We start from the raw sequence: 140,638 nt of genomic DNA, 5'->3' as shown, positions 1-140,638 counted from the left end.
GTAAATGTTTTGTAAACATGTCTGATGCTTACTCTGTGCAAAAGTACCGAGTGAGGGGCTGGAAGTAGGGACAGATATATGTCACTAATCAGTGTGTCACACCACAGTGGGTGGAATCCAGCACGGCTCTGGAGCCCGTTGGACCTGGGTTTAAATCCTGGATTTACCATAGTTTAATAATGAATTTACTATTTACTTGCTATCTTCACGTGTCTAAATGTCCAAGCTGCTCAGAATGTGAAAGAATCAGAAAGAATGAGAGGTACTTTTGTTTCCCCATTCAGGAGAGCAAGCAGGACTCGAAATCCTGGAGGCTGGGGGTTCCCTCACTCTACCAGAGTTAAGGAACACTAAGTTCCAAGTCCTAGTCCAGGGGAACTCAACATTTTTTATCATAAAACCCTAGAAGTAAACAACAGTTTTTTTAAATAAATATATTTTATTTTAAGTAAGTTGTTTTTAAAGATTTATTTATTTATTTTAGAGAGAGAGAGAGAGTGAGAGAGCATGGGGGGAAGAGCAGAGGGAGAGGGAGGGAGAGAATGTCAAGCAGACTCCTTGCTGAGCTGGGAGCCCGATGCGGGGCTCGAGCTCATGACCCTGAGATCATGACCTGAACCGAAATCAAGAGTCGGTTGCTTAACTGACAGAGCTACCCAGGTGCCCCCTAAGTAAGTTGTTTTAAAAATAAATGTCTATAAATTCTGTAAAGTACTATTTTACTAATATATCATATTCTCTTAAAAAATAAAAAATAGAAATTAGAGAAGAGAGAAGTAAAAAACAGAAGACCCTAATACTTGCCCTGAGCTTTGAATGACCCCCCACTTTGGAAACCATGAACCTAGCTTTAAGAAATCACAGAACTGGGTTGTCCAAGGGACTTAGAGGGGTGTGTGTATGTATGCATGAGCACGTGTGCTAACTCAGGAACTGAGGCATTGGGACATTTGGGACAAGGTGAGGGTTTGGGGGGTTTCTTTGAGTGGCTGGGGCCTGGGCTGAGCAATGGAGGCCTGAGTGAGGACGGAAATATGGCTATATGGTAGATGGGCTGGACCTTTCGTGTCTTGGCCTGGGAGCAGCTTGGCAAGATCCCTGTACCCTGACTTGGGCTACATTGGTGGGGTGGACTTTCCCTTGCCCCACCCCTAGAGTCCCCTTAGATAACCCCCTTGCCTCCTTAGATGGTGAGCTTAACCACAGAGACTTAGTTACATATTATATTATTAGTTATATATAACATGAGAGACTTCTCTTTTACTTCTATCTTTTCTAATTTCTATCTGTGTTAAGAAAATAAATATATTCATGTAATAGTATTTTACAGAATTTATCAAGATTTTAAAAAAGAACTTACTTAAAGTTATTTATTTCTATAAGCAAGGAGCTCCAGCCAGCCCCTAGCCCATGTCCCCGGAAGGGGGAGGGGGTATGCTAAGAGCACTGAACAGTAATGTGATCCTTGTTTCACCTGCTTGCCCTAGAGCTCATTCATATTCCTTGCCTTGTATGAAAGGGTTATGGTAATGGTTATTGGAGATAATTTCCAACTGGGAGCAACCTGGCTGGGGGGATTAGGGAAAATTCATGCCCCCTAGGCCTTGGCTTAAATTGACCTTGCTTGTCATCTCTCCCTTTGCTGCTGAGGCCTCTCCTTCCTTCCCTGACTCCACCCTGCCTATGTCTCCCTGGCTGACACTCCTCAGGATGGAGGCTGATCCATGCCTTCGTAAACCATTCAGGACTGTTAAACAAATCCTATAATTAGAAGCCAGGTTTCCTAAACGAAGTGAAAAATGTAACGTTACCCTTTGTTTGTTCACTGGATGCTCAACGCATGTCCCATGACCCAGAGGAGCTGTGACTTTGGGTTTTCAAGAAGCCTTAATAAGGTAATGTTTATAAAGTTCTTAACTTAACAACTCCGCTGGAGCACAACTCCATGAAATGAGGACAAGCCGCAATTCCAAGGAGATTCCACACCACCAATCCTCCATCCCAACGGTAAAGAATGCTGTCCCCTCTTCCTCTTCCGTGGTGTGTGGAAAGCCCCAAGATGGGGACTAAGGGGAGTGGGTTTAGGCCTCAACTCCTATGCTGAAGTGCTGTGTGACATTGCATCAGTCGCTTTCCATCTCTGGACTTGTGTTTCCCCATCTATAAAAGAGAAGAGCTGATGAGACTTGCTTATTCTAAAAGTCTCTTCTAACTTGGATAGTTTACAGTTTGATTCCTGTGTCTCTCCACCACTGGGTTTTATCTCAAGCAAGGATTCTTCTCCAAATTCAACCTCCCGTCTCTGGACTTTCCAAAAGGTCTTGGTAATGAACCTTGAACAGAATAAATCTAGTTTGGGGTTGGCAAGACGCATAGTTATACCTTTTCTGTCTCAGCTTTGAATGCTCAAGCTCCTCCCTCATGAAATAAAATACATGACAAAAAATGTGAAAATGACCTGTGGCAGGAAAAAGAACTCCTTAACTCTTTCAAGGAACTCAAACCGGCCAAGAGGGGGAACAGTGGAAGGAGCGGGGGTTGTGCTGTCAGGAGACGGCAGCCACTAGTAAGTTAACAATATTATGTTAACATCATAACAGCGGACATGCATGGAGTTCTTGCCCGTGAACCAGAGCCCATGCCAAGGGCTTATATTCATCCTCCCAGTTAACCTCACAGCAAATCTGTGAGGTAGATACTTTCTCATTGTCTTCATTTTATAGATAAGAAACTGACACTAAGGAGCGTCTGGGGGGCTCAGTCAGTTAAGCATCTGCCTCCGGCTCAGGTCATGATCCCAGGGTCCTGGAATCGAGTCCCGCATCGGGCTCCCTGCTCAGCAAGAAGCCCGCTTCTCCCTCTGCCTCTACCACTCCCCCTGCTTGTGCTCTCTCTCTCTCTGTCAAATAAATAAATAAAATCTTAAAAAAAAAAAAAAAAAAAGAAATTGACACTTAAGGAGAGGAAAGAATTTGCTGCAAGAAAATAAGCAGTTGGAGCAAAGATTCCAAAACCCATTCTTGACCTCTATAAATGTACAGCCTCCAAACCTCTGATCCTGTTGTGGTGCTTGTGGAAGTATCCATCACTCTGGGTCGCTGAGCGATTCTGACAAGCAGAAACACACTAGTAGCCTGCACGGGACTTGTAACAGAGGTGGAGTGAGTCTCTGAGATCTGGGGGTTGTTTATTACGGCAGCACAACGTGGCCCATCCTGACCGACACTGCTCGTCATAGGGCAGAAGGAGCAGCTTTGTTCTGTATATTCTCAAAGAGCAAATTTGTCATCAGGAGATGGAGGGAGCAAGGAGGTAGACATTTAAATCAAGCGGAGCCTAATAAGAGACTTGGGAGCATTTCCTAGGAGTATCCTTGAGAAGACAGCAAAATGACTGTAAGGTCCTGCTGATCCTGAGATTTGAAGAAACAGTCTAAAACATGCAATATTTGTAGGGAATTCTGGAAAGATAATGTCAGAGCTAGGCCTGGGGTTGAGATAATGAGATAGAATGCAAGGGAATCCCAATATGGAAGACAAATACTGTGGACACAGCTATGTAATCACCAGCTGAAGAGCCAAACAATCCCAGTTTTTCCAAGAGAGCATTACTGGGGGAGAGAGAGACTGGGGTCAGCCCGACCCTAGAATTCTCTCCAGAGCTGACTCAGAAAACATGTCCGCCTGGCACCAAGCCCTCTTGCCAGACACATTTCCCTTCAGTGTAGGCTTCTTCACAGAGCACAGCCTAGCCATGGCAAAGAGAATTTGGATGGACTTTGGTGCTCTGTGTACACAGCCTACTGACCCGGGGGTCCACCTCTACCCAATGCCTCGATCCAAAGCTCATTCCTCATTCCCTAAACTGGGCAAAGGTTAGGGTGTGGTCAAAAATGACCTCAGGGACCCAGGCTTTCATCCTATGCTCTGCCCCTTTTCTCCTCACTATGTTTCCCTTCCCTGGGCCTCGTTTTCCTCTTTTGTAAAAATCTTTATATTTTGGGCTTTGTAAACTGTAGGGTGCTATCCACACACAAAAGCCATCACTCTTACCGCCGGGCAGTTATTGGCAGTGTCTGCCTGGGTCCTCAGGCTGCACCACCACTGTCTCCCGGGGCCAGAAACTTTGAATTTGTCTTAAAAAAATTTTTTTTAAGTTTATTTATTTTTCTAGTAAGCTTTATACCCAACATGGGGCTCGAACTCATGACCCTGAGATCAAGAGTCACATGCTCTCTGACTGAGCTAGGCAGGTGCCCTTTGAAACTATCTCTTTTTTTTAAATTTTTTTTTTAAGATTTTATTTTATTTATTTGACAGAGAGAGACACAGCGCGAGAGGGGACACAAGCAGGGGGAGCTGGAGAGGGAGAAGCAGGCTTCCCGCTGAGCAGGGAGCCCGATGCGGGGCTCGATCCCAGGACCCTGGGATCATGACCTGAGCCGAAGGCAGACGCTTAACGACTGAGCCACCCAGGCGCCCCGAAACTATCTTCTAACATTAGAACAATTATGGAGGCTTCTTTCCTGGGAACCAGACTTTGGACGTGGTCGGATTTCCCACCAACCATTTCTTCTTCTCTCACAAATACAAAATTTATGAGAACCGAACTTTCAATAGAAATTTGGCAAGATGTTACATTATGGAGACATTGTACCTTCTTCCACATGCCCTGCGAGCTGAGGTCCTGGGTTCCAGCCATACTCACAGATGCAGGAGGTATAAGAGACTGAGAGGAGGGGCGCCCGGCCATAGTCCCTAAGCCTGGTCCTAAAATCTCAATATTGTTGTCTCCATCATCCTCTTTAAGAACATGAGCTCAGGAACTGTTTTAGCTATTCCCTGCTGTATGCTCAGTGCTGAGCACAGTGCCTGGCACATTATGTATCTGTCAAGAAGTGAGTGGACCCTCCTCAAGAACTCTCAAGGCTCTTCACGGCCCATACCTTAAGGTCACAGCTCATGGAAACTTACAGAGCATCCTGGGCACAATATTTAAGATCCCACCTGGGGTAGCTTCTCATTATCCTCAGCTAACAGGTTTATACCACAGAGACAGGAGGTTCAGACCTCCTTCTGCAGGGAGCCCTAGGAGTCTGTATGTTTCTGAGGCTGGTTTCCGGGTAGGGAGACAGGTTGGGCACAGAGGCATGGTTATGGCCATCCAGGCTCCTTGCTGAAGGGCAGTGGGACATGTCTCACTGCCTGTCCCCCAAGAGGCTCCCACCTGATGACTCCAAAACACGCACACGCAAGACCCCATCCACAAATTCACACTCACACAGACACCAAAATAAACACAATGAAAACATGGCTATTTGAGCCAGTGACAGAAGCCAATATGTGAGGCAGACTCTGATAAGTACCATGCCTTTCAGCTGTGTTTGGGGAGCAGGCCTTTGAACGCAAGCTATGAAGGAATTCCCCTCTCCACCTGCCTCCCCTGGAGGACTCCTCTCCTATAAACAGCTGGGAGACACCAACCTCTTTCCCTCCCACCTCTCCCTAGGGCCAGGCTTCTTCCTCCACCAGGTCTGAGCTCTGGGGGTCTGAAGAGAACATTTCTCCTGCTGTACCCTTTTCCTGCTTCTGCTGGAGGATGGGGCCTCCCACACAAAATAGACGCAGACCCACCCAGCAGGAGGAGGGGCTGACAGCTTTCACAGAAAAGTCAGGACTCTGGATCTTGTAAGTCCAGACGTCCTATAAACTCTGAGCAAAGGATAAACATCCCCTGGGACTGAGGGGAGGATATGCTGGTGGGCAGGGGGCCCGGCGCCTCTGTCTGCCCCGGGGACAGGCTGTTTAGTCCATATCCCTCATGGGCCTCTTTGGGCTCCTTCCTGTTCCAGGTCTGGACAAGTGGAGACAGGCAGGACAGCCCCACTTGGGAACCTGAGGCCTCGGACATAGGACTCAGACCTCTCAGGGTTGGAAGGGAACTTTTAAAACTCAACAAGCCCAGCGTTTCCCTCTTTTTTATTTTTATTTTTATTTTTTATTTATTTATTTTTTAAAGATTTTATTTATTTATTTATTTGAGAGAGAGAGAGAAACAGCATGAGAGGGGAGAGGGTCAGAGGGAGAAGCAGGCTCCCCGCTGAGCCGGGAGCCCGATGTGGGACTCGATCCCAGGACTCCGGGACCATGACCTGAGCCAAAGGCAGTCGCTTAACCAACTGAGCCACCCAGGCACCCTTTATTTTTATTTTTAAGTAGGCTCCATGGCCCAGTGTGGGGCTTGAGCTCATGACAGTGAGATCAAGAGTCGCATGCTCTACTGACTGAGCCAACCAGGCCCCCCTTTCCTCTTCTTGAATCTCCCTCATACCACTCCCAACTGGCCTTTGGCCCCTACTAAAACAACTCGGCCGATGGGGAGCTCACTTTTTCCCAGGGCAGTCCATTCTATGCCTGGGACTCTGGCAGTTAAAAAGTTCTAGAAGAGCTGACCAGAATTATTCTCTGCAAACTGGCTGAGCAAGAGCAAAGAATAATCTGTACAACAGAATAATAGCAGGGCCATTCACTGAGCACTGCACTGTGCCAGGCACGTTACATGCATCATCTTGTTAAATCCCCCTGCTTTCCGGGAGGACACACACAGGCTCAGAGAAGTTAGGTCACTTGCCCAAGGTAACCCAGCTGTTGTATGCAGGGGCTGGGGTTCAGGTCACTCTGGTTCAAAGTCCATGCTTTAAATATTAGTCTATACTGTTTTTTCACCATCGAAAAGCAAAGAGAGCATACACAAAACCAACCAAATGACAATAAAAACAGCCAAAATTTGCCAAATATTAAGTACCAGCTGTGTGCCAGGCAAATCATAACTTTTTAATCATTTTTTTATATAGATTTTATTTTATTTATTTGAGAGAGAATGAGAGAGAGCACATGAGAGGGGGGAGGGTCAGAGGGAGAAGCAGACTCCCCGCCGAGCAGGGAGCCCGATGTGGGACTCGATCCAGGGACTCCAGGATCATGACCTGAGCTGAAGGCAGTCGCTTAACCAACTGAGCCACCCAGGCACCCAATCGTTTTTTTTTTTAATTTATTTTATTTATTTGAGACAGAGCACAAACAGGCAGAGCAAAAGGCAGAGGGAGAGGGAGAAGCAGGCTCCCCGCTGAGCAAGGAGCCCAATGCGGGGCTCGATCCCAGGACCCTGGGATCATGACCTGAGCCGAAGGCAGCTGCTTAACCGACTGAGCCACCCAGGCGCCCTGGCAAATCATAATTTTTATGATAAATTTAAGCAAACCTAGGAAGATACGGGGGCTCACTGAAGTTAGGAGAAGTGGACGTGTCCGCATATGAGGGGCTGGGCAAGTGTCCGACCACCATTTCTGAAGGCGGCCATCTCCCACTACACCATATTGCATTGTAAGAGGGTACTTCAGCATAATGAAAGATAAAACTTTTATAATCATCATTATTATTTTCAACCACGAGAGCTTTAAAGAGTAGGATGTATGTCCTCAGAAAAGATCTGCCTGCTATGAGGGTGTCCAGTGGAGATGCTTTAAATGGGGATCCTTCGCTGTTGGTGGCTACACAAGACACACCCTGGCTCTGAGGGGCCACGGGTAAGCGCTAACAAGGGACGAGGTCCGGGGGGGAGTCGATCTGTAATTCGGAAACGCGAGCTTGGTGTTTTCAGGGCTGGCTGCTGGGCAGCAGGGACACCTTAGCCACCCAGTCCCAGAGCACAAGTCCACCTCTTAGAGTCCTACCCCGACTCCCATTTTCTTGACTGCCCCCCACGGGGGAGGAGGCATGGGCTCCTGGCCTGGGCAGAGGACCCTGTGGGTGTGGCGGCCCCCCGGCCCACCTCAGGGGCCGCCCGCTCACCCAGACCTTTCCCTTTTTTGAGAACTGGGAGCTTGCTGGCTGGGTCTGCTCCCACCAACAGCGTTCCCGTCCAGGGAGCTTAAAATAGTGCCTCTTGGCTGGGTCTCTGGAGTGAGCAGTGAGGCAGGCATTTGTGCAAATATGGGCCTGGGAGAAAGACTCCTACCCAGGAGGGTGGCGCCGGGGTGGGCCCCATGGCAGGAGAGCCAAGACCTCCTGTGCAGGATGAGCCCTCCTGGCCACAGCCCCGCTCCATCTCGCAACGGAGGCTCCTCTTAGTCTCCCGCCTCCCCAGCCCTTACTGGGTCCACTTGGGCAAGTCTTTACACTGACTCCCACAGGTCCTCCTGGCTCCAGGGTGAGCCCACTGGCAATGGGGCCGCTGCGTTCTTCTGCAGGTTCTATCCTTGTTCCCACCTCACAATGTCCTTCCCACCTAAGAACGCTCCCAGAAGCATACTTGAAGGCCCAAATCAAAATGTGTTTTCACAAGAGCAGTGACAACAGCAGCACCTTTAATTGAGCATTTACTTTTGTCAGGCGCTCTGCTAACTGCTTTCACATGCAGTATCTCATCTGATCCTCACAACATGCTAGCCAGGCCAAGTCATTATTCTCTCTGCTGTGCAGAAGAAACTAGGGCTCAGAGAAGTCAAGCGACCATCCCAAGGTCACACAGCTGTGGACTGGTAGAGGCAGGATTCAAACTCAGGTCTGTCAATCTCTAGAGTCTGAACTCTTAGTCCCGGGCAATCCCCCGTCCTACAGGTCCCCGCTGCCCTGGCCTCCCATTCTCCATTCCAGCATTACCCCTCCATATTACAGACATCTGGTTTGAGTCAATGCATCCAATATCTTGTGAATGCCAGGAACATTGCTGGGTGCCGTGCTCACACCCTCGGAGCTCTCAGATCCCCTTGAGGACTCTGGTTTGGGCTTGGGTGCAGTGACCTCCCCAGCATTCATGGTCCGGGTCGTTTGAGGATGTCAGGGTGAGGCTGAGGCAAGCATAGCCCCTCCTTGGTGAGCGGCTGGACATCGCCGCTCCTTTCCATCCTCCCCTGCAAGGAACAGCATGTACGGGAATCAGACAGACTTCCTTTGAATGCTCTGTGACTTTGGGGTCCCTGAGCCTCAGTTTCCCCACCTGTATACGAGGGATAAAATTAGGACCTCACTCCAGCATGGCCGGGAGGATTTAATGACCCAATGCACACGAAGGACTTGGCACAGTGCCTGGCAGTCAGTGAGTAGATATTAAGCAGTAGCTGTTATTATTACTCATTGTTCTTTTCTGTAAATGACGATGTCTAGCTGACGAGTGCCTAGGGCCTAGCACCTGGTAGATGCTCCACGTGAAGGGGATCACTCACACAGCAGACAGAAGCCCCCCCTCATCCTGCCCCCTCACTCTTGCTGGCTGTGCCGTTCCTGCTCTGACATGGGAGCTGTCCCTGGAGCTGGACCCTAACAGTAGGGTCGCTCGGAAGGCCAGGGGCAGGCACGGGACTCATGCCCCCTCCCCTGGTCCCCACATTTTCAGCGCCAGGGCCCATTCCAGGGAAGGGCGGGGGTGGGGGGTGGGGGGTGGGGGGGAAGGGCGGCATGAAGTTCCCTCAGGGCTTGCTGTCCTCTTTGGGGCTGTCTGGCTTTCTGGTGGTGCCACCTGGTGGTAAGCACAGCACCACTCACGGCGGGCCCTGCCTCCGAGGGCCCCTGTGGCGCTGAGCTAGACACCCCGCTGCCTCTCCCTCTCCAGCCCATCCGCCCCTTCCCTCATTCAGGAGTGCTGATGACCCCAACTTCGCTGTGACGCAGAAGCCCCTGAAGCCCAAGTTCTTCCGCCCCCCCCTCAGGCCCGGGTTGCGTCCCTCAGTGGTCCGCCAGGGTGGTGGGCCAGGGTTCACACTTAGGACATCCCTGAGGGCAGATGACCCTTCAGTGGTTTCTAGAAACCTAGGCTGGAAGAAGGGACTATCTTCCAGGCCTGAGATGGCCCGGGAATGGGAAACCCATTGATGGTCACTGGGCCCATCCGTGACTCCCCAAGCACCTGTCTGGGTACCCCACAGATCCCCCTCCCCACTGGGAGGAGTCCCCCCACTCCCCCCGGAGTCCCAGCCTGGCCCGGAGCTGTAGGTGTAAACTTCGGGGGAAGAGTAGTAAGAATTAGGAGACTGAGATGCGCTCTAACCAGCCTCCCCCACGGCTCTGCACCAACAGGCCTGTGACCTTGGATGAGGCCCACCCCTCCTAGGCCTCCATCTCCTGTGCTAAAGTAGGGGTGGGGTCGGGGAACGAGAAGGGGATGGGTAAGGACTCCTGTAGTTCCCAGACTGGCTCCTTGTTAGGTGCAGATTCCCGGGCCTGCGTTGTCAGAGCTCCGAGGCTGGGAGCCGGGAATCTATATGGACAAGCACCGAAGCTGGAAGCCGAGAAGCTAAGTCCTGACTTGGGGATACAGAAGCGAGGGTGTGTGTGGCCAGCAGGTAGGAGAGTGTGGTGGTTTCAGGGGTCCTGGGAAGCAGAGGAAACCCCTGGCAGCCAGGTCCCTGCCTTTTAATTTCCCTTTTTGTGGGTGCCACAGTGGGAGTGGGGTCCCGCCAACCGTGTGCTGGTCGGACGCTCCGCCAGCAGCAGAGGGGCAGCGAGGAGGCTGCCCGCATCCCTCACCCCTTCACGCTCGCTCTGAGGACAGTGGCAGTGGGGCTCGGGCAGCCCGGGATGGGAGTGGGGGCCCTTGCTGCCCGAGGAGGTATTTTCAGAGTCCCCCTCCCTCTGGAGTTTCCAGTGATAGAATAGAGTCCTGTCTAGTATTTGACCAAATATGGTGGTATCTCTCGATGCGCTCCAGCCTCAGCCAGTTTCTCAGTTATGCTGTGGAAACCTGCCCCGGGCAGATTAATCTTGTGACATTCAGGAGCGCGTCGCACTCTGTGTTCTCCCCCTCACCCAATTCCTGTAAATGGCCAGGACTGGCCCTCAACAAGACGGTGCAGTCCTAGATGTTTGCTCACGGTGTCCCTCCCTGTCCTCTGCACGCTCCCTCCCACCCCTCCTCCGCCTCCCTGGGTGGACTGGCTCGCTCCTGGGCTGTTCACTTGAGGTGAGAGACTTCGACCCGCGGGGCTGGTCAGTTCAGCGTGGGATTCCAGGCCCCGTAGACCCTGGGCTCACCCGAGCTCACCACACTGTGGCGGGAGCCTGTGAAGCCCAGAGCTCTCTCGGGAGGGTGGGCGCGAGGGGTAAGGAAGGAGAGTTGACTGAGCAATGAGAACCCTGCTGGCTCTAATGCTAATTAGAACCGCTCATGTTTGCAGTTACAATTATATGATTATTTCATCATAATCAGCTAAGTATTTATTGAGCACTTTCTACATGTCAGGTACTGTACCAGCCGTTAAACATGGCTTATTTCCTTTTACTCCTTTTAACAGCCCCAAGTAGTGGCCACTACAATTACCCCCATTCTAGAGAAGTAGGAAGGGAGACTCGGAGAGATTTCAGGAAAAAAGGGGTCAGGCCACTGCTGATTCCTAGGTATGACTCCCATTTTACAGAGAAGGAAACCAAGGCTGAGACAGAGTCAAAGTCACGGACAGCCACACAGGGGCAGGCCCCTGGAGCGAAGACCCTCTGCACAGGGTGGGGAGCACGACGTCGGGAAGGCCAGAACAAGCAGCCACGAAGTCCTCACGAATTGTGACTTAGCCCGGTGAGAGCACAGATTCAGAAACACGCTCACGGCAGGCTGGAACCCTGCAGAAAATATCCCAAGACAAACAGCCCGGGGTGGGGGATAGGGCCCTGCGCCGGGACCAGGTATGAATCCCAGCTCTGTCATCTCTAACCCACTGTGTCATCCCAGACACGTCCCTTCCTCGCCCTGGCCTCAGTTTCCCTGCCAGTGAACTACGTGGGTGGGACTCCGACCCCCCCGGGGCCACGGAACTCACCTGAGGCTGGCTGAGGCCGGGGTGCCTGAGGCTGTTTCCCTGGGAGATGGGGCCTATGTCCTGCTCCTGGCTGGCACACTGGAGAACATTTGCTCTCCTGACCAACAGACAGCCTATCCCTCCTCCACCCTCACCCCCTCACCATCCCCAAAGCAAACGAAGCTGATTGTCTTAGCCGGCCCTGCGGGTGCTGGCGGGGTGGCTAGCCACAGGCCACAGGCGGAGGTGCCACCCGCCAGAGCCCCGCCAGACACACAGGGCATTGTCCCTCAGTCAACAGCCCCTGGGCACCTTGGCCCGGCTCCTGGCCTGCCCCCACACCCCTCGCCGCCTGCCACTGCGCCAGGCCCAGCCAGCTGGGGGCCCGAGGCTCCCAGCTGATGACGAGCCCACCCAGCCACCCCCCAGCAGCCCCCTGACGAGCTATAATTGCTTCGCTCCATCCTGTTGCTGCCATTCTCTTGGCGAAGGCATCTGGGGTTCCAGGCAGGCGGCAGCTGCAGGCCAGCCGCTTGGCTCGCGGGATGGACTGGCCGCACAACCTGGTACGTGGCGCTCCCCCCCCAACCCCCCCACCCCATTTTCGGGCCTGAGGGTTTCGTTACTTCTTTCCTATTGATTAATGGCTGCCTCTGTTTGGCTTGGAATCTGCAGAGGCGAGTTCTCCCTCGGCCGTCTCCCCCAGGGTGAGAGAGAAACAGAGACTGGTCTCAGAGCCTGCAGCCATGGCCAGCAGCTCGGGCTCCTGAACCGGGCTCAGCCCGTCCGCAGTGAGGCCCTTTCAGGCCGAAGCCATCGGGGCAGATCCTGGCAAACTCCGTTACCAGGGGTTTTTCCAAAGAGTCCCCGGGGTCCTGAGATCCAGGCCGTGTGACCTTGGGCGAGTCCTTTTTGATTCTTTTTCCCAGGGAAGGGGACTTTGATTCTGTTCTGGGTTTCTCTGAATGGAGAGCCAGAGTTTCAGAACCCCACGGGAGACGCTCAGATGGGAAAGCCAACAGTTAAGGAGACATTTTTCTGCACCGGAATCCAGGACCAAAAAGGAAGAATTTAGCGACTTGAGTCTCTGTGGTGGATTTGGGGCCAGGCAGTGGTGCTGCCAGGAGGGGCTATGCTGAAACTTGTTTCCAAGGGTCAAGACTTGCTGGGTAGCCTGGATAGTTCAGGCGTGGGCCGTGCAGGTGGTGAGGTGAGTGACTCAGGGCAGGTAGGAGCCTGGTTAGATTCAGGGACCAGATGAAACCCTCCTGAAGGTTCCTCCCTTCTGGCGAGCCCTGGGCCCCACCCAAGTTCTGGTCTGTCTCCTGGGCTTGCTGAGGAGTCTGGGTACTGCCAGGCCCCGGGGGCTTCTCCTGAGCAAGCCAGAGCCTTTCCCGACGCTCCCAGTTCTGTGGGAACAGGAGGACGACGGTTGGATACAAGTGGGTGAGGCGTGGATGGTGGGCGGCAGGCAGAGGGCTGGGCGCGAAGGAGGGGAGCACAGGTGTCATGGCGTCCAACGGGGATCCTCAGCCGGGACCTGCCTGATTCCCCACCTTAGTCTCACAGCCCCCTCCCCCCGCCTCACCCCCCCCCCCGCCCCGCCCCGCCGGCTTCCTCCGCATACTCTTATTTCAGCCTCATGGTTTCCCCAGCACAGCTCTTCACCAACTCAAACCTCCTTTCACACTGCCCCCCCGTCCCTGTGAGATATTTAGACTCCCTCTGCCCACATCTGCCTCCCTCTTATGCTTCAGACCTCACCTACATGCCTGGTCCCCAGAAAGGCCTTGGGGGACCAATCCACTGCACCGGCTAAGCAGGTGTCCCTGATCCCCAGCCACATGCAGCCCACCTCATCATCTTCAACAACAAGCCCCAAGAGATTTAGGGGCTTGTTTCTTGTCTACTGTGTGCTCCCCATCCCAGACGGTGAGCTACAGAAGGGCAGGGCTGGTGACAGCCGTTCACTGACCCAGTCACGGGGGTTGAGACACTATGTGGAAACTGTTGCAATGTCTGTCCACACGAAGTCTGTGCTTGGTGGGGGACGGCCGTATAAAAGAGCCACGCACACACAATAAGTCTACAGTCACGCAAGGGGCGTGTGGTGTTGGGAGCCCAAGAAAGTCCACTGAGGCATCCCTAAGGACATGACACTGGGCTGAGACATGAGGGCTAAGAGGCATTTAGAAGGTGAGGGGAGGCACGACTCTGCAGGTAGCAGCCTGTGCAAAGTCCCTGTGGCAGGAAGGATCATGGTGGGAAGAAGGGCTTCAGAGAAGGCCAGAGGCTGGCGCACAGGTGTGAGAGGAATCAGGGGTGGTCTGTGGAGGTAAAGGTCAGACCGTGTGGCAGAGTCGGGGTGTTGTTATCCTGAAGGTGAACTGCTAAGCTGGAGGGTGACATGATCAGATTTACATTTCAAACACCTGTCCTTGGCCCTGGTATGGAGAACAGATTGAAGGAGCCAGGGAGGATGTGGGGAGCCCAGGTAGGAAGCTTTTGAGGGAAGTGAGGATGGTTGCCCAGAGAAGTGGAAGTGTGGTGAGATGTTTGAGAGGTGCCTCAGGTAGGACTTAGCGATGACTATGGTACATACACACACTTGTGGTACACGTGTGGTGGCCTCGCGGGACCAGGCCACGCATGGCAGGTGAGGGTGGTCCCCACAGAGGCTCTCTTCCCTCTCTCCTTCTTGGGCCTTGAGCCTTGGCCCAGAGCGGGAGACCAGGCTCTCCTACCTTTGACATGTGGCCTTCTTCCCCAGCTGTTCCTTCTCACCCTCTCCATCTTCCTGGGGCTGGGCCAGCCCAGGAACCCCAAAGGCAAGAGGAAGGGGCCAGGGCGGCCTGGCACCCTGGCTCCAGGGCCTCACCAGGTGCCGCTGGACCTGGTGTCCCAGGCGAAGCCGTACGCCCGCATGGAGGAGTACGAGAGGAACCTCGGGGAGATGGTGGCCCAGCTGAGGAACAGCTCCGAGCTGGCCAAGAGGAAGTGCGAGGTCAACCTGCAGCTGTGGCTGTCCAACAAGAGGAGCCTGTCGCCCTGGGGCTACAGGTAAGCTGGGCTGGGCAGCCAGGGGCGAGCCACACACGGTGCCTACCGTCCCCATCACTGTCACAGGCCTTGGATTCAGAGGCCTGAGCACCTGCTGTGAATCCCGGCTGCTCTGCTTCTTACCGGCTGTGTGGAACAGGGCAGGCTTAGCCTCTCTGAGCCCCAGGTTCCTCAGCATAAGTGGCGGTGATACGGGTTCATACTCATAGGTGGGTTTTTTTTTTTTTTTTTTCATTTTTAAAAATCTAAATACAATTAGTCAACATATAGTACATCATTAGTTTCAGAGGTAGAGTTCAGTAATTCATCGGCTGCCTATAACACAGTGCTCATCACATCACGTGCCCTCCTTAATGCCTGTCACCCAGTTACCCCAATCCCCAACCAATTCCTCTCCAGTAACCTTCAGTTTCTTTCCCATAGTTAAGAGTCTCACTTCGGGCGCCTGGGTGGCTCAGTTGGTTAAGCAACTGCCTTCGGCTCAGGTCATGATCCTGGAATCCCTGGATCGAGTCCCGCATCGGGCTCCCTGCTCGGCGGGGAGTCTGCTTCTCCCTCTGACCCTCCCCCCTCTCATGTGCTCTCTCTCTCTCATTCTCTCTCTGTCAGGTAATAAATGAAATCTTAAAAAAAAAAAAAGAGTCTCACTTCATAGGTTTTATAGGCTTGTTATTAAATGAGCTATGGAGGCAAAGCCCAGGGATTGTGGTTCACATGCCCGCTAAGGGCTTGCAAGGCTCTCACTTGCTCCCAGTCCCAGTTCTTGCAGGAGGCATCAAGTTGCTGTGTCAGCATCTGTCTCACGTTCGACTGGCACCTTCCCAGGGCCTGCATCAGAGTCATGTAAGGATTCGAGTGGCCCACTCGATCACAGTCTCCGGGGAGAGGCGCAGAAAGTGGTATTTTTTTTCTTCAGATTTTCTTTCTATTTATTTATTTTGATGTAGTGTATTTTATACATCTCCCTGTGATGAGGGTGCCCAGCCAGGTTTGCAAGTTAGGACCTGCCGCCCCTACATGATAGGGCTGATGTCTCACCTCGACTGTAGCTTTCCTTCTAAGCACAGACCCTGGCATACAGGAGGGGCCGAATGTGTGTGTGCTAAATGAGTAACGAAGAAATAGACTAACCTGGAGGGGTCCTCACTCACAAATCAGGCCAAAGATTTTTTTTTAAAGATTTATTTGAGAGAGAGAGAGTGAGAGAGGGAGCAGGGGGAGGGACGGAGGAAGAGGGAGAGAGAGAATCTCAAGCAGACTCTTTGCTGAGTGTGAAGCCTAAAGTGGGACTTGATCTCACAACCCTGAGATCATGACCTGAGCCAAAACCAAGAGTCGGATGTTTAACCAGTTGAGCCACCAGGTGCACCCAGGCCAAATACTTTTTAGCTGCACATCTTAGGTCCCAAGACTCTAGAAGAGCATGTTCAACAGAACTTTCTGTGATGGTGACTAGCTTCATGTGGCTATTGAGCACTTGACATGTAGCTAGTGCAACTGAGAAACTCATTTTGATTATTTCATTTATTTTAGATTTATTTATTTAAGTATAGTTGACAAATTTTGATTGAGTTAAATTTAAATAGCCACATGTGGAATGTGTTATCTGGAATGTGGCCATTAGAAGAGTCCATTAAAATCCCACAAACCTGGGCTTCAAACTTTATTGTGCCCTTGATTTTTGGGGGGGATCTTATAAAAATGCAGGTTGTGACTCAGGAGATCTGGGGTAGGGATGAGATTTTGCCTTTCTTTTTTTTTTTAAGATTTTAATTTATTTATTTGACAGAGAGAGACACAGTGAGACAGGGAACACAAGCAGGGGCAGTGGGAGAGGGAGAAGCAGGCTTCCCGCTGAGCAGGGAGCCCGATGCAGGGTCCCAGGACCCTGAGATCATGACCTGAGCTGAAGGCAGACGCTCAACAGACTGAGCCACACAGGCGCCCCAAGATTTTGCATTTCTAATAAGCTCCTGAGTGATGCAGATTCTGCAGGTCCACAAACTCCCTCCCTCCCATTTAGCAGACGAGAAAGCTGAGGCACAAGGAAGGCGAGGTCACAAAGCAAGTCCCTATACTCTCAGCTCTAGGAGGGAACCTGTGTGTGCTGTCCATCAGTGAACACGTCATGCCTAGGACAGATTCACTCACGTAGTGGGTGTGTGAAAAGCATGTCTTGAATGAAGAGAAACGCCGTCAGAATAGAACCCAGGCCTCCTGACTCCTCTTCTGGTGAGGATTAGGCATCAACATGCTCCTACGTCATTTCCCGTGGATGAAGTTATATGTAAACATAAACACGTGGCGGGGGAGGGGGCGCGAGACAGAGAAAGCGTTGGCTTCTTTGCGATCCCACAGTACAATCTAGTACTGGGGATGAAGGAAGGGAACTGGGTGACTGACTGGTGACCTTGAGCCTGGATAACCTTGGGGCGGGCTTGCCTTCTAAGATCTTCGGTTTTCTCACCTGGAACCCGGAGTTCATCACTGCCCAGGCCCCAGCAGAGCACAGCCTGGCTGCGGGGCTGAAAACCCCAGTTAGGAAAGGTAGGGGCGTGGGGCATGGGCACGGGTTTGCCCTGTCCTGGGCACCTGCCACTCAGGGCTCTCTCCTGCCTTCTTGCAGCATCAACCACGACCCGAGCCGCATCCCTGCGGACCTGCCGGAGGCGCGGTGCCTGTGCCTGGGCTGCGTGAACCCCTTCACCATGCAGGAGGACCGCAGCATGGTGAGCGTGCCCGTGTTCAGCCAGGTGCCAGTGCGCCGTCGCCTCTGCCCGCTGCCACCACGCCCCGGGCCCTGCCGCCAGCGCGCCGTCATGGAGACCATTGCGGTGGGCTGCACCTGCATCTTCTGAACCGGCGGCTGAGGGTAGCCAGAGACCACCCTCCCTGAGCTGCGGCGCCAAGCGAGGCCCATGAAGAGTAAACGCTGTCTTTTGTTAAGCAAGACCTTGGGTTTGCTCCTTGTGGCTCCGAAGCCGAAACCAGGGTGCGGATGGGAGGTTGCAGGGAGGTAGATTTCGGATCAATGTAAAGGAGGATATTCCATCACCACCACTGAGATAGGTTATTTTAAAAATACCGCATTCATTTCTACCACTTAGGGCAGTCACATACTTCCTTTAGTTGGGGTTTATAAGCCTATTTCAACCAAGTTATTGGAGCTTGGTTGATCTAGACCTATGTAGGAGTGAACAAGCACTAACTCTCCCCAAATAAATCGAGGACAATTGCAAACAAGCTCTTAGGAAGCGGTGAGCTCCCAGTCTCTGGAAGGGCCCAGCTAATGCTGAGGCTCTGTGGATATTGTGGAGCAGATTCCTACTTTGGTTGGACTAAGTAACCTGTAAGGTCTCTTTCAGCTCTAAGATTCTCTGCAGGTCAGCCTTAGACCCAGAGAAGAGCAGAGCCTCTGGATTGCCAAAGAGTGGTGGTTTTTCACCCAGGCCACCCAGCCCTGAAACTTCCATGTGGGTATGCATTTTTCTGGGCTGGGATCCCTTGCTTTGAACAAACACTCAAGAGTGGAGAAGCACCAGTGTAGATCATTCTTTCCTCCAGCCTTATGTGCAAGGGGATCCGTCTAGATGGTTTGCTGGTATCATTGGTTCTCAAACTTTAGCTAGCACCAGAATCATCTGGAGGGCTCATTAAAACACACATTGCTGGGGGGCGCCTGGGTGGCTCAGTCGTTAAGCGTCTGCCTTCGGCTCAGGTCATGATCCCGGGGTCCTGGGATCGAGTCCCACATCGGGCTCCCTGCTCGGCAGGAAGCCTGCTTCTCCCTCTCCCACTCCCCCTGCTTGTGTTCCTGCTCTCTCTATCTCTCTCTGTCAAATAAATAAATAAAAAATCTTTAAAAAAAAAAAACAGATTGCTGGGCCCCACACACGGTGGTTCTAATTCAGTATTTTTTAGGTGGGAGCTGAAACTTGGCTCTTCTTTCTTTCTTTTTTTTTTTTTTTTTAAGATTTTATTTATTTGAGAGAGAGAGAGAGAGCACAAGTGGGCTGGAGGGGCAGAGGGAGAGGGAGAAGCAGACTCCCTGCTGAGCAGGGGGCTCCATCCCAGGACTTCAAGATCATGACCTGAGCAGAAGGCAGACGCTTAACCAACTGAGCCACCCAGGCGCCCCAGAAACTTGGCATTTCTAATGCAGTGTTCCCAGGTGACACTGATGCTGCTTTATCTAGGGGTCACATTTTGAGAACCATTGGCTTTTTTTTTTCTTTTTGATTTTTTATTTAAATTCTAGTTAGTTAACATACAATGCAATATTGGTTTCAGGAGTAGAATTTAGTGATTCATCACTTACATACACACCCAGTGCTCATCATAACAAGTGCCCTCCTTAATACCCATCACCCATCTCGCCCATCCCCTCCCCTCCACCAACCCTCAGTTGAGAACCCCTGGCTTAGATCAAGACACTCTGCTGATCAAAAAGGCACTGCTGACTGACTTGTCCTAAAGCCCCTGCTGGTTCCTGCCCCCTGGATAACTCCCTGCTCCCCCCATTAGCTCCTTGCAATTCAATCCTCCCCCTGATCTCCTAGCCCCTGCAGCTAGTCCTAAATCAGCTGTTCTAGGGTCTAAAAATACCTTCCCTACCCCAAGACAGCTGAGGGGTTGAGGTTATTTTCTGAGGGTAAGAATAACTGGCACTTCAGAGGTAATTTCAATAAGAGGGCCAAGAGCCAATATAGGGATACTTTGCTTGGCTCCTCTACCTTCAGTTTTAGCTCTGAATGTTTTAAGAGTCTAATTCATGAAAGGGCAGTGATTAGGTATGCGCCTGTCTGGGGTGGTAAGCAACTTACCTTTTTTGGTATTGTTCTAGAGTGGATACTGGTTAAAATTACCCCAGGAAGCTTTGGCCTGGTTCCAGACACATAGAAAATAGACTTCATGAGCCAGCCTGAGCTGACGCCTTTAGCAGCCGTCCCTTCTCCCTGGGGTTGTTCATCTCTGAGGCCCCCACGGCCCGCTCTTGGGGCTTTAGGACATGGACTTCAAGCCTGGTTGTGGGTTGAGGGCGTGGGAAGAACTGAGCTGCAGGAGGGCTGCTCTAGTCCTGGGAGAGCCTGAGTTCCCTGGGGCATAGGGATTGGGCGGGGAAGGTCCTCATCCGGGTGGGACAGAGAGCCTCAGTAAATGCCAATTAGTTTTATATGGATGCTGCCTTTTCTTCTGTCTGGGTTTCAGTATTCTCGTCTGTGAAATGAGCAGGTGGGATTTAGGATCTTTGGGGTTTTTTCCAGTGTTACCATTCTGCAGCTTAGGAGCATGGCCTCGTAAGCTTGGGCTGGCAGCTGGTCCTTCCCAGTCCCCTGGTTTAAAGGCAGGGAAATTGCTCAGGACCTTTGGAGGTCCAGGGAGAGTGCAGGGTCTGCACCGTGCCCAGGAACCTCGTTTGGTTTGAGTTGATGTGTGTTTCCCGTTTTGCACTGTCTGGTGTGAAACCCCCACTCCATGAAAATAGGGGCCTTATCTGCCTCCTTCAGTGCTGCATCTCCGGCACCTAGCCCGATGTCCAGTGCAAAATGGGATGAAGGGCTTGGTGAATGAATGCATGCATGCACACACGTATGGAGGCCTCTAGGGGGGGCTCAAGATCTGCCCCAGCTCCTGTTGCTCCTTCAGAGGTGGATCAGGAGCAAGGCATTCCTCTCGCCCCTGCCATTCCTTAGTCATCCCCAACTCTACCCTCCACAACCTCCCCTACTTCCAAGTGTTGAAGTTTCACTTAAGTCACCTGCTCTGGGAGTGGAATCCCTGGGAAGAGTTCTAAATGTCCACCACACTGCTCCAGGACTACTGCGGATGAATACGGCCTCCTTCCTTCTTTGTTTGGCAGATTATAGGGCTCTCTCTGTTGCTGCAAATGCTCTCTCTTCTCCCAGAAGGCTGTGGGCCCTTGGGGGCTCCTGTCCTGGGCTGAGAAGGCTCGGCTGGGCCCTGGGGCCAAGGTTTCCTGCTGGTCCCCATGCTCCTTTCTGCTATCTTCAGGAATCTCTGGATTTTCCTTGCAGGCAGAGAGGTGGTGAGATCCCGCTCCCGGGTCGGGGCTTGAGGAAGCAGGCCAGCAGGAAGTGTGGGCATTGTGTCCGGCGTTGGTTCTGAGCTGTTCAGGCCTGTCTACCCAGATAAAGGAAGTTCCCAAAGAACGAGCCCGCTTCACTGCAGTCAGGCTGGGGCATGGAGCCAAAGCCCCAACTGAGGACTGGGGATCAGGTGTAACTGTCCTGGTTTGCCTCTTCTGTGCACAATGCAAGGGAGGGATGGTTATCAGGGACAAGTTTGAGATTGGCCTTGGCCCTCTGGCCCAATTCCAATGCTCATCAAAGACACCATGACAGCCCATGGCATCTTCATTTCAAACATAGACCATGAAAGGATGTCATTACATATTGATTCCACTGGCCTTGAGAAGAGGGCGGGGACACAGCCCCATCCTGTGTGTGGTTGACATCGTGCGTCTAACACCCTTTCCACTTTTCCAAATTTGTAATTTGGGTGAGACTGCCTCTGCTTCAGGGGGAGGGACTTGGCTCTCCTAAGCCAATCAGCTTCATTTCATCCCCTGTGTCCTGATGACTGGTCTGGCAGCGGAGACATAAGCCAGTCAGCACGCACGGCATTCGCTTGGTCACTGCGCATTGGTTCAGCGGGGGCCCAACTAGCCCAGAACCAGCTTTGGTTCACAGGCGGGAGAGATCTCTTGGCAGCCATCCTTGACCAGGAGAGAAGAAATGGGTCTGGCACGACACAGGGCTGATGTTTGCTCTGTGCCTGGACTCTCATAACCGGTAAGACCTTTTAATTGCTTAGGCCAGTTTAAGGTTGGTTTTCTACTACTTCAGCCAGAAGCGTTCTTACCGATGTGCCGGCCTCGTAGTTCCTATAATAACCGACAAGACGCACTATCTTCTTCACTACCACCTCTATCACCCCAGCACAGCAAAAACGCCTCCGCCTACTTGCAGGGTATTTTGTCCCATGCTGAATTCAACTTTTTTTTTTTTTTTTTTTAAGATTTTACTTATTTATTTTAAAGAGAGAGTGAGCGTGCATGCGCCAGCATGAGCAAGGGTAGGGGCAGCGGGGGAAGGAGAGGGAGGAGGAAAGAATCTCAAGCTGACTGCACTGAGCAGAGTCGGAGGCAGGGCTCAATCTCAGGACCCTGAGATCATGACCTGAGCTGAAACCAAGAGTCAGAGGCTTAACCGACTGAGCCACCCAGGCCCTCCTGAATTTAGTTATTTTTAGGGGAGACGCTCCAGATTTAAGCCCTCTGAACTCACCAAGAGACCTTGGGCGAGTTATTTCCTCAAGCTGGGCCGTTGTCGCCATCTCTACAGAAAGAGGGAAGTTCGCTGGATGACCTTGGGAGCCATTCCTGTTAGGAAAGCACAGTATCAGTACTGTTTGGCAATGCTATGTCCTCGTGGTTTCTGGGCCCTCCCCCAGACCTAGATTCAGCAGCTCTGGGTGGGAATTGGGCATCAGTCTCAGCTTAACCTCAGAACTCCATCCCGACACCTTTTCATCCTTTCTTCTACTGGGGTAAATGTTTTTGGGTAAGGTAGGGCTGCTCTCCACCATCTGGGCACTTGTATTCTTGCAAGAAAGATCCACCCTATTACTCTTCAACCCTTGCATAATGGATAGAATGGTCGACTCTTCCAGGTGCCAAGGAAAAGCTTTCCTCTTCTTATGGCCTGGTGTATTTCCCTTTTTCCACTGGTTGCTAGGAAGCTCAGAAGTATCCTAGAAGCTTCACTGAGGTAACCATTTCAGTAACCATCTCTTGCTTGGGTCCCACCAGTCATCTCTCCCAATATGCAGTGTTGTTGAGAGGCTTGGGTGGTGTCTAGGTACCTAGTTCTTAACTAGTTAAGGTATCTAGCAAGTGCACAGGAAATAGGAGCTATTATCATGTCTTATGTTTTCTGATCTTCTCTTCTACTATTTGTAACCATCTGGTACATGTCTTTATTTTTATTAAAGATTTATTTATTTATTTGAGGGAGGGCGAGAGAGAGAAAGAGAGAGAGAGAGAATAAGCAGGGGGAAGGGCAGAAGGAGAGAATCTTAAGCAGACTCTCCACTGAACGCAGAGCCCAGAGCCTGATCCCAGGACCCTGAGATCATGACCTGAGCCGAAATCAAGAGCTGGCCACTGAACTGACTGAGCCACCCAAGCGCCCCCATACGCGTGTTTCATTGTAGGCACTGCCTCGCATACATTTTGGGAGTAGGCAATGAAAAGCAATAAAGAAATGTGACAGCATTCTCTGCCCCATTATTTCCTCCCAGTTATCCATCCCCGTCTTCTAGTTAGGAAACCAAGTCAGAAGCAGCTGGAGAGAATGGATTTTTATTTCTTAAAAAAAAAATAAATAAAATGAATACACAGGCTTGAATTTCCTTCCCTTGTCTTCTCCCCTTAAAAAGAAGCAAACACTGTGAAAGTCCTTAAGATAGAGAGGCGGAGTGGGCCGCCTGGACCCACGCTGGAAGAAGCAGGAGCTTGACACAGGAGGCTTGGCGGCGAGCGCAGCCTGCCCAGCCACGGCCGCTGGCGGGGCGGCGGGGGGGGGGGGGGGGGGGGGGCGGGCCCGGCGGGGGCGGGGGGGGGGGGGGGGGGGGGGGAAGCCCTCTTCAGTGGGGGATGGACGCTCCCGGGCTGTCCCCGGTGCCCTCACAGCTCAGTCTTCACCTTGTGCATCAAATCCTTTTGGTCGATCTTGTCTAGGTCCTGGTACCAGCGGTTGTAAGCCAGCAGGGCCACGTTCTTGGCAGCCACAGCCATCACCTCCACGGAGCTGGCCGCCCACTCCAGCGCATTGAGGTGGAAGAGTTGGTCGTGGAGGGCAAAGCGCGGGAGGGTGGTGTGGGAGCCGTACACAGGGTGGGCCTGCCACTCGGCTGTCTGCACCGAGTAATAGGAGCGGAAGAGGGTCTTCAGCTGGGAGCGGAGGAGGGGCCTGGGGGACTGGACTCGCCAAACCGCGGCCTCCTGGGGCTGCTTGCGCCGGAAGTTGGCCGAGATGTTGACGGGACAGATGTTGTCCAGAGTGCAGAAGAAGTTGGGGAAATCTGTGGTGAGGATGCTGGCAAAGGGGAAAAGCTTAGGGTCGGGGAAACCGAAGTAGGAAGAGTTGAGGTAGCCATGGACCAAGGAGACCACGGTGGGCTGGAAAGAGCCCTGCGCGGCATTGATGGGCGGGTCGAAGCCTTCAAAGGTGATGGAGCTGCTGCCGTTGTCCAGGTGCAGGGGAGTGGCGATGACCACTATGTCATAGAAGTCGGACCCATTGCCCACCCCGTTCTCATACTCTACATAGTACAGGGGTTTCCCTTCTGGAAGGAGAGAGAATAGAGCACAAAAGTCAATTTGTTCCTTGCCCACTACCCACTGATCTCCACCTGGGGCCCAGCGCTGAGGGTAGGAGGCTCTGGGTACTGCGGGGCCGGTGGGATGGTGGGTCCTGGGCTTTCCATGCTGGTGTGGCTGCAGAGGGAGCACTGGACTGGGAGTCAGGAATCCGGAGCTTTTGCTCTAGCTCTGCAGCTGACTAGCTGGAGGGCCTTGGGCAAGGCTGAGGCTCACAGTCCTCAGTGGTCAAATGAACGGGGCTGGCTGAATGCGAGTCTCAGCTTTCTGGCTCTGACATTTGAATCAGGACGACAGTGCCCTCTGGTGTCACTGGGCAGTGCCGGAACCACTTGGCAGCCTTTCCCAGACCAGGGTTTAGGGACAGACTGGTGGAAGTGTTCCTGGTCTAGGAAATCGAGCGGCCACATGCCCTGCTCTGCTCACTCACCTGTATTTTGCAGGGTCACAGAGGTCACTGTGGCATGGATCACATTGGCCTTGGTGAGCTTCAGCAGACTGGAACAAACCAGCTTGTTACCTCCCTCCACAGACCACAGGCTGCCCTGGGCCCCGGCTAGCGACATGGCTCCTGGGCAAAGGGGGAGAGTGGCCAGTGGGTTCTCAGAATCACTGGGCTGTGGGGCCGGAGAGTCCGGAACCATCCTACCTGCTGGGCCTACCTCTCAGGCCAAGCCTCCCCCAACATGGGCATGGAGAGACAACACATACACAAATACAATAAAACTTACAAGTGAAGTGAAAACAGGCTCAATGCAAGAGCCATCTATAAAAGATCACAGATGGTAAGATTCTGTTTATACGGACTACCCAGAAGGGGCAAATCCCTAGAAACACAAAGTGGATTTATGGTTGCCCAGGTCTAGAAGGTGGGGGGTTGTCAGGGAGGTGATGGCTATAGGTATGGGGTATTCTGGAGGCAATGAGAATATTCCAAAATTGACTGTGATAATGGATGCACAACTCAAATTCACTTTACATCGGTGAATTGGGGGCACCTGGCTGGCTCAGTCAGTGGAACATGTGACTTTTGATCTCAGGGTTGTGAGTTCTAGCCCCACGTTGGGTTGTTGGGTGTAGAGATTACTTAAAAATATAAATGGGTGAATTGTGCGGTATATGAATTATATCTTGAAGGGTACACACAAGCTACTGGAGAGTGAGCAGGAGAGCCTCGCTGAGGGAACATGTGGTGGGGCCTGCAGGCTGGGAAGCAGCTCGCCACGCCAGCAGCCGGAGGGACTGCATCCTGGGCACGAGGGAGGTGCTTGTCAGATATAAACCTTTTCGTTCATTTATTCAACAAAAATGGGCTGAGTGCCTCCACCGGTCCAGGCCCTGTTCTAAGGGTTTGGGATACATCAGTAAGCAAAGGAGACAGAGCTTCCTGCCCTTGGGAAGCCGACATTCTAGTGGGAAGAGACGAAAGAAGTAAATGAGTTAGGCAGCTAGAAGCTGACACTGCAGGGTAGGAGGACTGGCACTGCTGGGGGCAGGAGGAGGCGTCCATGTGATTGAAAACTGGGTGGCAGCGTGGTGTCAATGACAAGGAACATCTGGACAAAGACATGGTGGGGAGTAAGAGTTTACCACGACTGTGTCTCAGGGAAGAAATGTTCAAGCAGAGGGATGGCCGCCCAAAAGCCCCAGTGCATCTGGAACGCTGGAGACATGCAAAGGAGTCCAGAGTGGCTGGGCTGGGGTGAGTGGGGAAGGTGGTGGGGCCTGGACCATGGAGGGCCTTGCAGGCCACTGCAAGGACTCTGGCTTTTACTTGAAGGCAAGTGGGAGCCCTTACAGAGTTTTACACATAGGTCTGACGTGTCTTGTTTTAAAAGGATTATCCCGCTGATGTATTGAGAATAGCCTGCAGGGGGCAGGGGGTGGGGGAGGGGGTCTGGCAGGAGACTGGCAGTAATCCGGGTGAGGGATGCTGAGCTTAGACCAGGGAGGAAGCAGTGGTGGGAAGTAGTCAGATTCTGGATATATGTGGAAGGCAAAGCAGATGAGATTTCTTTCCTTTCCTTTCCTTTCTCTCTTTCTTCCTCTCTCTCTCTCTCTCTCCCTTCCTCCCTCCCTCCCTCCCTCCTTTCCTTTGCAGATGAGATTTCTTGACATACCATGTGATGGATATGAGAGAAAGCATGAGCCCAGGTTTTGGCTGGAGCAACAGGAAGGAGCTATTACCAACCAAGCTGGGAAGACTCTCAGAGAGGCAGGCTTGAGGGGAAAGGTCAGGAGCTCAGGTCTGGCCACCCTGAGTGCCCACCAGGCCCACCAGTGGAGACATAAGGGTAGCACCGGACACGTGAGTCTGCAGTCCTGGAGGGAGGTCTGGCCTGGAGGTCATGCTTGGGAGTCAGTGGGCGGAAGTGTGAGTGGTTGAGAAGCGGACCAAGGACTGAGCCTGCACTTCCATGTTAGGAGGGTAGAAGAGAAGGACCTGGCCTGCGCTGGAGGATGGCAGGCTGTGTATATGGACCCCAGTGGGGCCGGTCCTGAAACTAGCCCAATCGGGAGTGGTGGAAACACACCGGACCTAAGACCTGAGCTTTGCTTCCACCATCTGAGAAGTGGGGTGAACATTATCTCCTGCCAGCCTGGAGGGCCCATACCAGAATCAAATAGGGTTAAGGCAATAAGGTGCTTAGGCAACTGTACTGAGCCTGGTGAGTGTGAGTTACGGGGAGCCCAGCCCATTCTGGGCACTGTGGGCCGGGGCAGGGCAGCAGACAGGCCGAGGGCCTGAGGCTCACCGGCGAAGGCAGGCATCGCTGCGGACTGGCCATAGCTGGCCCGCAGGACGGCAGAGACGACATCGTCGATAAAGCGCTGGGTGACGCCCACCTGGAGCAGGGACTCGGCCACGGAGCGCTGGGTCATGTTGACGAAGGCAGACTCCCCCAGTGAGTAGAGCAGCTCCTCCACGCCCGAGAAGGCATAACCATGGGCCTGGTACTTATAGATCCTGGAAGACGTGCAGAGTTGGAGCCCGTGTGCAGAACGGCCTTTCGGCTGAGCACCCACTCCTGGCTCATCGCACCCGGGAGGCCCAGCAGGGCCCCGGGGCCTCTCCTCTCCATGTAGTGGGTGAGAAAGGAGGCTGGTTACTTGGCCTCTTTGCTGACCCCGGTGGGCCTCTCCCAACCACAGGGACAGCGCAGGGGGTAAGGCAAATATTCTTGAACCCCACTAGACCCGGCTTCGCATCATGGCTCTGCTAAAGGACAACTACGGCACCTCTCGGAGCCGCTCCCTGCCTGAGGACACAGAGGGGACCACCCAGGGGTACTACCAGGCAGCAGGCCAGAGCCCCCCCGCCCCCCAACACATCCCTCTCTCCAGCAGCATGGGCTCTGAGCTGGCTTCTAGGGCCATGCTGGACCCGATGGTACCTGCCTCACGCCAATGTCGTCACTCTCTGTGCTAGCCCAGCCTGGCCTCCCTTCTGGCTTGCTCCGACAGGGCTCCCACGCACCCCCCGAGTTCTCGTCTTGTCCCTCCACAGCTCTCCCCGTCTCAGGGACTCATCGGCTGATGGATTTCCAAAGACCAGAGGCACTGGTCTTTGAAAGGCTGCCTCTGCCTGGGCTGCTTTGTCAACGTGTTGAGTCTGGTCATAATGGGACATCCAGATAGAGTTCCTCTCCCACGAAAGAAAAAAGTCAGCGTTGTAGGTTTGGGTAAAATGGACAAGGGAGAAAGACATAAGAAAGAGGGGGTAAGGACATTACGTTTGGGGGACACCTGAAAGTAGAAGGTAGAGATGCAATGAAGGGCATAGGTGTGGAGGTGGGGAGAGTGGCGAAGTGCCAGGACCCAGCAAGGAGGCTGGGGGGCCATCCTGAATGTCTGCGTCTGGGCCAGGGAGCAGGGAGGACCTTCAGGGGAGAGCGGGAGTGCCAGATGGCGAGTGGGTGAACGGTGAGAAGTGGACAGAGTGACATCGGACCACTTGTCCTCATCATCTGAAGGAGTGGGGGAGGAGGCTGGGGCCCAAGGAGGAGGGAAGTGGTGAAAACAGGAGTTTGTTCTAGATGGGAAAACTGGGGGACAGTAGGGCTTATAAGGGCATGACCCACAGGCTGTATGAGGCCTATAGATGTGTTTCATTTGGCTTATTTCTAAGATGAACTGGTTGCATATACTGAAAAACCAGGAGATTTCACGCATCACTCTGGATTTCCAGCTTCTTCTAAAAAACTGGAAGACCGAGCCACAGGAGGTGGGCCTGTGTGCTGGCCGCCCCCTTCAGGTGGGGCCCTGCTCTTCGGGGCACCCCACTCCCACTCTTCTCTTCCACCAGCTGCCTCCGCTTACGCACGCCCCAGGTATGCCCTTGTAGGTGGATGCATTTGCAAGCCCTGCTCCGAGTCATTCGGCTAGCGTGACAACACCAGAAACCCACCCCCGCACCATGTCAGTCCAGTCCTCGCGCTGGGGGCTCGCCCAGGAGCAGGACTGAACTGTGCGGGGCTCTCATGTGCAAGCAAGTCCCCCTTCTCCTTCTCGACAGTTTCCAGGCCAGCCGGTTCCTTCCCCACCTCTCTTCCTCGCTCCCTCTGGAACGCCCTCCCTGCAGCCTGCTCCGCCGTACCTCATGAACTTCTCCATGACCTCCTCCACCCACATCTGCAGCCTCAGGAAGCTGATGCCATAATGCCACCAGAGACGGAACAGGTTCAGCAGGTACCAGTCGGTCTCCTCCAGCACGAAGTGCTCCCCGCTGAAGATGGCGCTCCTGCCCACCACCTCTCGCCGGTGCCTCAGCCCTGAGGAGACAGGGAGGAGCCTCAGGTCCCTCTCAAAGGGCCCCCCCTGGAGATCCAGTGGTGCCTGAGCGAAACTTAGGGTCCTCCTGAAGGATGCAAATGGACCCACTCCATTAAAGGGAATAGGGACACACTACAGTTTGTTCATCCATGCTGCTTGTTTTTTTTTTTTTTTTAATGTTTTATTTATTTATTCATGAAAGTCAGAGAGAGAGAGAGGGAGAGAGGCAGAGGCAGAGGGAGAAGCAGGCTCCCCGCCTAGCAGGGAGCCCGATGCGGGACTCGATCCCAGAACCCTGGAATCATGACCTGAGCCGAAGGCAGACGCTTAACCATCTGAGCCACCCAGGCGCCCCCATGCTGCTTGTTTAAAACAGTCAATGGATGCACTGGGCAGGCTAGTCGATAAAGACGTGAGAGTTAAAATAATGTACCAGCTTACAGGTTTTTTTCCCAACAGGGATGCACTCAGCCATGAGTGTGGGAAATTCACATGTCATCCCAGAATGGCCAGGGACTGACAGCTGGCTCTCGGGTGGCAGCCCTGGCCACCGAGACCACCTGGACGGAGTCCCAGCCCTTTGCACACGCGACAGCTTACAGAGCACAGGGACTTCAGCATCTCGCTTCATCCTCTTTCAGCCTGGGAAGAGGCAGAAGAGGTGAGAGCACCCCCAGTTAAAGATGAAGAAACCGAGGCTTGGGTTCTAGGACCTGCCCCAAGTCACAGGCTTTGTTACTTTCCTATCTCCTGTCCCTGAGCCACTAAGTTCCCCATCGCGGAGGCCACTTGCCTTCAGCATCCTTCCAGAGATATTTTCTGCCAACACTCCTAAGTATGTATATCTAGGAGTTACTCCTCCTCTGCCCCCACATACTATACGCGGCTCTGCACCTTACTCACATACTGTGTCTCCAAGATTGTTCTAAACTTGGGCCTAAAGGACTTCCTCAATCTGGCTGCTGAATAGTCTGCTGTACACTTAAACAATATTTACTCTCAGATCCCAGTGGGTGGGCAGGTGGGATATTTTCAACCTTCTGCTACCTCAAACAACACTGTGAGGAATAACTTCGTTTGTATGCCACTTAGCTCTTCTGCAAGTACACCTGCAGGGTCACTTCCAAGAAGTAGAGTTTGGGTGTCAAACAGTCTATGTATTTGTGGTTTCGCTAGATGTTGCCGGGGTTGAATCCAGCTCTTACTCATTAGCGGCGGGGCCGCAGCAGAGGTGTAGACATTTCCTCAGGAGATCTAACACCTGTCTTGCAGGAGGGTGGCTGGGTAGGGAGGATTGGGGGTGATGTAATGCCTACATCCCACCTAGAAGGATGCCAAGTAGCTGGCAAGCACACAGCATGTGGAAGCCATTATGATTGTGGCTACTGAGAGGCAGCAAATTGAAAGGGAAAGAAACTGGCTTGGGAGTCAAACCTGGGTTCTAATCCCAGCTCTGCAACTAACTCACTGTGTAACTTCAGACAAGTTCCTTCCCCTCTCTGATCTCAGCTGCTCCATCTGTAAAATGAGGAGATGGGGCTACATGACCTTCTGGCCTTGACCTTCGGGGCCCTCTGGGAGGAGCCCAATGGCTGCCACTAGCCCTGGATGCGACACGTGGGGACCCCGGGCGCAGTGCACTCACCCAGCTGCTTGACGAAGTCCTGCATGTGCAGGCTCAGGGAGTGGAAGGAGGCAGCCCCGCTCTCATAGTGCTGCTTGTTGACAGAGATGGTGGCCAGGCGGCCGCCCACAGTCCCCTTCTCAAACACGTCGATCTGTACCCGGGGGCCGAAGTGTTGCTGGAGGAAATGGGCCACGGCGGAGCCCCCGATTCCGGCCCCAACCACAGCTGTCAGCAGGCCCGGGAGGCAGAGGAGGGGAGAGACAGAGCATGGGCGTGAGGCCGCAGGTCCCACCCTCACCGCCCCCTGGGAGGTGGTTCCCAGGCCCTTGCATTTCGCAGGCTTATCACCTCTCAAAAAGGAAATCCTTGGGCTAGTTTTTTAGTAAAGCTATTTACAAAGAGCAAAGGACAACCTGAAAATTGTCACCTACTGTAACGCTCATTTTATAATGAAAATGACACGTTAGCAGGAAAGAATCTCAACATTTTGGATGATCACTTAAAGAAAATACATTTAGTTTTATACAAACTCATTACATTGTCCCTATTTTCATTTCACTCTGAATTGGTGAAAACCTGGTTGCTGCAAGTACTGTTAGGTGAGATCAGTGTTTGGGAACCACTCCTTAATCTGGGGGTCGGCAAACTACAGCCTGTGGGCCAATTCTAGGCCCACGACTGTTTTTGCAAACAGAGTCCTACTGGAACTCTTTCTGGAGCTTGTTTATGGGGCTGCTTTCATGCTAGGGCGGAAGAGATGAGTAGTTGCCACGGAGACTGTATGGCCTGCAAAGCCTAAAGTATTTACTCTCTGTCCCTTTACTGAAGTCAGCCAACCCTTGCTCTAGGGAACCTACCACCTGACCCTTTAATCACTTCTACATTCGGTGTTTGCCAAGACTGGAATGCACCCTGGGACGGGCCACTCACTACCGTGCAGGGCGCCCTTTGCCGGTTTGGACTCTCTCTTGTTCTGAAGTTTCAGCTTTGATGTCTTTGGGGATCTTATCATCCACTGTCTTTTCTATGCCTCCTGCTTTCCTGCTATTTGCAAACTTGGTTCATAAGCCATGCGTGTTCCCATCCAAGTCACTGATACAATGCTTCGCTGGCGATGTGGGCTCTGAGGGGTTCCGAGGCACCACTGTCCAGACAGAGCCTAATCTAGCTACTCAGACTCCGTAACACTCTGCAAAGACGGCAAGGCGGCTACGAAGCTACTGAACTGGACGGCCACACCTCCCACAACCTGAGACCCAGCTTTCTTCTCATCTGGCAGTCGGTCCAAATAGAAAAGGAGATAAATCTGGTGTTGGTTTGTCCTCACTGGACCCCTGCTGGACCCATGCCAGAGGAGGGGAGAGAAACAAGCTCCTGTCAAGAAGGCAAAAATACAAGGTTATGATCTGGCCCCCCTTCACTTACGCACTCCCTGCCCCACTCCCAACACTCCACTTGCTCGTGTGCCTTGACTTCTTTGGCTGTGGAACCCACGACTTTGCTCTCACCCTTGTGCTGCGGCCTGCGCTGCTCCCTGTCAGGGGTGCTGTCGCCTTTTGCCTCGCTGCTTCTGTGGCCCCCACGCGCAGTTAGAGCTTGGCTTGCCTCGCTCGCCGAAGACAAGTCGGGTGTCACTCCCACATATTCCCACAGCACACGCTCCTTCCCCGGGGCCTCGTGCTTGCACGCTCTCCTCCCCTGGTCCGTTTAAGGGCCAAGAGCAGCTCACCAGGCCCCCGGATCCTGGCAGGTGGTAAAGCTAAGTCTTTGTTGCATCTTGAAAAAAACAAACCACTTCCTCCTTTTCAGTGTTTACACAACCATTTCCAAGAGTGCCCTTAGCCTTTTCCAACCAGTGTGCTTCCCCCAAATTATCCATTCTTCAAAGGAACGAACATCACGAGGCCTGGAAGCTGCCCAGAGGGCTACAGGGAAGCAGAAGAGCTCACCTCATCGAGAAGCAGCGCATTCAACGCCCACAAACTGACACCCACTCCCTGGTCCGTGATAAGATGTGCTAGGGCACAAGAGAATCAAGCAGGGCTTTTGTCCTCCTGAGCTCAGGCAGGGAGTGGGCAGACAGACTCTTGCACAATGAGCTACGACAACGTGTGACCAAGTGCAACAACAGGGTGCCAGGGAATCCTGAGGAGGAAGCAACAAATTCTGCCTGAGCACGTGGAGACACAGGCTTCCCAGGGGAAGTCACATCTGACCAGGGCCCTGGAGGACAACCGGCTTTGCCCGGTAGCAGAAACCCATTCTCCCCAGCGAGAACAGCAGGAGCAGGGCGGCGTGTGGAACTCCGTGTGTGTGTGTGTGTGTGTGTGTGTGTCGGGTTAAAGGGTCCAACATCACACCGAGGTATTCAGATTTGACCCTGCAGCAGACTGGGGGTGAAGCCATCCTCACAGGAAGCTCCTCAGTCTCGTGTGTCGAGTCCAAACCACCAAGGGTGAACGGAGGCTTCTGTCCAATAGCTGAGGACAATCAAAAAGGCTACTGAGCATCTTGGCATTGCCAAGTGCCCTGCCCTGGGTGACCTCTGGGGCCAGGTAGGCAGGGATGAGGCAGGCAACCAGCTGTGCCCTGTTGGAAACAGGAGTGCTGGGAGGAGGCCCTGCCCCTTCCCAGGGGCCAGTGTGAAGTGTCTTGTTCTGTTGCCCATTTTTGAGAGATGAAGGGAGTGTCCTGCCCTCCAGACATGGCCTGCCTAACTTCCCCAACCTTCGGAGCCTGGCTCAAAATCCACCTTCTCCCTGAGGTCTTCTCTGACCACACTAGCTCTCAGGATTCGCTCTCCCTTGAAAACCCTAAACTCTTAGTCCCAAATTGATTTCTGGCTGTCTGTCTTAACCATTTATGGCTTGAGCTGAGGTTTTGTAATCCAAAGAAGCCTTGGCACTATACTGGCCCAGTAAGTCTGTGGTGCTCCCACGGGACATGCTTCCCTGCCAACAGGGGTGCAGAGAGGGCAGCTTAGTGGAGTGGAGACTCTGTCCCCTCACACCAGAAGCCTAGCATCTCTGCCTGTGGGAATTTTATATTCGAGGGACTGGAAAATCTTTAGGAGTCCTGTCGAGTTGAAATGACAATTGTTAAGAGAAATAAACTGCAAACAAATATGGAACTTTCGTCAATGAGATGCATGAGAAGGTATTCAGCAAAGTGTCCTGATGTGTCTGCAGTTTATTTTGAAATGCATTAAGATGTAAGATGAATTAATGGGGGGGGGTGATAGCCATGTAAACACGCAAGTATAGGAGCAGTTTGCTAAGGGCAGAACCTAGGTGGTGAGTACACAGTTGATCACTGTACATCCAGTTCTTTCAGTTCTGCTGTACATCTGAAATTTTTCAAAATAAAATAATAAAATCCAAGATGACTGCTGTTAAAAGTTCTCCACTGTCACTCAGCAAACTGCTCTCCAGCAGACCTACCATGGGTTCTGTCTCCTATTCTCCCTGAGGTTTTGGCTTAGATGCTCCTTCTACGGAGCCCTCGAAAGCCCTCCAAGAGCCTGGAAGATGGACGAAGCGCTCTTCCCATCGGGGCACCTTCTCGGCCTTACCGCTGACTTCTCTGTATTGTACAGTCCCTCCTCCAGACAGGAACTACGGAGCACTGTGCCTGCTACACAGACGGTCCTCAATAAACCTTTACGAATGACATCACCCAGACCAGGTCCTCTCTGCCATCCATCGGGGCGTCCACCGCAGATGCTCGATGCCCCTGGACCTTGTGGTCAGATCAGTGGCCAGTCCGGTCCCAAGCCTCTCTTCCGCCCCCGGTAGCCGTCGCCACATGCCCTGGGATCAGCACCTTGCCTACCGCCGGTCCCCTTCCTCGCCCAGTGTCAGTCCCTCGCCTCTTCTCCAGCCAGTTCCTTTCCCGAGGACCCCTCCCCTCCCTCAGCTTCCTTCCCCTTCCCCCACCCGGTTGCTCCCGGCGGGGATCCCTTTTCCCTCGCAGCCCTCCCCCCGCGCAGGCCCCCACCCCGTCCTTCCCGCACCGATTTTGCTGGGCCGGGCGTCTCCGCCCGTGGCGGCGGCGGCCAGGAGCGCGGCTAGCGCGGCGAGGAGCCGGGCAGCGCGGGCCATGGCGGGCGGCGATCCGGACAGCACGCCGGGGCTCGGCGCTCGCGGGTTGGCGCTGGGCTCGCCGCCCCGCCCCGGCGCCCCACTGGCTGTTCCGCCTTCAGCCCGGCTGGCCACTGCCTCTCATTGGTCGGGCAGCCGTCTCTCTCCAGCACTAGGCGCTCATTAGCTGCAGCCCTCTCGGGCAGGCTCGGTCCGCCGCAGCTCCCCCGTCCTGCCTCCTGGATGCGGGCTCCCCATTGGCTGGCTCGTCCTGCCCACGCGCAGGTGTGCGCGCTCCCGGCGCTCAGCATCAGGACCAGGGCGCGGGTGCGGGGAGATCGATGCGAGAGGCGGACGACCCCGGTTCCAGTCTAACCACTGCGAGTCCCTAGCTCGCTAACGGGCCGTCTCTGTGTCTCCTTCGGTTTCCCTGCTCTCCCTTTCTAAGCGGTTGTGACAGTCACATGAGATCAGGGACGTGATACCGCTCGGCAGCGTCTGCAAGTGCAGCAAATTGCAGACCAAGCGTGGGCAGCCATGGTGGCTGGATGCTCCCCTCCGCGTGTGTGGAAACAAGGCCAGATGCTTTCGAGACTGCTGTCACTGACGTGCATTTGCAGGCTCTACATGCAGTTTGTGTCTCTGCCTTCTACTTAATCCAAAGGGAAGGGTTTCATCCAGTCTCTTCTCAGAGGGAGGAAAGGTAGGAAGGGAGGCATACGCTCCCATTTTCACCCTCAGAAAACAAGAGCAGCTCAGTGTGGTTAGTTCATTACATGGTGAAGGACAGATTCCTCTAGCGGAAAATAAAGTTGGGGATGAGTTTCAGGATAAATAAGGGAAACCCATATTTAATTCGTCAGATTGTGGCTAAGAGAGCAGACTGAAAGGGTTCAGAAGATAGTAAAAGAGCATACAGCTGGGATTCTAAGTCAGCTCTCTGAGTCATAAAACTGCCAAACTGGTTACTAGTAAAGTGGTAGACGAACAAACATGCATTTCTTATAACCTTAAAAAAATCTTTTTGGCAATGTTTATGTCAGAATAAAACTTTTTAAGTTCATTCCCAATGACTCAAGATATTCCCTTAAATTTTTTGTTAAATAAGCATTCATCAATTACTTTGTGCCAAGTTCTCTTATGTGCTGACTTAATCCAATCCGTGTAGCTTTTTGGTAAGGTAAATTTTACTAACCCTAAAATTCCACTCCCCCCCACCCCAAACAAAAGGCCTCACATATTTATTACTGAACCAACCTACTGGTGCAGAAGCATGGGAACAGAGAAAAATCATCTTCCCAATAAAACATGTCTATTGTTCAGGTAGTAGTGATGTTTACACTAGGAGACCGGGAGTGAAGCTGGGTGACTCTATCAAGTTCCCTGTTGCTGCATAACAAACTAACCGAAAACTTAGTGGCTACAAGTAACAGTCATTTGCTTTGCCCATAAATATGTGCTTTGGGCAGGGCTCGGTGAGATCAGCTCATCTCTGTTCCATGTGGTGTCAGATGGGGCTGTTCCACTAGGGGCTGGAGGATCCACTTTCAAAATGACTCGAGATGGCTGGCAAGACGGTGCTGGCTATCAGCTGAAGTCTCAGCTAGGGCCCGGTTCCACTCCACAAGCTGCTTCAGTTTGCCCTTAATTTGAAGGCTGAGTTCTAAGGGTACACATCCAGAGAGAGGACGGTTTGGGTCCAGAAACCAGCAGTCACTTCTACATTCTATTGGTCATCCACAAAGTCCAGATTCAAGGAGATTTGGGGCCATGTTTTAAAATCTCCAGTGAACCTGGCCATGTGGACAGTCCGAGAGGATAGAAGTAAGAGTATACTTCCTAGCACTGGGACTACGGGAAGCAATGTATTAGGGAGCCAGGGTATACAGACAAGATTGGAAGAGTAATGAAATCCAAGGCCAAATTGCTGGAAAGGCTGACTTCAAAGAGGGCCACTCAGCCAGGAGGCTGGGTGTGTAGAGGCCAGCCGAGAAGCAGATGTACAAAGCCAGGCAGAGCTTGGCAAGGACTCATGGAAGCTGAAGATCTGAGTAAGGCCACATGTCAGTTACCTGGTTGAGAGGATCAGAAGTCCAGCAGTTCAAGTGAAGTGGCTGAAGCAGATAAGACAATTAGAACCAAGAAGAAAGTGTAAGAAAATAAGGCAATGCCAGAGAAGAAGGCAGAAACAGGAGTCCAGATCTAAGAAATACATAAGAATCAGAATGAAGCAAGGCCAAGGAGGTAGGAAAACAGGTAAGACTTCAACACCAAGGTAGGGTGTAGAATGATGTCTACACTGCATCATTTGGCTGGGCCGCTGTGGGATCTCAAGGTACCTCTGCTGAGCGTCGACTAGGTGGGTCAGCAGTCAATGAAGGGACCATGATGTCAATATATAGGCAGACAAAGACACTAAACACACGAACTGCAGTTATGTCAATTCAGGTTTTATTGAAATTGCCTCTGAATATTCTATTTCATCCTTAGTTTTCCCTATTTGATTTGCTTTAGTGTACAAGAACCTTTCTTCACTTATCAGATCCTTTGCCATGAAAGAGCACCAATTAACTTATCAGTATCAAACTGATTCCCTTATGACACTGAAGAAAATCTGTACAAGGTTTGTAGAATCCATGTACTAAAACACCAGGATCCCCTCTTCAAGTGAGCCAAAGCTTCCTTACATATCTGCAGGCCTACAACATCTTTTTGCTTTACCATCAAGATCAAAGTAAAGAAGAGCACAGACACAATTTTCTTGCTCCTCCAGTCTAAAAGTGTGGATTTTTTGCATTACAGTTAAAAAAACACAGAAAAAACCAGAAGCTAGAAGGAAAATAAGTCACTGTGATTAATTAAATTACAATTTTTTTTTAAAGAGAAGCAGCACTTAACCAGTTTTCCCCTTTCCCTAGACTTTAGGCAGCTATAAAAACATAGGCAAAATAACATGTATAATAAAAAGTAATAAAAATAAATATTTGAGGGCCTACTGCAGTAGACAATTTACACATTTCATTTAATCCTCACAATACTGTGAGGGAATTATAATCATTGTACAAACAAGGAAGCAGGCTCAGAAGGGTGAAATGACTGGGGCCCAAGATCACACAGGTGACTGGGCTGGGATTTATGTTCAAGTCTATGCCTCCAGAGCCTAAGCTCTATTATGCTGCTCTGGCTCCCAAAAGCCCATGTAGCTCCATCTTCTAAATTTACACTTTTAAGTCTGCATAACTACTGAATAATAAAAGAGTTTAAAGTTATTCTCAATCTACTTGCTAAAACAGGAGTTTGCAAGGAATATTAGAAAACTCTTCAAGTACTTGGAACATTCCATACCTAAAATGATGGTTGTTCTAATTCACTGATAATGACAGCTAGTAATTCAAGAACACGTAGGTAATTGCAATTGGCTCCTTTTCTTGTTGCCACCATCTGTCAATCTCAAAGGAATGAAGGCAAAAAAACAAAAGACAAATTCCTATTGTGAAATCCAACTGCTCATTAAATTTACAGTATGCACTTAGTGGAAAGCCCAAAGAGGTTCTGGTTTTAAAATCTTACCACCAGTCTTTTGTTTGCTTCTTAAGAGCACTCATTTGTTTTTTTTAAGTATCTAATTCTGGTGGAGATGGCAGGGCCCACTGGGGGATGGCTTTATTGATACATATGAGGAGTCTGCTAGAACTATCTATGATGTCTAAGAGGATAACTTTTAATACTCCACAGGATGGGGTCATAAAGTTCCAGTAGAAATGGATTTACTTTATGGATAACTAACTTAAAAAGCCTGAACCTATGCAATCTGGACATCTAACAATCTTTGTCCACTGGGGACATATTTGCATGTTCATTATAGAACTGCTGGATCTTAAATGATTAAAGTTAATATCTAGTTGTTCCTTATTCAAGTTCTCACTGAAATTTAGTTTACTAGTTTTAGACATTTTTTGAGTCCAGTCCCAAAAAGACGTTTTCATGCTTAAGAAGCTGAAAGGGTGAGATGAGATCATCATTAAGGCCTCTTCTAACATTAAAATCTCCATAATTGACCTCCTTTCTTAAAGTCTGATTGATAGGTCATTCACTTGCTCATTTATTGAACAAATCTTTTACAGAACACCAGCCATAAGCAAGGCTAAAAAAAAAGTAAAAAACATATAGGCTCATTAATTCTAGGAGGTCAATACATAAAGGACAGCTAGATGTTAATACACGTAATATAAGAAAGATACGAAAACTAGAAAATAAAGCTTATCAGTGTGAGAGAGGTAGTGATTTGTGAGTACCAAATAAAAAAATTCAGCATAACTAAATGAAATGAGAAATCGTAGAAACCTAACATTTTTGTCCTGACCACCTCCCTGCATAATCTAATAAAGGATGATGAGGCAAATCTGACAAAGTGGAAAATTTAAGGACTAGTGGAGAGAAAAGCTGTAGGTAAATTACCTACATAGACTGATTTGGGTCATTAGCTCTTGGTGCTGCCTTGGTTTCCCTGAAATAATTATATACCTAGGGAGGCCGAAAATTACTGGAAGGTAACTCAGCAAAGAAAGCACAAGGATTCTTGATCATACTCGCTAGAAAGGAACCTGGTATCTTGAATTTCTTGATACTTCATTTCTATGCCTACAGAGCCTAAGCTCTACTATGCTGCTCTGGCTCCCAAGTCTTGTCTGGGCCTTAATTAGCCCTTGTAAATGGGAATTGGAAAGGGACAATGAGTGTGCATATGGCCTACCTGGTGGGGACTACAAGGACAAAAGATGGCTAAAAGGAAAATAAAATAAAAAGGGGAAATCCTAAAAATCTATGTGTATAAAAACCAACCCAAATGATCTAAATTCATGTAACTCTAAAGCTTTATCATCTAAGCACCCAGATGTTGAACCAATCCCTACCATCTCCTTTTCCCATGAAATACAAGATCCTATATAATTCCTGTTATAGGGACCATTAGAAAGAAACATTCAGTTGAAAATACATAAACATATACTCATTTCCACATTTTAAAAAGATTTTCAATTGTCATCAGAGTACCAATTTTAAAATAATTTTCTTAAACATATTTGGACAAAGGCCATAGGATCACTTGTCACATTGTTCAAATGCCCAATGGCAAGACTTCTGATGAGACCAAATAGGTCACATTAAATCAGTAGAGTATCTTAGAAATAAAGCCAATATGACTAAATCCAAAACAGATCACATGAAGTACCTCATGTACAATACAAACCTAGTTTAATAAATAAAGGAAACACAGGTGACTGTACCCTGGGAGAACATTCGGTTCCTCATGGCCCATTCATAGTCTTCTCTGAGACTCCACTGCCACTTCCACCCGGGCAAGTCTAATGGTGCGGCCATGAAGCTTGTAGCCATCTTGCCTTACTAACGCCACGGTGCCAGGCTGCACCCCAACACGAGCTGGCACGTGACAGAGGAGTTCATGCTCATGAGGGTCATATTTGTCACCGATGGGTGTCATCTTCTCCAGGCCATGTTTGGCAAACACACTTTTCAGCTTTGCTTCTAAAAGTGACAAGCCTCGGAAGATCTTCTCCAAAGTGAGCTTCTGGTCCCCAGGCTCTGTTTCTTCAGAAATGTACCCTCTAGTCTTCTCCAAAATGTCTGCCACTTCGACCAGGTCCTTGCAGAAACTCTGAATTCCTAGAGAAACCAGACACTTTTATTGTTTGTGAGGAAATCACTTTGCTCTTGGGGGTGAAGTATGGGGAAGGCCCAGAGAAGTGGTAGTGTAGTATACTGGATACCCCAGGAAGTGGGAGGATTGCCACACAGGACCCAGGGATCGTCATCAACGATTATCAGCTTACCCAACTGACAAACCGGGGTTTCTCTTGGAAGGCATATGACTGGGAAGCCTACTAGGGAAAGGGGAAGATGGTGAGAACCTAAGAACTAGGTAAGTCTGCACGCAGGAGGCTCAGAAACCCGTCCTTTAAAAACTGGATCATTGTTTCTTGTATTTTTATCGCTATTCACCTTTAATACTGAGTTATGTACATTTTGAAAATTCTTGTAGGTCTTACTTTTGCTAAGACATACATTCTCAATAGGGACAACATATTGGCATTTCATGGGGCAGGGGGCAATAATACAAAAGTTAGTTGACAAGACCGTGCTAAGGGAGCTTCAAGAATCGTTTATTCTTGAGGATTGGCTAAACAAGGACAGGAAAGCAGGATACTCCATAGATGAGATGAGTCTCCAACTGCCTGCTCGAAAGTTACATATATTTGCTAGAGATGGGCCACAAAACTTTTAAAATCTTTTTAGTCATATGAACTGTTCTAAAAGTAAACTCAATTGTTGAGAAATCTCATTACTCCCAATGTAGCATCTTGATTTTTCTTACAGAAATGTTAAGGAATGTCATCATTACAGATATCTATGATAACAGCAAAGCCCTGGTGGGAACTAGTGAAGAGTGAAGGCTTTTGTTCATCTGGTTTTAATCCAGGGACAGTTTTGTTTTTTTTTAAAGATATTATTTATTCATTGGCGGGCGGGGGAGAGTGCACGCACGAGTGGCATGAGGGGCAGAGGGAGAGGGAGAAGCAAACTCCCTGCTGAGCAGGAAGCCCGAGGCTTGATCCCATGACCTGAGCCGAAGTCAGTCACTTAACTGAGCCACCCAGGGACCCCAATCGAGGGACAGTTTTAAGGCCATGAGTCAAAAAATAGGCAGCCACCTTAACTGTATTCAGAGGTAAAAAGGAAGATTATCTACAGGGAAGCAATAAAAGAGATGACGGAGAAGAAATTTTCTAGACTTGCTGCCTAGATTCTGGAAGGAACAACTGAGAGAGGTGGAAATTCTATCTTTAACTTCTGGGTGATAGAGATGCATTGTAGCATCTTGAGAAAAACAAGTGTAATAGGATTCAAATTAGTCTAAGAACGTATATAATGGATTTGGGGTGCTAGGGCATGACAGATGGGCAGGAAGAGAAGATATCAGAAGAAACAGGAGAACCAAATGAAGGAATGCTGGTGAGACCTGGTCTGGTGTAGAAGAGGAGGCGAAGGAGAGGAAAGAGTAAAACCAGCAGGCATTTCCAGGGAACCAGACTTGGTGTGATCAAAGTTCCACGAGATATCCCCCCCACCTCCACCAGGGATGGCAGCCATAAATATTAATGGCTATTAATAAAATCAGCTGGAAAGGTAGAAGAGATTTGCCAAAGGCTTGAGAAGTATGCCGATTAGATAAAAACTCCACCCAAGAGAAAATAATGTCTCATAAAGATCAATCGGGGTACTAAAGGCATCTCCTGGCTATTAAAAGAAGACATATATGCTAATAGAGTTTTGAAAGTAGCAGGCTTCTGGGCAGACTTGTACACTGCCATGGTACAAAGAACCCTGGATGGGGGTATAGCTCAGTGGTAGAGCATTTGACTGCAAAGAACCCTGGCTTCTGTTCAGTCAAGTTGTATGAATTTGGGTAAACAGAAGCCCAGGTTCTCTTGTGTATAGTGAGGGGTTCAGTCTCTGATTCTATTCTAATTACTGTTACTTCAGTAGGAAGTTGGTGTCTGCACCATTTCTTGGGAGTGGGGGGTGAGGGAGAATCTTTATGACCTGTTTAAGAGAAGAGTTACTGAGACAAAACTATTCCTGGAAGGAGGGTCATTATGCTATACTACATATTAACTAAACACAATAAAAGCTTTCTGCTTTTTTTCTACCTCCATGCTCCCTGACCAATCTTCAATTTTTCTAAGTATTCCTGGCCACTAGAAGGAAATGACCCAAGCAAATAACTTAGGTGGCATACTGCTAGACACATTTTGCTCTCTAAATGAATACATTAGATTATCAAATTATTTTAGCTTAGCTCATACTTGTTTGTTCCTGGGAACCTTATCAATTCTTGAGGAAATTGATATAACTGATATAACCCATCCAAGCTTGACTTCTGGTAAGCCATTTTACCCTGTTCCCCTCAAGCAGGCAAGAGGTCTTCCCCAGAAACCAGTTGGTTTATTTGCTACAGAAATTCCTTGTAGCTCAAAGGTGAGCAGACTTTTCCTAAAGGGCCATATAGTAAATATTTTAGGTTTTGTGGGACAAGAGGCAAAAATCAAGGATCTTATGTAGATGATTATTTAATAAATGAGAAAATTTATTTCTATAGATTTTTAATAATGAAATTCAGAACTGTATTTATGGACTAACACACAGGCTGTAATTTGCTAAGCCCTGTCCTGATGGTTGGAAAGAAGACACTAAAACTTGGATGAAACATCAGTAATACAATTTGGGGGTCAGTACATAAGCTGATACTCATAGCCTTGAAATGTGATGTCTCTAGCACTGAATGAAAAGCAGAAGGCTATGCCAAGCACTGGGGCTGGACGGGACAGGATAGGAATGAAGTGAATCCTATGCACAGATAGCAGATAAAATCCAGAGAACAGGAACTAGTGTGACATAGGGAAAAGACTAATAGACTAGGGGTCAGGAGACAATGGACTCATGTCTCTGTCACCAATTAATTTTTTCAGCTCACTTGTAAAAGGAGATTGGACTACATAAAATCCAAGGGCTCCTCAAGCACCTTCATTCTATGTGAAGTCAAAGTATAATGCTCTGTATGAAATTATGAGCAAGGCAAGTAATCACAGATTTGCCCTCTACCCTTCAATCCGTTACTAACTTTCATGAACACGTTTGGAACGAGATTTTGTGTGTTCAGAGAAAAATTTCTGTAAGACTATTTTTTATTTTTTTAAATGTGAGGCCTTCAAATGTATATATATATATTTGAGATTTTATTTTTAAGTAATCTCTACACCCGATGTGGGGCTCAAAAGCCTAACCCAGAGATCAAGCGTTGCATGCTCCACAAAGCCAGCCAGGCACCCCTGAAACACTTCAAATTGACCAAAAAGATTATTCGGTCATCAGTGAAAAAATAGATGTGATCTAGTACAACTTCCAGAGTTATGTGCTTCCATATGGTCCAAGCCTTTGTCTTTTGAGTTATTTTATAACTTAGTAAGTTGTAAATACTGATGGTTAATGCAAATGATTTTTGTCCATAGTAGTGAAAATAGTTGTAGTGTCCACAGTAATGAAAATGACTTTTGTCCACTTCATCTCTCTGGTGGAGATACAGTTGATTACTGCACTATGGATATAGACCAGTTTTGCTTCTACGAAGCAAATTGTAGTATTCCTGATTGCCCATGCGTCTTGTTCTTTGGATTCTCCTCTGAACATCTTAATGATTCACTTGTTTATTAATGAGTTAAACAGAATTGATTGTATAAGCACTAGAATGTTAAGTGTACATGCTTGAAAAATAAAGTAACAAAGGTTTTGGTCAGAACAAAGGCAAGCATTATTTTAGCAAATGGTTGACTTGGCAACATTCCCAATAAAGATCTTAGAAAACATATGGCAAGAGTGGAAGGGCAGGGTAGGATTGGTTTAGGACCTAGATGTGTTTTTTACTATGTTCAGTTTCCAAAACTGCTAGTAAGTATCCTTAAACTAAAAGGTTTTTTTTTTTTTTTTTTTTTTTTTGAGATAGAGTGCCTGCATGCAGGGGGCGGACGGGCAGAGGGAGAGACAGAATCCCAACCAGGGTCCATTCCCAGTGTACAGCCCAACGCGGGGTTCAACCTTCCGACCAAGATCATGACCTCAGCTGAAGCCAAGAATCGGACACTTAACTGACTGAGCCACCCAGGTGTCCCAAACTCAAAGGTATTTTAGTTTTTATCACAAATAAATCTCTCACCAAATATCTTGGCGTCTTCTACACATCTCTGGGTTCGCCGCCTTATGTTTTCACCATCAGCTACAGCTCTCTGGTATCTCATCTGACACCAAAAGCAGAGTCAAAATGATCAGAAAATACATGCTTGCTGGTGGAAAAGAATGTTTTTGCTTACTTTACAAACTTTACCCTTGGGATAGGTTTTTATAAAAACAAAACTTAGGAGCTGTAGGCATCTTCGATCAGCTACTACAAATCCCGCGTCAAAGCAGGAACTTACTCTTCACAGCAGCCCTGATAGGCTGTCATTTAGCCTCCTACTCTTAACACTTCACAACAGTTTTCAAGCTCATTATCTTGAGCGCAAGCTTCCTTTTTCAGACACAGCCAATACTGCCAACCCTCTTTCTTTTGTTGAGCTGAACTCCAGGACAACAAACAGTAAGTTTTAAAAACCTGTCATCTTTTGAAGGCAGTTAGTTTAGCTCCTTTAATCTTTTCCTCTTTCATTCTTATAATCCTTGATTCCCTTAATTGCTCTCACAAGACATGCTTTGCTACCTCCTTACCATTCTGGGTGGCCTTGCTTTGGAACTACTCTAATTATCACCCTCAAAGCTTGTCTGTCACCCTGGTATGGCAGAGTATGCCAGATGGAGTCTGACTGGCAGAGTACAATGATAAATGACATATTCATTCAACAAATATCTATAGAGGTTTTACTACATGCCAGGCCCTGAGCCTCCTCTGGTATGTAAGTACTGTGACATAACATGTTTTTAACTACGAGAGACTACTTTGCCTAGTATACCTAGCAAGAGAGTGGAGATGGGGGGAGAGGTAAAGAGCCAATGAGACGAAATTTAATTTAAAAAAAGGACACAAAAACTGTACATGGATATTTAAACCAGAGAGGGGATGTGAGGGGCAGACAAAATCTACTCACTGTTAAGTCCTGGACTTCCTTCTCCAGTTTCACAGCTTTCAGCTTTAAGGCTCGTTCTGCCAGAGAGGGCCCAAGCTCATCGGGAGGGTCCTCAGAACTGCAGTCCTCACCAGCAGTTCTCTGGGTGGCGGTGCTGAAAGGATGTGGCCATCCCCTTAAGTGGGAGGGAGGGGGCACATGAAGAAATGCCATCACACACAAACTGCTTGCGGTCACAGTAACAACACCAACACTTAGAAAGGGCTTACTAAGTGCCAGACACCATTGTCAGGTTTTACGTAAATCATCTTTACATCTCACGGTGTATGAGAGAAATTATATTATCATCTCAATTTTTTTTTATTTTTTTATTTTTTATTTTTTATTTTTAAAGATTTATTTATTTATTTGAGAGAGTGAGAATGAGAGAGAGAGAGTACATGAGAGGGGGGAGTGGGAGAGGGAGAAGCAGGCTCCTTGCTGAGCAGGGAGCCCGATGCAGGACTCGATCCCGGGACTCCAGGATCATGACCTGAGCCGAAGGCAGTCGCTTAACCAACTGAGCCACCCAGGCGCCCCTCAATTTTTTTTTAAAAAGGTTTTATTTATTTATTTGAGACAGAGACAACACGAGTGGTGGGGAGGGGCAGAGGGAGAGGGAGAAGCAGACACCCAGCTGAGCAAGGAGCCTGACGCCAGGACCCTGAGATCATGACCTGAGCCAACGCAGATGTCTAACCCACTGAGCCGCCCAGGCGCCCCTATCATCTCAATTTTATAAATGGGAAAACTGAGGCTCAGAGAGGCTTATGACTTGCTTAAGATGACATAGCTAGTATTCTGTTGAATCAGGATACTGAACACAAGGCAGGAGGAATAGCCAGAAGTGGGGACACGAAAGTCAGCAAGAGAAAACCAAGTTCTAATGCCCAGAACCAGAGGGGCCATATCAGAAGCGGGAATTCAAAACACAAATAATTTCTGATTCAATCCTTCATTTTACACATAGGGAAAATTAAGCCCAGCAAAGGGACTGTGTCAAACTGGAGTTAGGCCTAGAATCCTATAGCTTTCTTGACAAGCTCTGAAGTAAGGCTCTTAAGAAAGAGAACCTGTGTTAAGAGAAATTCTGAGTTGAGAACTCACTTCTGTGTAAAATCAAGTCAATTAAATACTTATAAAACACTATACGTTCCAGACTGTGAACTATAAACAGGTGAATAAAATGGACCTTTATATTCAATCATGTTTGTCATCTACAATTTCATACAGCTCAAATGTCTGACATATAGTTGTTTACAAAGGAAGAAATTTAGGGCAGGGGCTACTTTACAAATCTTGGCTTATAGCAGTTCTGACTCCTCTTTCAAGGAAGTTTCCATTACACTTTCTGGATTCCCATAATCTGATTCGAAGTAAAATCAACAAAATCAATCTGTGAGTACAAAAGATCTTTAAAACAAATAATTTACTCATATAAACTGGCATATATTGAAGAGCAGTCATTGAGGTGACATCCGTGCAAAGATTTAAAGGGGGTAAAATGAGTTTGCTTCAAGAAAGGGAGAGGGTGGGGCGCCTGGGTGGCTCAGTTGGTTAAGTGGCTGCCTGCGGCTCAGGTTATGATCCCAGAGTCCTGAGATCAAGCCCTGCATCAGGCTCTCTGCTCGGCGGGAAGCCTGCTTCTCCCTCTCCTACTCCCCCTGCTTGTGTTCCCTCTCTCATTGTGTCTCTCTCTGTCAATAAATAAATAAAATCTTTTAAATAAAAAAAAAAAAAAAAAAAAGGAGAGGGAACAGTCAGTAGAAAGCTATGGGCAAGATGACTTTTATGTCCCAGACTTTCCAGGCCAGGCCTGAACTCAATTATCACAATCTGGTGTCAGATTATATGTGGTTCCACATTTTTGGTTCAGAAAATATGGTCACCTTAGATCTGGGGCAAATCACCCAGGGTGAAGTACCTCCTTCCTCCTAAACTCCTAACAAACTACATTTATCCAATTGAAAGTAGGTCATAACACTCCCAGGGCCAGTTTAAAGAGAAAATGGCCAAAGCCCAAGTCTGAAGAGGACAGTTGAGGCTGATCCCTTCAATTCTTCCTGCTCCAGAACTGGAGTGAGGGGAAATTTTATCAGAAGCAAACTTTTTTCTTCTGGTCACTTCCCTACATCACAGACTGCCAAAAAGACTTAAAAAGCCCGAAACCCTGAATTCAATCTGGCACCCAGGTGCTAGGTCAAGTGTGTTAAAATAAAAAGGTGACAAATAGTTATGCGCAATTCCCGGATTCCCCGCAGCTTAATTTACATTTCAGAAGTCCAACCTTACCCCACAGTTCACTCATTTTTATACTTTCTGAGGAACAGTCAAACAGAGAGTCGCCCCTCAGAATAATTAACGTTGCTTACTAATTAAAAGCGCCGATTCTAGAGTCCTGACTGGTTTCTAATCTGGGTTCCACCATTACAGAGTATTTGAGTTTGGGAAAGTTACTGAACTTTTCCAAACCTCAGTTTTTTCGACTGAATGGGAGAATAAAAAGAACAATCCTGAGAGTTCTAGAGTCAGCATAAGTAATCAATAAAAGGTGCCGCAGCCGATGGTGAAAAGCAGCAAATGCAACTACAAAGACTCCCGAGGGCAGGTGGAAGGGCCGTTTGGAGACCAAGTCGACCGCCCTCCTTTTACCGACAGGTGAAGCGAAGCCGAGATAATGGGGAAGGGACTGGCCTAGGGTCACACAGGGAGTCAGCGGGGAGAATTCCAATTTAACTGCAGACACCTCAGCTGGAGAGAAAAGGGCCGGGACACGTACATCCCCAATTCAGTCGATGCTCGAGGCTGAAGAGTTCCCACTTCCGAGGAACGTGACCTCGGCTCTTCCTTGGCCTCGCAAGGAGGCGCGGCTGTGTGCCTCAGTTTCCTTCTCTGTAAAATGGGGCCGTGAGCGCCGGATCGGACAGCCGAGAGGCTTGGTGGGTCATCTCGCGCCCTCCAGCCCACAACCGCCCTTCCAGCTTTCTTGTCTCGCACTATCCTCAACCCCCGACCCGCGGCCTGCCTGGCTCACCTGCCTTCGGACGCGGCACTCGAGGCCAGGAGGCGCTGCAACAGCCGCCGGACCGCCCATACGGACCGCGCGGCCATATTCCCGATCTCGGCTGACGGAGGCAGCGCAGGCGCACTTGCTCCAAATGACGAGATAAGCGAGATACCACGCTTCCCGGCAGCCTCTGCGGGCGCTCCCAGCCCAGGGCCTCGGACTCCAACGCCACACTTCCGGTTGTCAGTGCGCGCGCGGTGCTGGTGCCTATCCGGTGTCTCCGACCGAACGCGACACTTCCGGTCCCCAGCGTGTTGGGCGCGTAGGACGGGTTTCTGTGGCGGGACTTAGGCTCGGTGCTGGTCGCGAAATCCGCCGCAGCACAGGGAATCGCAGCTGTGCCCTCAAGGAGCTTCCGTGAAATTGTAAACAATAAGTGAATGCAAACGCGACTTCAAGTCAAAATATGACTGGTGGTTAAAGGTGGGGGGCGTGGTGCCGCGGAAGCGTGGAATACGCTGTGGCCAAGTGTGGGCAGTTTCCCCAGAGGAAACACTCGAACTGAAAGCTGAAGAATGAGTAGATGAAAAGAGGAGGAAAGTGGTTCAGGTAGAGGTAAACAGCATCTGCAAAGACCAGTCCAGAGGGAGAGTATATTGCGAGTAAGGCGCTGAACTATGGGGGAAAGAGGGCCAGGCAACACAACACAGCGGAACAGATCACGCGAGGGATTTAAAAAACTTGAAGCCCAATTCCGCCATCACTCTTCCCTGCTTTTTTCTCCAGTTCCCTTGTTTTCTGACTTCGCTATGTTTTTTAATGTGTATTTTCTCATTTCCCTTCACTGGAATGTGAACTCCATTAGGGCAGAGAGGAGTTGGTTATTGCCAATGAACGATGAAACAGTGTCTTAATGTAGTACACAAATTTTTTGTTGAATGAACTTGAGTCTTAACTCTCATTGCAATGGGAACATGTTACAAAACCTTTACATGTTTAATGGGTCGCTTTGACTCCTGTATGATGGAGATTGCTGGGTCTAAGCAAAGAGGTAGGGAGACAAGCTGTTGTACTAGTCCATGCAAGGGAGGGCTGTATTCTGTCCTGGAGACCCCTTAATAGACCTTTGTAACACCCTATCTAAAGTAGCTACTATTTTAGGTGTGTCTAGCACATTTCTGGTTCCATATTTGTATTTTATTTGTTTTGTTTTCTTTTTGTTTGTTCTCCCAACTAGAGTTTGAGCAAGAGGGTGCGTGTCTTGTTCACAGTCATGATTTCTGACATCTAGTACAGTAGGTATACATAGTAGGTTCTCAACAAATATTTGTTGAATGAATTAATGGTTGATGTCAGTGGAGATAGGAGGAAGTGGATGAATTTTAGAGAGATTTAGTATGGAAAACTGTCAGGAAGTGAGGATAGATTGGTGATTAGGGTTGAGGGCACTTGGAGTTGCCAGACTAGTTACTGGGTAGTCCTTAAGGTAAGGAATGGGAAGTGTGCCCTCATCACCATAACATGGCTTACTTGTACTGTAGCTATTTGGGTCAAATTTTCTCTCTGCTTGTCTGTGAGTTCCCTGAGAACAGAGCTGGAGACTTTTGCATCTTTTTATTCTATTCGTGGCCCAGCCCAAATGTGTTGTAACCAACACCTGATGCTTCCTTTTGGCCTCAGGAGAAGGGCAACGTGGGTCAAGGAGGGATTATGATCCCCTTTTACATTTGAGAAAAGTGAGGCTCAGAGGGGTTGGTACACCTGCTCAGGGTCCCCCACTGAGGATCCAGGGACACTAGAAATCTGATAGTCCCAACACTTGGCAGTGTCAGGAAGGATGGAGCTTCAAATCCACCCTAGAGCCATGAGCCTATACCTTGAAAAAAACAAAAACAAAAACAAAAAGCCAAACAAAGCATTTTAACAGATGAGGACTGGCATCTATGCTTTAGCCATTTTGTTTACACTTCTCTTAGCTAACTGACTTATACCAAATATGCTGCATATGTACATCCATCATCTATTTATTAAGTGCTAGTGTGCTTCTGAATGCTGCAGTGCAAGAGGGGTGGTGGGGTAAGGCATGGATGAAATGGAACCTTGGAACTAAGAGGAAGGGCTGCTGCCTCCACCACTTCCTGTGGGCTCCTGCAAGTTACATAACCCCTCTGGGCTTCAGTTTCCCTCACTGAAAACTGAGATAATGGAGCCTATCTCACAGAGTTTTAGTGAAAACAAAAGGGATGATGCCTGGAAAAGTGATTAGTTAGCACCAGGACTGGCTACGCAATTTAAAGAGCAAAAGGAAAATGTGACACCCCTTGTTCAAAAATTATTAAGAGGGTAAGGGCAGAGCATTAAACCAAGCCCAGGGCCTTACTAATCTTTGTGACTGCACAGGTTGTGTGCTTGTGAACCTTGTGAACACAGTGCCTGAGGCATGGAGTGTTCAATAAATGTTTATTATTAACTCTGTAGTGTTCCCCCTATCAATGATCCCCAAGATCTATCGGTGGGGAAAAATGCTCAACCCCCAAATAACTGCATGAGGAAGAATACATGCTGAGGACATAACTGGAGTGTTGGGTGTCATTCTAGGATCCACATTTTTAGAAAGAACATTAACAATCCAGATTATGTGAGCTGCTTTTTCATTGAAGATGTTTAAGTGGAATCTGGATGAAGACTGTCAATTATGGATTAGTTGTTTTTTAGCTTTTTGATGGCTTTGATTACCATATAAACATTTCTTCAGTGGAAAGAACACGGGAGTTTTAGTCAGACATTTCTTATCTAGCTAATAATAAGAGCCACTATCGACTGAGCATTTCCTATTTCTCAGACAGTGTGCAAGATGTTTCCCATATACTATCTCATTGAGTTTCCCCAATAGTCTTGGGATGAAAATGGAACTGTCAACCTGGGTTTCACAGATAAAGAAAACAAGAATCAGAGAGATCAAGTGACTTTCCCAGACTCACCAGCTGGTTAGTGGCAGAGGCAGGGCTCAAACCCAGCCCTGTGTGGATCCAGGCTCATAGGCCCTAAGCCTTTTGCTCTGCCTCTGACCAGCTAGGTGATTTTGGTCAGGTTATTTTCCCTGTTCTGGTCTCCAGCTACCTCAAAGAGTGGTAAAGTTGGGATAAGGCAAAAGTATGTAAAGCCCTAGGTAGGGTAAAGTACGTGAAACCTCCAGCAAAGTGTCCAAAGGTTATTCTGGGATTTTCTTTCTCTCTCCTGGAGTAACCTTTGAGCTCTTAACAGTTAACAGGTTTTATCTCTTTTGGAAGGAAATGTAAAGACCTAAAAAGTGCCTACAGTCTTGAGAAAGTAATGAGTGGCACAGTAAGGGGAGTGCCCAAGACTTGAGGTTCTTGCTTCCCTATAAAAGTATGAAGTGTTAGTAAAAGGCACTCCTGGCAGAAATGAGCCACTGTCCTTTGGTTCTCCCTGACAGCAGATATGAAGTGCAGACTGGAGAACCCTCAAGTGCAAAATCAAGATAAAGACATACTGAGCATCAGTTGGATTTCTAGCCCTAGCTCCTGGAGCCTGAGTGTCATATGAAATAGGTAAAGGACCTGACTGACCACAAATGACCCCACCCTCCAATGCCTGCAACATCCTGTGGACGTTAGAAATCCACGTTCCTGTCTCTCACTGTGACCTGAAAATAAGTCCGCTGCTGAACCTCCCCTCGCCTGCTGCGTATCAGATCTCTAATTTGAAAACAACTCAAATGCGGGGTTCTGGTAGCCACATCTGCCCAGTTCTGAAGCACATAAGGAATGATTGCAGAATTTGCATGTTGTCTGTAGCTTTTGTTCACCTTTACGCAGGCAGGGAAATTCTGTTGATTTTTTTGGCCTCTTTATGTTGCCCAGAGGTTGTCACGGATGCCCAATATGAATCCAAATGGCACAAGTGTGAGCAGATGATCAAGGCTTGTCTCTTTGTACGGTACTACCTACCGATGCTTCAAGCACTGTCTTCCTCTGACCTACAGCCTGGGAGTGGGACGCTAGAATGGGATGGAATGGCTTATTCACATGTGCTTTCATTTCTTCTTCAGCAGTGAGGGCAAAGACATTTAACAAAACCTTTACAACCGTGCAGATTTCTATCTCCCTCCACCCCTGTTTTCCACCCTCTGGGAAGTGACAAGGACACCCTCCATGTCCCTCTTCCCTTCCACTTCTTCCCTCCCCATATCCCCTGTAATCATGCAGACAATAAAGGCTGGTCTCTTGGGTGCCCTGGAGAGGCTACTTCCAGTGGGGGCTACTTCCAGTGTTCTGGCATCTCCTTGTGAAAAAAGTGTTTCCAATACAATCTTGTATTTCCTTTGGAATGAAATCTTCATCCTTTTTCTAGGTCTTCTTCATTTCCCATTCCTAAAGTCCAGAAAGACAAGAAAAATCAGGTTGCTGAATATTCTAGTGTGACTTGCAGAATAAAAACATTCCACTGTACCTAATTACATAAAGATCTCCACTGGCCAGATTAGAGAGCCACGGGTCCTAGTCTCACCCTCCTTTGGTAGCCGTGGGTAAGTCCTTTCTCCACTCTGGGCCTCATCTTTATGGGTGCTCAAATATCACAAAGTTTGTCTTTCTCAGACAAGGAAACTGAGGCTAGTCTCTGCTTGGCTCTAATGCTGGGGTGGGGTGAGGTAGGAGGCTGAGGAGAGAGAAGACAAAGCAGTTTGGCAAGGAAGAGTGAAGGCAGGCAGCCCACCTGGCTCCCTTCTTTCCCCTGGAGCCATGTAGGGCTTCATCTGGGAGGGATACTGAAGTCCTGGCCAGTAGTGAATGGCTTTTTACCCACAAATGATGCATAGGGTTTTCAGCCAGCTCTGGAGGTGATGGTGTGAACCTGGGTAAAATGGGATGGCTCAAACATTCTTGCTAGGAGGATTCCCCACTCCCAACCTGCTGCTCTTCTCCCAGTCTTCACCATCTAAACTGCAGCTGCTCAGGGCAATGACTTAGGAGTCATCCTTGATTCCTTTCTCCTCCTCATCCTCCACATCCCCATCAGCAAATCCTTTGGCTTTACCTCCAAAGCCAGCCACTTCGAATCACCCCCACTATACCCTTCTCATCTCTCATCTGGATGACTCCTAACTGGTTTCCCCTCTCCCCTTATCAGCTCTCAACATTGTTCCAGAATGGTCTTTTTTTTTTTTTTTTTAAGAGAGAGAGCACACGTGAGGCAGGGGGAGGGGCAGAGGGAGAGAATCTTTTTTTTTTTTTAAAGATTTTTTTTTTTTTTAATTTGAGAGAGAGAGAATGAGAGACAGCACGAGAGGGAAGAGGGCAGAGGGAGAAGCAGACCCCCTGCTGAGCAGGGAGCCCGATGTGGGACTCCATCCAGGGACTCCAGGATCATGACCTGAGCCGAAGGCAGTCGCTTAACCAACTGAGCCACCCAGGCGCCCAAGAGGGAGAGAATCTTAAGTAGGCTCCACACCCAGCATGGAGTCTGATGCGGGGCTCGACCTCAAGACCCTGAGATCATGACCTTGAGATCACAACCTGAGCCTAAATCAAGAGTCTGACACTTAACCAACTGAGCCACACAGGCACCCCCAGAATGGTCTTTTATTTTTTATTTATTTTATTTTTTATTATTTAAATATTTATTTATTAAAAAAAATTTTTTTTTTAAGATTTTATTTGTCAGAGAGAGAGAGCACAAGCAGGGGAAGCAGCAGGCAGAGGGTGAAGCAGGCTCCCCACTGAGCAAGGAGTCCAATGTGGGGCTCCATCCCGGGACCCTGGGATCATGACCTGAGCCTAAGGCAGATGCTTAACTGACTGAGCCACCCAGGCATCCCCAGAATGGTCTTTTAAAAATGTAATTCATATCCACAGATTTTTTGCTCAAAACTTGCCAATGACTTTCCATTATGTTAGAACAAAATTCACAGTTCTTCCAATGGCCTACAAGGATCAAAGAGAAACAAACTGGCCTACAGGCCATATCTGGCAAACTGTGTGTTTTTGTAACACCCATCAACTAAGAATGGTTTTTACCTTTCTAAATGTTTGAAAACATATCAAAAGAATAATTTTTCTCGACATGTGAAAATGGTATGAAATACAAATCTCAGTGTCCATAAATAAAGTTTTATTGGGACACAGCCATGTCCATCATTTGTTTACAAGTTGTCTACTTTCCTGCTACAGTGGCAGAGCTGACTCATCCTGAAAGAAACTCTGTGGTCCACAAGCTCTCAAATATTTACCTTTATAGACAAAGTTTGCTGCTGTATAGTCTAGATGATCCAGTCTCTGGCTGGTTACTTCTCTAATCTCATGTCCTAATGCTCAGATGTTTGTTTTTCAAGTCCACGATTTCTTTCTTTCTTTTTTTTTTTTAAGATTTTATTTATTCATTTGAGAGAGAAAGAGAGAGAGAGCATGAGCAGGGTGGACGAGCAAGGGGAGAGGGAGAAGCAGGTTCCCCGCTGAGCAGGGAGCCCAAAGAAGTGCTCCATCCCAGGACGCTGGGATCATGACCTGAGCTGAAGGCAGATCCTTAACCAACTGAGCCACCCAGGTACCCCTCAAGTCCACAATTTCTTATCCCCAATTCTGAAATCCAGAAAGCCCTGAAACCAAGATTTTTCTCAAGTGTTTTGGCACAAACACAATTGGTGCAAAACCTGACCTGAACTGATGTGAGGCTGTTTATAATCTACTCCACAGGGTGTGAATATTCACGTGCCTTCTTGTAGAATTCTTAACATGTGTGCTTTCAGGGTACTTCCTGAGAAGTTTTTGGGGTTTTTCATCATATACAGTATATGTACTGTATTACCTTTCTAAAATCCCAAAAGTTCTGGAACACAGCTGGCCCCAAGAGGATCGGCCTGTGGGCCAGTATCATGGAGTGAGCCTGGGACTTTGAACCGAAAGAGGTGGGGCCGAGAACCTCTTGGTGAGGTTCTATGGAAAGGAGGCTGCCAGATCTCTGGATTTTAATTCGCTGAGCTATTGCTGTACCTTGGCTTTCTGTAGCACCCTTCCTTGGTTGGAGGTTACGATGGATGGGCTTCTCTTCCTCAGCTCAGAAATACAGTTGACAGGGAGAGGTTGCTCTGGGGCATTGTTCTGGGGTTTATTTGCAGTTTCCTGTTGATGAGGAGAAATAGTTACATAGGTGAGGCCTAATGATGGCTACCCACACCTGGCTCGCCCTCCAAAGCATGCAAATAGAAGGCGCTGTGCACACATGCCAGCACCAAACAGGGCGAGGGAGGAAGACCACTTGAGGGCCTTGGAATAAAAGTAATGACGTCTAAAATTACTGACCCCTCACATGCACCAGGCTTTGTGTGGATTAGCTCATTTAGCCTTTCCAAGCCTCTGAAGTAGGTACCATTATTAAGCATCCTATTTTGCAGATAAGGAAAATGGGAAGGTCAAGTCACTGCTCAAGGTCACACAGCTGGTGAGTGGGAGAGCTGGGATTCAAACCCCACCGCCCTCTCTCTTCACCTCTCCCCTGTATTCCTTCTCTTCTGTAGTGCCTTCACCCCTTAACTTTTCCAGATAATTGCTTAGTACGTGACTGGATGTAGTTCCTTAAGTGTGGCATATTAACGGCTAAGCCTGCAGGGAATTTAGAGAAGACTTCTCTTTATCTCCAAAGGCCAGCAAAAAGGATCACAAGTAGTGGGAAAAGCCATCTGGAATGTGAATTTCAGGGCACACTGGTGAGGAAGCAGCTGGGATGAGTGAACCACTTCTAGCTCCTTCTCCAGCCCTCTGTGGGTTTGCCTTTGTCCTTTAAGCTCTTCATCTGTAACTGAGGTTGGAAAGCCCCATGGAGAAGAAGCAGGGGGGCAGAAGGAACGGCCTAGCTTCGGAGACATCGGGTGTGGTCTGACCAGGCAATGAGGCCTCGGACAACAACAGTAAGAATGCAGTTCCCAGTGACAACTCAAATCTATCAGACAAGTTATTTCATCTCTCTGAGTCTCCATGTCCTTGTCTGAAAGCAGGCATAACTTTTATTCATTCAACAAACATTTGTTGCACTCCTAATCTGCAGACTCTGTAAAAGGCTAAGGCTATAATGATAAAACAGACATAGTCCAATTTTTAATAAAAATACAATCCAGTGGGGGAGACAGACATTAGACAAGTAAGGACACATAAATACACACACATACACACACACGTATATCCATATACACACATTTACATAAATTGTGGCTAAGTGCCATGAGAAAGAATAACACATGGGACTCTTGGTAATTTAGACCAGTGGTTCCCAAATGGGGGTGATTTTGCCCTTCCAGGGGACGTTTGGCAATTTCTGGAGACATTCCTAGTTGTCAACTGGGTGTGGAGCTACAGACATCTAGCGGGTAGAGGCTCAGAATGCTGCTAAACATCCGACAATGCACACGGCAGTCCCCTATAAAAAGAATTATTGGCCCCAAATGTCGGTAGTGCTGAGGCTGAGACACTCAGATGGAGACGGAGGTCAGCCAAGTTCTCCCTGGGCGGTTCTCAGTCGGGGTGACAGTATCTACCTTGCAGGGTTGCTTGGAGCCCTGGAGATGATGGATCTGCAAAGCTCAGAGGACGGCCTGGTACACCGGGGGCCCTAAGACAGGGCATGTGTACCATGGCTAACACCAGGCTCTGGAGTCAGACTTCCTGGATTGCGGATCCTGCCTCCTACTTAACTGAATGACCTTGAGTAAGTCCTTCAACATCTCGACCTCCGTTTCCTTGTACGTCCAGTGGTGCCAATACACCTAGCTCTACCTCCCAGGACTACCGTGAAGATCATATGAGATAACAGAAGTTAAAATGCTGTACTGACCTATGGTTATTGTTCAACACACAATTGTTATTCTTACTCAACATATCATAGTTATACTTATCAGTAACCCAAAGGCTACTTCTAGGATCACATTCAGGATAAAACGTCAGGGCTGCGGGGGGAGACAACACAGGCGGAAACTGCTCTGAGAGTCCCCTCTCTAGCAGTGCCACCTGCTCTTTGGGAGGCTCTCTTTTGGCATGTTCCCGCTCCTCTTTGGGTGTTCGCTTGCTCATCTGTTAATAAGTATAATCCCTACCCCCAAAGAGTGATCATGAAGATCTATAGCTTGTGAGGGGATTAAGAAGCAGCTGTCTCTGGCCCAGAAGGGCATGGACTCACCCCACTCTTGTTCTTGCTGCCCACGGAGAGCCCCAGGGCTGGGCCCCCTGCCAGGGATCTCTGCAAGCGCTCCTTCACAGCCACCAGTCGCAGCTCCAGGTCGATCCGGCGCTCCTCCTTTGCCCGACACTGAGCTTCCAGGGCAGCCACGGCCTCCTCCAGAACCTTTAACTTTGCTCCTGTGTGTCCAGAGACATGTGTGAGAAACAGCCGAGCCTGGCCTGAAGCCTCAGGGAATTCGGCAGGACCTCAGGTTCTAGTCTGTCCCTCCCAGAGGGTTTTTCCAGCCCTTAGTTCCTACTCAGAGATGGGCTCTGGGCCTGGGGTTCCAGCTCCATGCTGGGTTGTATAGTTTTTTACCTGCTCTGTACCTATTGCCCCACCTTCTGGATATAGAACCTTGATTTTCCCCTGGGAAACCACATTCTCCTCCCATTCCCTCTAGTTTGGATGGAGCTGACCTCACTTTTAGTTCAAGGGGTTGGCATATAACTTGGACCTGGTCCATAACCTATCTCCATCTTCTGGTCACAGTGGTTGGATTAGAGATCAAAGTTGGTCCAATCAGAGTGAATCCTGAGGCTTTTGTGGGGTCCATTGGGAAGAGAAGTTTTCTCTCCTGGGGCAGCTGAGAGGATTGGCTGAGGGCTAGAGCTGTGTAGCCATTATGCCACCACGAGGGGCACAGAATGAAGCCAACGGAGGAAGGCAGAAGCCAGAATTAGAGAAATATACTTTCTGGTGATACATTTAAATCCCTGGAACTTGCTATATCTGATTGCTCAGTTTTCCAATTAAATTTTTTTCTTTCTTTTTCTTTTTTTAAAATAAGGTCTAAGCCCAATAGAGGGTCTGAACTCATGACCCTGAGGTCAAGAGTTGTATGCTCTACCAACTGAGCAAGCCAGGTATCCCTACATTTTTCTTAATGCTTTTTTTTTGGAATTTCATTTTTTTTTTAAAGATTTATTTATTTGAGAGAGAGAGAGCACAGGGGAAGGGGCAAAGGGAGAGGGAGAGAAGCAGACTCCCCACTGTGCACGAAGCCCAGTGCTAGGCTGGGCTCTGGGCTCAATCTCATGCTCTTGAAATCAGGACCTGGCTGAAATCAAGAGTACAACACTCAACTGGCTGAGCCACCCAGGTGTCCGTCTTTTCATTTCTAAGCTAGTTTCACTTTGGTTTCTCTTAATTGTAACTGAGTTATAATCCCCTACTGGTATTTTCTGCTTTTTAATCTAAACTAACAAACCTGTATTAATATCTTCTCATGCCAAGAGTTGTGTTAGGTCTTACCAGGTTTAAAAGTTAGTTTCATTCATTCATTCACTCATTCATTCTATTCAGTAAATACTTATTGGGTGCTTAGTGCTTACTTTGTACCAGGTGCTGTTACAAAACAGGCCAAGACACTAAATTCATATCTTTCGGTGGTTACCCTGAATGTAAATGGGCTAAATGCCCCAATCAAAAGACCTAGGGTATCAGATTGGATAAAAAAACAAGACCCATTGATATGCTGTCTGCAAGAGACTCATTTTAGACCCAAAGACACCTCCAGATTTAAAGTGAGGGGGTGGAAAACCATTTACCATGTTAATGGACATCAAAAGAAAGCTGGGGTGGCAATCCTTATATCAGACAAATTAGATTTTAAACCAAAGACTATAATAAGAGATGAGGAAGGACACTATATCATACTTAAAGGGTCTATCCAACAAGAAGATCTAATAATTTTAAATATTTATGCCCCTAACGTGGGAGCAGCCAATTATATAAGCCAATTAATAACAAAATCAAAGAAACACATTGACAATAATACAATAATAGTAGGGGACTTTAACACCCCCCTCACTGAAATGGACAGATCATCTAAGCAAAAGATCAACAAGGAAATAAAGGCTTTAAATGACACACTGGACCAAATGGACTTCACAGATATATTCAGAACATTCCATCCCAAAGCAACAGAATACACATTCTTCTCTAGTGCACATGGAACATTCTCCAGAATAGATCACAGCCTGGGTCACAAATCAGGTCTCAACGGGTACCAAAAGATTGGGATCATTTCCTGCCTATTTTCAGACCACAATGCTTTGAAACTAGAACTCAATCACAAGAGGAAAGTCGGAAAGAACTCAAATACATGGAGGCTAAAGAGCATCCTACTAAAGAATGAATAGGTCAACCAGGAAATTAAAGAAGAATTAAAAAAATTCATGGAAACAAATGAAAATGAAAACACAACTGTTCAAAATCTTTGGGATGCAGCAAAGGCAGTCCTAAGAGGAAAGTATATAGCAATACAAGCCTTTCTCAAGAAACAAGAAAGGTCTCAAATACACAACCTAACCCTACACCTAAAGGAGCTGGAGAAAGACAAGCAAATAAAGCCTAAACCCAGCAGGAAAAGAGAAATAATAAAGATCAGAGCAGAAATCAATGAAATAGAAACCAAAAGAACAGTAGAACAGATCAATGAAACTAGGAGCTGGTTCTTTGAAAGAATTAACAAGATTGATAAACACCTGGCCAGACTTATCAAAAAGAAAAGAGAAATGACCCAAATAAATAAAATCATAAATGAAATAGGAGAGATAACAACCAACACCAAAGAAATATAAACAATTTTAAGAACATATAATGAGCAACTATATGCTAGCAAATTAGACAATCTGGAAGAAATGGATGCATTCGTAGAGATGTAAAAACTACCAAAACTGAACCAGGAAGAAATGGAAAACCTAAACAGACCCATAACCAGTAAGGAAATTGAAGCAGTAATCAAAAATCTCCCAACAAACAAGAGCCCAGGCCCAGATGGTTTTCCAGGGGAATTCTACCAAACATTTAAAGAATAATTTAATACCTATTCTTCTGAAATTGTTCCAAAAAATAGAAATGGAAGGAAAACTTCCAAACTCATTTTATGAGGCCAGCATTACACCTTGATCCCAAAACCAGACAAGGACCCCATCGAAAAGGAGAATTACAGACCAATATCCCTGATGAACATGGATGCAAAAATTCTCACCAAAATACTAGCCAGTAGGATCCAACAGTACATTAAAAGGATTATTCACCACGACCAAGTGGGATTTATTCCTGGGCTGCAAGTTTGGTTCAACATCCACAAATCAATCGATGTGATACACTACATTAATAAAAGAAAGAACAAGAACCATATGATATTCTCAGTAGATGCAGAAAAAGCATTTGACAAAGTACAGCATCCTTTCTTGATTAAAACTCTTCAGAGTGTAGGGATTGAGGGTACATACCTCAGTATCATAAAAGCTATCTATGAAAAACCTACAGCGAATATCATTCTCAATGGGGAAAAACTGAGAGCTTTCCCCCTAAGGTCAGGAACACGGCAGGGATGTCCACTATCACCACTGCTATTCAACATAGTACTAGAAGTCCTAGCCTCAGCAATCAGACAACAAAAAGAAATAAAAGGCATCCTAATCGGCAAAGAAGAAGTCAAACTCTCACTCTTTGCAGATGATATGATACTTTATGTGGAAAACCCAAAAGACTACACCCCAAAACTGCTAGAACTCATACAGGAATTCAGTAAAGTCACAGGATATAAAATCAATGCACAGAAATCAGTGGCATTTCTATACACCAACAACAAGACAGAAGAAAGAGAAATTAAGGAGTCGATCCCATTTACAATTGCACCCAAAACCATAAGATACCTAGGAATAAATCTAACCAAAGAGGCACAGAATCTGTACTCAGAAAACTATAGAATATTCATGAAGGAAATTCAGGAAGACACAAAGAAAAAGAAAAACATTCCATGCTCATGGATTGGAAGAACAAATATTGTGAAGATGTCAATGCTACCTAGAGCAATCTACACATTTAATGCAATCCCTATCAAAATACCATCAACTTTTTTCAAAGAAATGAAACAAATAATCCTAAAATTTGTATGGAACCAGAAAAGACCCCGAATAGCCAGAGGAATGTTGCAAAAGAACAGCAAAGCTGATGGCATCACACTTCCGGACTTCAAGCTCTATTACGAAGCTGCAGTCATCAAGACAGTATGGTACTGGCACAAAAACAGACACATAGATCAATGGAACAGAAGAGAGAGCCCAGAAATGGACCCCAACTCTATGGTCAACTAATCTTCGACAAAGCAGTAAAGAATGTCCAATGGAGAAAAGACAGTCTCTTCAACAAATGGTGTTGGGAAAATTGGACAGCCACATGCAGAAGAATGAAACTGGACCATTTCCTTACACCACACACAAAAACAGACTCAAATGGATGAAAGGCCTAAATATGAGACAGGGGTCCATCAAAATTCTTGAGGAGAACACAGGCAGCAACCTCTTCGACCTCAGCTGCAGCAACTTCTTCCTAGAAACGTCGCCAAAGGCAAGGGAAGCAAGGGCAAAAATGAACTTTTGGGACTTCATCAAGATAAAAAGCTTTTGCACAGCAAAGGAAAAAGTCAACAAAACCAAAAGACAACCGAGAGAATGGGAGAAGATATTTGCAAATGACATATCAGATAAAAGGCTAGTATCCAAAATCTATAAAGAACTTACCAAACTCAACACCCAAAGAACAACTAATCCAATCAAGAAATGGGCAGAAGACATGAACAGACATTCTGCAAAGAAGACATCCAAATGGCCCACAGACACATGAAAAAGGGCTCAGCATTGCTCAGCATCAGGGAAATCCAATCAAAACCTCAATGAGATGCCACTTCACACCAGTCAGAATGGCTAAAATTAACAAGTCAGGAAACGACAGATGTTGGCGAGGATGCAGAGAAAGGGGAACCCTCCTACACTGTTGGTGGGAATGCAAGCTGGTGCAGCCACTCTGGAAAACAGTATGGAGTTTCCTCAAAAAGTTGAAAATAGAGCTACCCTACGACCCAGCAATTGGACTACTGGGTATTTACCCCAAAGATACAAATGTAGTGATCCGAAGGGGTACGTGCACCCCAATGTTTATAGCAGCAATGTCCACAATAGCCAAACTACGTAAAGAGCTTAGATGTCCATCGACAGATGAATGGATAAAGGAGATGTGGTGTATATATACACAACAGAATATTAGACAGCCATAAAAAAATGAAATCTTGCCATTTGCAATGATGTGGATGGAACTAGAGGGTATTATGCTAAGCGAAATAAGTCAATCAGAGAAAGACAATTATCATATGATCTCACTGATATGTGGAATTTGAGAAACAAGACAGAGGATCACAGGGGAAGGGAGGGAAAAATGGAACAAGATGAAACCAGAGAGGGAGAGAAACCATAAGAGACTCTTAATTTCAGGAAACAAACTGAGGGTTGCTGGAGAGAAAGGGGGTGGGAGGGATGGGGTGGCTGGGTGATGGATATTGGGGAGGGTATGTGCTATGGTGAGCGCTGTGAATTGTGTAAGACTGATGAATCACAGACCTGTACCTCTGAAACAAATAATACATTATATATTATTAAAAACAACAACAACAACAAAAAAAACAGGCCAAGATCCTTGCCCTTATGGAGCTCATATGTGTGTGTGTGCGTGTGTGTGTATGTGTGTGTATGAGAGAGAGAAAAAACGATAAATAAAAATGATAAACATAATAAATAATCCAGTGTTACAAAGTGATGTGCTACAGAAAAAAATTGAGCAGGATAAGGAGGATAGTCAGCCTGTTCCAAACCCTGTTTTGACTCTTAGAAAGTTCTGTGTATTGAGGCCAAACTGCCTTCTTTTTTTTTTTCTCTTAATGCTTCCCTCCCACAGATTCTGGTTCTTGGCTACACAGAAAAAGCCTTACCCTTTAAGGTAGAAGTTCTCTGTTAGGTGTATGGATTCCCAGGCGATCTATGGCTGAGCTCTGGGGCACATGAGCTCTTGGTTACTGAAACTGTCTGTGACATTGCGAACTGCGGGTTTTTTTTCACCTTGGGAAAAGGGTCCATAGGTTCCTTCGGACTCTCACCGGGCTGTGTGACCTTGGATGTATTTTATAAAGGACAAGGCTTCTGTTCCCTCAAACCTGTGTGCAAACTTCACGCTGAAAGTATGCCAAACTACAGCTATAGAGAGAATTCAAAGGAAAGAGCAGAAGGTGGGGTGCAGAGGAGCCCAGAGCAGGCTGGGCCTGCAAGGAGTCATGGCCCTGGATTTTGGGAGAGGATCCTGGGACTGTGTCTGTCCATCATTCCCCAGCACGGGGACCAGTGTCTCACACGGTTGGGTGCTCAGCCCTTCCGTGAATGAGTGACTTACTGGGAGGTTCAAAATGATATCTCTTATTTCCTTGATTCTAAGGCACACTCATTTTAACATTTCTAAAATCAGATTGAATTTTACTACATTAAGTGTACACTTTTTTGTGATGCCTTTTTATCCCCTTACCCAAAAGCAGTTATTAGATTGAGGGCACTTTCATTAGTCAGGAAGGATGATGATGATGATGTTGAGGAACAGGAGAAGGAGGAGAAGGAGGAGAAGGAGGAGAAGGAGGAGAAGGAGGAGGAAGAAGGGGAGGAGAAATGCACTGTCCTGGATAACCAGCTGACCTCTGCCACGGGAGGTGTCAGAGCTGAGCCCGGTCCCCGCTTGAGTGCCCAGGACATGCCCACGTAGGTACCTGGGTTGTTGCGAATGGCTTCCTTCAGCTCCCTCTTCTCCTGCCTCAGTGCCATCAGCTCCGTCCGGATTGTCTCCTTCTCTTTTTCCAGCTTCTCTTTTTCTACCAGGTACCTCCGGGCATCTTCCTCAGCTCGGTTCTTGCCGTACTTGTATTGATTGGCACCTGCAGAAGTAGAAGGCAGGCAAAGGCCCCCATTTCTGATCTCTGGTAAGGGTACTTGGAGGGGCCTTAGCGTCTTTCTCAGCCTCAACTTCTCCATCTATAAAATGGGAATACTTAGATCTATATCCTTAGTGTGTGAAACCTCCAAGGAAACAGGAGCAAAAGGGAGGCAGCAGAGCACAGGGACTAGGAACAAGGGCTTTGGAATGAGGCAGACCAAGGTTTGTGTTCTCTTTCCCCCTTTACTAGTTGTGTGACATCAGGCAACAGTGAACTGCGCTGTTTCTGTGCCTTTCCCCCAGGTCTTGGTTTCCTCATTTGTAAATGTGGGACCATTGATCAAACTTACCTCTTAGCATAGTGGTAAGTTTTTAAAAATTTTTTTAAAGATTTTATCCATTTATCCGAGAGAAAGAGCACAGAGGGAGAGTGAGAGGGAGAAGTAGACTCCCTGCTGAGCAGGGAGCCCGATGCGGGACTTAGTCCCAGGATCCTGGGATCATGACCTGAGCTGAAGGCAGCCGTTGTAACCGACTGAGCCACCCAGGTGCCCCAGCATTGTGGTAAGTTTGAAATGAAAGAATTGATGAAAAATACTTGATACGGTATCTGGTGGAAGTGCTTAGTAAATGTCAGATAATGATATGAAACAAATTTTGTGATGTATAACACACCTTAGTTTTAAAAGGGCATTTTACAGTCAACTCTCAGGTATATATAAGACAAGGAGACAGGGACATACAACTCAGAGCTGCAGAGAATCAAGACCTTGGGTCAGGTATTGCCTGCTTTATTCCTGGAAAATGGGTTGGAGGAGAGAAGGGCCCAGAAGTCTGTTGCAGGTTCTACATTATGGTGGACAATTACAAATAATTATGGCAAAAATTTATCAAGCATTTACTATAAGCTAGGCCATTTATATTCATTTCCACTTAATCTTCATAAAACTTACTAATATTAGCTCTGAGGCACAGAGAGCTCGGGTCTCACTGCTAATGATGGCAGAGCCCAGGTTGAGCCCATATGTGTCTAACTCTGGGCTCTGTGCCATGCATTATGGCCCTAGCTGGGGCAATGCCATGGTCCAACGTTTCAGGGAAGTTTTTATTTATTTATTTTTTTCAGACAGTCACTCATAGCCCTTTTAAGCTGGTGGGGTGTGGCGTTTGGAATGATTCCCTTGGTTTACCCCCATTTATGGGGTCTTGTCTCTCTAATTCTCATAGGGATGGCAGTGGCCACCCAGTGATGCATGCAAAAATCAATTCCTGTCCCAACTACCCTGCAGTTCAAGCCTGATCATAATAAATAAAGCATGGAGGGCAGAGAAGGGGCCCCATACTTCCCCCAACTGCCCAGATACACAGTAGCATCCCAGGGCAGTTTTCTCCCAGAAGTTTCGATTTTATAGACTGGTAAGCTAAAAATAAATGGGTAGACCAGCAAAGTGTTGTCAGTGTTATATTTATCAGATAAGGACCTTAAAACCCCCAACCACCATCTATGATTCCCAGTATTTTATATCTCTTTTATACATCACTCAATATAATATTTGATTTGAAGAAAGAATCTATTGTGTTATCTTTGTTGTTGTTGTTTGAATGCTTTATGGTTTCTTTAATCTTACATGTTTATTTCAGTTCACTTTTCCATTTAATTTTTTAATTTTAATTTTTGGAGAGAGAGTGAGCGAGCACGAGCATGAGTTGGGGGTGCAGAGAGGGAGAAAGAATCATAAGCAGACCCCATGCTCAGCGCAGAGCTCAATGTGGGGCTCGATTTCAGACCCTGAGATCGCAACCTGAGCCAAAATCAAGAGTCAGATGCTTAACCGACTGAGCGACCCAGGCACCCCTACTTTTCCATTTGAAAATGGGCATTCCATAAAGGCCTGTATTTCCGGTGGTGCCGATGAGAGCAGAGTGTAAGGAATGTGACACAACCACCCTCTGACTGTGCAGGGGGCACACTCAGGCCCAGAGAAGGGAAGGGACTTTTCCAAAGTTACGTAGTAATTTAGTGATCAAGTGGGAAAAGGAATACAGGTCTCCTGACCCCCAGAAGAGATTATCTACATTAATGAAGTGGAGATCTAATAAAGAAAAGTACTTTAAAAGATAAATCTTCAAAAAGCAAGGAATAGAACTTGACTTTGTTTGTACAGTTCTTCGTTGAAGAACTGTAAAGCAAAAACTAAAAGGCTCTTGGAATATGCTGTCCTACAGGAAGCCAGCCGGCTCGTGAATCACGTGTAGGAGCAGAGACTAGTGTCGGAAATCAAACAGAATTGACCAGAGTCTGGCATGCTTAGCCTTTATTGCGTAGTGTGGCAATCAGGCAAAATTCACTCAGCTCCTATATGGGGTGCTAGGGAGAGCGCGGGCTGGGACACAGAGGTGAGCCATGCCCTTCACGGCAGCTGCCTTGAGGGTATTTGGAGGGGTTCGTTTCTCCACTTGCTCCCCCAGATCAGAATTTATTAATGTTTTTAGCCTTTGGAACAGACAGAAGTTGAGGGTGAATTTTATATGTGTATATATGTGTATCCATATATATGCAACATCGCAGCATAAAAACGTATTTGGCCTTCGTGTTAAAATTTTTGAAAAGTAGTTGCTAGTATTAAGAAGTCAGTAGATTTCCTATAAAGGCTAGATTTCTGGTCTCGAATAATCTGCGAACCTGGGCTGCCAGGTTCCGTGGGAGCCACTGGCTGAAGCTGAGTAGTAGCCGCCTCTCTAGGTGGAGGCTGAGCACTCCAGGTTCCCACAGTCTTCCCCCCACCCCATTCCCTGTTGTTCCCCCTCAGAGGCCACAGCCTAGCTGCCCTTTAGCTCTTGGCTTGTGCTGTCATTTTTCTTACGGTAGAGTATTTTCTTACATCTCGCTTCACTCCTTAATTTACTTGCCCACTGCCTAGAGGAATCTGATTTGAGATCCCCAACCCCGTGGATTGTTTCTTTCCCTTCCTCGGTCCCACCCAGAACTCACTGGAGGCATGGCGCTTGACTTTGACCTGCGGATCCACTCGATGGGACTTCTCACTGCAGGAGGAGGCATGGCGTTTCACCTGGGCCCCCGCGGGACGCTCGGGCTCCTCGTCCTGCGGGAGATGGAGAAAGGAGGTGAAGGGCAGGTAGGCTCAGAGCCCTCCAGGCAGGGTTGTATTCTGCTCCAAGTGTGGTGGGTGAGCATTGCAGGACCTCTGAGATTGTGGCCTTACGTTTTTAGACTGGGGCTGCACTCAACACTTTATAGACTACTTCTACTAGCGTGTATCATTTGATCCTCATACCTTCCTGTTGGGGGCTGCAGAAGGCATCCCTAAACTGGAATATCTGCTGAGAGGAAAATTTGGAAGTCTCAGAGGGCTGTGGGTGACCATATTTGATTTATCATAGCTATTTCTGTCTTCACATCATTTGGAAGTGTCCTTCAAATTTTCTAAAATTGCTAAATGTAGAGCTCCCAGTTAAGATAAAAAGTCGTGGATGACATCAGCCAATGGTGGAAGTTCATAACTTAATAAACTGGCTCTACATTTTGAAAAAAGATTTTATTTATTTATTTGAGAGAGAGAGGGGAGAGTGTGCGAGCAGGGGGAGAGGCAGAGGGAGAGGCAGAGGGAGAGGGAGAGGGAGAAGCAGGCTCCCCGCTGAGCAAGGAGCCAGACATTCCAGTGCGACCCCAGGACCCTGAGATCATGATGTGAGCTGAAGGCAGACGCTTAATTGACTGAGCCACCCAGGCGCCGCTAAACTGGCTATACATTTGTGCATGAAGAGTATTAAGAACACCCAGAATCCAGTCAGAGCTCAGGGAACCAGGAATGGAATATGATAATAATGTAATATAATAATGATATTGATAACAATAGTACTATTTACTCCATGTGAGAGCTTCTGATGTCTATGTGCTGCTAAGCTCTTTCCATACAGTATTTCATTTAGTTCTTGCAGTGATCCAATCAGGTAGGTTTTATAGTATTCGTCTGGAGCCGGGAAATGAGGACCAGAGAAGTGAAGCCCAAGGTAACCCAGATTCAGCCCTGAATTCAAAGTTCATGCCGTTAGGTACTAAGCTATCTGGCTACTAATCACTGCAACTGAGAAAGATCTCAAGCTGCATCCACTGGTTCATCTGAATCTGAAGAAAGACCATATAAGCAGAAGAAGGGTGGAGAAGTTTCTAGGAAAGGGAGTCTTAGAGGTGGGAGCTCGGTGTCATCCAGCACTGTCCAAGGCAGGGGTCTGGCGTGCAGACATGTCTGCTTTCTTTGGCAGCTTGATCCCCTCTTTTTCTCTCCCCCAGCTGTGAGGCCTGACGCACCCACCAGGGTCTGATCAGAATGTGGCTGTCTGGCTCTCCCGTGGGAGGAAGAGACGTAGGACACGCTGCCGGAAGCAGTCTGTTCATGTGATGGCTACCGAGGCCTCACTGGCCTCTCCTTGATTTAGTGAACAAGACAGGGAGACTCTGCCTTGGGAGCTGAGGCCCGGACCGTGACTCCACCAGGTGAAGGTCTATGGAGTGGCTGCCCCCCACGCACCACTGAGTCAGCAGCATCAGCTCACAGAGCAGCGAACCGGTGGAGGGACCAACACCTTGCTCAGACCGGTGTAGTGCTTTGCAGTATACAGAGTCCTCTCCCTTCCTGATCTAGGGGCTTGTTGCTGTACTACCCTGCCTCCTCTCCCGGGGATTCCTTACCCAGAGCCGTGATCTATGATGAGAAGGGTCCTCCCTCCCCCTCCCGCTGCTGCTTAAATGGAAATTATCCCTGACGTGCAGGAAAAAAGGAGTGGTGACAGAGAGAAAGAGGAAGAGCTAAATCAGTGGCCTTTGCCACATTCCCAGCCCTCCCAAGGGAGCGCACCTGTATCTTTTCATAGGGAACATCATCGTATACACGGGGCTCAGGCCATTGATCCTGGCAGGATCTTGCATATCTAGAAAATATAAGGTGTCATGATGATGGCAATGATGATGACACTTTGTGGCTTATAGAGCTTTCCTGTCTACTCTCATTTGATTCTGTGATGGGTGTTGGAAGGTTAGTAACAGCAACCACGCCAGGCAGCGCTGGGCCATTGCTGTGTTAAGGACTTCAGAGGCAGGGAGCCCCATGATTCTCACAGCAACCTGAGAGGTCAGTAATTCATCCCCTCCATTCTATACGCGAGGACACAGAGGATCCAAGCTGGCAAGCCACCACCCCAAGCTGTTGGTCGTGAGAGCCGTGACTTGAACCCGGCTCTTCCAGTGCATGGACCAGCCCTGATGGCCAAGGGTGTGAGACCCTGAGTTCCATGGCGTGAGAGCCCAGCCCCAGTCACTACGCAGAAGGACTTCTGTTCCTTTGCTCATCGCATCCACAGCTTCCCCCAACCCTGGGCTACCTCCGTTAGCCAGCTCGCTCCTGCCTGCTGGGGGAGGAAGGCACCCACTCTGACTTCCCAAGGAAGCAGAGCCCTCCTCGGCTCCTCCTCCCTCCCCTCCCAGCGCCCATGGCCAGACTCAGAGGCTCTGAGAGGCTGCCGGGGGGCGGGGGGGCTGGGGGGTGCTGGCCCTCACAGGAAGGAGTTGCGCCCTGCACTGACGATGCTGGTTAAGGTCTCCACGTCCACGTAGTCATAGTGCAGTGCCTCGGGAGTGACTTTGGAACCCATCTCCACCAACAGCAGCCCAAGCCAGCGGCCCATGTCCTCTGAGCAGTTTGCCTGAGGGAGAGGAGGCACAGGCTGATGAGTTCACTTTGGTACTGTTAGGGCCTCAGGCTACCTGCTCACTTTAGCCAAACCCATATTTGTAAAGTACCTGCTATGTACCCAATACTTAGGGGTCCAAGAGGAACAGGGCTGCAACACCCACCCAGAAATCCAAGTGGCTTCCACCCTTTCTTTATTCAGGTTTTGGCTCTAATGCTCCTCTTCGGAGAAGCCCTCCCTGACCACCTCTCTAAGACACACACCCTCACTCACTATCCTCAGAGTCTTCATGACCATTTAGAGGCAAAAACGACATTTGGATTTCCCTGAATTAAAAAAAAAAAAAATTACTTTTTTATTAGAGGAGACTATTTCTCACATAACCCAATCGAAATTTTCCCCTTATAACTGCCAATTATTTGTAGTACTAGTGTACAGGAAAACTGCCAAGAGTTGCTGGTTAACTGAACCCATAGTTCTCGGTAGTTCTCATTTAAAGAGCATTCTTATAAAATCAGCTGAGCACACAAATGTTAGACTTGAATAAAGAAAGCACACTTCTCGCCAGAAAGCTTTGTGTTTAATTTAAGAGAAATAAGAGGCCCTTCTCAACCTTTCAAAAATAAAAGTGAGTGACCAGAGCAATATTTCTTGAAATTTAAGAACTGGGTGAGGCAGTGGGTACTGGGCAAAGCAAACAAGATCAAGAGGCTGGGTTTTTGTTCTAGGATCAGGCCAAGAGGCCTCTGACCCCCCTTGGAGCCTTGGACAAAGCACCTGGCTGCCCTGGCCTCAGTTACCCTGTTTGTAATATGAGGGGGTAGTTCTTGAACTTTCCCTCCAGTGTTTACATTGTAAATCCTAAAAAGCCAAATGAGGGACATGTAGAGGAGAGGCTCCATGCATTGTGCAGGACCTCAGAAAGGAGGGCTAGTGCCACTGGGTAGGAACAACCATGAATGGGTGGGATGAAATCACATTTTCATTCAGCCATTTGTTCAACAAATAGTAATTGAGCCTTTAATATGGGCTGGGCATCATGCTGGGTTCTGGAAAAACCAAAAATATGCAGAACAGGCATGGTTACTGCCTTCACGGAGCTTAAAGATTTCAACTCAGTGTGGAGAACACCTTTCTAAAAATGTAGCTGCTTCATGGGAGGGGCAGGCTGCCTTGAAGAGCAGTGGTTGATCTGAGGCAGCCGGCCACTGGTGGGAAGGTTTTAGAGGGGATTCCAGAATCAGATCCAGGTTAGATCAGACTAGATGCCTTTCAGGCTTGGGATTTTAAGATAGGGGAGAATAAACAAACTTCGGTTCTAGGGTTGCCAGATTTAACAAATAAAAATGCAGAATGCTCTGTTAAATTCGACTTTCAGATAAACAACAAATACTTTTTCAGTATAGGTATATACCAAATATCACATGGGATATACTTGCATTAAAACCATTGTCGTTTATCTGAAATTCCAATTTAAGTGGGTGTCCTGTATTTTCACTGGCAGTCATTCTCGGTCATTTGGCAGCAGGTGGGCTTACTTTCCCTTTTTCCTCAGTCCCTGTAATGTCAGTTAGCAAGGCCCCCCAAGACAAAAGCCCACACCCAGGCCAAACCTCCTCTCAGCTGCCACCACCAAGAACCATTCTCTCCTCTCACCTCCAAGATGGCAACCTCCTGCTGGTTGCGCAGAATCCTGAAGGCAAATGGATGTCTGGGCCCAAAGCCTGGGGCCACCTCACAGCCACGGAGAGCAATGGCATTCACATGGGTCCGCAGGTCTGTGTGATCCTTGTGGAAGTACAGAGTGTTGCATTTCAGGAGGCACCAGCGTTCCTTCCAGCCCTGGTTCACCAGCACATTCAGATAGCCTGGGAGGGGGAGACCAGCGGGGTGACCTCCTGACAGCCTGGCCCTGGGGAAACCCAAGGTGGGGGCTGTGAGTCTGCATGGGTCTACACCCTGGGGACAAGCGCCTGGACAACCCTCGTTCTCTAGCTGGAAAGAGGCCTTGTGGGTCCTGGATCAGCTCACTCTCTCTGGGCCTGTGGCCTCTGGCACCGTCTTCTCCTTGAGTTTCATTTCCTTATCTGAAATGGGGACTGATGATCACATTCATATACTGATACCCAGCCTTTGTACCATACCTAGCTTGGTGAAAAGGGCAGGGGACTACTGTAGAGGTGAGTAAAAGACACAACTATTATCCCTTTTGCTTTTCCTCCTCCCGAAATATCAGAACTATTAGTGAGACAGAAAATAATGGGTGATGCTGACACCTGGTGGCAGCATGTGGGAACAAAAGTGTCTAGCCAAGAGAAAGAATTCTAAAATGAGCAAGGCACAGACTGATGACCAATGGGTTTAGAATTCACTCTCAACATTTTAGATTTAAATAATTTTTTCCCACAACATGCCCTGATTTACTGGTTACAAAATAATTATTTATAGCCATGTGATTTTATACTATTTTTTCAGGTTTAAGGGAATATTACTGCATATCCAAAATACAGAATTTTCTGGGGTGCCTGGGTGGCTCAGTCGTTAAGCGTCTGCCGTCAGCTCAGGTCATGATCCCAGGGTCCTGGGATCAAGCCCTGCATCGGGCTCCCTGCTCAGCGGGAAGCCTACTTCTCCCTCTCCCACTCCCCCTGCTTGTGCTCCTGCTCTCGCTCTCTCTCTCTGTCAAATAAATAAATAAAATCTTAAACAAAACAAAACAAAAACAAAACAAAAAAACCCCAACAAAATACAGAATTTTCTATTGGAGTCCAGTACATGGAACACTGCATTAATGAAAACAGAATAATATATCTTCCCTTCCAAACCATGTTAAACTCACATTGAAGGCATTTATAACCATGTTTAACTCACGCTGAATGCATTTGTAAGTACTTAAATATTTTTATCCATTTCCTTATAAGACTGGGTTATAACTTACACACCTGGCATGTTATGTGCTGGGAGGAAATAAGACACTCTCCTCCCATCATAGTGGAGGAAACTGAGGCCCACAGACGGGCAGTGATTGGAGCTGAGGTCGCAGGGAACACAGAGATAGGGGAGTCAGGTGGCTTTTCCTTTTCCTGAGTATTAGGGCCTCACTGGAGAGAAGTGATGTAAAGGCATGGATTGTTGATGGAGTGGGGGTTAGGTAGGATTCTCTCCTCTGCCCTGGGAGCAAGGTGGAAGAGGCCTAGAGGGTTTTCTGGCTTAGCCCAGGGGCGCACAGCAGCAGGGTCTGACTCTCCTCCTCCCGGTGCCCAGGACCCACCACAGCATGGAACCTCCTCGTCGGGGCAGGATGTCTGCAGGTCATCAGCCAGCGGCTTCTTCTTGGAGAAGCTGATGATGCGGGTGATCTTGCGGCCCGCAGCCCTGCTCATTGAACCCTTCAGCTCTGCCAGACTGCTCTTCTTCCCTTTGCCTGTTGCCATGGAGATGGATTAGGGGAAGGGAGGGAGCCCCAAGTCCCAGACCCACCCACACCAGCCTTCCCAACGGCCCTTTCAGCCTGCGCCTGGGGCCTGGCTGCAACTGCAGGTGTGGACAGGCCAGGTGAACTTCCCCAGATCTCCAGAGCCGTCAGGACCTGCTCTGCACCGTATCCCTGTGCAAGGCCCCTCCCAGCTGTGGCATTCTCTGGCCTGAGTCCCCAGAGGCTCCTACCGTGGTCGCAGGCCTCCCGGCGGCCTAGAGTAGAACAGCTGTTACCCACGCCCAGGCTGTCCGAGTCTGAGGTCTGCTTCTCCTGGGACAGTCTCTGGGGGGGGGGGGGGGAAACACACAGAGAGCCCCATGTCAGAGGGCACACTCAGAAGTCCCCCTTTGTTGGTTCAATCCCCCCAACCTCTGCACACGATGATTGCCTAACAAATATTTGTCTGCACCTCTCCTGTGCCTGACACTATTCTAGGTTTGGGGGAGACAGGCTGACTTAGGACGGTTGTACCTTTGAATCTCTCATCGTCCGTTTGGGGAGCCAGGCACCTAGTTGCAACGCATTGTAATAAATTCCTAGGATGTCCCATATTCGGTAGGTGACAGGGTCTGGGAAGGTACTTAAATAGGATTCTAATGTAATGCAGCTGGTTTAGGAAGTGACCTCTGGTGGCATCGTGGGGACAGACTATCAGCCAAAGGGCCACATTAGAGAGTGTCATCCAGGGCAAGGTGGTAAAGGAAGGAGCTAAGATGACAAGATGTAGAAAAAGGGAAGAGTTGGCGTGTCCAAAATAGTTACGGCAGGACTTGGTGACCAGGAAATGTGAACAGTGACAACAGAGGGGTCTTCATGGTCCTGACTCGGGTAGGAGGGTGGTGAAGACATGCACACACACCATAGCAGCAACTCCATCGTAACCAACAGAACTTTACTCATATGCTGACTCCGGACCCATCGCTCGTCCGTCCGTCTGTTCATTCACTCATCCAGACAAGGTCAGTTAAGTGCCTAGTAGGTACTATGGAGGTGGCGAGGCAGAGTCAGATGGACCTTCGAAGAAGTTCTGTCCCTGGTACCACCTGTTAGTCATGGGAACCTGGGAAAATCCTTTCCTCACCCCAAGTTTTCTCGCCTGAATCACATCCTTTTCCAGGGAGCCAACAGATGGTATCATCTCTCCCACCTGCATGGTATCATCTCTCCCACCTGCTACCTCGCTTTAAAAAGCTAAATGGTGCCAGTCAGACTTGGGACAGGATTAAAGTGGTACCAACCCACTTAAAAAGTAGTAGAACAGGCTCTGAGGCCTCTCCACCCTTCCTGCCAAGGACTTCCCAGACCAGGCTCAGGGATGCTTTGCTATAAGCACAGAACTTGGGGGCCTGGAGAGACAAGAGAGGCCTTGGGCTTCCCTCAATTTCCAAAGGCTGGAAACATGGCAACTGTCAGAATTGGGAGAGATCTGTTGAAAGTATAAAGGATCTCCCCTGTAAATTGGGAAACAACGTATGGTTCTATTTGCCCTGCAATGGTATACGGATGGTAGGTATTTCTTTCTTTCTTTTTTAAAAGATTTTATTTATTTATTTTGACAGAGAGAGACATAGCAAGAGAGGGAGCACAAGCAGGGGGAGCGAGAGAGGGAGAAGCAGGCTCTCCGCTGAACACAGGCGCCATCTTCCCTCCCCCTCCCCCATTGCCCCTCCAGCCAGCGTGAACCCCTGTCCCCTTCACTGCAGTTGGAAAGGTCCTAGAAAGGACCACTCTAATAGGCCAAACGAGCCCCCTTCTTTTTTTTTTTTTTTTTTTAAGATTTTATTTATTTATTTATTTGAGAGAGAGAGAATGAGAGAGAGCACATGAGAGGGGGGAGGGCCAGAGGGAGAAGCAGACTCCCTGCCGAGCAGGGAGCCTGATGCGGGACTCGATCCAGGGACTCCAGGATCATGACCTGAGCCCAAGGCAGTCGCTTAACCAACTGAGCCACCCAGGCGCCCCAAACGAGCCCCCTTCTGTCTGAATCCAGCCACACTGGCCACCTTCCATTTGCTTCCCCCTGCTCTGGGGCCTGCTCCCTCAGCTTGGAATGCCCTTTCTGTCCCCCTCCTTTCTAGTTGTTCACCCTCATCATAAATGTGCTCTCTCAGAGAAACTTCCCTGACACCTAAGACAAGAGCAGGCCCCTGGCAGACGCTCCCAGGGTACCTGGTGCGTTTCCCTCCCAGCGCTCACACAGCTGGGCTTTTGTGTCAGAACCCCCCCCCCCAGGGGGGTGTGCAGGGTGGGTGTGAACTACTGTTAGCTTTGCACCTGCGTGCTCAGCACAATGCCTGGGGCACGGGGCTCGGCAAGCAGAGCTCAGCTCGGCCCCCTTGAGGTGGGGGGCAAAGTCATCAAGAGCCAGGTGTCTAGGTATACAACCTTGCTCTGCTTCTTATTAACTATGGGACTCGGGGTTAGCCTCTCTGTGTCCCAGCTGCCTCATCTGAAAACGGAACTCGTCAAAGAGCTGTCATAAAAATGAAAGTAGGTAATACCTGTAAAGCCTACCAGACGTTGCTGGCCACACAGTCATATTCTAGAAACATTAACCTTTATTACGTCATGCAAGACTCATGTGTGTAGGTTGGGGGCTGACTCCCTTGATCACCCACCGGCACTCGGCAAAGCGGCTGCCTGAGCAACTACCAAGTGTCCACTTCACTCCTGTCCCAGTGGGGTACACTCCCCTGACAGCTTCCAATTTGCTTTTCATGGATCCGTTCAACTGTGACCTCCTCCTGTCCTGGCGGGGCTAGTCACTCCCTCCTCGGGCTCACACTGCGCCTTGGACGTGGGTATTCATTCATTCATGCTTGCATTCATTCAGGAGACACAGACCGAGCGCCGACTTGTGCCAACTCCAAGCGGGGCACTCATGGCTTGTCTGAGGCAGGTGCCTGGCTTCACCACCGGCCCGTGGTTCCCCCCGGGGCGGAGCCTGTATTGAGTCCCCGCTGCCTGGCACAGAGGACGTACCTTGTCTAGGTCCAGCTTGCACAGGAGGACTGGGGATTGGGGCACGTCTGCGCCCTCGGCCGCCCCGGCAGGCCTGCTCACCTCTCGGATGACCTGCGGAGAGGATGCACAGCCGTGAGCAGGTGGGCAGGGGTACCGTAGAGGCAGAAGAAGAACGGGGTCTGTGCCGTCAAGGCCATCGAGCAGCGGGGCTGAGATCCCTGGGCAGTGGGAATGGGTTGATGTGGCCTCCTGCACATCGGGGTTTGAACAGGCTTTCCCCTTGAATTGAAAAGAGAGGGGGCTGGGGAACAAGAGGCATGGCTTCTAGACCGGGCTCCGTTGCTAATCAATTGTGCAGTCTTGTGAAAGCCACTTTCCTCCTCTGGGCCTTAGTTTCCCTGTCTGTCACATGCGGATAATACTGTCCTCTGTTTACGTCCTTGGGTTGCCTGAGGACCAGTGAGATCATGGGTGTGAAGGGCCACATGACCCAGGACCCCCCGCACAAGCACGAGGGACTGGCTCCCGTGACAGTGTGGAACCTTGGCAACAGCCTGCAGGCAGCCGGGGGCTACCCCCTCCATTTCAAAGGTGTGGACATGGAGATTCCAGGGCACTCACTCACATTGCAGAAGCATCCAGACCATGAAATAATGGCGGCCGTCACCTGTTGCTCACCCATCTGCGGTTTTACATGGATTATCCTGTTGTATTAACACAGTGGCCTCAAGGGGCAGAGACAACTGGGATCCCCACATCACAGAAGAGAATGATGGGGCTCCGAGAAGCGAAGCCGTGGTTGCCTGCCCTGAATCTCTGGGCTAATGACCTCCCCGTATCGGGATATCAACACAGTCTCTAGTCCAGGCTTGACTCCAGTCTCAGTCTCCAGTCTAGGGCTCCTTCTTCTGGCCCCCCTGGCCCCTGGAGGGCAGAGGCTCCCCCACCAGGCAGGTTCTCTCCCTTCTTTCCCCCCCTGAGACAAAGATAATGAGCAGCACTAAACCTCCCAGGGGGAGAGCTGGTTATCACAGGAAGGAAGGGAGGATGGGGAGGGAGGGAGGTGTCTGGTTTCTTTGTCCCAGCAGGAGGATCACAGGATGAGGGAGAAAGGTGCCAGAGGGGAAGCTGGCCAGGGTGCAGGGACATGGCGGCCTGAAGTAAGGGACTGGGGATGGTGGCTCCACCACCAGGACACAGTGATCACTCACAGTTACTGAGTACTTACTGTCTGGCAGCTCTATATTAAATGCTCTCTAGAATCTTTACAAGAACCATTTTACGGAAGAGGAAACTGAGGCACAGATAGGCAAAGTCATTTGAAGATCACATAGCCAGTAAGTGCCATTTAGGCCTGGGACCTGAACTCAAGTCTGTGTGCCACCAAAGTCCTCCCTTGTCATCACTGTGCCACCCTGCCTATGGCCTTTGGAGTAGATTTCCTTGGCAACTTCTACTCTTGGCCCTGACAACTTAGTTGGGTGACTTTTGGCAAGTCACAGAAGATTCCTAGGCCTCAGTTTCCTCATCTGTAAAATGGGAACGATAATAGTCCCATTGCAAAGAGTAAATGAGGTCAAGTATGTAACGCTGTTAGCACAATGCATGGCACAAAATACGCGCTCAGTACACAGTAACTAATTGTTCTACAGTCCGAGGCAAGATGTGAAAGCTGGGCCACAGGTGGTTGTTCCGAGGATACACATGTCACCTAAGACAGGAAGGATTTCCTCTTTTTAATTTTTTTTAAAGGTTTAGCTCATCTAATGATAAAATGTGTTTCCTTCAAAGATGTTAAGCTCCGCATTCCAGGAGGTATACATATGCAGGCTAGACAAGCCCACAGTGAGGGTGTTAGAGGATTCAAATCACTAGAAAGAAGGCATTACTTCAGCCTGAGGTCTGTCTCCTGGAGATGTCTGAAGCCCACTTCCACATGTCAGCCCTAGCCATGCACAGGGTTCTGATCGCCACCCCTCCTTGAGCAAGGCCTGTTCTTCCAGGGACGGGAGCCCACCTGGCTGAAAGCTGGACCTGGGGAAGGGGGGAAGGAAGGGCAGGTGCCACGTACCTTCAGCCACTCCTCGGCTTGCTCCCGGCTCTGCAGTGCCAGCACCAAGACCTCGGTAGCCCCCTGGGAGAAGCGCAGCTCATGCCTCTTGTGCCGGCTGTCCTTGGGCACGTAGGTGACGCTGCAGACATCCAGCGCCAGCCTCAGATGCGGCTGCCGGTCCTTGGAGCTTTTGTAACACTGGACAGGAAGGGAAGGGCTCACCCTTCTGGACTGGAGGGCAGAGGAGGGAGATGCCCTCACACAAAGACTTGGGGGAGCTCGACCTACGCCCTCCCCACCCCTAGCCCAGCTGTGGGCACTGCATGAAGATAGGGGCTGTGGCTATTCACCCCAGAGAAAAGAAGCCTGGAAGCGGGGCATATTTGGACAACCTTCAGATCTCAAGGGCTACCGAGGGGCCCCAGGGGCACAGCCACCTATTAGGAAGAGGCAGATTTTAGCACAATACTAGGAAGACCATTCTAGTCTAAAGAACCAGAGAAGAAACAGGCTGGCTTGGAAGGAAGCCAGCTCCCTGCTACTAATGTGCTACCTAGCAGGAATGTGGGAGAGAGAATCCTAGCAGAGGTGGAGGGCTGGGCTTGGGAAGTCAGTAGTTTATCAATAAGGACCCCCTCACTTCCCAGTTCTTATTATGAAGCCAGCATTACCTTGGTACCAGAACCTGACAATGACATTACAAAAAAGGAAAATGATAGGTTAATCTCAACATGGTGGCAAAGCCCTCAAAAAACCACTAGCAAATAGAATCTAGACACATATAAAAGCATACTGTATCAAGACGTAATAGGGTTTATTCTAGGATTGCAAGAATGCATTAGCCTTCAAAAACCAACCCTATAATTCATCATATTAATGGAAAATAAGGAGAAAAGCCACATCTCAATAGAAACAGAAAAGGCATTTGGTAAATTCTCCACCGGTTTGTAATATAAACTCTTAGCAAACTAGAGAAATAGATGGAAACTTCCTTAATGTGATAATAAGGAACTTCTACAAACCACCCACAGCAAACATCAGCCTTAATAGTGAATTATTGCAACTTTCCCTTTGAGCTTTGGACTTAGACAAGGACGCCTGCTCTCACCACTTCTATTTACATTGTATTGGAGATCCTAACCAATGCAATATTTCAAGAAAAAAATGGCATAAGGAGTGGGAAGAAATAAGTCATGACCTTTGGACTGGTTCTGGCCTGGGGTGAGCTTTTCACTGCTCCAGGATGAGAAAAAATCATGTTTCAAGTGGATATATGTTGGATAAGACTTCTCAATGGATTTTGGGGTAAAGAACCAATAATTTTTTTCTGAAATTATGTCTGTATTCCTACTCTGGAATTAAAGGTATATTTTCTTTTATGAAATGATGGCGATGAGAGATGGCAAATTAAAAAAAAAACTAAGAAAGCAAGTTCCATAGTAAGTGCTGCGTGGGCTCAGTTTTAGAAAAGGCAAATGAATGGAAATGAGAGTGGAAACATGGATATTAAAACTTAACAGTAGGGGCGCCTGGGTGGCTCATTTGTTAAGCGTTGCCTTCAGCTCCCATCATGATCCCGGGGTCCTGGGATCGAGCCCCGCATTGGGCTCCCTGCTCAGCGGGAAGCCTGCCTCTCCCTCTCCCACTCCCCCTGCTTGTGTTCCCTCTCTCGCTGTCTCTCTCTGTCAAATAAATAAATAAAATCTTTAAAAAAAAAACAAAACTTAACAGTGGTTAGCTCTTGGTCGATGGGATTTTAGGTGGATTTAAAAGTCATTTTCATTATGTTTTTCTCTAGTTTTATATATAAACACATTTAGTTGCATTATGAAAACAATAAACATTGTTTTAAACTGATAAAAGTTCATTCCTGGAGAAACAAAAACTTGGTAAAGTCTATATCAGGTCTTTGAGTATGTGTGTGTGTGTGTGTGTGTGTGTGTGTGTGTTCATTCTGTTCCAGTGGGAGAGCCCTGATCTCAGAAGCACTGAGCCTCTGTGCACAAAGCAAGCCCAGAGGAACAGAGGCAGACATGCCTGCACACACACACACACACGTACACGCACACACACACACGGACACACACACACACACGTAAGTCCATGTGAGGCCTAGAGGCACACTTCCGCAGCCACTCACCAGGAGCTGGTCCTCCTTGATGACGGTCAGCTGCTTGGCCCACTGCCCGAAGCGCTTTTTCCGTAGCAGGAAGGCACATATCCTGCTGTCCCTCACCAGGTGCATGGAGGCCTCCTCCGAGGGCCACTGGTGCGTGGGCTGTGGCCCTTTCCCTTCCTCCTCCTCCTCATCATAGGACTCGTAGGAGCTGCTCATTGGGTCAGAGTCATTGTCTGTGGGAGCCACGGGAAAGGGCCCGTTACTGTGTCCTCGCCTGGGAGGCACCTTCTTACCCTTCTGCAGGTGTCCTTACCCTGGGATTCGAGGACCAGGAGGGGGTGGGCATGAGGTGTGACCATGGTGATCTCTACACCCCCACACGGGCACAGTGTTGTGTAGATTTACCGGTGGCTTTGCGACCTCGGTGACTTCACTTCTCAGAGCTTCAGTTTTCTTATCAGTAAAATGGTCACAATCAATGACATTATCTACCTCATCAGGTTCTTAGGATCAGGGACTGTAGAGCGTTTAGCCCAGTGTCTGGCACTTGGTGAGTACTCCACTAACATCAGCTACTGTCATACCCCATCATCTCCGTGCCTTAGTCTCAGGTGACAGCACCCAGCAAATCCCCACTTTATACAGAAGGCAACTGGAGGCTCAAAGAGAACAAATGCCTCATTCAAAGTCAGTCATCAAGGGTCAGGGCAATGGCTAGATCCCAGCTCCCAACTCCCATGCCTTTCCACTGACCCCAGGGTCATGAGTACAAGGGCTTGGGGCCTCTGTGGCAACCCAGAGGGGCTGGTATGCATGTGCATGCCAATGGTCAGGTCAAAGCCTTCTCTCTGAGGACAGGACCATTCTGAACAGCTTCTCGGTACTTACAGGAGTTCTTTAGGTCCCCATTCATCCTGGTTGTGGGGTAGCTGCTGTCTGCATCCTCGTAGTAGCCATCCATGATGGAGTGGGCTGGGCTGCAGCCATCTGTGGGGTTGGTAGAAGGAGCGGCACCTCGGAGAAAGACAGGCAGACTGCAGGGGCCATGGCTGGGGAAGACCCCAGACAACATGCCCCTCCTTGGGGAAGAGAGAGTGCAGCTCCCTGGCCAGGGTGAGGGGCCTCTTCTCTGCATGTCATCTGCTCCAGCTTCCCACAAGCTCTCTGTGTTTCTGTCACCAGGAGCTGCCCTGTTGGGCCTGTCACACCTCCAGGGCTGTGTTCATGCTATTCCATGTGCTCTCTTAGCTTCTGCTAGAGAACTTCTACTTATCCTTTAATACCCAGCTCAAAGATCTTTTTTTTTAAAGATTTTATTTATTTATTTATTTGAGAGAGAGAAAGAGATAGAGAGAGAGAGCATGAGAGGGGGGAGGGTCAGAGGGAGAAGCAGACTCCCTGCTGAGCAGGGAGCCCGATGCGGGACTTGATCCCAGGACTCCAGGATCGTGACCTGAGCCGAAGGCAGTCGCTTAACCAACTGAGCCACCCAGGCGCCCGGCCCAGCTCAAAGATCTTTCTTTTTTTTTTTTTTTTTTTAAAGATTTTTTATTTATTTATCTGACAGAGAGAGACACAGCGAGAGAGAGAACACAAGCAGGGGGAGTGGGAGAGGGAGAAGCAGGCTCCCCGCAGAGCAGGGAGCCCGATGCGGGACTCGATCCCAGGACCCTGGGATCATGACCTGAGCCGAAGGCAGTCGCTTAACCAACTGAGCCACCCAGGCACCCTCAAAGATCTTTCTTCTGACCTTCTCAGACAGAGCATAGTCAGCTCCTCCTCAGTGATCCCACAGCGGTGGGATGGTGGTGGTGGTGGTGTGTGTGTGTGTGTGTGTGTGTGTGTGTCTTGGTCACAGCCCTCGTCCCTATACTGCAAGGAGTGGTGCTCCAGCTGCCTGGGCTCAGCCCCCCTCATCTTCTGCCACTTCAGTCCTTCTGCTCCCTTCCTGATGCGTATGCTCCCTCTTGTGATGGAGATTCTCCTAAACTTCTGTGACTACGGGGAGGACCTGGACTAGAGGAGTTAATGGAATAGCTCCTACAATAGTGAACACGACAGCTCCCTGCATGGAATGTTCCCAGCACACTCCCACTCAGGGGCCGCACAGTGCAGGGGTGTGGGGGCTGCTTTCTGAAACTGTATTCTGCATCAGAATTACTGGGGGTCTCTTTACAATGCAGATCCCCGGACTGTCTCCCTAGAGATTCTGATTCACCAGTGTGGGTGTGGGCTGAGCTGAGGAATTTGCATTTAAAAAAAACCTGTTTAACAGGACATTAAAAAACATGTACAAATGGAAACTATATGGAACGCCAAGAAATTGGATTTTTTTTTAAACAACTAAGGTTATTTTGACGCAGATGGCCCCTGGGGCACACTCTGAAGGTCAGTGGGTTAAGGGCATGTGCTTTGGGTTTGACCAGATTTGAGGTGAAATCTGTCACCACCATTTATTGGCCATAAAAGCCCCCAGTTTCTCTGCATTTCATGGTCTTCACCTACGGTGACGGGAGCAGTTCCCACCTCGGACGAGTGATACAATGCATATAAGCTCTTGGCACAGTGCCTGGCACATAGAATGTGCTGAACAGATGCCAGATGTCATTATTACTACCATCTCCTTTGATTCCTACAAAGCAGGGAGGTAGGTATGGGCCCCATTTTACAGACGGGAGCCCTGCAGCCGTAGACCGTTTGCTAGGGTCAGAACCTGCATGGGAACTGAGGTTGTCAGCTCAGGGAATAGATGCACATCCCTCTTCCAGGAAGACTTCCTTCATGCAGTCCAACTGGCTCTCGTACCACACTGTTCTTCAAAGTGCTGCTCTGGGCTCCCAGCCGCTGCCATCCATCTGTTTCCTGAGGACGGCAGCACTGAAATTCCCAGCGACTGGGATACCAAGTGCTGTCTCCCAAGTGAGGAGCAGAGCCTGCCCTTCCCAGCAGGTCCTCTGAGGCCTCAGATGCCGGTAATATCCTGTGAGATGGATGGGTGGAGCGGGGGTGGGGGGGCAGGGGTGCGATGGGGAAGAGGGAGGGGACACCCGGGGCAGCGCTCTTGAATACCTGGCTGGGCTGGTCACTGTGTAAGAGGAAGGATGTTCCCCGACGGGCTTGGCACCCTCTCCCTGGTCCAGCCCCCTGGCCCTTCCTGAGGCCCGCCCTTCCCTCCTGGCCCAGGATCCCCGCGGCCCCATGGGAGAGGAGTGTGAGCTCCCTGGGGAGGTAGAACAGTTTCACCCAGCCGAGGGGTTTGACCTGGGATTCAGGGCTCAGCAGCACTTTGTCCTCACCTTCCTCTCCTGTCCTCAAGTGGATAAAATAGAACAAAGTCAGCTGCTTCACATCCAAACAGCTGCTTACAGCAACACAGACCGCAAGACTTTCAAGGCTGAAGAGAGCCACCGATCACCTGGTCCAACCCCACCATTTCACTTTGTTTTCACTAGTTGGTTAATCCTAAAAATAATATACCACAGTAGCCCAAGGAGGAAAAAAACCCAAATGTCCATCAACTGACTGAACAAAATGTGGTCTATCCACACAATGGACGATGACGTGGCCCTAAGAAGGAGAGGAGTACTGATTCATGCAGTGATACGGGTTAACCTTGAAAACGTTATACTAAGGGAAATAAGCCAGACACCAGAGGCCACACATTGTATGGTTCTATTTATGTGAAATATTCAGAATTGGCCAATCCATAGAGACAGAAAGGAGATTGGTGGTTGCCAGAGGCTCAGGGGAAAAGGGGAATGAGAGTGACTGCTTAATGGGTATGCGCTTTCCCCCTTGAGTGATGAAAATGTCTGGAAACTGGGTAGAGCCGATGGCTGCCCAACACGGTGAGTGTACTAAATGTCCCTGATTGGGCACTTTAAAGTGGTTGAAATGGTCCATTTTATGTTATGTATATTTTATTACAATAAAAAAAAAGTATGACCATGGTGATAAGCACAATCAGTATAAGAGTATGAATGGGAAAATATTATGTTCCCTTCACCCAGATTTCTACAGGGAAATACTGTTCCTGGTTTCTTGCATATCCTAGAAAAATTGCTAAAATGAATGCATGAGTGTGTGTATACCGTATTAAGGAACAAATGGAATCATATAATAGGCAGTATTCTGTGTTCGAGGTTTTTATCAACGAAGGTATCTTGGAATTCATTTCTGATCAGCACAGACAGAACTATTTCATTTATTTTTTGGCAGTTGGAAAATACTCCACTGTGCTACTGAATGAGAGTAGAGCACCACATAAACATTATCTTATAAAAGTTCAACTACAAATGCTGGGTCACCCAAAAACCATAATATAGTTTCTTGTGTGTGATGTTAAGTTCCTATATCCAAGCCAGTGACTTATCTGATCCTCAAAAAAACGGCCAGTTGTTTCAGTGCTGGAGGGAACCATGGAAAGAGGAGTCCAAATCCAGAGACTCTCCTTTGTGGCCAAGTTAAGAGATTTGAATTCCCTGGGGTGCCCACAATAGGAAGACCTTTTGATTTTGGCCATGTGCTTTTTTTACCCCACACGTTCACTTTATAACTTACTTCTCCTCTCAGGTGTGGCCAGGCTGAAGTACAAACCAGTTCACCGGGTCTACCGAGGAGGAGCACGTGGGGGAGCACCAGCTTCAGTGGCCGTCTGTGTACCTCTGTCCCCGCACATTTATATGCATGTATCCAGCCCCTTCTTATTTTCAGAGTAGGGAAGGGGATTGTCCAAGACCGCACAGAACTGGGGCTGGAACCAAGCCCCTGATCCCTGGGGCTAGGCCCACTGGCCTCCCCAGGCCTTCATTAGAGAGGCCAGGGGCTCAGGCAGCTTCTCCCCAGGATGTGGGCAGGGCTGGGCAGGTGCCGGGCTTGGGGCTCCAGCCCTAGAGAGACACACGGGAGCTTTAGGAGAGGAGTCCCCCCGGGGGGACCAGAACTTACTGTGGGAGCTGATGTACTCAGGGGACTTGCCCGGGCCCAGGGGAAGGGCCTCTTCATAGTAGTCCTCGGGCGGAGGCCTTTGGGGAAGCGGTGGAGGCAGGTCAGCTGCCTGAAGGGGGACAAAGGAGGCAGATAAGACCAAGAAGGCCAGGAGAGCAGAGGGAGCCGGTGGGGTGACGGCAAGGAGGCTGGGGCGGAGAGAGGCAGGAGCCCCGAGGAGGCGGGATGCATGTTCTGAAGGTGAAGCCGGAACTTCTGACAGGGTGGCAGAAGGCAGAGGTGGGAACCCTGAGAGTTTGCTTGGTCCTCTACTTCTTGCCCAACTTATTTCAGCATCAGGGCTTCTCCGTAAGATCTAAAAGTTTTGTGGAGTGCCACATAGGCGTAGTCAGGCTTTTGATTAAGTAAGCGCATGCAAAGTGATCAAAACTACTGTGAGTTCTGCAATGCTCTGCAACCACATCTACACAGCTGTGAGGAACAGCAAGGCAAGTACACGGAAGACACGTTACTTAGTGAGGCAGCACGGCCTCGTGGCTAAGAGCTTAGGCTCTGGGGCCAGGGCACCCCTGCTTCACCGGGATTAAGCTCTGTCACTTATGAGCTGTGGGCACTGACATGTCGCTTATGCTAAGTCTCATTTCCTCACCTGTGAAATGGGGATAACAATGGTGCCAACCTCATTCAGTTATTGTGAGCATGTTAAAGGACGTAGTAAGGGGTCAACAGTTGGTACCATTGGATGGTGATGATGATAGTGAATTATGCAGTTGACAGTGTTTGATGTGATTATGGGCCCTTTGCCTTAATTCCGTGGATGAAGGCTGGGAACCCTAGATATGATCCAAACCTTTATTTTGTAAGTGAAAAACAGGCTCAGAAAGGGGAGGTGATTTGTTTAAGACCACATGGCAGCAGGAGGAGGGCAGAGGCCACCAAGCGCTGGTCCGGAGCTTTCCTCACACTCCACGTTTATTATGGCAATCAGAAGTTGGGGTGGGGAACGTCCTTTGTGCCTGAACTGACAGATCAGTTCACCACATTATCCCTGCTCAGCGTGGGCGCAGTGAGCACATAATGAGTCACTGAAATGTTCTCACAACCTGTTTCTCCCCTTAGAACAGGGTCCTGCACAGGCAGGAGGGACCCAAGCATTGGGGGGAGAGCTTCACTGGCCACTTCAGAGGGACAGAGGGCCGGACGGTGTGGGAACCCAGGCCATGACTCACGTGTCTCAGAGACGGGCTCTTGGCTGGCTCAGGGCTGGCTCCTTTGCAGGGCTCCCCGTCATCCTCTGGCATGTCCCGGAGGTCGCTCAGGTCACAGTCTACCGAGGGGCAGGCCATTGGGGCAGAGCAAGCCAGGGATGAGCACGGTAGCATGGGAAGAAGCCTGGATCTGGGGTCAGGAGGCCTCTACCACCTCCTTCGTTAGAAACCCTGGGCAAGCGACTTCATCACTCTGAGACTTGGTCTTCTCTGTAAACCGGTCCCAATAATCCCTGGCCTTGTCTGTCTGCCAGGGTTATCAAGAGGGCCAAATGAGATATCTCGTGTGGTGCTTTGGAGATTTTCAAGAAGTGGGTTATGAAGGCACCGGGTCTTCCGTCAGTCTCTCCATCCCTGAAACTTTCACCTGACCCGCAGCTTTCTTGAAGCAGAATAGTGCTGTCTTCCCTCGGGATGGATCAGGGGGCGCACACACCCTGCCCGCCTCCCGGTGCGCCTGCCCCCACGCCCACGATGCCCCCCCGCAGCTCCCCTCTCTGCTGGGGCGCAGGATGGCTCAACCCAGGGGTCAGGCGGCCACCACCAGTGGATGTGAGCAGCAGGAGAGACAGCACCTTCTTTGGCCTGCACCGTTCCTCCCTACCTTTCCTCAAATCCTGGGGATGACTTCCTGTCACCATACAGATTTTGACTAGACTTTCAGAGCTGGCAGGGCCCAGAGAGGTCAAGGGACCTGCCCAACGTGACTCAGTGTTGCAACGCTAGAGCCAGGCCCCCACACAATCTGAGGACCCTTCCGGAGACTGGGGCAGTGGGCCTGCACACTCAGGGAGGGGACAGCTCCCAGCTGGGGTTGGGAGAGGGTGCCTTACCGAACTCTTCAAAGAGGGACTCCACGAAGCTGGGCCCGGAGTGGAGGTCCGCTGTGTTCACATACAGGTAGGAGACTTCTTTGGCTGTGAGGAGAGGGGGAGCATGTCGGCAGTGAGGAGGAAGGGGGGGTCTGCTGGTGCCCACTCTGACGACAGCCGGGTCTCCCCCCCCGCCACTGGGACTCAAGCCCACTCAGGACACGGCACCGTTGACAAAGCATGTGCACATCCTAAATAAGCTCCCTGGTTTTCAAGCTTTGTTCTGATTTTTACATCGTTCCTGAGCATCTCCTTTTCCAAGTGGAAGGATGCTCAGAGCCCAGTATAGAAAACAGAACAGGTAAGGTGCTCGGGGACGGCCAGGGGACAGGGCCGAGCACGGGTGGCAAACTGCCCCCTACTACCCTCCCACGGTCCTGTGAGGGCTGCTGATGACATCGGCCTGTTTTGTCACTGGAAGTGAGGCTCCGAGAGTCACCCGGCGGGGACGCCCCCGCCCCCCATCTCTCAGACGCCCGCAACACTGCGGGACACAGGGCGGCCCGTCTGAGTTTACTGCGCGCTGGGCTGACCTGGGGTGTCGAGAAAAGGCGGGAGTGGACGGGGAGGCCCTGCTGCCGAACGGACGGGGGGCAGAGGGGCTGTGGGGCTGGTGGGGGGGCGTGTGCGGCGTGCGTGCCGCGTGTGAGGGGGTGGGGCGTGGGAGCGGTGTGCTGTGCGTCCTGGTCGCGTGAGCACCGTGCACGAGTGTGGGGTGTGCGTGTGGGTGGGTGTGGCAGCTGTGGACATGGCTTTAGTGGGCCGCAGATGGAGGGGGACGAAGAGCCCGGCCAGGGTGGAGAACGACAAAGGGGACGAGGACGCCGGCCAGGCCATGGACGTGTGTGGTGCCCACGCTGTGAGGCTCCGGCCTCCGTGCGCCGCAGGCCCTGGGGAGTTCCTGAAGGTTCTTGAGGAGCTGGGGGCGGAGTGCCGATGGCTGACCTGGGAGGGGCTGCAGGCTCTGCAGGATGGAGGCCACAGCCATCTTCTTCTCCAGGGCAGTGTCACTGAGGTACTCATGGTCCAGGAGGCTGAGCAGCCCCGTGAGCTCAGGGAGCAGCTGCTCGAGCGCTGAGGAGGAAGCACAGCGGGCCCGGGGTCAGGATCCGGCCCCGCCCCCACCCGCCAGAGGCCAGGGCAGCACGGTGGCGGGTGGGGGGGGGTGGGGGGGGGGGGGGGTGGTAAGGCCCGGTGCAACACGGAGACCTCAGCAGCCCTCCCACAGCTGTCCCAGGGCTGGCCACCCGCTCCTGAGGGAGAGCCCTGCTCAGTTAGCCATGACGTTCCTCTGGGCCTCCCCACTCTGCCTCAGACGTCATATGGCCTTGGCCTGAGGACGGACACCCCGGGCTTCAGCCTGGCAACTCTGAGCCCAGGCAGCCTGAGCAGAGGCTCTTAGGCCTGCCTTTGTCCCAGCATGCCCTCGGCTGTCCAGGTCCAGGGGTCCTTTCCCACCGCAGCTCGAGGCTCAGTGCAGGTCCCAGGCTGGAGCCCCCCGCCATCCAGGACACAGGCAGGAAGGGAGCCTTCCTGTCCCATCAGTTCATACACTTCAATCTCTGGAACCTTCTGTTTCCGGTGCCTTGGTGGGAGCCAAACTAAACATTAACCCTTCCTACCCCAGGCCCCAAACCGTTATCACCAGTCTTCCATGCTTTACCAGCATTTTCCAAACTTGAGTGTGTAGAGGAATTACCTAGGGATCTCATCGAAATGCAGAGGCTGGCTCAGGTCTGGGGAGGGACCTGAGATTCTGCATTTCCAGTGAGCTCCCGGGTGATGATGATCCCGCTGGTTGAGACCACACGGGAGTTGCAAAACCCTACAGCACATGGTCTTTTAAAGACTGGAGCATGCCACAGCCATGAGGTCATTGATGTGTCCCTGTCCCAAACAGTAACTTGGGACTTGGTTCGCCTTAGACCAGCTTTGTTACAGTAGTAGTATTATCCTGCTTTGTGACTTGCTAGTCACTTGTGCAGAATACTAAAAGCTAACCATGTCAAATGATTCTTGTGAGCTTTGCTAAGCCCTTCATACTTACAATCTCATTTAAATATACTACCAAGCATTTTATGGCTCAGAGTGGTTAAGTAACTCCTCCAGGGTCACACAGTCAGTGAAGCCTCGACTGGCCCTGGATCCCTCACTCACTAGATTGCCTTGCAGTACTTTATACAACCCCACCAACAAGTTTTGAGATAGGTCCCATGTTCACACCTATTTTTTAGAGGAAGAAACCAAGGCTCAGAGAAGAGAAGTGCTTTGCTTGCAATCACACAGAGGCCACAGAAGAGCCAGGCCTTTGGCTTATAGTCTCTGGACTCCCAGCGCCATGTGCTTCTCTCCACCCTGGGCCCTCCTAAGGAAACAACCAGACTCCGACTTATAGTTACAAGGTCTGTGTGTGGTAGAGGGGCTGTAACATTGTGCATAAGAGAACCAGCCCTGGAGCCAGACTGCGTAGGTTCACGTTCACGCTCCATTCATTAATTGCGGGACCTTCGAAAGTTACTTAGCCTATGACTCAGTTTCCACCTCTATACAGGGGGTCATAATAACACCTGCCTTAGAGGGTTGCTGTGAAGATTAATTAGGTCATGCATGAGAAGTGCCTTTCCCCAAACAGAGTAAACGCTCACCCCAAGTCAGCTGTTGCGACTCTCATTGTATTTACCTTGCTGATCTGTGCTGTGCGAGTCTCCAGGAGTGTCTGCTCCCACAGCAGACTGTGAGGCTCTAGACAGGGTAGACGGCCCTTGGAATCTCAACTTCCTTCGCATCTAGTCTGGGGCCTGCTCAGTGCTGGTGCTCCATATGTATTTGATGAGAGAGGGCATGAGCAGATGACCACGCCAGGACTTTTAAAAAAATAGAATCGTATGTACAGACAGTGGCACTTGTTGGAAAAAATGTGATGTGGCCGTCTCTCTGTGGCATTCCATCATCACCTGAAATCTGTGGGACATGAGCTAAAGGCTGATCCCATCAGCTACCACCTCATGAGCTCTCTCTGCTGTTGGGCACTGAGATAGGGGCTGTGTATGCCCCGCCTCATCTGTGAGCAGGTCCTGCTGGGATACCTGTGTTCCAGAAGAGGACTGAGGCCGAGGGAGGCTGTGGGATGTTTGCACAGCGTGAAAGAGGTGGAGCCAGGCTAATTCCACATTTGTGTGATTCCTAGAGCTGCCAAGTCGCACAATGCCAGGGGGCGCGACTCACCTCACAGCCCAAGTGCAAGGGACCTGGAGGCCCTGCTGCCTCCACAGCCCCAGCCCTGGCAATGCCACCTGAGCAAGGCTTCTGGGTGGGTAAATTTCCCTCCTTGAAGTAGGAAACCGCTTAAAATCATAAAAGCATCTTAGGTAAATTTTAGCTGTTGCAAAGGAAATCTTTATAAATGGAATCACAAACCTCTCCGGCACCCTCACCGGATACACTGAAAGTCAGTAACTCAGTTCTAAGATACTGACTGAGCCCTAATTATGTGCCACTCAGGGGATTAGAAAATGAGTAAGATATTGTTTCAGTGGGTATGCTCCCTCCCTCTCTGTCTCTGTCTCTCTGTCTCTCTCTCACACATACCACACACACACAGACCCGTAATAACTCACGAGGGAGGCCATGGTAAATGCTATTGGGAAGGCACCGCAGGGGACCATGGGAGCTTTCTTGTGGCCTGCAGCCATGGTTTCTATTTGAAAATTCATGACATTGCTCTGGTATCATGTGGGAATGTCAAGGCTATGGGGTACAGTGACTTTTATCCCTCTGAAACTTTTTGGCTTTGGGATTCCTTTGCACATTAGAAAATTATCAAGGACTCCACACAACTTTTGTTTTATGGGGATCATAGTTATCAATATTAACAATTAAAGCTGAGAAAATTTTAAACCACAAGAACACACAGGCACGTATCCCATTGGCCTTCAGAGCTACTGTGTCATCATGCGACATAACCTCTGGAAAACTCCACCGTAAACATAGAAAGAACGGGAGTGAAAGAAGGCATATTGGGTCTGAGTACTATATAATAGTTTTGACCTTGTGGACTCCCAGGAAGCATCCCCAACCACACCTTTCGGAGAATCGCCGTCCTTCAATGAATGACCTGGGATTGCTAGGTCTTGTCCCTGTGTCCATTCCTCCTTCCTTCTCTCCCCACCTCCCTCCCACCCTGTCTGTCTCTCATTTCGCTCTGAGGTCCCAAAGATTTATTCTTGCTGTTATCAGTCAGTGCTTATGCCGGCAGCATTCCTGCTTCTAAAAGCTCTCCTGCTTCTAATTTGAGGTTTGTTGCAATTGTTTCTAAAGTAAGAACAGTTAGGTTCTGAGTGAGTTCTCCGCATTGACAGACGGGAGTCTTAACACCCAAGCTTTGTTAACAACTCTATTTTTTCCCTGATTGTTAACAGGATTCCTAACATGGGACCCTGACTTCTAAGTGTTTTTGTTGAATGGAGATGTGATCACAAAAGTCCAAACAGAGCAAAGAAGAAAGAGGGGACCAAGTGAACCTGGGAGAAGCAGGTGTCCATGGCAGCATCTCTGGCCTGGAAGGACCCGGCAGTCAGCAGGTAGCCAAGGGGGAGTCCCACAGCATTTCCAAAGTTGGTTAGCGAAGGGAGCGTGAGCCACAGGGGACTTCTCAGCAAGTGGGCGAGAACCCTTCCCCAGGGCGGAGCAGTGACTGTGTGCTGGGCAATTAGGGTGTACCCTCTCATTTCAGGCTCATAAACTGCACAGGAGGGATGTAGTGTTGTGCTCTGTGTCCCATGAGGGAGGGAATGGAGGCTCAGAAAAGTGACGCCACCCAGCTGGTAAATGGTAAGGCCAGGCCTTGAGCCCAGGTCTGACTTCACAGTGTACACCCTGTGCCAGAATCTTCCATCAGAAAACATGGTTTCAGAGCAGTGGAGGCCAGGCTGGGGCAGGGAGGAGGCAAGTAGCCCCTCAAAACCCTCCTGCTGGGGGCTCTGGGCCATGACTTCATCAGGGCTCCTGACCTGGGGTCCCTGCACCAGATGGGTGGAAGGCTCTTATTGGGGGGCTAAAATTCTTGCTCAGTGGGTCTCTCTGCACTGGGACTGTTTGTGAACTTCAGAGCCCTAACAGTAAAGATCCAGAGAAGGAAAACAAGTGGCTCAGAGCATCTACCTGACTTAACAGCAGGATCTCATCCCAGAGGGCCCCTTATACCTCACGGTACAAGAAGGCTTTCAGCCGGTGCTCGGCTCTTCAAAGGCAGTACCTTTGAGCTCTCCCCCCAAAAGCTGGCTTTCAGGGGCAATGAATGTGGCAATGCCTTCCGTGGCAGCTTCGTCTTTAATGCCAGAGAACTGAAACCACAGGGTTTTAAATGATCGCAGAATTTAATCTGGAGAGAAATCGTATGTGTATAGTGCATATGGCAAGGTGGTTCTGCCAGGCCTCAGACAGACCGCCAGGACAGCAGCCTCAAATTTTAGCAAGAATAAGATTCTCCCAGTGGGGGTTGTTGGAAAGGCCGATTCCTGGACCTCCTACCCGGGCCTTCTGATTCCATAGACCCTCTACTGAGACCCAAGAAACTGCATTTTATTTTTTATTTAAAAGATTTTATTTATTTGCCAGAGAGAGAGAGAGCACAAGCAGAGGGAGTGGCAGGCAGAGGGAGAAGCAGGGAACCTGATGTAGGGCTCGATCCCAGGACCCTGAGATCATGACCTGAGCCGAAGGCAGATGCTTAACCGACTGAGCCACCCAGGCGCCCCAGAAGCTGCATTTTAGTAAGTACTCCAGGTGATTCCAAGGTTCAACCTTTGAAAGCTACTCCGCCAGAAAACCCACACTATAAGGCACGTCTGTGAACATAAGGAATGTGGGAAGACCTTTCTCGTTTGCTCACAAGTTATCATTAGACCTCACCTTTGAAAGAACTGCAAGTCCAGGTGGGAATAAGAGCTCCCACAGATTATAAATAGCCGGAGCCTGGAAGCTTGCTGCGAAGAGCACAGTGCTTGGGTCCTTGGGGTCAGACCCGTCGCACTGCAGTTCTCGAGCCTTCTGAGCTGTAGCAAGATGGCATGCTGGAGAGCTCTGCACCCTGGCTTTCTGGTCTGTCACGTGAGAGCGAGGGGAGGCCAGCCCCGATGAGGCAGAGCGAGGCAGCCATGTCTGCGAAGCACTCGGTCCTCGGGGCCTGGAGCCTGCGCTCCCTCAGTCAGGGCCGTGGTACCGTGAGGGCTGCTATCTCCTGATCCTCCTCGGAACTGCGCCGACTCCCGAGCACCGCTCAGGTACTGTTTGGCGACAGATCTGCCGTAGTTTCGCAACAAGCTCCATGAGGACAGGGACCATGTCTCAGTCATTGTAACTGTCCGATAAGCATTTATTTAGTGAACATGGTATTTTGATGACCTAGTCCAACCTTCTCATTTTAAAGACATGAGAAGTGGAGGTCCAAGAGCTCCTCTGACTTAGCTATAGTCACACAACCAGTTGAAAATCCAAGTCCCTAGCATTAAATTCACACAAAGCTTGCTACTTAGCAGAGTCATCAAAGAGTGGCCAAGAGAACAGGCTGTGCACCATCTGGCCCCTCCTCGCTCGGCCGGTTTCCAGCTGTGGCCCTGGTGAAATTTCCTAACTCGTCCAAGCTTCTGGACCGTGGGGGTAATCACAGTAACTGCTTCACACGGTGATTGTAAAGATGAAAGGAAGCCACGCAGAGGGGGCTCAGTGCACTGGACAGGTGCCTCGCCATTCACGTGTGACCTCCAGAGAGTTTCGGGTGCTGGGGCACAAGGAAGGGCAGGGAGGGGGTGTCTGGGGCCACGGGGACTCTGCAAGCCTCACCACATTGACAGTTCATAGATCTGGGCCTGACACTGAGCTTAGGGTAGCTATGGCAGTAGAAGGTGGCGTAGCCCCTTTCCTCAGGGGGCTCATATCCCAAGGACCCCCCCCCATACCACATGAGGGGACATCTTTCAGTTGGAGGGGAAACCTGTCCCTGCTGTCCCCAGTCGGGAAGGATTTCCTTCACCAATTCCGAACCCGCCCCCTCCCACCTTCACTCCTGGTCCAGGTCCTGTCTGCTTTCTGAGGACAGACTGGGGCATTGGGACAGCATTATCTTTTATGTCTAAAGTTTATTTAGAACCACAAATACATTTCATTGATCTTGTTTGGTTTAGCTGAGCCTTAGGGAGGTACAGTGAATTCCAGTGAGGGAAAAAAAAAAACACAGGAAGAAATGGTTTAATCACTGTTTATGAAACTTCAATCTTTCCCTAAGTGGGACAGACAGGCTCGGAAACCCAAGATGGGTGATAATTGTTCTTTGGGATGCAAAAAGTTTGCCAAATAAAATTAGAAACCTATTTTAAAATATATTTAAGATTAGACCACTAACTGCTTACTTGTTACCGGTGAATACCCAACGAAGACGAAGATCAGTTTTCTCTCTGCTCCTCCACCCTCCCCACTTAATTTAAATCAAAATGAGATGGCACGGAGCAGAAAATAAGCCACAGGCAAAAAGCACTATTACTTGCTCCCAGGACTGCATACCCCCATGCAGCATGAATGAAGCTTTCAAGCCAAAGTTCTTTATCATAGCCGGTATGGGTTCTAGCTGGATTTATTTAGAGATCTCAAAGGTAGAGTCTAATTTCCATAACAAAAGAGAAGTGAATAATTAACCTTCTGCAAACCACAGGAATAATAACCCCTGTTTTGGCACCTACCTGGTCAGCCTAGTGGGCGCCCTGACTTGTGATCTCATTCCTGGGCAACTTCCAGACTTTGGAGTTTACGAAAATGCTTGGAAATAGCTTGCAAGTTACAATGTCATTAAATGCAAAGCAGTGGGAGGAAATACAGTTTCTCTTTCCCCCATCTCCTTATTTGACAAGCCTCTTTAGGACAAAGATAACTCATCCTTCTTTGTTTTCAAAGTCAGAGAATATGCAACAAGCATGATTCAAGAATGGAAAATAGGAAAGTTGTCAGTATGTGGTGCTTACAAAGGGCTTACATGTTTTGTTTGTTTGTTTACTCAAATTTTCTTTCTCATTTTCCAAACAGCAAAATAACCCAATTTCCAGCCCATAAAGGCTCCTGAGCTGGAAAAAGTGCCAATGTGTTACTTTAAAAATTTCTGATCATGATTTGAGAGATGACTTTCTGTATCCTGTGCTTTAACAAGCTAGCACATTAATGAGGTATGATCCCATTGGGAGGGTGGAGAGGCAAGGCATCCTGGAAAGGAAAGCAGTCCACTTAGCAGGTATGACCTCAATGTTTGGGTGGGGGGGCGGGTAGGGAAGGAAGAGGAACCCTTTCCTGTGGCCCTCCAACTCTGCAGACCCTTCCAGAGAGACTTCCTGCCAGGCTGCCTTCATGCTTCTTTCCTCAGCCTCTTAACCCAGGGCCTTTGCATATGCTGTTCCTTCTGCTTGTCAGAACTCCCTTCTCCTGCCAACCAGTGATGCCCTCTTCAGCTCTCTGCTCACTCATGACTGCCTCAGGGAAGTTTCCCCTGTCTTATCCATCACATCTGTCCCCCTATTTTACACATCACTCTCCCTGTGGTATGTGCCCTGGTGAAATGTTACATTTAACGATGCATTTCTTCAATTAAGATCAACTTCCCCCACTTGAGCCTGAACTCGAGGGCAGGAATAGCACCAGCTTTTGTTAGTACCTGACACAGCGTACATGCTTAAGTTATTTGTGGAATGAATGAATTCTTGAGGCAAACTTAAGAGTTGATAGTCTAGTAGCTAGTTAATGTGATTTAAAAACCATGTCTATAATAGTGGATCAGCATCGTAAAAAGATGCTTAAAAAAAGAAAAAAAAATGTAACAATAGTCCGGGGGAACAGAGGAAGCAGAAGTCCAATTTCCGACTTGGCTAAGGTCCCCAAGCCCTATTTGGTTGAGCTTGTATCCCTCGTGTGAATACGGCTGCCAACAAATTCAGTGATGCACATTTTGTAGTTGGTGGGTTTTAATCCTAACATAGAAATTGGGAAATAATAAGACTAACATATATTAAGCCACCCAAACTACTTGAGTTCAAGTCCTGTCTCCTCCACGACCCCCCATTGCCTAGCTGTGCACCTTTGGGACACTCACATTACCACCCCGTGCCTCATGTACGTCACTAGTGACCTATGAGCCTATGTACCTCATCAGTGGGAACGAGCCCTAATGCATGAAAAACAGTGCCTGGCACATAGTAGGGTCTCAATAAATGTTGGCTGTTTATATTACTCTTACATTGTTTTTCTGTGTCACCCTCTGCTTTAAGAGATTTACATGTATTATTTACACAATTGAATTCTTTTTTTAAAAGATTTTATTTATTTGACAGAGAGAGAGAGCACAAGGAGGGGGAGTAGCAGAGGGAGAGGCAGAGGGAGAAGCAGGCTCTCTGCTGAGCAGGGAGCCCGACGTAGGGGGCTCGATCCCAGGACCCTGGGATCATGACCTGAGCTGAAGGCAGATGCTTAATCAACTGAGCCACCCAGGTGCCCCTACACAATTTAATACTTATGACAAGGTGGGCCAGCCCCATTTTACAGGGGTGGGAACTGCAGATTGCAGAACGGGAAGAACAGGGAGGAGCTCTTCAGGGGTGCCCGCCCCAGTGGTCCCTCACGGCACTACTCCTAGCTACCCAGCTCTGGGTTAATGCCGCATAGAAGGCCTGCAGACCTGCCCCTTCACTTTGTGGGTGCAGACACCTCTCCTTCCCTTGCTCACAGTCTCTTCCAAGTTGCAGCAAATCTACCTACTGGGGGCCACATAGACATCTCACTTCCCCCGAATTCTTAAGCGCTTCTCTTAGTGCCCAAGTGAAGGCCAAACAGTGGGCACAATGGCAGAGGGAACCGTGCTGGGGGACCAGCATTGTTGGTCACTAAAACAAACACTTCCTGTTGTCCCAGAGTGTTTGGGGAAGACCACGGCTCATGTGGGCAGGAAAAGAATGAAAAAGGAGCAGCAGAGAAGCCCAGCTGCAAAGCCAGGGCCTTGGTGTGACCGCTTTCCAGGAGTTAAATATAGCCCGTGTGTGAGGGAGGGCCGGGGGAGGTCACCTTGGAAGGCTTTGGTGTGTGTTCATTACAGCTGGTGCAGGAAACTCAACATCCTTTATGCTGAAGAGAGCAGTGCAGGTTTGACTCTGCAGGCCCTAAGCACAGACTCCTAAGGGAGGGAGGTGGGAAGGAGGAGGGGGAGGCCTCGGGGTTTGGTCTGAGAGGACTGGTTTGGGGCCGTGCCTCCCATCCGCTAGTGTGGAATCTGGGTTAAGGCGCTCAACCCCTCCGAGCGTCCCCTTCTGCTTCTGTGAGGAGGGGCTCAGGAGGCCCATGTGTCAGTTCATGTGAGGAGGGGAAGGGTTTGTAAACCGTGGATCATTATTAAGGATGTTAGGGTAGCACGCTTCTCTGATCTGTTATTTCAGGAAGACAGGGAGGTCACAGGTCAGTTGGGAAGCAGGTCATGGGGGCCTTTTATGGGACTCTCTTGGTAGGAGTCAGGCCAGGGTGACAGGCTCAGGGTGACAGGCTCAGGGAAGATGAGTTTGAGGACCCATCCCACATCTTAAATGGCCTTTCTAGCAGCAGCTCTGCCCAGGCCCCGCCATCCACCAGCACAGCTCTCGCTCTGGGCACCTGGTGTCCCAGCCCTGGGCCACCAGGGAAGCCATTTCCAGACAGGAGGGGGTGGGGCAAGCCACTGACTTCCGAGGAAATAGCTTTTGGCTGTGGGACTGGGCTCTCCCAGAATTGTTCCTTTGTCTGCAGATTCCTCCCTGTTTAGCTCACAAAGGAAAGGGTTCAGGAGGAAGTGGAAAACTGTGACCCACACATGCTCACCCGCCCCCCCCCCGCCCTGCACAAGATGGCAGCGGCTGCCGTCCGAGGCAGTCTGCACCATCTCCTTCATCAGAGGGGGGCAGAAGCCATCCTGGGAGTGGCCTGGGATACCCAATGATAAAAGCCGGTAGTATTTTTAAGCTCTTAAGTGATGTTCCAGATGTTGTGCTAAGCATTTTGTCTAGATGACCTCGCTTAATTCTCATAATGACCCTGTGAAGTAGATACTGTTTTCACACATGAACCAAGTGAGGCTCAGGGATGCTGGGTCATTTGCCTAAAGGCACACACCAGCAGAACCCAGATCCAAACCCAGACCTAACTCTAGAGCCTAAGCTTCCAATTGCTGCATTGTAATAGCTTCTGGCCTTCTTCTTCTAACGGGGGTGGGGGTGCTCTACCCCCAAAGCTTGCTGGAACCAGCAGTGAGCCCCTCAGGACTTTTCCCACTGATGTCCATTCACAGGATGGGGTACCTGGCCTGAGGCCTAGAAGGGACGGGGCTTTCTGCTTCTGAGAAGTTTGAGTTTGAGGACCCATCCCACCAGTTAGCCTAGGGCAGACACTGAGGACATCTGGCTAGGGGTGGGCAGAAAATGCAGATAATAATAAAGATATCCAAGCATGACAGTGAGCATTTATTGACTGCTTCCCACAAGCTGGGCACCGTGCCTGACACTTTTATTTCTTTTTATAAATAGAACTTCAGGGGGTGCCTGGGTGGCTCAGCCAGGCATCCGACCCTCGGTTTCTGCTCGGGGCATGATCTCATGGGTTGTGGGATCAAGCCCTGAATCGAGCTCACCATCAGGCTCTAGGCTTCAGGCTCGGTAGGGAGGCTGCTTGAAGATTCTCTCCCTCTGTCTCTTCCCCCATTCACGCATGCTCCCCTGCCCCTCTAAAATAAATAAAACCTTTAAAAAATAAATAAATAGAACTTCAGGTGGATAAGAATTGAGGTAATCCTGACCCTTGCTTCATGAGACACTGTCTTCACTGGTTCAAGCATGCTCCACTTTTATTTACTTAGTTATTTATAGAATCAGTTATTTTTGCTAATGTAGTAAGGACCCACAAATCTACCATTCAAAGCAAAAGCCGGGGTTCAGACGATCTCTTACCTCTAACTACGATCCCAGGCTTCTTGCCTCTGACACCTAGCCTCACGGCCATCCTGAATGCTGTATTTGTCACATCCTTGCTTTCCCTTATATATAGTGCTATTGCAACTACACATAGCCACAGAAACTTTTTAAAAATCTGTAGTTGTTTCTAACTTTATTAAAAGGGTATATAATGCTGTAGGTAATCCTTTGTGACTTTTTCTTTACTATTATCCTGCTAAGATCTACCCATATCGTTGTCTGGCATTGTGTTCATTCATAGTGCTGTATGTTATTCCATTACTGGAATATTCTCTGTGGCCACCACTCTGTGCCTATTACTTCATTTAATCTTTGCAGGAGCCCTGTAGGAGCTCTTCTTATCCCGGTTCTACTGACAGGAAACTGAGGCCTAGAGAGGCTAACGAACTTTCTGGAGGTCCCAAGTGCCAGGTTTGAAACGTTCCGGCTTCCCACTCTCCACTGTGTTTTGGTGTAGAGGAAAAACACAGGATCTAGAACCAAAAGCTCAGGGCTCAAGCCCCAGCTCCACACTTACTGGCTGTGTGACCTTGGACTAGTTGCTCCGTGTCTCTGAGCCTCAATTTCTGTAACATTAAGGTGGAGTGATGACGGCTGTCCTGCCTACCTCTCAGGCCTCTCGTGAGACTCAAATCTCACAAAGTCTGGGAAAAGTGAGAGCACTGAAGTTTTATAAATCAGTAAATTGTGATTATTAGTATATATGCTACCTGTTCCTCCTTCTCCCCAAACGAGCAACAGAACCTCTGTAGGATTCAAGAGAGGAGACCGAAGAACAGCATTCCCATTCAGAAGGCAAAGGATTAGGTTGACAGTGAGCCCACAGAAACCTCAGTGTGATAAAAGAACCAGAAAATCATCAGTAGATGCCTCAGGTTGCACTATTAGGAACATGCTGTGTATTTATCTTTGTTATGTTCAATGTTTTTTTTTTTTTTAAAGTTGCTTTTTACTATTTCTTACCTATTTTCACTCTCTGAGATGCCCCCCTCCCCCCCACACACACCGAGTGCTCTTTGTTCATGGTATTTCCTCTGCATGGCTTGTTCTCTGCTGCCAAATACTGACTGTGTGACCTTGGGCAAGTTACCTAACTTCTCTGTGTATCCTCATCTGCAAAATGGGGATAATGGTAATACCCACCCCTTACAGGTTGTTGTGTGGACCCAGTGGAGTATTGTACAGTCTTAGAACAATTCCTGATGCATACCAAGTTGACTCATTGTTATTTAAAATCTCTCATACTCCCCAGATAGTGCCCACTCATCCTTTGAGGGTTTGTTGAGATGCCACTTCCTCCAGGAGGGCTGTCCTGCTTTCCTGGACAGGTGAGGTCATCCTGTTACACCCTCCAGAGCAGATCACTTGTTCAATATCCTTCTTCATTAAACTGTGAACCATGAGGGTAGAGATGGTGCCTGATTTAGTGTCTGCCCCTGTTGCCCAGTGCCCAGCACAGTAATGGGTACACAGCAGGTGCACTGGGGACAGATTAACTGACAACCTAGAACTCAGAGAAGGACCACAGACTAGGCAGAAGGCTGTAAATCCTACCTAGGACAACTGTCTCCAAGAGAAGAAGAGCTCATAGCGGGGGTGGGGGGGAGGAAGGGGGGAGCAACTTTGTCCCCTGGGGTACTGGGGGCACTGGAGGGTAGGCCTGGATCAGTGGGTGGTAGCTCAAGACCACACTAACTTACAGAAATCTGAACTAAGAAGAGAGGCAGATATCTCTTCCAAGAGGGGCTGAGCCCCAGTGGGACAGCCCTTTGGCAGGGAGGTGGGGAGAGAGTCAGTATAGTGGGGAAATGAGACACTGGGCAAGTGGGGTGAGAAACACCCAGAGTCAAACCTGGGATTTGCCTTCCCTAGCCTAGAGACCCCATGTAGGTGACGTCACCTTAGTTTTGTCATCTTGTGACACAAAGATTATGAGAGTACTCCCCTCAGAGATTCTGGTGAGAAAGGGAGGTCAGCCTAGTCATTCTGGGTGGGGGGCTAAAGGTCAGGCCCACAATGCCCTCCTTGACTACGGCCCAGGTGGGAAGCCCCTTCTCCCTCCCTCCCTCCCTTCTTTCCCTCCCCTGCCTGCAGAAATCTCCCATTGCCAACGCTGGATTGGGTGCCGGCCAGGTGCCCAGGACTCCAGTCCACAGGGAGCCCAGCCATCCTGGGGCAGGCTCTGTGAGACCCTCGGGCTGATTCCTGCCCCAGGGGCTGGGGCGAGGTTCCAAGAAAGTGATGGCAGAAGGTCCTGGGGGTGGGGGTCTTGAATTGCGGAGAGCTCCAGATAAACGTCTCCTCTGCTTCCACATTAAACCAACAATTAACTCTATCTGAAAATGGATAGACTCTGAAGTTTTGTTTCTCTGTTCTTAACTGAAACACGGAGGTGAGTTAATGTTATCCAGTCTGCTGCTCGCGTGCACCTCCTAACTGGTCACCTCCTTCCAGTCTCTCCCTTCCCACTGTCACACGAGCTCACTGCTCTCTCTTAACAATTTCCCCCAATGGCAACACTTACGAGAACCCCCTCCTGTTCACACCTGGCCAGTCGATAGCTCCCCAGGGCCCCGACACCAGTTTTCTCTGTGACATGGATGACGAAAGACCTTTATATGCGCTCCCTGTGGCTTATCACCAATTCTTCTGTCATTCCATCCCTTCCCACGATGGGCAGGCCAGAAGCCAGAAACCAGAGGGAAAGCAGCACAAAGGGAACTTGGATTCCATTCTAATTCACTAAGAGAGGCGATCATTTACAAACCTGTATTTTAAGTATTAGGGTTTTTGTTTTTTTTTTTAACTGAATGCTTCCTATGTGCTGAGTGCTTTCCTTGCATGAATCCAATGATCCCTGTAGGGAGACAGGAGATTGTGATCTCTGTTTTTAGTTGAAGAAACTGAGACTTGGGGGATTAAGTGGATGAGTAGAGCTAGGATTCAAACCTGGGGCAACCTGACCAGCGCACGGGGCTCCCGCATCATGCTGCCTCTATTATTAGTTACAAATCCCAGCAACCAGCTTCTCAGGGACTGGGACACGCCCCGCTGGGGACCTGGAGGAGAAAGCCTTACTCTATCGAAGGACGACCTCTACCTGCTTCTCTGGGCTGTAGGCACGCCCACCCCATTGCACACTGAGCACACTTCTGGGACTTTCTTCTTTTCACTCTGGCATTTTCCCTACCTAGATGCTGCCTCCCCGGTATTTCTGAGGTTCCTGGCTAGAAAATGTCCCTTGAGCCCTCTGGTCCTTTTAATGAATTCTCTGAGGGACACAGAGCAGATATGACCTCATGTCACAGGCATGGGTGCCTCGCTAGGAGACTCGGGTGCAGGGACGCTGAGCTTCCCCCCGTCACCCCTCAGAGCTGCACCTGGTTGCCAGCTGGCTGTGAGGAAACACGATCGGTCTCTTTGGCTGCCCAGCACACTCCTAGATCAGTTTTCTTCTGGGTTCAAGTGGAGCTAAAAAAAAAATCGCCCATGGTTTCATATCAGCTGCATCTGCTCTCAGCAAACCCTTCAACAAGAATGGGCAGGAAGAATAAATATTTATTCTACAAATGAATAAATCTGATTCCATCTTCAAAAGAAAGCTGCAGCATAAATTATCATAATTTCTCCATTCTAAGATGGCATTGATTTAAAGATGTCTTATCTGCCTAATAACAGCTTTTGGGGGGAAAAACAGAAAAATGATCTAATTGATAGATCAGTTGTGAGACATGTTCTATTTTTTCGAAAATGTGTCTCGGTATCAATTAAATTTTTTTTTAAATATGGTCCAATTCAATTTTCATTTTATTTTTTTGTCTCTGTTGTTCTCAGGAAAAAAAGAACAGCTCCCAAGCCTTGCTTAACTACTGTGAAGCATGGCGGGTATCGGCAGGTATCTCGGCCAACCCTGGGGGCTGCGGGGTCAGCGTGGGCATGTCATAGTCACCCATGTACTTATGGCAGTTCTGAGGCCCCCGAAGCCAATGGATGTGTTCTCCCCAGCAGAGATTATGTCTAAGCTCTGCAGATACCTCATGACCATGTCAGTAGCTCCATGGAAAGCCAACTGGGAGTCCATCGTATGGCCCTAGACAAGACGCTGCCCCTTGAACCTCAGTTTCCCCAGTTGTAAAACAAGAGTCATAGGATTAGCTAGGTGGTTTTCAAATGCTCTTCTAATGGGGTTATGGGAACTGTGTAGCTTCCTTAGGGGCTGCCTTGGGCATAGGAGGGATGGAATGGACTGTACCGTGTTCTCATTCCCACTTCACTCTTAGCAGCTCTATTGCTTAAGATTTTGTTTGCAAAAGGGTTCTGGGACTAAAAGTAGTTTGAAAAACATGAGTAAATGGCATTCTGGGGTCCTTCCAATACTACTCGTGAATACATACTCTTGTATGGTCTAAAGGATAGAGCTACCTTTCTTAGTCTGGACACTCTCAGAATCCTTCTTCCCACAGTGCTCTAGGTAGATAGTCCCAAACTCTCTATAGTCTAATCCAAGGGTTGGCACACTTTTTCTATAAAGGACCAAATAGTACGTATTTTGGACTTTGCCAACCACCTATGGCCTCTGTTACAACTACTCAACTCTGCTCTGGCAGTGAGAAAGCCACAGACAATACATAAGGAATGGGTGTGTCTGTGTTCCAAAAAAACTTTATTTACAAAAGCTGGTGGCGGCCGCAGAGTCCGCAGGCCGAGGTGTGCAGATCCCTGCCTTATAATACTTCGACCAGACAGGTGAAGGAACTGAAGGCTACGGAGGGGGTTCTAGGAACTGGGTTTGGTTGGGATCCCTGTCCCCCACACAGCAGATATGCTTCCACGGCTCCACACTGCCCACTTAGCCGTGACGCAAAGCCTGATTTGAACTGCGGGCAGCTGGGACTACACGCTTGAGGGAATGGTGCCTGGAAAAGACACGTGCCCCACTTCTCTCTCCCAAGAGATCAGTTTTCCCCGAGGTTCTTAGAGGGCTATAAAAAGCCCCTGAGCTTGCCTCCTGCAGGACATGCTGTCGCTAAATCCCCCGGAGCTGGAATGACTGCAATGTGGTGCCACATTCTGCCCCTGCCAAGGCCTGACAGCTGTTCCCCGGGAGAAGAATCATGCCCAGCCGGCTCTGTGCCTCCGCCCTCACTTGGGGAGACGCTGGGATTCCCCAGATGGAATTTTAGATGGAGGACAAGCCCTGCCTGGGTCCTCTTTCTTAGTTCTGGGAGGATGAGTGCTTCTTGAATCTGAAACACCAGAACTGTGAGGGCTACGGCAGGAGGAGTGGAAAGGGTAAGACAGAAAACTTCATGCCAGCTGCCTGGCCATATCACTCACTGACGGAGGGTGTCCCCTTTCCCTCCCCTGCTTCCCCACACCCTCTCTGTCCCCACCTTGAAATCTGGACCTAGTACATCCTTGTAGCTTATCAAGCAAGTCCTTCGTATAACTGACTTGGGGATGACCCTCCAGCATTCAGTGAAAAACTGAGGTTTGGAGGTGGGCAGGGCTGCGTAAAGAGATGGACCTTTCTAAGCCTCAGTTTCTTCATCTGTAAAATGGGGATACTTTAAAAATATGTACAACAAACTCTTAGTTATCTAGTGAAAGTAAATTACAGGAACTAACTTTAAAATCCAACAGAGGGCAAAGTCACAATAAACAGTCTTAGTGAATTCCCTTGGGAGGTGAGATGCAGTGCTCAAAAAAGATAAGTATCACAAATATATCTAAAATTGGCTAGGCATTCACACACTGACATGAGCCACATTCCTTCACAGGGAACATACTCAATGGCCTACTGCAGAACTAGATTTTGCCATAAACTTTTTTTTTTTTTAAGATTTTATTTATTTATTTGACAGAGAGAGTCACAAGCAGGGGGAGCAGCAGAAGACGAGAGAGAGAAGCAGGCTCCCTGTTGAGCAGGGAGCCCAACGCGGGGCTCGATCCCAAGACCCTGAGATCATGATCTAAGCCGAAGGCAGACGCTTAACCGAATGAGCCACCCAGCTGCCCCTGTCATAAACTTTTAATACAAAATGATAGTCATATTTTTATAATTCACATACATGCCCTAGCTACACATGGTACAGACAGACACTATTAACTCATAGCTGTAGGCAGCAGTTTTGGATGGAATTTTCCCCCAATGAAACAAATGGCATATTTTACGTACAGGAAGGCCAAAATGCATCCAGCTCATGGTCGTGCGAGCATTAGAGGACCCCGTGTACAGATGTAGACTCCCTGACTCCCGGCGAGCACTCAGTGGGCTCTTCTTATTGAACATCTGCTATGTGTGAGACACTGGGCATGAGAAGACAAGACTGTCTCAGACCACGGGACTCACAGATACATAGAAGGGGTATTTCAGTTAGTGCAATAAAATCTTCTAAAGGCCAAGACTGAGGAGGGTGGTGGTCACCCCAAGTCAGAAAGGAGGTAGAAGGGGGATGTGGCAGGGATGTTTACACAGCGGGGTGATGCTGAGCTGGTCTCTTTCCGGGAGAGGGAACAGCAGAGACATCCCTCTGAGACTCAAGTTTTTGCATCCGTCCAGTGGGGAGATGTCTCAGCTGTCCACTTCACAGGGCTTTTGCCAGAGTTGAGAGAAACCACAGAAGAGAAACTCAGGCTGGAAGGGTTCAGAGAGAAAGGATTTTAGTGGTCAATCCTCTGTCTGAATATCCCTATGATGCAGGTTCCTTCTTGCCCATAGCAACCCCCGAGTGTAAGACTGTGGAGTGAGAGCAGGTATAATTACCAGAGGCTGCGCGGGCTCTGAATGAAGCCTTCACAGTGCTCACCATCCCAACATTATGCTCCAATGGACACAACCGGTAAATGTGGAAATGTTTCTAAAAGGTAGATGTGTTATAAAAATGTATGTTCTCATGTTGCAGAGCGAGTGGCTGAGCCAGGGCTAGGCTGTGGGATCCTGCTTCCATGGCCAGACCCATGTCCACTCTAGCACTGTGTGCTGGGACATTTCTGGGAGATCGGTCTTCTCAGGCTAGAGTTCACACACCCTGGGAGCTCACAGCAGAGGGCAGGACGGGGTAGGGAAGGAGAAGCCCCAAGATGAACACTGGCATCTCTAGAGGTCCACTGGGCAAAGATTTTTCTTGTTGGGCTGGACGGGGCAGGGGGAGAATGTGTTCAGATATATTATAGACTACAATAGAAAAAAATGGCTTGGCTTTTTTAAAGATAAAATGAGACATTTCAGAAGACTACTTTGGGTAAAAGATCCAGACCCTAGAGTCCCACTCGACTGAAAAGTATAAAAGTCAGTGCTGGAGACAGCAACAGGGAATCCTGGCATGTGTTTGGGCAGGGTCAAGGGGCATGATAAAAGCAGGTCACTGCTTACAACAGTGAGCACATTAGACTCAGCTGGGAGCTGTGCAAAAGGCACACATACCCAAACCCCACTCCAGACCCACTGATCAGATCTCTGGGGGCATATTTTCAGTAGGCTCCACAGGAGACGATCCTGAGCCCAGCTGGAGTCAAACAGACAAATCGAGAGTGGTCCTCAGGGCAGGTGGAGAAGGTGAGAGCAGAAACAGGAAGCTCCCATAGGGTGGAGAAGAAGAAGCCATCCAAGAGACATTTTTCAATCATAGTCAACAGGATTTAAGGTCTTATTGGATGAAGGATGAAAGCAAAGGAAGCAACGACTAATGATGAAGTCTACGTTTCTGTATCCCTAAAGTGAGACTCATTGAAATGGAGAATCCTGGAGTTGAAAGTGGCCATATCCAGCTTCTACTCTATGAATTTTGTATTTTTTCGTTCATTTACTCATCTCAACAGACGTCTTTCTTGCCAAGCATGACTAGGTGCTAGGGAAAGAGCTGTGGACAGAGGCAAGAAGGGCCCTGCCCCCACAGAGCTCACGTTCACAGCCAATTCAATCCCACGACTGATTATAATTATGAAAATAGCAGCCAAGGAGGAAGAAGTGTAGGGTGCAGGGGCCCCTGCAGAAGGGAGCCGGAGCTTGGGAGATTGGGAAAGATGGCCTTGAGGAAGAAAGGTTTGAGCGGACTGCAAAGGATGAGCAGGATTAAGCAGGTGGAGGTACAAAGACAAGTGTGTGGAGACCCCACAGCAAGAGATGGACAGAGGCCCAAAGTACGCTGGTGACAGACAGGGCAGGGCCTTGAGGGCCGCCACGGGGATTATAGTTTATATCTTAAGAACACTGAGAATCCACTGAAGGGTTTAAGCATGATCAGATCTATAGTTTATTTTTAACAAAATTTTTTAAAGATTTTATTTATTTATTTGACAGAGAGAGACCTAGTGAGAGAGGGAACACAAGCAGGGGGAGTGGGAGAAGGAGAAGCAGGCTTCCTGCTGAGCAGGGAGCCCGATGTGGGGCTCAATATCATGATCTGAGAGAAAGCAGACACTTAACCACTGAGCCACCCAGGCGCCCCCAGATCTATAGTTTAAATGACCGTCTTTAATGGCATCAGGTCCTCTTCCCAAATTCCATCCTTAAGTGTAATTTATAAGACCCATAAAAGTTATGACAAAGTGTACATTTAAATAAAAGATGGATACTTCAGGTAGAAGTCCCGCTCTATATGGTTCGCAAAAGGGCCATGCCTATAGAAGCCACTTGAATATTACGTGACAGTTGTTCTTAGCCTATATGTTACTGTGGTCCCCATAGGAGGCATTCTGTGGTTCCCTGATCTGTGGCCATTCAGCCTCCTTGTAGTGGATAATTCTTTTCATTTGTGTGCTTCTCCTAGATCAAGCCCAAATCAGCCTCTGTTTGATCTCTTGTACAGCCTCTGGACAGTCGTTCTATTATCTCTTCTACAGGACTGATACCGTGTCCCCCTTTCAAATTCGGTCTTGTTCACAAACAGCCCCATTTCCTCCAATTGCTCCTCACGTGGTTGTGTTGTTAACAGAAAAAGAGAAACAGGAAGGGGGATCTGATTTGGTGGTGAATAAGAGGAGTTCAAAATTGGGTCACTCGGAGGTTGAGTTGACCTCCGGATGAAAATACACCACAGGCAGGAGGTAAATAATGCAGGAACGGACCCAACTCATGGCTGAAGATGGACACTGAGCGTCACCCTCATGTGGGCATGGCTCTCTACAGGAGTGAGTATAGAGAGAGGGCTGAGAGGGTGGGGAAAGAGGGGCAAGAGTCCTTAAAGAAGAAAAAGTGAGTGAACCAGAAGGGAAGATGGAGAATAACCATTCGTGAGCACCTGCCACGGGCCTGGCTCTGGGTGCTGGGCAAATATTACCACAGTCCAGTTCCGGGTGTCATTCTTCCTGCTTTGCAGACTGAGGGGACAAGGCTTAGTTGGGTAACTTGCCTGATGGCGGGAGAAGCCCAGAGGCTGTGAGCACTGATAACAGTGGAATTGGGGGACAGGAGGAGAGGCAGGAAAGACTTCTGGGAGGGATGGAGCAGTGGTTATTTAACGGAGAGTTATTTGATTCCAAAATCCATGCTTTCCTCATCTCCACTAAGTAGCAGAATATATTAGAGGAGTCAATAGCGGGTCAACAGCGCAAAAGAGAAGTCCAGGAGATGGGACTCATAGGAGGTGAAAGATGAGACAGCATGGAACCATTTGTGACTCAGAAGAGTGGGCTTTCTGCAGAAGGTGTGATTGGAAGGGAGAATGCAGGCAGCGCAAGGGGTTTGGGGGGACGGAGCTGGAGGTTGATGTGCTGACTGTGTACTTGAGAAGTCTGGCCAGGAGAGGAAGGAGGAAAATGCTTAGGGGTAGAGAGTATGTGCGTGCACACACGTGCACATGCGCATGCCCGCGAGCAGGGACTTTACTTTCTTGTTCAGTTGCATGTTTTTTTTAGAAGGGTAAGAAAAGTATGAGAAGCTGATGGTATCCAAACACAGGCTTGTTTTTCCCAAGCAAAGATCAGAATTGAGTAATGATAGGCTTCTGGCAGAGGTTAGGGAGGGAGGAACTTACTTGGCAGGGTGCTCACCCATGTGAGAAGGGGGGTTTGAAACTGATATTTGAGGGAGAGGCAGAAAAAACCTTGACTACAATGGGGAAGGCAAACACCATGGAGGCTGAGTGGGATAAGGATTTGGAAGCAGTGCCCAGTGACAGTAGTACACTTCTCTCTACAGGGAAGAGAGGAAGTTCAAATCTCATGGTCCCATATGACCACATACACCCATTACAGAGAGTGGCTGAAATCCAAGCAATTATATTTGATAAATATAATAGCTATCACTCCTGAATGTTTCCTAAGAGCCAGCATCCATGTATTACCTTTCCCCATGACACTGCAAATGAAATGAGACTGAAGTTCAGAGAAATTGATTTATCCAATTCATACAAGATCATACAGCTGGAAAGTTCCAGCCCAAACTCAAACCCTTGGGGCATCTGGTTGGTTCAGTCGGTAGAGCATGCAATTCTTGATCCCAAGGTCATGAGTTCAAGCCCCATGTTGGGCACAGAGCCTACTTAAAAAAACAAAACACCTCAAGCCCACACTTATCCGTTCTTTGACCCTTTTCTGCTTTCCCGAGTCTCCAGATTGACAAAGATGATGGCATAAGACATATGTGGATGGAAAAGATGAATATGGTTGAGTGTTCCTTTCAGAAGGCCAGTAATGGATAGGAGTAGAGAATGAACTTGGATGCCAGGCAAGAGGTATGCCCGAATGGGAATTCATGGCCTTGGTGGTGGAAGTTGGGTGGTGAGTCACTGTAGAGAGCTCACTCTAGAAGCAGCTACAGGTTGCTTGGCCCAGCTGGGTAAGGAAATGTGGCTTTCCTGACATGGGTCTCAAAGCTGGTCCAACAGACGCACAACAGTTAGAATGGGTTCTTCTACCATCCCTTGAACAATAAAAATCTCATTTAATTAAAAGCACAGTTTCAGATGATTTCTTAAGTTGCCCAGCAGACAATATGATCTCCCAAAGAGTACAGACTGAGAAAGAAATTCCCATCTTGGGTTGAATTCAACTCACTGAAGAAGAACTAGCAGTCAAGTGGAAAGGAAAGGAACCTCGGGGGAAATCAGTGACTTCACATGAGGCAGGCAGATCAGACATCACCTCGGATATTAAGAAGGCACATGACAAAATCAGAAAAAATTTAGACCAAAGGCTTCAAAGAGAGGATGGCTTGAGAAGACTGGAAAGTTTGCAGAGGCAAAATTATGAAGACACAGCCAGTCAGTAGGCACTAATAAATAGGATAAATAAGAGAAAATGGACACATTGGCATATGTATTAATATTTTATCAGTCACTCAGAGATGTTAGTTGGACGGTGGTCCAATTATTGAAGGTCAGAGATGGATTTTCAACGGATAAGTACCACAAAGGAGCTCCAGGATACAGAGAAGTTTTGACACAGACCCTGTCCTTGAGTTGTACACAAAGCTGTCTAGCTCAGTCCTTAAAACAGAGTAGGGACTAAAAAATCTGTCATCTGAGTCAGACCAGCTTGTGGAAGGACCAAGTGAAGCTTTATAAAGCAATTTTATTATGTGGAGTCTGATGAAAAAAGACTGTAATTACAATCGTATTGATTGAGTGGGTCCCACATGCTAGGCATTGTTTGAAGTATCTTCCATACACTTAATATTTACAACAACCAAGAAATAGGCATTATCAGTATCCATATTTTTTATCCTCATATAAAGACAGAGAGTTAGTTAATTTGTCCTGTAGAAGGTGGTGTCTGAGGCCATCAGTCTATGATTCTTTTTGTATGATATTCATGAATCAGGAAATCCTACTGGAAGGGCTTTCATTATTTTTTTTAAAGATTTTATTTATTTATTCGACAGAGAGAGAGATAGTGAGAGCAGGAAAACAAGGAGAGGGGAGCGGGAGAGGGAGAAGCAGGCTGCCCACCAAGCAGGGAGCCCGATGCGGGGCTCGATCCCAGGACCCTGGGATCATGACTTGAGCCGAAGGCAGACGCTTAACGACTGAGCCACCCAGGCGCCCTGGAAGGGATTTCATTATAAGTGGTTTCTCTGTCTGTTCTGACATCATATAAATCTTGCTTTCCTCATGGGAAGACACATACCGTGTTAGGAGAGAAATCCTAATTCCCAGGTTTGTTTCATTCTCAAGTCGGTTGACTTTGGTGCTGAGCTTTGGCGCTGCCATCGCTGCTGAAGATCTGAGCAGCACAGCTGAGGTGTGGAGGAGGCACCTGGAGCTGGAGGGGGACAGCCTGGCGTCCAGGCCTTGCTCCAGGGCGTGCGCAGGTCACCGGCCACAGCGGAAGCAGAGTAGTCAGCTTAAGATCCGGGCTTTGGTTCAAACCTAGCTCCGTCCCTTACACAGCAAACGACTGGGCAAGTTCATGTCAGTGACCCAACCCTGCTGCTCTGGACAGGAGTGCAACCCCCTGAAATTCATATGTTGAAGCCCTAACCTTCCAATGGGACTGTATTTGGAGACAGGGCCTTTAGGGAGGTAATGAAGGTGAAATGGGGTCATAAGGGGTGGGCCCTAATCTGATAGGACCCATGTCCTTATAAGAACAGGAAGAGACACCAGAGAGCTCTCTCTTTCTTCACATGTGCACAGAGAAGAAAGAGGTCAGGTGAGGACACGGCAAGAAGGTGGATGTCTACAAGCCTGTAAGAAAGGCCACGCCAGGAACCAACCTGGACAGCACCTTGATCTTGGACTTCTAGCCTCCCAAACACTGAGAAAATAAATTTGTTGTTTAAGCCACCGGGTCTGTGGTATTTTGTTATTGCAGCCCTCCCAGACTAATACACCTGCCAAGCCTGCTCTCCTGTGATGATTTCAGCTGCTATTGTTATTAACACTGAAGTGTAGTTTCCTCCCCAGTATCTGGGGCATGACAATCGCACTCCCCACGTGGTAGGCATGAGGTTGAAATGAGACCTCTGCTTCTTAAACCTTCCCTGACAACAGAAGTGAGTGCACACATCCACCTGGGGACAGGAGCACAACAAAAAAGTTCTGCTGGGATGCACTGTGAAGCCTCATGTTTTATTCTGAAAATGCATACAGGTTTCACACTCTAATTCACACGTGCTTTGCTTTAATTCTTCCTAAGATGTTTGCAGTGATTTATCAGGGTAGACAACTTAGGATCTAGATAGATAGTCTGGTCTTGTGTGCCCTGGCCACATGACTACTTTACTCACATTTGGAGAAGGCCCTTGCAAGTCACAAAGAACTGTTGTGATGCATATTCTCTTTTAAAAATCAACACTACAGTTAATCAACTTGGGATGCACTACCAAGTGTGTTTCATATTACCCAGTTAACAAATTGAACCACTCTTATGTGTGGCATAATACCTGTGTGCCAGGTATTGTGCCAGCAGAGTGACCGCACAGATCCACTCCCTACCTTCCAGAAGCTCCCATTTGGGCAGGGAAGGTAAGCACAAAGCATATAGTGCGATAACTAACCCTTCGAGTAACAGCACATTGAGACAAGAGCTGTGAAGGAGAAGGAAAGTAGGCTGGGAAAGCCTGCAGGATGGGAGAGAGCTCTAGAATGTTCTGAGTACTAGCAGAGTCCCAGGAAGTCCGGCTTCCTAGGAGGAGTGATCTAGAGACAACCTTCTTAAGTGAGGTGTCAGTTATGAAGCATTTTAAGCTAACTGAATTATTGTCATCCTTGGTCTAAGGAGGGCACAGTCCTCCCACAATTCTGAGTAGGCTAGATATGGATTTTTGTACTGGGGACCAGACAGGGTGATATTTAACAACTTTATCTCAGGGGCGGGTGCTCTTTGCTTTAGATGTACCACATGGGAGGTGGGAACTGAGGACTGAGGGACATTAGAGGTGCCTCTTCTCTCTGTTTTTCCTCCCTGGCGAGTGTGTGTGCTCTTTGTAAACTTGTCCAGCAGTCAGTTAACAGGTGAGAACTGCTTTACAAATCACAGCCTCAGTCTCCAAAGAGCCAAACGGAAGCCCCGTCTATTTCCTGCCTGCCCTTCCAAGCCTGAAAGGAGAAGGTGTGTGTGGTATTTTGTGCTGGGACCAGGTGGGCGGAGAAGTTGTCCCGAGCAACTTGACCTGGAAGCTGGGGTCCTTAAGCCTGGCTGTCCCGTACTGGGAGTGCCAGCCAGCTTATCCTGAAACCTGTTCATGCACTCATCCCTGACCCTGGTGCCCTCCTGACTGCTTCCACACCCCTGGTCACTCTTCCTGCCCCCACCCCCCACCTTGGGGGCCTCAGCACAGCTAACAGGCAGATGGAGGAAAGGTGTGAGCTTATTAGGGAGGCAGAGGAATTTTCCATTAATAATAACAACAGGAATAATAATGCTTCTCATGCTGGCACACCACTGGCCAGTTTACCAAGCGCATTCACAACTGTGATCTCTCCGCCTGTAGAGGTGGGTGGATGGGACCCCGGTGTTCTGATTCCCAGCCTTGGACACTGCCTGCATGTCCAAGCAGGCCACTTCTTTGCAGACACATGCCTTTGAAGTGTCTAGGCCTTTTCTTAAGCAGGGCCCCCCTCAAGTGCTGCTATCTTTTCTCACGTCAATTTACACATGCCCTCCCTAATCTCTGAAACTTTTATCAAACACACTCAACTCCTGAAAAAGCGCGGGAGCAAGAAGGGGCCTCACAGAGACCATCAATCCAACTTTGTCACTAGTCCAGAGAGGGCGAGGGACTGGACGAAGGTCACACAGCTTGTCGGAGGCAGAGGCGGGCTCAGACACCCACGCGCACACTGGCACGCACGCCTGTCCCTCCATCTCTCACTGCCCTAGGCAGCTGCAAACTCGGGGCTCCCGCGGCGTCTCGCGGGGCGCACGCTGCGGGCTTCGCACGTCCCGCTGTTTGGGAGTGTACCTGCCAACCCTATCTTCCCCTTCCAGAGGGGCATGGGGTGGGAGGAGCTCGCTGTCCTCAGGAATCCTGTGGGGCATTCTTTCATGAAGTTGACTCTGAGTGTATGAAACTGGTCCTACACACAGGACGCCACTCGGCCCCGGGACGCGAGCGACTCATCTACACCCGGGCTGCCCCAGCCGCGGGACGCACCTGTCCGCCCTGCCCCGGGCCTCCCACCCCCGACCGCGCGCCCGCTCCGACCCTCCTCGGCCCCCCACCCTCCTCTTCCTCTCGAGCCCCTGGATCGCCGGTCTCCCTCCCCGCCCCGCGCGGCCGCCAGCGCGGGCGCCGCGGCTCCTCTTACCCCGGCCTCGGTCCATGGCGCCGGCGGGCCCCGGGCGCGCGGAGCAGGGCGCAGCGGCTCCGGCGGGGCTGGCGGCGGCCGGTGCTGCGCTCTCCGGCCCGGCCCCGCGGGAGCGCCCTGCGCGCGCGTTCCCTCCCCCAGACAGGATGCCCGCCCGGCGCCCCCGCCCGCGCGCGCCCGCCCCTCCACGCCGCTCCCGGAATAGAGCCGGAGCACGCCTGGCCCCTGGGCGGCCGGCCGGCCGCGGTCCCGGCTCCCGCACACGCTCGCGCACGCCCCCGCGCCCCGCCCGCTGCGGCCCGGGGGCCACTGCCCGGTTCACGCGCCCTCGCTCCCGCGCCCGCGCGGCCCACGCCGGCCCGGCCCGGCCCGCGCGGTCTTCCGCTTTGCTGGCGCTCGGCTGGCGATGGGGGGCTTGGTGTCGCACCTTCCAGCTCATTCCATCTGCAGACCGCCCAGACCGTTAGAACATGTTTCCCCCCCCACCCCGCCCCCAGGTGGAATCAAAACTTCTCCCTGCAGCTGCCACTCATTTTCTGACTCCGGGTTTATGGCCTCCGTTCGACAGGTCTTGCCCGAGCACCTTCTAGAGCAGATAGTGGACAGGGCGCTATCCCCGTGCACCGTCAATCATGGTGTGAGAGAAGAGTGGAATAATAATAAAGATCTCCAAAAAGAAGATCATCGAAGACAAGGACAGAGAGAGACGATTAAAAGGTGGGCAGTGCTTGGGATACTTCCAACTTTGGAGATTCTTTGTGTATTAACAGATGAAGAAATATCAAACGGGGGGGTACAACAGAGTGGAAGTGAATACTTTTAGCATACAAAATATAGTGCAACGTGAGGGTGCTCTTTCCAAAATAATTGCAGCATGTAGAAAAAATACTGCTGTGGCTGCGGCTGGCCCAGGAATGGGATTTAAGTTTAAAGTTGTATGAAGAATGTCAACTTTCATCCTATTAGTGTGTCTCTGTGAAAACAGGTACAACTCATTTACAGACAATGGCAAATATCTAAATTTAAGACCTTTTTTTTTTTTTTAAGATTTTATTTATTTATTTGACACAGAGAGACACAGCGAGAGAGGGAACACAAGTAGGGGGAGTGGAGAGGAAGAAGCAGGCTTCCTGCGGAGCAGGGAGCCCGATGTGGGACTGGATCCCAGGACCCGGGGATCATGAGCTGAGTCGAAGGCAGCCGCTTAACGACTGAGCCACCCAGGCGCCCCAATTTAAGACCTTTTATACAATGAAGTCCAAGCTCAGTTGTCCTCCTAGACACCCTTCCTCCCCAAGATGGGCCAAGTCTCTGTTTTCAGTTTTGACTAGGGAACTCCTTTGACTTAGAACATCCTGGCATTGGGATCACCTTGTGCAAAGGCAGAGAGACGGGGAACAGCTTGGGAAAGAGAATCCTGCATCTTCCTGGACTGGGAGTTTTTTCTCCGTTGCTTTTACGGGCAAGTTGTAATTAATGCTGTCTTCAAAAAATTGCGTGTGTTGTTTGTAGTGTGTATGCAGTCACACTCAGAGGAAATGTGGGGTACTGAAGAAAACAATAGGATCTGAGTCTGCAAACTTGTGTGTGAGGTCTTGCTCTACGAAGTACGTAAGACTTGCTTGCTCATCTGTGCTTGGGGAGACCTCTTATTGACCTCATAGGGCTGCTGAGAGGGCAAATGAAATGATGGTACAAACCCACTTTATAAACCATAAATAGCTATAAAAATGTGAGCCATTATTATTTTCCAAGTTCCTCTTTGTTCCTGCCTACTTTTCCAATTTGAAAAGGTCAGTTTAAATTCTAAAGCAGACAGCCAACAATTTACAAGTGGATTAAGTTCCCCAAGTTCACTGTTGGAACTCTGAAACACTTGGAAACAAGGCTGTAAATGGCACTTAAGTTCCCAGGCCAGCCCATTAATACTTTTAAAAACATTATATTTCATTTGAGAGAATAAAATAATATAAAATATATCAATTGTAAAGACAGATGGAGGCTTTGGTAGATTTTTAAAAGAGATTTCAGAAACTTCTAAGGACTTTGGAGGTTCATCAGAGAATTGGAACAGAAAAGTCAAAAGGGCTAAGGAGAATTTCTATGGATCTGTGGAATAATTTATGGAGTGGGATTAACTGAGCTGTGGACCGGGGAAAATGGATAAGTGGGAGAACACAGTCTGTGCACAGTTCTGCTAAGCATTAACAAAAAGATGTGGCTGTGGAGGCTAGCGGTTCTGGTTTAGATCATTACTCATAATGCCCACTCGGTGGCACTGTTGACTAAGTTGACTACAGCTTGGTTGCCGGCAGGATCACTGAATGAGAAACCCTGTTTGTGGGCTCTCGGTGGAGGAATAACTATATATATATATCTTTTCTGTCCTTTTCTTTAACGGGGTCTATCGTCACCATAGAAACAACACCACGTTTCATCAGTTCCCTTAGGAATATGTGTTGCATTCTGTGCAAGTTCCTATAGGGAGAACTAACATGAAGTAGGAATGGGCTCTGTCCTCAAGGACTCCACAGTCTAGTAGAGGAGACAAATGTGTTCAAAATAGATGAGTTACAAATTATTATGTGAAAAGTACTAGAGGAGAGATAAAGTGCTCTTAGAGTTCATCAAGACAAGGCAAGAATTTCTTGCCAATCATAGAGACAGTACAGTGACATTTGGGGGAGCCCACCACGGGGAAAGTACATGGCAGGCAGAGCAAACAGTGGGAACAGAGCCACAGAGATGGGAGACTGCAGGACGTGCCTGCAAAGCCGTTTGGTTTGGTGCCATGTGGGGTGTCGGGTGGTAAGCGCTGGTGAAGGACTGGGATGGAGGTTGTGGATGCCCTGTTTCCTCCTTCCCTTGCCATGTCTCTGCATGAGTGCGACCCTCACAGAAGATTTTTTTTTTTTTGGCTCTGTACTAGGTTTGTCTGGTGCTGTCTAAAGAGTTCTGTGGGGAGAGCTCCAGCTCTGTAAAAAGATATCAAATTTGATCCCGGTGAACAATACCAGGAAGAAAGCTTTCAACTCCCTCGTGCTCCCAGTCTTGTGAAAACAAATGATACTCCCCAGTCTCATTCTCAGCTTATCAGGTGGAGCTGGGAAGCCCTGGGAAAGAAAAATTTGGAGGCTAAAGATTCTGTGTCCCAGTGAAAGAAACATCCTCTCGCCTTCTACCTTGTCACTTTGCCTCTAGGTCCGTTTGCACCATGGCCACCAAAGTGAACATTCCACGACCCCAATCAGATTCCCCATAAAAATATGTGATGGCTCCCCTCTGCCCTCAGTGTAGAGTCCAAGTTCCTTATTATGGTGTGTGGGGTGCCTTCTTCACTGACCCCCTTCCTCAGCGCAGACAAGCAGCTCAGGGGACCCTGGGAAGAGTCAGAGAACCCACAGATCAGGCGTTCAGACCCGGGTTCTTGAACTGACTCTGTTGCTCTGTGCATCTCAGTTCTTTGGTTGGGTCGCCAATGTTCAATTTCCTACTTGCTTCTCTCCTTGCCTCTTCCTGGCCCCCCAGATTGCAAGCAGTGTGAGGCTGGGTGCTGTGTCTTACTCTGCACTAGCTCCTACAGCCTAGTGCAGTGCCTGGCACCCGGTGAGCGGACATAAGTACTGTGGAGTGAGTCCGTGAGTAATTGCTCAAGGGCTCCTGAGGCTTCTTCTAATGCATGTGTCCTGGAGGGAGCCGTTTATCCTCTGGGAGTGTTTGCTTGCTCACTTATTTGCAGGGAGAAATGAGATTGCAACGAGGTGTTCTGCAAGCACTGTCTCTGCGTCCCAGCCTTCCTGCATGCTGCTGGGGGCAGGCAGCCCAGCCCACTGGGCTTCTCCCCAGCTCAGGGCCCCTCTCCTAAGCTCCTTTGTGCAGAGTGAGCTGCAGAGCCCCCTGCTTTAGTGTCTGCCCAGGGCTGGTGGCCCGATGAAAACTTCTCTTGTTCCACTCGGCACAATGTCGCCATTATGGCCCCTACCCAGGGAAATGACACACGTCTGCTGGTCCACCTCAGGCCCCGGAAAGCAGATAGAGATCTGGGTGGTGGCTGCTGGGAGAAAGAGAAAGAGTTTCATGGCTGAAAACCCCTCCTTTGGTTGAACCTTCGGGTTTCTGTTCCAGGGCACGGGGCTCCTACCTGTACCCAGGCCACCGGGCTCAGCTTCAGTGGTGAATGGAGCCCAGTGCGCTGGTTGTGTCTGGAGGAAAAGAGCTTTTGTTTTTATGCCCAAAGGCTGCAGGGGCTACCTACCTCTCTTCTGAAAGGCTGCGTACTGTGCCCCATCTTCACCTCCGTGCTGCAGGATGAGACCAGTCTGCAGCAGTCCAAAGGGAATTTCTGAATCCTGGAACCACAAAAACTTGAGAGCGGAGAGGAGCTGGAGAGGTTAGCCGGGATGGTCTCTCCACTGGTCAGGTAAGGAAAACTACAGCCCAAAGCGCACAGGGCTAAGAGGCAGGGCCAGGAGTGGTGTCCACGACTCCAGACTTGACGTCGCCCGAGCCACACTCCTGCCCCCATGACTCATTCTCTGCCACTTGTGGGACACACTGAGGGAAGAGCAAGATCAAAGGCATGATCTTCAACTTCTCTGAGCCCTCGATGACTCATCTAAAAATCATCTAAAAATCAGGGGCTCACAACAGCCCCTGACACGGGGCTTGTGAGGCTTCAATGCGACTGTGTATGTAGCGTGCTTGGGTGCCTGGCCCGGCACAGGGGAAGCGTTCTACAAATTGAGCTCGCGCTCTCTTCAGGGAGGTAGTTGTTGTATGGTGGCCAAATTCATGGGCTTTGGGGTGAGACATCCCTGAGTTCAGGTTCAGGCTCTGCTATGTATAGCTGTGAAACTTTAAACGAATTACTTATCGAGAGCTCAATGTCCTTATCTGTAACAGGAGGGTAAAAGAAGTACCTAGAGGATTAAATGAGATATGTCAGGTGCTCAATCCAGTGCCTGACGCATTGTCAGAGTGTTAGTTATTATCGCAATCAATATGGGTTTCCTCTGCAGAGGTGGTCAGATGCTGGTGGAAATGTTAAGGGATACTGAAATCGCAGCCACACACCCAGGCTGCCCCCTGCAGGCGGGTTTATGTAAATCAAACCGTTGGAAATGTGATAGATTCTGCCAGATTCTTTGCCTTCCCTGCAAGAACACCTCATATTCTTAAATAGGAGGCTGACAGAGCTTCCAGCTACTGTTACCCACAGGGTCTGTCAAGGGGTGGAATTTTGTGTGTATATTTTAAAAAAGCTAAATAGTGCTGCTATTTTGTCAGAAGGACAAATTGCGCAGGACCATTTCTCCTGGTCCAGGTGGGTAAGACCCTGTCTGTGAGTTAGACAGACAATACATTCTTTATCCACAAGAAGGCATAGGAGACTTCACTTGATACTCCCCTGTTAAGGTTAATTTTCTCTAGGAGCAGGCATATTGGTCATGGCTCCTTTGGTGGCAAGTGACAGAATCAAAACTCAAACCAGCTTAAACCAAAAAAGGAATTCATTCGCTCAGAGGTGACTGGGGAGCTGAAGGGAATGAGGCTGGCAAACAGAGCAGTCACCGCTTTGTCTCCATCTCTTGGCTCTGCCTTCCTGTGCTTAGTCTTCATCTTCAGGTGGTCCCTTCCAGCCTGTGGGGAAGAAGTTCCGGCCACTGAAGGCCTGCTGATCTTTGTAAGTGGAGAGTCCCTGGGAGGCGTGGGGGGTGGGGGCGCGTGGAGAAAGTCATTCCTCTTTTCCTGCAGTTCCAGCACTGGCCAGAGGCGGCACTGGTAGCCTGGGTAAACCACCAGATCGAGGCATGCGGGAGATGCTGAATGGTCAAAGGCACACAGGACACCTTCCCTGCAGCCAGGTACTGAGCCTGAAGTATATCATTCCGTCCCTACCACCCTGTGAAGTAAGTGCTGTCATTCCTATTTTGCAAGCTAATTTCACATGGTATATTAGTGTGCTAGGGCTGTCCAAACAAAATCCCACGGACGGGGGCGGGGGAGGGGATGGGGGCTTAAACAATGGGAATTTATTTTCTCACAGCCCTGGAGGCTGGAAGTCCAAGCTCAAGGTGCCAACAGAGTTGGTGTCCTCGGAGGCCACCCTCCTGCTGCGTCTTCACATGGGCTTTCCTCTGTCACCTGGTGTCTCTGTGTGTCCCAGTCTCCTCTTCTTATAGGGGTACCAGGCTAATTGGAGTAGGGCCCACCTGAATGGGGAATGCACATCTCCTCCCCTCCCACTTCTGTCAGACAGAGCAATGCTTCCCATAGTGTGGAATTCAGACTACTGGTGGAAATGTAGATGGATTTAGATGTTACCCAGACCACCATATTTGAAGAGTTACCAATTTATTTGAATTTGTATTAAAAGCCTATCACTGGTCCTTATGAATCCATACTTTCCCTGATGTTGCTTTAAAATAGAAATGTCATGGGGAGCCTGGGTGGCTCAGTTGTTAAGCGTCTGCCTTCGGCTCAGGTCGTGATCCCAGGGTCCTGGGATCAAGCCCCGCGTCGGGGTCCCTGCTCAGCGGGAAGCCTGCTTCTCCCTCTCCCACTCCCCCTGCTTGTGTTCCCTCTCTCGCTCTGTCTCTCTCTGTCAAATAAATAAATAAAATCTTAAAAAAAAAAAAGAAATGTCAAGTATGAGTCAATTGAGAGAAAAATACCAGGTAAATAGCCTCGTGTAAATGAGGAATCTGATGAAAATTGAGAAGGTTGTGTTTGAGTGACTGAAATTTGGGAAACACTTCTGGTCATGGGCATAGAAGTCACCTTACTTTTGACTCGATTCATCTGCACACTTGGCCCCAATTTGCCCCGAGGACTAACCGTGTGAGAGTGTGTGAGTGTGAGTGTGAGTGTGTGTGTGTGGGGGGGAACTGCAGGCCTTTGGTTTCTCCCTCCTATGCTCCTGTACGAGTCATTTTGGACCAGGCTGGGTGAAAAGGCAAGGGGATCCTGGGTGGTAATGAGAGGCTGGCCCTCGTCTTCACAGCTTCGGGATTTTATTTATTGAGAGTCTCCCTCCAGGGCTCTTGAGTGGCTTGACTGCAGCTCATGGCTGTGTATATAAGTAGGTGTTTATCATTGTGTAGGCAAGATTTTTGAGCACCTTGGTGTCTGATGTGAAATGAAGCATTTAAAACTTAATTCCACATGGGGTATTAACAGAGTTGGCATGGTTCTGTGGAGTTAATTACTATGACTTTTAGCAGTGCTTTCCCCTCCTTGAATTTCAAGCCCTCCTTCTCCATGTTTGGCTCTTCGGCAGCCAGCTGCGGCTGCCGACACCTTCCACAGCTTGTCCCCCGTTTCTGCTCCAGGGGCCTGGTGAGGGTGACGGGCCCCAGTGCAGGCGAGCTGGCGGCTTGTCCTGCTCTGCTCAGCTGCTCCGTGGGCCTGTTTCTGCGGCTGCAAAATGCGGCCATTGTATTGACTTTAAGCTCTCACATTCTGTGATTTCTGTGCTCCCTCCCCCTTATGTTCTGCTTTATTTATTTATTTATTTTTTAAGATTTTATTTATTCATTTGACAGGGAGAGACACAGCGAGAGAAGAAACACAAGCAGGAGGAGTGGGAGAGAGAGAAGCAGGCTTCCTGCGGAGCAGGGAGCCCGATGCGGGGTTTGATCCCAGGACGCCGGGACCATGACCTGAGCTGAAGGCAGACGCTTAACGACTGAGCCACCCAGGCGCCCCTATGTTCTGCTTTATTAATGTAAGGTTGCCCCCCAGTGTTCAAAAAGGTCATGTGCATGGAGAAAAGTTTCCCTTCTCCAACTTCGGCAAAGCTGGCACCAATGTGGTGGCGTTTGTCCCTAAAAGGAAGATGGTTTAGAGCAGCACTTCCCTAACCTCACTATGTGTGTGAATCACCCGGCAGTCTTCTTAAAACACAGATGTGGATTGAGTCGGCCAGGGGTGCGGCATGGGATGCGGCGTATCTCACAAGCTCCCAAGGTGACTCCAGTGCTGCTGGTTGGGGACCACACTCCAAGGAACAAGGCCCAGAGCGATTTTCCCTGCTTCTAGTAGGTTAGCAACCACAGTGCAATCCAGACAATGTCCACAAAGCCTGAATGAATGAGAGGCATTCAGTCTCCCTGCACGTTCTGGACCCTGCCTGCCTTTCTCCTTCTCCTTCTTTTTAGAGTAGGCTCCATGCCCAGTGTGGAGCCCAATGCAGGGCTTGCACTCATGACCCTGAGATCAAGATCAAGACCTGAACTGAGATCAAGAGTTGGATGCTTAACCATCTGAGCCACCCACCACCCCTTTCAATCTCATTCTCCCCTTCACTCACTCTTCTCTGTCTTCACTGGAACATTCAGTTCCCCAAATACACCGAACTCTCACCAACCACGGTGCCTTTGCACATGCTGTCTCTGTGCTTAGAGAGCTCCCACCCCTACTTTTCCTTTGCGTACTTCGTTTTCATTCTTCAGTGAGTATGTGAAGCGAGCTCCTTTCTGCTCCTCTCTCTGGTACTCCATTTGTTGTCTGTGCAGCAGTTATCTTTGTGTGTCATCTCTTTTCCTGTTACTTACAGTCTGTTCCCTCCTCTAGACCAGAGCTACGTGAGAGCTCCCACTGCCTTACTCACTGTTGAATCTTCAGTGCTCCTGCCTCCCCCCAGATGCTCAGTAAGTATTTCCCGGGTGTGTGTGTGTAGGCAGGGAGCAAGGGAGCATTCTTTAGTGTCCTTTTGCACATTTGAGCCACCTGACTGGAGGGGCCATGGTGGGGATAATTCTTAGAAGAATCATCTGATGAGAGGTCAGGAAAGGAGATACTTTTAAGCCACATTTCATCTTCAGAGATGTGAGAAGTGAGATAAGTGTTTATCTTAGGATACAAATAGGAAATACAGTAGAAATAGAGTAAGTCTAACATTTCTTAGAGTTATGTCAAATTCGTTTATGAAACGTTGGATTAAACAAAGGTACTACAGGGCTTTGTGGGATTTTGGTAATGTACACTGTGGGTCTCTAAGGGGAGGGACAGTGACTGTGGCAGGGACACTGTGATTCACTTATCCAGAGGCTCTTCCTTGTCTGCCTGTCTCTTTTCTTTCCCAGCACAGCACTTGCCACCCACTATCGAGGCTCAAAATGCCAAATACTCAACTCCCCAGCCTTCTGTGCAGCAAGGGCATGAACCTATTCCCTAGTTCTGCCAGTGGGACCTGAGAAGTCTACTGAGGACTTCTGGGATAGTTTCCTGATCAAAAGAGACACATAAAGGGAAATTTCTTTCCTGTTTTTTGATGTGGTGGTGTGAAGACACGATACCTGGAGCCACAGCAGCCTTTTGTAAACATGAGGGGTCACATCTCGGGACAAAAGCCACTGTACTGAGGATGGTGGAGTGGAGAGATGTAGAGAACCTGGGCCCCTGATGGCATCATCGAAGTGTTGAACTGATTAGCCCCGCACTTGGATTTCCAGTTGTGCAGGACAATATGGACTCTCATTGTTTAAGTCACTTTTAAGAAGGCGCTCCTTACTTGCAGCTGAAAGCATCCTGACAGCTAAGAGGGGCTAACCTGGTCTCTCTAAGCCCAAACAGGCTGGAATTGGCTTCTGGCTCCATCACTGTAATTATAAGTCCTCTTGAAAGCTGTTTTCTCATCTGTGAGTTATAATTATTCTTATTTCCTCCCTCTTGGGTTGTTACAGAGGCTGACATGACATGATGGGTGTAAAGTCTTCAGTGTAGACCTCAGTACACTGTCAGTACTTAATAATGAACTATTGTTATTATTGTTAGTTTTTGGATCACGGAACCATAGTTGTTGGAATATCCTCCACCATCTTGCAGAACCCCATTCTGCAGGACACAATCTGGGTGATGCTTACCTTGTCAAATTTTCTTAATTTACAGAAGGAGAAACTGAGGCCAAGAGAGAGCTGCTCTCTAGACTCTTTTATTTTGGAAAATGTGCACAGTTCAGCCTCTTCCCATATCACGCATTTCCACTCACATCAGAAACAACAGAAGGACACGGGTCTGGGTTGAAATTATGTGCTTTTATGGGAAACAAAAATACCCAACAACAATAACAAAAGCCCTTCATCTTGCCAAGTTCTCAACCAGTGAAAATGAGGCAGTTTTGATGATTGCGTCTGGCTGGGGACATTTCTAAGGGGTCAGGACAGTTGAAAGACACTGGCCAAAAAGAGAGTTGCAGAGAGGGTTGATGTTTTAAATGAGAGTATATTAGACCTCCTTCTGGCCCCTCATCCTATCACCTTTTCAAGTTACAGTCTCCTTTCAGTTTACAAAGATCCTTCCTGAACTTTGCTCAAATGCAATCTCTTCCAGAAAGTATTCCTTGGTCTGCACCAACTTGCATCTGCTTTCTCAGTAATTTCACAAACACGTTCTCATGCCACCTCCCATCACTTCCTGCCTTGCATCCATCATGTGTGAGTCCATGCCTGACGACACCCAGGGTTAGCAGGCATGCCCCCCAGCCCAGATCCTGTGTTGATCATCTCAGTGTCCCCATCTCCCTCCCCCATTCAGTGCTCAGGATACAGCAGGTGCTCAGCATCGGCAGGTGCTCAGTGAGGGTTTGCTGGATTGGAATCTGTTCTCTATTTGCCACGTTACATCACCAGCCTCTTGAGAGTCCTAATGGTTATTTCCATATTTCCACTTCTTCATCTTCCCCCTATGACCTTAAAATGATCTACATCAAGGCATCTCCAAGAAGGAACAGACCCCACCAAACATCACCAACTGGGGGTCAAAGGTTTGGGGAAAGGAGGAGAGAAGTTAACGTCAAGCTTTCATCCCTGTTCAAGAAGGCAAGAGGGCAGGAAAGCAGCCACCGGGGAAAACCAGGGTGATCATGAGCAGTGTTGGCCACTGCTTCATTTTGGAATTCCATAAGCAGCCATTCTTCCAAAGGTTTCCCCTATGAAACACGGCCAACTTTGAAGTGGGAGCTGATGACTGGTGGGGGACTGGTTCAGTTGCCCTTCTAGCTCAGGGACCAGCGGGCATAGACCAGGAAGCTTTCTTTGGGACGTGGCCTGTATTATGTTTAGAGGGGTGTTAGAGGTTGTCTGTCTAGTTGTTCTGTTGGAGCTATGATGGGAACGTTAGCCCTGTGGTGTATTGAGTTGTCAGGCACATAGATCGTAGTAAGGCTGAAGAATACGGGCTGTAATAGTGGGCCTCTCCTCCAAAGTGGGGCGGAAGGGTCAGGAGGTGCTGGGAGCAGTGAGGGCGAGCGGAGGGTTGCAAGAGGTCCTGCAGCTCCAGTGCTAACAGGTGCCCTGCTCTGGCCCCTGCTGCCAGCTCCCATGCCTTCCCTTGTCTCCATGTCGGGGCCAGGCAAAGGGGCCAGTTGGAAGTGGTGGGGGGAAGGGAAGTGCCTTGTCTTCTCCTACCATGAGACTTGGACAAGGGAGAGGTTAGGATCCAGGGCAGAAGGAGGAGGACTGAGGAGCTTCAGAGAGGCCAAGGCCCTAGCCATTTCTGTTTGCTGCTGTATTGAGTAGATCCGAGGCCCCCACGGCGAAGTGCATCACCCCCCAGAGAGCACTGAACTCCTAACTGCGGGAGATGAGAAAATTTTTCACGGGCTCTCAAAGGTGCTCAGTGACTTTGGGAGATCACTGTGGATCCTCCCGTGTGAGGGCCCCTTTGGGGCCAGTAAGGTGTGAAAACTGCATGGTCAGCATCCACCCTGGAGACTGGGGAAGGAGCCGAGAAGCAGAGAGAAGAGAGACTTCTTCAGGCACCTCCTTTAGGAAAGAGAGTTGGACCTTGGGGGACTCAGGTTAGGACAGATGTTTCAGTATAAAAAGGATCCCCAGTAAAAGGATGGGAGTCTCCTCAAATCCCTTCCCAAACCCCAGAGCACTTAGAAAAGATAAAGTAAGGAGCATAAAAATATCTCGATGACGTGGGCTTGCCTGACAGTACAGAAAAGCAAGTCTCATGGCAGGCAGTGTGTCCTGTTACACAAGAGAGGATTATACCGAGCTTCAGGATAGAGATTTTACATATATCTTTATATAAATGCATATATATTTATAGAGCCCCTGCCTAGAACAGCCGGGCCTGCTTCTTCAGTTCGTTCCTCTTCCAGAGGGCCAGCCGGTCAAACTCAGAGATGGTCATGCCGAAGACCTGGTAGAACTCCTCCTGGGACAGGTGGCGCTGAAAAGAGGTGGGAGGGGACAGAGAGGGAACAGCCTGAGGACGACAGGTGGAGGCTGGGGGCAGGTGCGGGCAGAAGCGGACCCTGTGTGTTTCCTCTGGGTGTGCCGTGCCTGGCACAGCGTCTGACCTACAGAGGTGTGGGATGAGAAGCTGTGGAATGCAAGACTGTGTGCGTGAATGATTCCTGGAAGGGGCCTCCGTAGCTGGTCTGCAGAGGCCACCCCTGCCCAAGACTCAGGTGGGGCTTCTGCTTCACCCAAGTGCCTCGCTGTGCAACGTGGCTGACCTCACCTGTCTGCATCCTGCTCCTTGCATTCTGTGCCCCGGAGTGTGTACGAATTAATACAATTCTTCCTAACTTTGGGAGTAAAAGGGGGGCATAGCCAAGATTTTAGGGTGTACTTCCTCTTATTAGTGTTTTTACAAACGAGCTGGAAGGCTATTCCTCAGGCCATTCAATGAAAAAAACTGCTGTTCATATTTCTCCACCCACTGAAATGTCATTTCGTTTTTTTCTTACATGAAAACAAATATGCCATATAATGAAACATGGTTCTGCATTCCTTGACAGGTTTTCTCCCTCCTTTCTGCCTGCCCTCCCTCCTGCCCTTCCAAACAGCCTTGAAAGTTGATACATTGTCAAAACCTTTCAGAGTTAGAAAGTTATGGCACCTGAAATGTGGCAAAATGTTAACAATTTGTGCATTTAGGTGAATGGTAGAAGGATGTTCATTTTACTCTTCTTGCAACTTCTCTGGCAGGCTGAAATTTTTCAAAATAAAAATTTAAATTATGTTTGAAAGGAGATTTTTGGGTATATATCCTCCCTGAAAACCTCCTGGAATCACTGAGATGACCTGTTGGTAGCAATCATGTTAGCCCACTGAATATTGAAGGAGATTCACGGAGAATTATGTATACAGCCACATGGTGATTAGCCCATTCTCTGGCCTACATGAACTAATATTTTGGCCACATTTCCAGATCTTGAAGCAAAGGTAACTTTGATACTTTTGATAGATATCATTGGTTGCTGGTGGCTTTGAGCTGGTTTTCTAATTCCAGGAATTCCTTGCATTGCATTTCTGTCATGCCCATGACTATATATATGGTCGCCCCCATTTTCTCACTTAATCCTTCCAACCCCTTGAAAACCAGACATTATTTCTTTCTAATTAAAAGATGAGAAAACCAGAAGTCAAAGAGTTAAAATGACTAACTTGACCAAGAGGGAGGGAGGGAGGGGAGCTGGGTAAGTAGCAGAGTTGAGACCAAAGGCCAGGCCTTCTGCTTGCAAACACAGTGCACTCTTGCTGCCCCCTTGGCCAATCCCATTAAACATTCATAAATAAGTCTTTCTATTATGAAAAATTGCAAAAATACTCAAAGGGGAGAAAATAGCACAATGTACACCCAGGCCCATTACCTAGCTTCAATAGTTATCAAGAGTTTGTCACATTTGCTTCACCTATTGTGTTTTACTGAAGTATTTTAAAGCACACTTTTAGACATCGAATCGATTCCTGCCTCTTTACTGCACCATCATCTCCCCCAGAGATAGCAAAACATACTGGATATTTTCTTAGGGAACCATGAGGGCATGAGCAAACCTAAAAACAATTGACAGTACTTCCTCCCAATTGCCTAATACCTGCCCATAATAAAATTCCCCTAATTGTCTCAAAAATATCTTTTTACAGTTTGGCTGTTTGAATAAGGCTTCAAACAGCATCCACATATCACATTTGGTTATTGGACCCTTTCAGTCTCTCCAGGCCAGACAGTGCCTTCTTTTGTCCATGCTGTCTACTTATCGATATTTGTCTCACTGGCACTCAAGCGAGGGCTGAGAAATGCTGTGGACACGGGGGAGTTCTCTTCTCAGCTCTCCACGGTAAAGACTGAGGGGGACTGTCAGTCTCATCTGTTCTTTTTTTGTTGCAGGGTGACGGTTACTATTGATTCTCTAGCCCGTTTTCTCTGCTGTGCCCAAAAATCTTTTTCATGAGTTTCGACGCCAAGGAATGGCTGACTCAACTTGCGTCCAGGGTCCACTGTAGAACACGCTGGAGGAGACTGAGGCTCCCGGCTCTCCCTCTGTGAAGGACCAGCTGGAGCCTCCTCTCTCTTGCGAGTTCTCAGAGCCCCTAATGTCGGCGTTTTCCCTATGACTCTCTCCACAGACTTGAAAGCATAAAGGTGAAGTGCATGGGCTTTAGAGCCAGGCAGACATAGGTGTGTGACCTTGGACAAGTTACTTCACTCCACTGAGCCTCGATTTCCTCTTCTGGAAAGTGGGAGCATGCTAGCACCTAGCTCCTGGATACAGTGAGGGTGAATGTGATAGTGCAGGTCATGGACAGCGGCCCGCACGTGGGAAGCACTCAGCTGCTGGTCGCTCTCACTCCTGCAATGATCTCTTCATGTGTCTGTCACATGGGGGAGTCTGGTCCTCGTTGCCTTTGATTCCATTTCCTCCTCATCCTCTTCCCTGTGCTCATGTGACGCAGGCACACTCACCACTTGCTGTCCTCACCTGGGTTAGGGCCTTTGCCATGGCTGTTCCCTCTGCCTGGGATGCTCTTCCTCCTTATATAAGCATGGCTAACTCCCTCTCCTATTTTGAGTTTTTGTTCGCATGTCAGGTACTCAGTGAGATCTGCTCTGACTGCCTGGTTTAACACTGCCGCTTACCTCTCCCTCTAACCCCCAATTCTCTGCTCTCCTTTTACTTCTTCCCTCAGCCCTATTCGTTTCCCATGTTCTAGATCATTTATTTACTACTTGTGTCATTTGGGGTCTGTCTCCTCAAGTGAGAATGCCAGCTCCACGAGGGCAGGAGTTCCCGTTTTGTTCACTGATATAGCGCAAGCACCTAGAACAGGACCTAGTCTATATAATAGACTTCCAATAAATATCTTTTGGGTGAAGGACAATCTACACTCTGAGCTCCTTGAGGAGCTCTTCAGTCCCCTCCTGGAACTGGTGCAGGGGGTTGGGCAGTGTTCGTAGCCCTGCGGTCTCGGCTCAGGCTCCATGGTAGACATCCCTGGGAGCCTCTGAAAAATACCAGTGCCTGAGCTCCTTCCCCAGACTGAGATTTAATTGGTCTAGGCTGGGGTGCAGTATCAGTATTTTTAAGAAGCTTCTGATTCTTAGGGCAGGTTACGCTTCCCTAGTGGGAGCTTCTGGGTGTCATGGAGGATATAAAAGGGCAGTTGGTCCTCCAGGATGAACCAGGTTTCCATCCCTTCATGCCGGTTCCACTGAGCTGCCCTGGGAGCTGTCCCCTTCAGCACCGGCCGCTACTCGCTGCTAGACCGTAAAGGAGGCCCTTGTTATAAATGTGGGGATAATCACCCGCTTGCTAGGCTGCTAGCCCAGCCTGCTAGAGCTGGAGGGACTCACAGAGCTTCCTGGCTTGCTCACATTCCCCTCCCTCTGCCCCAACCCTTTATTCTGGGCGAATTCCCAGCAGCCAGATGAACGGTGGTCGATACGCTCATCCCAAGGGGTGCTGAGCCTCCTCTCTTAGAAACCTGCATTCGATTCGACAAACATTTTCCAATACTTCCCCTGGTTCAGGCCTCATGGTAGATAGAGGACTGACCATTTCTGTCAGACAGAGGAAATGGATAGCTGGGTGCTCTGATACAAAGGAAGGGGAAGAGGTGCTTGATCTACAGTCTGGACACAGGGCTGGGAGAGGCTGGAGGAGGGGTGAGGGACACATCCTGGGAAGGTCTGGGGGGCCCTGGGACACAGGCATCACTCCAGGGAGGCCCTAAGGCGTGAGGAGGCAGGCAAGATGGGAAGGGCATTCTAAGAGAGGGAGAGGCAGGGAGAAGCACCGTAGAAAGGGCAGAGGGTGCTCCAGGATCGGGGGCCCAGGGACTGGAACTCCAGGCCAAGTGGAGTGGACTGCTGGAAAGCCCAATGCTGTGCTCAGCCCTGCCTCTGCTTTATTGATGCTGTCCCGCTCATCATGATGCTCTCTTTCCCCTCTCCACCCATCCAAACCTGCTCCTTTGAAGTCTGTGCACCCAGGATAGTGCCAGACTCTGTGCCGAGGCCTCTGTGGGTAGTGCCTCATTCGCGTCCATTGGCACCTTGAAGGAAACACAATTGCCCCACTCCACAGAGGAAAAAACTAAGGTTTGGAGAGGTTGTTCCTTGGCCAAGATGGCTGTCTAGGGACGGCAGGACCAGGGCTGGACCTGGAGTCTGATGTGAGACCACCTTATGCTTTTACCTTCTACACAGTGCTGACTCCCCCGTGCTCCCCACAAGGAGCACCAGTTTTCTGTACCATCCCACAGAAAACCAGTGCTGTGTTTCTTCTTATCAACCAGACTGCAGGCCCCTGCCGGCAGGGACCAAATCTAGCTCTTGTCTTAAGTCTACAAAAGCATCAGGTGGGGACACGCCGGAGCTGTGCACCACAGATGCTAACTGAATTGAGAAGGCAGCACAGCAATGTTTAGTCTTAGGCTAAAGAAACCAGGTTGGCGTCTCTGCTTTTCCCACAAGGATGTGACCTTAAAGTTCTTCATTCTACCTGCCCTCCCGAGCTGGGTTACATCAGGCAACTTCTGGAACCTCTTCAAACCCAAAAGCTCCTGCTCAGTTTTCTAGACTCACCTCTAAACGTGTCCGGTCCACATCCTTGGGCAGCCGATTTCTTCCTCTTGTGGTCACCAGCAGCAGCTCATAAGGGTAGATCTGGGGAGAGAGGATGGGGTGGGGGTGAGGCACCAGGCTGGCTGAAGGTGGTGGGCTTGTCCCTCCAGCCACATTTTGTGTCTGGGCACCTCCTCTCCCCAGACAGGGCCAGAGATGAAAGTCTGGAGGAAGGGCTGCGTCTGTTCTCCTTGGGGGTGCCTGGAGGCCTCAAAGTACCTTCTCCCCAAAGGCAAAACCCGAGTCCCCTAATACTGCTAGGAATGAGCTTGGTGGCATTTGACATTAATGTGGCCTAAGGCCTCCTAATTGTAAATGTCTAATGTCTGATGATTGGCAAGCCTCCAGAAAGTCTCTGAGTCCCACAGGGAATTGTCTGATTTTAGTGGGCAAGAGACATAGGGCAGAATTCAGGGAAAGGAGGCCAAGGAGGGACTGGAAATGCTGGTCTGAAGAGGACCCTTGATGTTATTTATTTGATGGTCCATTTCCTGTGTAGACAGTGCTGTCATCTTCCTGCTGGGTCCCAATGTAGCAGCATCCGGGGTCTCAGAGACCCCCAGAGTCTCTGTGTCTCCTTTACCTTGTACTCTGTGGAGAGACAAGAGAGACACACAAAATGGAAATACATTGGTTTTTGCTTTACACCACTACACCAGCCTCTGTCTTAGAGACTCTGTCTTTGTCGAATTCACCCCGAATCAAGGCTGGTACAAGCACAATGGATGGCTGGAGATAGGGGTTGGGCTGACCCAGAGATAGCGTCTTAGACGAAGAATGACTTTCGTGATAATTAGAATAGTAATAAGAAGAATCTGAGATTGTGAAGCACTTGGGCAAGATCCTCCATCCTCCAGAGGAATACCCCAGTGTTGTTTTTTTTTTTTTATGTTATGTTAATCACCAGGCTTGTTCTCCTGCCTGAGCCGGCTTGTACGAGCTGGTGGAGGCGAGCAGGAGAGCATCACTGGCAGAGAGCATGAAGCTCATGGAACGTGTGCTGGGAACAATGTGCATTTGGCTCTGAGTGTTTCCCTCCACCCAGGGCTGGCAGGCAACTCTAGCTCAGCAGTACGACCCTGCAATGGCTCTGGGAACCCAGATGGGACAGATGGCCTGGAGATCACCCAAGGCCAGGGACTTGAGAGGGTGAGGGAAGAGGGGAGGAAAAGGGAGGGAATGGGAAGTGAAAGGGAGTGTGGGAACTCGGGGTTTGGACAGAGCCCAGCGTGGGACCAGAATCTGTAGTGATCGCTGGTGGAAGGTCAAGCCACAGTTATGAGCAGTGCATCCAAAGCTGCTGCGAGTGCCAGGGGAGGCCGGTACTCACCTCGCATGCCCCAGTTGACGGCGTTCATGCTGTCATAGTGGAAGAGGTCTGCACTGGGTGTCTGCAGGGGAGACAGAGCCAGGGCTGGCCTGAGCAAGCTCACTGCTGCCTCCCTGAAGCATTCCCCCACCTCCCCAAAATGGGCCGGGGTGGATGGGACATGGCCCTTCTCAGAGAGCCTCGGTCTCAAGTCAGGGTGACCTAACTCATGGCCACGTCCCTGGTGCCTGGCAGTGGCACGCAGTAGGCACTCGATAAATACTCATTTCTTGGTGAACTGCATTTCATGCTTTCTTTTGCTGCTCTAATACCACTTGTCCTATGAAATCTGCCCTGGTAGCTCTATTTAAAATTGCAAGGGGCTCCTGGGTGGCTCAGTTGGTTGAGCGGCTGTCTTCGGCTCAGGTCATGATCCTGGAGCCCCGGGATAGAGCCACACGGCAAGCTCCCTGCTCAACAGGGAGTCTGCTTCTCCCTCTCCCTCTGCCCCTCCTCCCTGCTCATGCCCTCTCTTTCTCACTCCAGTAAATAAATAAATAAAATCTTAAAAAAAAATAAAATAAAATTGCATGTTGCCCCCTCCCCAAACTGCTAATCCCCCTTATCCTGCTCCACGTTTTCTTTTTTTTTCCCCCTAGCACGTTATTACCTTCTACATTCTCTATAGTGTGACTTGCATACTATTTACTACTTGCTTTCTGTTTCTCTCTACAAGAATAGAAGCTCCAAGGGGCAGGGATCACTGATGTATTCCAAGTACCCGGCGTATATGAAAGCTTTCAATAAATACCTGTTGCATGAGCAAAAGTCATGTCTAGGCTCTGAGAGTGTGGAGCTAATGCTGGAATTGCTAACATCTTGGGGGCAACGGTCCCAGCACAGCCTCTCTTACCCTGTGCAGCCCGTTCCTTCGGTAGGCAGGCAGGGAGGCGGATTTGGAGATGAGGGGATCTGAAAAGAAACAGCCAAACAATTCCCAGAAGCCCCAAGCCAGGGGTCCCTGTCCCGGATGCCGCCTGGCTGCACATGGCCAATACTGTTCCCCGACCCCGTGGGAAGTGGGAAGGGGCAGAGACCACCAGCTCCTCCCCCTGCACTATAGACACGCAACTGACCATCTCGGGGATGCCTCGCCCGGGCAGAACTCCAGGCCCGCCTGAAGCCCATGTGTGCAGTCTTGTGGCCTCACCCTGCACACATCTATGCTCCTGTGATGAACCCCTGTGTCCTGGCCACAGCTGGCTCTGGACAAAGGCCCTGGGATTTGGATTTGAGCTCAGAGCCCAGACAGGCAGGCTCCCAGGCAGGTGGAAGAGACGCATGTTCTTTCTCTCTGGGATCTATTGGGTATGGCAACCCTGGTTCCAGGACCAAAGATGGAGGTCTATGTCTGACAAACACAACGGGGTGGGCCATTTGAGATCGGGACTGTGCTGGGACATCTCAGCTACAGGGGACCTGCAACCAGCTCGGCCCTGGCTCTCCCAGGACACGACAGTCTGAAGGTAGGGCAGGCAGAACCTACCGCTGTCAGCCAGGTAGTGGGACCGAGGGGCTGCAAGAGAGAAAAGCCAGGTATCAGCGTTCATGGGGACAGATGGACATGGTGGAAAGTTCATGGGGACAGACAGATATGGCTCCCATTCCTGGGCTACCCTAGCTGGTGGAGAGGAGGAGCCTCCTTCACTACCTCCTTTCTCACCAGTCAGTTTCCAGTTGCTGCACCTGCACGGCATCCTCTCTCCCCTGCCCAGCACCTGGTGCAAAGCAGGTGCTCTGTGATATGTGCTGCATAGATGCCATCGAACAGAACCAGACTTCGAGCAGCACTGGTGCACTGCCCAGAGCCCAGAGCCAGGGGCTGAAAACTGCGCCCCTGGGGGGTCAAACAGGGGAACAGGCTCATCAATTTAGCCTGGCTCTGCCATTAATAGATACCTAACTTCTATATGTTACTCAATCGTGATCTGGTCTTCTCATAGTAAAATGGAGTGGGATAGTGTCTCCTTTATGGGGTTATTGTGAAGAATAAGTGACATATAATACCATAAGGTATTAGCACAGTGTCTGACAACACACAAAACCCTCCATAAAACTGGCTTGATCATCTTTACCATCACCACCTTCAGTCTCACCTAAAGTCAAGGTGCAGTATGGGAAAGACGCAACAGCTTATGGCCTTGGAGTCCCTCTGACTTGGGCCTGATCCTGGCTCTTTCATTTACCAGCTTATTGACCTTGGGCAAGTAGTAAGCTCACGTCTCTCATCTATAAAGTGGGTGATAATAATCCCTCTATATTGCCAGTCTTTGTGAGGACCAAGAGTGATAATGTATTTACAAATGTCTGGCACAGAGGGTTATCCATCAAGTATTGAGTTGAGATAGGATTTCCTGGCAGGACTGACTCCCACAGGGGTAAGGAAGGGAGGGAAGCATGTGTTTGTCCAGAAACAGGGAGAAGTTTACAATGAGAGGATCTCTGGGCAGAGTGTTTGCACCAAGCTTCTGCTTGTTTACCTCCTATGATGAGGGGCTCACTACCTCAAGAGCCAGTCCTTCATATCTTCGAGCCATTCAGGCTATTAGAAGACATTTTTCTTTACACTGAGCCTGACTAGAAGTCACAGCTTTCAGATACCCCAAAGGAACAAGTGCCTGCTCATGGCAGAATATGGTCTTACTTAGTGCCCCATACAGCACCTTGCCAAGTCCGTATTCTAGACCCAGGCAAGGCCACAGGAGTTCAGATTCTTTGAGGGAATTGAGAGGAAATGCCCCCAGCCCGGCAGACTTCCAGGGTGGTGCTTACAGCCATTGAGGGACATCTCATAGCCAGCTGTGTGCAGGGCCTCCCGGCTGCTGGTGGAGCTCCGGGGTGGGGTCCAGGGATCCGCGTAGGAGCTGGACCGGGCCTTCATCTCCTCCTTCAGAATCAGGCGGCCGATTCCGCTCTGGAGCTGGGTGTGGGGGAGGAGCAAGATGAAGTGGGAAAGAAGCAGAGAACAGGAAACAGAACAGGCTTGGGACAAAGGCTGGGTGGCCAGATTCCGGGGAACCTCTGTCATTTTCGCCTTTCCAGCATCCCTCCCTCCCTGCAGCCTCCCAGCTTCCTTTGGGACTTCGTCTCTCTTCACAAGTGGTCCTGTGCTCTGGGGAGTGGGAGGTGGGGCTGGTGGAGGGCACCAAAAGCTGGCCCGGCCCACAGCAGGTGGGTGGAAGGCTCCAGCCGGGCCAGGGAGGGCCTTCCTTGGGACTCTGGCTGTTGTTGCTGGCACCCATCTTTTTAAAAACACGTTTTATTGAGGTGAAATTCACATCAGATACAATTAACCACTTTAAAGTAAACGGTTCAGTGGCACTTAGTACAACCACCGCTTCGGTCTAGTTCCAAACAGTTTTTAACTCCTCCCCCAAAAGACCCTGGACCCAGGAAGCAGTCATTCCCTCTCTCCCTCCCCTGCCAGGCCCTGGTATTCACCAGCCTGTGTCTGGCTCTGTGGATTTACCTATTCTGCACATCTCGTATAAATGGAATCATCCAATATGTGGGCTTTTGTGTCTGGCTTCTTTCCCTCAACATAATGTCTTCAAGGTTCGTCCACATGGTGGCCTGTATCAGTCCTTCATTCCTTTTTATGTCTGGGTAACATTCCACTGCATGGATGCACCACATTTTGCTTCTCCACTTGTGAACAGATGGTCATCTGGGTGATTTTCCCTTTTGGTTCTTGTGAGTAGTGCTGCTATGAAGATCATGGACGTGTGCTTGTTTGAGTCCTGGTTTTCAATTCTTCTGGGTAAATATTTCCCCAGAAGTGCAATTGCCGGGTCATAGGGTAAATCTGTGTTTAACTTTCTGAGGAACTTGCAAACTGTTCTCCCTGGTGGCCACACCAGTTTCCACTCCCACCAGCAGTGCACGAAAGCTGCCGGCACCCACTTGCCACCACAACAGAACCTGCACGAGCATGAGGCCAACGCAGCAGCGAGCCAGCACAGGAGAAGAGAGAGACAACTTTCCTGTGGCAGTTTGCTGAGCAGCTGGATCTAGCCATACCTGAAACTCCTCCTACCGTTGGGACTTTTTGGTTATGCAAAGCTACAGGCTTCTTTTTTCTACCATAAGTGGGTTTGAATTTGGTTTCTGTCACTAGCAAATGATCAAACCCTCAGTAACACACTGTCTAGGCATCTCATCCAGGGTGGAGCCTGCTCACCTTATGCATGCTGCGGTCAAAATCGTCCTCCTCTCCTCCAGATGAGAACCTTCTGGCTCGGGGCACTGCCAAAAGACAGCTAGCATCAGCTCCCGCGTGGGCTCTCCACTCAGCCGGCCCCCAGCAGAGGACACAGAGGGACGCAGAGCCTCACAGGCAGGGGTTTCCTCTCGGCCCCAGCACTTCGTAGCCGAGTGGCCCTGAGCGAGTGTACTTTGGTGAACCGCCCCTCCACCGGGGGCCTCCTGTATGGAAAGGCCCAGCAGCCCTTCCCTTTCTTGGGCATGAGGAGCAGGGGAAACTGACTGCCCAAACACGGCTAATGAGCCTCGATGTTGGGACTTTTGCTGTTGCTGGTGGGAGAGAGAAGTCCTCTTTCTGTCCAGGGTAGGATATTAAGCCTAGATGGGCTGCAGCTCATCTTGCCATGACCAGGGCAGGGCCATGCTGAGTACGGAGCCACCCCAGGGACAGGACACGCTCTGATGACGGCGGGCCTTCACCTCTGCATCCAGCTGTGCCTCAAAAACTTTCACTCTCGTGACCCAGAAAATCCCTGTTTTGGCTTAAGTCAATTGGAGGTTTTTTTTGGGTTGTTCTTTTGTGATTGAAACGGTGTAGGATACCTCTTCCCACCACGCCTCCGCCCCAAACACATATATCTCTCAGAGATCTCTGTCTATCTCGGGGTGTAGTTGTGCTTGTTTGTCTTAGCTCCTTTTCCAAATGCAGAATTTTTGGAGGGCAAGGAAGGGACCATCTCCGAGCTCCTGTGAAGCTTTGCTCAGAATGGACATTCAATTAGTAAAGGCTGTGTGCTGACCCAAAAAGGAGCTTGATGAAAATGCATCCCCGTGCTTAAAAGAAACAGCTTGAGATGCCTGACTGGGTGGGATGGCACCCCAAGGACCATGAAGACCCCATCAGGGTGCCTACGAGAGTCCCCCATCTCGCACAAACTGCCTTTTCTATCTTCCAAGCCGCTTTCCACCCCACAGCCAAGATGGTCTCTTAAACCCACACAGCAGATCCTGTCACCTTCAGTGGCTTCCTACGGTTTAGGATAGAGACCCAAATCCTTGCTTCAGTGCACAAGGCCTCGTGGGATCTGGCCCCTCACCCCCCACCTGCTTCCTTTCCTCTCTGGCTCCCGGTTAAGCTGACAGCCTTTCTTTTCCTCCAGGGGAACCTGCCCTCCCACCCCGGGTCTTTGCAGATGTGATTCTATATTCTGCTGGCTTACCTCCACCCCACTCTTCCTGTGGCAGCGGAGTCTCTGCCTTGAGAAGGTTCTGTCACATTCCAGGCTGGACAGCACGCCCCTGTCATCATCTCCCACCTCCTGTGTCACCTCCTTCCTGCACATCACCTCCCCCTCCAGCTGCAGCCTAGGTCTCCTCCACGAGGGCGAGGACCTGCTCTATTTTGCTTCGCAGTGACTCACTCGAGCCCAAGGCTGGCCCTCAGTACATGTTTGCTGAATGAATAAATGAACGACTGTATGAAGGAGGGGCAGCCGTCCTAACCGTGTGTCCCCGGCGCAGGTGACAGGGCTCTGGTCCAGGCTCCTCTGTGGGGTGCATTACCTTTGGGGGACCCATGGTAGGTCCAGAACTCGGACTCTGCAGCATAGTAGGGGTCCGGTGAGTAGGCTGGACTGTACTTGGAGGCCTGGCTGATGTCTTCACTTGTTTTGCTCTTGGTTGCTGTTGACAGATCACCTGCAAAGGACCCAAGGAGAGAGCTTCAGGGAAGCAGAGTGTCCTAGAAGAGTGTGCTGTATACTTTTTACCTGCCTCGGCCAGGCTCCAGCCCAGGGGAGTGAGGACACTTTGAGGCCAGGGTCTGGGACTTGGAGCATCAGAGCTGGAATAGCCCTGAGGCCAAGACCTTCATGTTACAGCTGGGAATCTGGATGCCAGAGAGGGGAAGGGGCTTGCTGAAGACCACACGGCAAGTAGACCAGACTTGGACCAGACCCCAGCTCAGGGCTTCTGCTACCATATCTCATGGACCCCCAGGTCTGCTCCCAAGTGAACACTAAGGCCATGGCTCCTCCAAGTAAGATTAGACAGGTCCCAGGTGATCCCATGCCCTGACCTTCCTTAGCCTCTAAAAGCCTGTCTCGTTTGGGATTTGAGCCATACTTGGGTGGAAATTGCCAAAGCGAGCCATGCGGCCTATCAACTTTCTCCTCGCACTGAAATGCCAAACCTTGCTTCGGGAGACGATATGGCCCAAAGAAAGGAGCACCGGACAGGGAGCCAGCAATGCTGGGTTCTGGCCCCGGCTCTGCCACTTAGCTGTAACAATGGGCACATCCTGTCCCTCTCTGCCTCAGTTTCCTTATCAGTAAGTATCCGAACTGGTCTGCTGGGTCAGGTGCCACCCGGCTTCAAGCTTCCATGACATGGACCATCAGACCTACTGCAGACACAAAACCTTCTGGGGCAGTGACCTTAGCACAGCCTGAAGCCTGGCAAGAGGCTGACTGGGGCCAAGAGAGGGCTGGGGAAACAAGGGGGCCCCTGACATTTCTCAGGAGAGAAGGGACAGTCCCACACCCCGTGCAGCCAGAGCAGCAGAGGGTCCTGGGGTTGGCCCTTTGCCAGCTCCAGCCTGTGCGCCCTCCCCCAGCAGCACTGGCTTCCAAAGCTTCCAAAGCTTGCGGATTCTTAGACTTGATCCTGGGCAGTCCCTCCCGCCCCAACTGATGTCATTCAGCCTTTTCAGGTGCCCGCTTAGCCAGGCAATCTCCCTCCTCCCTAACTCCTCCTGAGCCTGCTCTGGTGCTGCCCCTCAGAGCCCATCTGGAAAATCCCACACAGTCCAGAGGCATTTGAGACTTGAGGGCCTCTTCTGGACAAACTGGCTTTGTCAGGGTCGGTACCTTTCTGTGGCCACTCGGGGTACATGACTTGTCCTCAACAGCCACACAGATATATGCACGTGCACACAGACTCACCTGGAGCCCAGCCTGGGCCCCTCTGAAACTGAGGATGTTTGTCTAAATTGTCAGGTCTTAAGCTAGAGCCATCATTTATATTTGTATGGCCCCTCCGCCAGCTCAGTGAGCTCAGATCCCAGTACTGGGCTGTTTCCACCTGTGTTTCGGTGCTTCTCTGATTCTGCACTCCCCTCTGTTACC

At 49.4% G+C, this 140,638-nt stretch overlaps 5 protein-coding genes across 11 annotated transcripts in view; 1 reads left to right on the top strand and 4 right to left on the bottom strand.

Moving 5' to 3' along the window:
* The first annotated feature begins 12,330 nt into the window (after positions 1-12,330).
* Positions 12,331-17,792, top strand: LOC118006772 (interleukin-17B-like). Its single transcript, XM_034999540.1, has 3 exons — positions 12,331-12,351; positions 14,358-14,845; positions 17,472-17,792. The coding sequence occupies exons 1-3, from the start codon at positions 12,331-12,333 to the stop codon at positions 17,701-17,703; spliced, it is 741 nt and encodes a 246-aa protein (XP_034855431.1). The 3' UTR covers positions 17,704-17,792.
* Positions 17,793-23,494: 5,702 nt separating this feature from the next.
* On the bottom strand, positions 23,495-34,761 carry LOC118006759 (prenylcysteine oxidase-like). Its single transcript, XM_034999531.1, has 6 exons — positions 34,661-34,761; positions 30,667-30,873; positions 28,846-29,020; positions 27,005-27,216; positions 24,679-24,819; positions 23,495-24,214 (listed from the first exon to the last, which is right to left on the bottom strand). Exons 1-6 carry the CDS (start codon positions 34,746-34,748, stop codon positions 23,553-23,555), a joined length of 1,485 nt encoding a protein of 494 aa, XP_034855422.1. The 5' UTR covers positions 34,749-34,761; the 3' UTR covers positions 23,495-23,552.
* Positions 34,762-37,156: 2,395 nt separating this feature from the next.
* On the bottom strand, positions 37,157-48,670 carry LOC118006750 (grpE protein homolog 2, mitochondrial). The gene is made up of 4 exons (XM_034999516.1): positions 48,492-48,670; positions 45,440-45,593; positions 44,515-44,596; positions 37,157-40,409 (listed from the first exon to the last, which is right to left on the bottom strand). The coding sequence occupies exons 1-4, from the start codon at positions 48,566-48,568 to the stop codon at positions 40,045-40,047; spliced, it is 678 nt and encodes a 225-aa protein (XP_034855407.1). The 5' UTR covers positions 48,569-48,670; the 3' UTR covers positions 37,157-40,044.
* A 3,835-nt stretch (positions 48,671-52,505) lies between these two features.
* LOC118006813 (actin filament-associated protein 1-like 1) lies at positions 52,506-115,169 on the bottom strand. Its single transcript, XM_034999614.1, has 19 exons — positions 115,076-115,169; positions 88,807-88,935; positions 87,823-87,906; positions 86,951-87,048; positions 85,722-85,830; positions 81,663-81,788; positions 80,796-81,007; positions 78,674-78,853; positions 76,621-76,713; positions 73,827-73,920; positions 73,432-73,584; positions 71,817-72,028; positions 70,027-70,172; positions 69,329-69,401; positions 67,444-67,555; positions 64,288-64,452; positions 57,651-57,829; positions 55,475-55,603; positions 52,506-52,858 (listed from the first exon to the last, which is right to left on the bottom strand). Exons 1-19 carry the CDS (start codon positions 115,089-115,091, stop codon positions 52,835-52,837), a joined length of 2,334 nt encoding a protein of 777 aa, XP_034855505.1. The 5' UTR covers positions 115,092-115,169; the 3' UTR covers positions 52,506-52,834.
* Positions 115,170-125,091: 9,922 nt separating this feature from the next.
* Positions 125,092-140,638, bottom strand: part of ABLIM3 (actin binding LIM protein family member 3) — a 108,795-nt gene continuing 93,248 nt past the window's right edge. For all 7 annotated transcript variants that reach the window (XM_034999525.1, XM_034999526.1, XM_034999520.1 and 4 more), the window contains 9 exons: positions 139,077-139,211; positions 137,491-137,555; positions 136,083-136,230; positions 134,797-134,826; positions 134,164-134,222; positions 133,272-133,332; positions 132,525-132,532; positions 131,903-131,983; positions 125,092-127,258 (listed from right to left, as the gene is read on the bottom strand). In XM_034999525.1, the coding sequence (XP_034855416.1) occupies positions 127,145-127,258; positions 131,903-131,983; positions 132,525-132,532; positions 133,272-133,332; positions 134,164-134,222; positions 134,797-134,826; positions 136,083-136,230; positions 137,491-137,555; positions 139,077-139,211 (701 nt within the window). In that variant the 3' untranslated portion in view covers positions 125,092-127,144. The remainder of the gene's footprint in view (positions 127,259-131,902; positions 131,984-132,524; positions 132,533-133,271; positions 133,333-134,163; positions 134,223-134,796; positions 134,827-136,082; positions 136,231-137,490; positions 137,556-139,076; positions 139,212-140,638) is intronic.

Source organism: Mirounga leonina, unplaced genomic scaffold (assembly GCF_011800145.1).
Source record: "Mirounga leonina isolate KUSES-001 unplaced genomic scaffold, KU_Mleo_1.0 Mir_99, whole genome shotgun sequence".
Lineage (NCBI taxonomy): Eukaryota > Metazoa > Chordata > Mammalia > Carnivora > Phocidae > Mirounga > Mirounga leonina.
Note: the sequence above shows the minus strand (reverse complement) of the source record. Positions and strands in the feature narration are given on the sequence as shown.

Excerpts from the sequence above, each read along its gene's own strand:
- LOC118006759 (XM_034999531.1), bottom strand. The coding sequence starts at position 34,748 with ATGGCCCGCGCTGCCCGGCTCCTCGCCGCGCTAGCCGCGCTCCTGGCC. Across the intron at positions 30,874-34,660 it reads CGCCCGGCCCAGCAAAATCG|CTGTGGTTGGGGCCGGAATC; the intron begins GTGCGGGAAGGA and ends GCCTGCTGACAG. Across the intron at positions 24,215-24,678 it reads TGTGACCCTGCAAAATACAG|AAGGGAAACCCCTGTACTAT; the intron begins GTGAGTGAGCAG and ends CTCTCCTTCCAG.
- LOC118006772 (XM_034999540.1), top strand. The coding sequence starts at position 12,331 with ATGGACTGGCCGCACAACCTG. Across the intron at positions 12,352-14,357 it reads TGGACTGGCCGCACAACCTG|GTAGGACTTAGCGATGACTA; the intron begins GTACGTGGCGCT and ends GAGGTGCCTCAG. Across the intron at positions 14,846-17,471 it reads CTGTCGCCCTGGGGCTACAG|CATCAACCACGACCCGAGCC; the intron begins GTAAGCTGGGCT and ends GCCTTCTTGCAG.
- LOC118006813 (XM_034999614.1), bottom strand. Across the intron at positions 70,173-71,816 it reads AGGAGGTTGCCATCTTGGAG|GCAAACTGCTCAGAGGACAT; the intron begins GTGAGAGGAGAG and ends CCTCTCCCTCAG. Across the intron at positions 69,402-70,026 it reads GCAGGGCGCAACTCCTTCCT|ATATGCAAGATCCTGCCAGG; the intron begins GTGAGGGCCAGC and ends TATATTTTCTAG.
- LOC118006750 (XM_034999516.1), bottom strand. The coding sequence starts at position 48,568 with ATGGCCGCGCGGTCCGTATGGGCGGTCCGGCGGCTGTTGCAGCGCCTC. Across the intron at positions 45,594-48,491 it reads AGTGCCGCGTCCGAAGGCAG|GGGATGGCCACATCCTTTCA; the intron begins GTGAGCCAGGCA and ends CTCCCACTTAAG. Across the intron at positions 40,410-44,514 it reads AGAAGACGCCAAGATATTTG|GAATTCAGAGTTTCTGCAAG; the intron begins GTGAGAGATTTA and ends TGGTTTCTCTAG.